The sequence below is a fragment of the Mirounga angustirostris genome, unplaced genomic scaffold (assembly GCF_029215605.1).
Source record: "Mirounga angustirostris isolate CCGP_5_RB_7025 unplaced genomic scaffold, mMirAng1.0.hap1 SCAF_13, whole genome shotgun sequence".
Taxonomy (NCBI): domain Eukaryota; kingdom Metazoa; phylum Chordata; class Mammalia; order Carnivora; family Phocidae; genus Mirounga; species Mirounga angustirostris.
The window spans coordinates 68,490,288-68,612,328 of record NW_026991721.1 but is presented as its reverse complement, the minus strand read 5'-3'; the positions used below and the strand labels follow the sequence as shown (position 1 = coordinate 68,612,328).

The following is a 122,041-nucleotide window of genomic DNA, read 5'->3' as shown; positions in this document are numbered from 1 at the left end:
TTTCTAGTATAGTGCTTGGCATATTGATTGGCTCTTGTAAATATCAAGATCCACAGCCCTTCTTATGGGCCAGTCACTGTTCTAAGGACTTTAATGAATATGAACTTAATCCTAATGATAACTCTATGAGGTAGGTTCTATCATTATATTATAGGTGGGGAAAGTGATACATTGCATAGGTTAAATAACTTGCCTAAGTCAAAGCTCATGAGTTTATAGAGAGTAGAGATTTCAAGCTCAAGCAGCCTTGCTTTGCGTTCTGTGCTCTTAACTTCTCTGTGCTGCTTTTGTCTGTCAGTTAATAGGTTCCATAAAACGTTGGCACATAGCATGGAAAATTGGTAACACTGTGTTTGGTTACCAGGAACAAATTTTTAGTTTCATATGTTTTGTTAGAAAATAAGTTTATAAAATAAAATATGTAGTCCTTTTGTCTGAGTGGTTTTAGTTATAATAATAGCTCGATTACAAACTCATCATTTGTGATTTGACAACTCTTAGATCTCTAGTTTCTCTCAACAGCCTCCAAAGAAGTTTCAGAATCCTCAGTTTCAAAAACAAGTTTCCATTGTCTTTTTGATAATGGTATGTATCCTGTATGTAGCTTTACAGATAGGAATTCATATCTGCATATTAGGAAAATGTGTAATGAAACAGCATCAGATTTGTCTTTGTTTTCCCCATTAGTATGAGACCTGCTTAAAGCAATTACATAATTTAAAGTGTCTGCAACATAAAATGCCTGCATAGGAAAGACAGATAATAGGGTAAGTATAGGACAGATAGCAAGGGATCATTTCATCTTCTAGGCTAGGCCAGTGGCTATCAAAATACCATTTCTAGACTAGCAGGATCAACGTCTCAGAATTTATTAGAAATGTAAATTCTGGGTCCCCAACCTCAGACCTACTAAATCAGAAACTCTGGGAATGGGGCCCAAAAATTTGCAGAAAAATGTTGATGTACAATAAAGTTTGTACTAGCAGCATGGAAGTGTGATTAGGCTTGCAGTTTTTTTCTTCTTATCAACTTAATTTCTTTTAAATTTACTCTGTTTTAGAACAGTTTTGGATTTAAAGAAAAACTGAAGATAGTACAGAAGAGTTTCCATATATTCCACATCCAATTTCTCCTATAATTAACATCTTACATTAGTATGATACATTTGTTAGAATTAATGAACCAGTAATGATACATTTTATTAACAAAAGTCCATACTTTATTCAGATTTCCTTAATTTTTACCAAATGTCGTTTTCTGTCCCAGGATCCTATCTAGGACACCACATTACATTTAGTCATCTTGTCTTCTTGGGCTCCTCTAGGTTTTGACAGTTTCTCAGACTTCCTTCAAAACCCTAACAGTTTTGAGGAGTACTGACTGGCCAGGTATTTTGTAGAATGACCCTCACTTGGGATTTGTCTGGTGATTTTCTTAGGGTTGTATTGAGAAAACCACAGATGTCAAGTGTCATTCTCATTGGTGGTATTTGGGGTACATACTGTCCAATAAAAGATTGTTCAGACTTACACCCTGAATATGCAGTGTGTGCCACCCAAACCACCTGTACTGAGTCCCCTGTAGGAAAGAAAAGTTCTTTGCTGGCAGAATGGGGAAAGAAAGCTGCTGGGTGACAAAACAACATAAATTCACCACAGACTATCTCTTGCTTGATTGTCGGTTCAGTGATTAAACAATTTAGTTAGGCATGGTATATTCTTAAGGTGGAGGAAAATGTAAAGATTATGTGTGTCACCAAATAAAATCCACAAATTATAAACGTTTGCTACATTGGGCTTATTAGAATTAATGGGTTTCTTGGAATTAACAACTGTGTGTAAAACTTTAAAAGGCTCCCTACTAATGAGAGCTAGATTCTAATAGACTGATCTCAGACTGCACACTTCATATTAGAGGCCAACTTGGACTGGTTTTGATACCTTAAGGATTCCTTCCAGGACACGCCCCCACCTCCATAAAATTCCCTAAATTATTAGCAGGAAAAGCCTGAGTTGGAGGCAGAGGGGGAGGAACAAATTTAAGGAAGCAGAAAGCCAATATCAGGATAAGGGATATTAGAACTGAAATGTATTCAGTTAGGTGGAATTCTAGTTCAGTTTTTCAGGCAGGTAATTTAAAACCGTCAGGAAAAGTGTCTAATAACAGGACCTTATAATTCACTTGTGATTAGGTTAGATTACAAAAATTTTGCAGTTGAGGCTTAGGAATTTAGGTATCAGTTACAAGTAATTCAAAACTGTAGACCAAACTATAGCTAATTTTTTTTTTTTTTTTAACATTTTATTTATTTGACAGAGAGAGACACAGTGAGAGAGGGAACACAAGCAGGGGGAGTGAGAGAGGGAGAAGCAGGCTTCCCGCCGAGCAGGGAGCCCGACGCGGGGCTTGATGCCAGGACTCCGGGATCATGACCTGAGCCGAAGGCAGATGCTTAACAACTGAGCCACCCACGCGCCCCTATAGCTAATTTTTTATTCTTCAAGAGTTTGGCACCTAGAGGTTGTCAAGCACTTCAAGTGTTTTTAGTAGCTTTTCATTTAATTTTAGAACACCTCTATATGATTATATACTATTACTCCTATTTTACTGATAGAAAAGCAGAGGCAAAGGAAAACTACATACATTGCCTCAGGTCACATAAGTAGCAAATGGTGAGATTAGATTTTAAATTGAGGAACTTTGATTCCTAAGTCCTTAAACCCTTTAGCATGAGTTTAAGTCATCTAAAGACATCTAAGTCACCATGCGAAACCTAAAATTGTAACTGCCCTTTGCTTATTAGTCTTTTCTTAGTATCAGATGACCAAATTATCATGGAAAGATAGTAGGTTTTCAGTTTTTTATTCAGTGGAGCCACTAACATACTTGGTAAGGACCTTTAAAGGGCATGTGGGCGATTGAGAATTAGGGAGGGAGTCTGCAGGACTGAATGAAAGTAATAGGCTCATGGCAGTGAATTTGTCTTGTAAAGTCTTGTGCATGTAAGTTGGCCTTACTATCATCTGAACTTTGGAACAATTTTGTGCATCTCTGTGTACTTAGATATGGATGATTGAAAGGCTAAGTACATAGGCAAGTAACGTCACTGTAACGGGGTGAAAGAAGCATTAAAATTATTGGTGTGTTATGCAAACCAACTCTTTCAATTATGTGAAACTGGATGGGTTCTCATTTGTGAAAAGTTAGGGAAGATGTTCCATCAAATTACAAAGGAAAGACTTTTTTAAAACCTGAACCCTAAGAGTATTTAATGAATCAAGAACCACATGTAAAATTATGTTATAAATAATAGGGCCCTTCTTCCAAAGGGAGATCTCTAGCATACATGGGTGATTTACTTTTCATGTATTATGCTTTGCCAGATAATCTTGAGACTAGCTGAGTTTTAGCTTTCTTGAGTTTTTCTCCAAAAAGTTCTGAGTTTGGTAGGTATGAAATTTACAAGTTTTATTAACATTTTTAATATCTAAAAGTTGGTAAGCATCTTCAGTATTGTGTAGCCATCCCTTTGCTTAATTATTTCATTTAACAAAAACACTTTTTAGTGACTTCTTTGTGCTGATAATTGACCAACCACACAGGCCTCTGCTTTTAAGGAAAGTTAAAGTCTATAACATGTTAAGTTGATACATTTATATATCATAATACGGTTGCCATTGAAGCAATAATTAGCACCTCTATCGCATAATTATTATATTTGGTAATTATTTTTGGAAGTCAGAATAATTAAGTTTTAATCTCTTAGCAAGTTGGATGAATTTAATAACACAATTTGCTGTTTTTATTCATTGTACTGGGCATTATATTTCTAGGGCATATTAACTACTTCTTATAAATTTGTACCCTGAAACTACATCTGTTCTTGACCCCACAACCTCTGTACCCTGCTAACCACCATTTTATTTTCTGTTTCTACAACTTTGGCCTTTCTAAATTCCACATATAAGTGACAGCATATAGCACTTGTCTTTCTCTATCTGACTTCTATAATGTGCCTTAAGTCCATCTATGTTGTCACAAATGACAGGATATCCTCCTTTCTCATGAGTGAATATTTCTCTGTGTGTGTGTGTCTGTGTGTATACATAACCTCATTTTTTTATCCATTCATCTGTCAGTGGACACAGGTTCTTTCCATATCTTGGCTGTTGTAAATAGTGCTGCAGTGAACACAGGGACACATTTATCATTTTGAATTAGTGGTTTCATTTTCTTTGGATATATACCCAGAAGTAGAATTACTAGATCATGTGATAGTTCTTTAATTTTTTTAAGGAACTTCCATACTGTTATCCATAGTAGCTGAACCAATTTATATTCCTACCAACAGTGCACAAGGGCTCCCTTTTCTCCACATCCTTGCTGCACTTGTCTTTTTGTTGATAGCCATTTGAATAGATAGAAGGTGATGTCTCCTTGTGTTTTTTTGTGTTTTTAAAGATTTTATTTGTCAGAGAGCATGCGCACAAGCAGGGGGAGCTGCAGGCAGAGGGAGAAGTAGGCTCCCCACTGAGTAGGGAGCCCGATGAGGGACTCGATCCCAGGACCCCAATCCCAGGATTGTGACCTGAGCTGAAGGCAGACTGAGCCACCCAGGCATCCCTCCTTGTGGTTTTAATTTGCATTCTCCTGCTGATTATTGAAGTTGAGCATCTTTTCATGTACCTGTTGACCATGTGGATGGACATCTTTAGAAAATGTCTGTTTAGTTCTGCCCATTTTTTGGATTCTTTCATTTTTTTGTATCCAGTTGTAGGAGTTCTTTATATGTCTTGGATATTAACATTTTATCATATATAATTAGCAAATATTTTCTCCCATTCTGTAGCTTGCTTTTTCTTTTTTTTTTTAAAGATTTTATTTATTTATTTGACAGAGAGAATGAGAGGGAGAGCACATGAGAGGGGGGAGGGTCAGAGGGAGAAGCAGACTCCCTGCCGAGCAGGGAGCCCGGGAGCCTGATGCAGGACTCGATCCAGGGACTCCAGGATCATGACCTGAGCCTAAGGTAGTCGCTTAACCAACTGAGCCACCCAGGCGCCCGCTTGCTTTTTCATTTTGATACTTCTTTTGCTGTGTGAAAAACTTTTAACTTTGATGTTCCATTTGTTGATTTTTTTGCTTTTGTTTGTGCTTTGGGGGTCATATCTCAAACATTACTATGATCATTGTTGAAGAGCTTCTTCCCCATGTTTTCTTCTAGTTTTATTGTATCAGGTCTTATGTTTATAAGTCTTTGATCCATTTTAAGTTAATTTTTGTGAGTGGTAAAAGGAGTCTAATTTCATTGCTCTGTGTTTGTTATCCATAGTAAGTTTTCCCAACCCATCTGTTGAATTGTCCTTTCCCCATTGGGTGTTTTTTGCTCCCTTGTCAAATATTAGTTGACTTACATACTCGGGTTTAGTTTTTGGCTCCCTGTTCTGTTGACCTGTATGTCTGTTTTAGTGTTGGCACCATGCTGTTTTTAATTACTGTAGCTTTGTGGTATAGTTTGAAATCAGCAAGTGGGATACCTCCAGCATTGTTCTTTTCCCTCAAGATTGCTTTGGCTATTTGGGGGTTCCATACAAATTTTAGGATTGTTTTTCTGTTTCTGTAAAGAATGCCATTGATATTTTGATGGAGATTGCATTTAATCTGTAGATGGCTTTAGGTAGTAGAGACTTGTTAATACTAACTCTTTTGATCCATGAACACAGGATGTCTTTCCATTTGTTTGTGTCTTTAATTTCTTTCAGCTAAGTCTTACAGTTTTCATTGTACAGATCCTTCACTTCCTTGATTAAATTTATTCCTAAATAGATTGTTTCTGATGCTGTGAATGGGATAATTTTCTTTTTCAGATATTTCATCATTAGGGTATAGGAATGTAACTTATTTTTGTACATTGATCACGTGTCCTGCAGCTTTCCTGAAATCACTGATTAGTTCCAGCAGTTTTTTGGTTTTGTCTTTGGGATTTTGCATATACAAAATTATGTAACTGCAAATGGGACAGTTTGACTTCTTCCTTCCTGATTTGGATGTTGAGGGAACACTTTCAGTTCTTTTTTTTTTTTTTTTTTTTTTTTTTAAGATTTTATTTATTTATTTGACAGAGAGAGAGCACAAGTAGGCAGAGCGGCAGGGGGAGGGAGAAGCAGCCTCCCCGCCGAGCAGAGAGCTCGATGCGGGGCTCAATCCCAGGACCCTGTGATCATGACCTGAGCCGAAGGCAAATGCTTAACCAACTGAGCCACCCAGGCGCCCCTCAGTTCTTGTCAATTGAGTATCATGTTAGCTGTGGGTTTGTCGTACATGGCCTTTATTATGTTGGGGTATGTTACTTCTATACTCAGTCTGCCAAAAGTTTTCATCATGAAAGGATGTTGCATTCTGTCAAATGTATAGATGATCATGTCATTACATTAATGTCATGTATCACATGTATTGATTTGTGTATGTTGAACCATCCTTGCATCCCAGGGAAAAATCCATTTAGCCCCAGTGTGTAATCTTTTTTATGTGTTCTTGAATTCAGTTTGCTAATATTTTGTTGAGAATTTTTATATCTGTGTTTATCAGGGATATTGGTCTATAGTTCGTTTTTTGTGTTTTGTTTGTTTTTTTAGAGAGGGAAAGCGTGCATGTGAGCAGGGGCTGGGGAAAGGTGAGGGAGAGGGAGAGAATCTTAGGCAGGCTCTATGCCCAGCGTCTGTGCGGGGCTCGATCTCACAGCCCTGAGATCATGACCTGAGCCGAAATCAAGAGTTGAATGCTTAACTGACTGAGCCACCCAGACACCTCCTTTTTGTTGTGTTATCTTGCTTTGGTGCCAGGATAATGCTGGCCTGTTAAGCACAGTTTGGAAGTATTCCCTACACCTCAAGTAAACCTCAAGTTTTTGGAAGAGTTTGAGAAAGATTGGTATTTGAGTGTTTATTAGAATTTGCCAATGAAGCCATCTGGTCCTAGATTATTTTTTGTACTGGGAGGTTTTAAATTATTGATTCAATCTCTTGCTCATTATGGGTCTATCACATTTTCTCTTTGCATTTGATTCGGTCTTGGTGGGTTGTTTCTAGAAATTTCTCCATTTCTTCTAGGTTATCTAATTTGGGGCGTAGAGTTCATAATAGTCTCTTACAATCCTGTGTATTTTTGTAGTACCAGTTGTATGGTCTTTCTCATTTCTAATTTTAGGTCTTTTTCTAAGTCTGGCTAATAAAGTTTTGTCAGTTTTATCTTTTTGATGAACCAGCTTTTAGTTTTACAGATAGTTTTTTTCTGAAAGAGATTTTTTTTCTGCTTTGGTTTTATTTCCTTCCTTCTCCTACCTCTACACTTGTTCTTTTTATACTTCTTAGAGGTACAGTTAGGTTGCTTGAGATCTTTGTAATTTCTTAATAGATGCATTTAATACTGTTAACTTGCCTCTTGACTGCTTTGCTCTATACCATATTTGATGTGTTTCGATATAATTTATTCCCATTTTTATTTTTTGACTCATTGTTTAGAAGTGTGTTATTTAGTTTCCATGTACTGGTAGATTATCCTAGCTTCCTCTTGCTGATTTCTAATTTAAACCATTGTGGTCAGAAAAGATAGTTGGAATGATTTCAATCTTAAGTTTGCTGAGATTTGTTTTGTGCCCGGTCATAGGATCTGCCCTGGAAAACATTCATATGTGCATGAGAAAAATGTGTACTATACTGCTCTTGGATGAAATGTTCTATATATGACCTTTAAGTCATTTTGTTTTAGAATATGTTTTGGTTCAGTTCCAATATTTCCTTTTTGCTTTTCTGTCTGCATGATTTATGTTCTAATAGTATTAAAGTCCCCTATTAATGTATTGTTTATTTCTCCATTTAAATCTGTTAGAATTCTTTTAATCATGGTGCTCTGATGTTGGAGGTATATATATTTATGATCATTCTCTCTTCTTGATGTCTTTGTTTTTTTATCATTATATAATGACTTCTTTATCACTTGTTAATGTTTTTGGCTTGAAGTGTATTTTTTCTGGCATAAGTATGGCTACACCCACTTTTTTTGGTATCCACCTGCATGGAATATCCTCTTCTGTACCTATGCTTTGAGCCTGTGTATGTCTTCAGAGCTAAAATGAATTTCCTTTAGACAGAGTGGAGTGAAGTTTTTTTTTTTTTTTTTTTCATCCAGTCACTCTACCCTTTGGTGAATTCAGTCCATTCATAATTACTTACTACTACCATCTTATTGTTGTTTGCCTTCTAGTTTTTATCTTCTGTGTTTCCTTTCCCTGTTTCTACTTTTGTAAAGTGGATTTCCATGGTGATTTGTGCAGTCTCCCCATTTTTTATGTTTCATTACTATATTTTTGCTTTGTGGTTACGAAGTGGCTTACATAAAACATCTCATAGGTAAAGTACTCCTAGGGGAAGGTGTTTTTAAGAAATAGTTCAAGCACATTCTGTAACATCCTTGATTACACTGTTATGCCACAAAATCACTTGTTCTGTTCTGATGATCATCTGTTGATTAAAGATGATGAAAACAAAATAACTTGTGAAACAATAACTTGCAAAGGTTACTGTAGTTGACCCTTGAACAATGTGAGGGTTAGGGGTGCCAACCCATCATGCAGTCAAAAATCTGCATATAACTTCACTCCCTAAAAATTTAACAGCCTTACTGATAACAGTTTGACCCATTTTTGTATATTATATGCTGTATTCTTACAATAAAACTAGAGAAAATGTTAAAATCAAGAAGAGAAAATGCATATTTATGAGAAAAAAAGCCACGTATAAGTGGATGTGTGCTGTTCAGACCCATGTTGTTCCAGGGTCAATTATATTTTTAACTGTGTAAGAAACTAACAAATTCTTTTTCAAAGTGTTTGTACTGTTTTACATTTCTACCAGCAATGTCTGAGAGTTCCAGGTTCCTTGCCATATTTTATTTAAGGGAATTTTCAGATACTTTGTGTTTCTGCCCCATGACTGGAGGTTTTTTGTTTTGTTTTAACACTTCGGTGATTAAGTTAAGAATTTTTAAAGAGCCAAAACACCTCTTTACAGATGGACAGGATGGAAGTCTAAAATCAAAATATGACATGAAAAGCAAGATTATAGAATACTCTGGCATCATAAGTTATCAAAATACAAGGAAGAATTTTATCCTCAGACTTTCAGTAACACTTTAAATGGTTAGCCACTTGGCTGAGACCTTACTATAATACTTCTGTCAGAGTCCCTGCTGCTGCTTGAATTGTAAAGGCTGCAATAGAAATGTGTTTCTTTACTTCTCTCCAGGCTGAACGAGGGTCTTCTTTATTTTCAATATCAAACATAGCATCGTAGATCCCAGGAAATGATTCTCCAGCATATTTGTTGTGGCTACTTGGAGCGAAGATGATGTGCCTAACAGAAGAAAACAGATGGCAGGTTGAGCTAAAGAGTATACATAACATTACATTTTATACGCTTCTCGAATTCATTCCCTTTTGTTAGACCCCATCTTAAGAATACTGTCTCCTCCTGGCATTCACTTTTTTTAATTCCAAAATGAAGACCTATAATTGGTTTAAGATACTTAATGTAACAGTATAATTTTAAGCAAAGAAATCTGACTACGCATTCACTAAGACTTAGTCTCATAAATCCTGTTGCCAAACCCATACAAATGGAAGAAAGTGTGTTCTTGTAAGCTGTGTACATCAGTTGTCTGATTGCCAGCAGATACCCAAACAGTGGTAACAAGTATGCTTTATGGATATATTTACTGAGAGAAGTGTGTTGCCTTTTTTAGAGATTCAATAAGAATAACACTTGTTCCCAATACTCTTTAAAAAATCAATAAATAAGGTTGTATTCCCAAAATATAGATGAGGATAATGAAGTTCATTCCACAAAGATAAAGCTGTTATATATGAATTGCCTGCCGTCACATTTAATTTCTGATCTAGAAGAAAAGTTTTGCATTTGATTCCCTATTTTATAAGTACCTGGAGAAATCAAACTACTTCTCTCTCCAAAAATTGGAATTCTGCCTTCCAGAAAGGGACGTATTTTATTCAACACTATTATCAGGAATTAAGCCCAAGAGTCAAATCCTGCAGTTTCTTCAGGATGTAAATCTGTCTCTGAGACAATGTGAAACTATGTAAGTATTAATGATTAAGTAGAAATGTATAATGCAAATCATTTAAATTATCCAAAGTACATCAGGATTTATTATTTTTTTAGGTTTTTTTATTTGACAGAGCAAGAGAGCAAAGCAGGGGGAAGGACAGAGGGAGAGGGAGAAGGAGAAGCAGGCTCCCTGCTGAGGGCTCCTGTCCCTGACATGGGCTCTCCCAGGACCCCTGGATCATGGCCTGAAAGGAAGGCAGATGCTTAGCCAACTGAGCCACCCAGGTGCCCCAGTACATTAGGATTTATTGCTCTTGGCTTTTAAATTTTAATATGGCCTTAAATGAATCTTCCTCATTAAAGCCAGTATATGTGCTGAACTGTTTATAAACACTGATATTCTGACCTATACATGAGTTATTACAAATAAAGTTTGTAGCTATTCATTAGTATACTTGTCCTTTACTGGAGAATTGTAAAAGCAGAGTATAGTAAAAATATAGATAGATACAAGGATTATACAAACCTGGTTTGAATCCATGAACTGGCATCTAATAGTCCTGTGGTCTTTCACCTTGGTTAAATTCTTAGGTATTTTATTCTTTTTGATGCAACTGTAAATGGAATTATTTTCTTTATTCTTCTTCTTGATAGGCCATTAGTAGATTTCTGTATATTGATTTTGTGTCTTCACCTTACACTGAATTTGTTCATTCTAACAGTTTTTTGGTGGATTCCTTAGGTTTATCTATATATAATGTCATCTGCAAATAATAATGGTTTTACTTCCTTCCAATATGGATGCCTTTTTCTTGCCTAATTGCTCTGGCTATGACTACCCATACTGTGTTGAAAAGAAACAGCAAGAATAAGCATCCTGGTCTTGTTCCTATCTTAGAGGAAAAGCTTTCAGCCTTTTACCATTAAATATGATATTATCTGTAGGTTTGTCTTATTGGCCCTTTATTATGTTGAGTTACATTTCTTCTACTGACTTTGTTGAGTTTTAATAAAAATGGATGTTGAATTTTGTCAAATGCTTTTTCTGCATCTATTAAAGACTTTTATCCTTCATTTTGTTAATGTGGTATATAACATTGATTTGTGGATATTGAGCCATCTTTGTATCCCTGAAATAAATCCCATTTTGGTACCGTGATCTTTTTAATAAATTGCTGAATTCGGTTTCCTAAGTTTTATAGAGGATTTTTGCTTTTATGTTCATCATATTGGCTGGTAATTTTCTTTTGGCATCCTTGTTTGATTTTCCTAGCAAGGTAATGCTGGCCTTTTAAAATGAGTTTAGAAGTGTTCCCTCTTCTCTTTTTTGGAAGAATTTGAAAAGGATTGATACTGATTATTTTTTCAGTGTTTCATAGAATTCATTGGTGAAGCCATCTGGTCCTGGACTTTTGTTTGTTGGGAGGTTTACGATTACTGATTCAATTTCCTCACTAATAACTGTTCTATTCAAATTTTGTTTCCACGTTCATTTCTTCATGATTCAGTTCTGGAAGGTTATATGTTCCTAGAAGTTTGTCTCTATCTTCTAGGTTGTCCAATTTGTAGGCATATGATTGTTGATACTAGTCTCTTATTTATTTCCATGGTATTAGTTGTAATGTCTCCTCTATTTATTTGAGCCCGTTCTCTTCTTGGTGAATCCAGTGTATGGTTTATAAATTTCATCTTTTCAAACAATCAGCTCATCTTATTGAGCTTTTCTGTTGGCTTTTTAGTTTCTATTTCCTTGATTTCCTCTTTGTAATTGCCTTCCTTCTACTAACTTTGGGCTTTATTTGTCGTTCTACTTCCTTGAGGGGTGATGTTAGGTTGCTTGAGAGTTTTACTTTTTTCTGAGATGTAGGGTATTCATTGCTGGTGACCATCAATCTTAGAACTGCTTTTATGCATCTCATAAATTTTGCCATGTTGTATTTCCATTTTCATTTTTTTCAAGGTATTTTTTTGTCTTTTGATTTCATTGACCTATTAGCTGTTTAGTAGAATGTTAGTTTCCACCTATTTGTGAATATTCCACTTTTCTTGTAATTGATTTCTAGTTTCCTACCACTGTGGTCAAAAGAAAAAAGATGCTGGATGTTTCATTCTTCTTAAATTCATTAAGACTTGTTTTTTTTTGGCATAACATATGACCTCTCCTGGAGAATATTCCACGTGCACTTGCAAGAATGAGTGTTTTGCTATTGGATGGAATTTTCTGTATATATCTTTTCATTTCATATGGTCTAATACGTGATTTTTTTGTTTGGAAGCTAGCCTATTCCTCCTATTGAACTGCTGTTTCTCTGTCGGTCTCTTAATAATTTATATGTTTAGGTGCTTTTATGATGGGTACATAAATACTTACAAATGTTATATCCTCTTGTTTGACCCTGTTATTATTGTGTAATTTCTTTCTTTGTCTCTTACTGCAGTCTTCATTTGAAGTATTTTGTCTGATACTAGCATAGCTATCCCTGCTTTCTTCGGCTTCCATTTGCATTCTATATCTTTTTCCATGCCTTCAGATTTAGTCTGTGTGGGTCTTTACATTTGAAGTGAGTCTCTTCTAGGCATGATATAGATAGGTCTTGTTTTTTTATTCATTCAGCCACTTTGTCTTTTCATTGGAGCATTTATTCCATTTACATTTAAAATAATCCGTATATACGTACATATTGATATTTTGTCAGTTGTTTTCTTGCTGTTTTGTACTTCTCCTGTTCCTTATTTTCTTGCTCTCACCATTTGTGGTTTGTTGGTACAGTATGCTTAAATTTTGTATTTCTTGTATCTAATACAGGCTTACTTCATTGTGCTTGAAAGCTACATTTTTGTTTTTGTTTTTTTAATTGAAGGTTTGTGGCAAACCTGCATCAAGCAGGTCTTTTGACACCATTTTTCCAACTACAATCCAGTTATTCTTGTGTAGTATTTCAAACTATTTTATTGGAATACATTTGGTAATACAGTGTTACTAGTTTCGGGTGTATAGTAGTAATTTGACAGTTACATACATTAAATGCTCGCCGAAGTAAGTGTAGTCACCATCTGTCACCAAAGTTATACTATTATTGACTATATTCGCTGTGGTGTACTTTTCATCCCCATGGCTTATTTATAACTGCAAATCTGTACCACTTAATCCCCTATTTTGCCCATACGCCTGCCACCTTCCTTCCCTTCTATCAACCACCAATTTTTTTCTTGGTTCATTTGTTTTGAAGTGAAATAGTATGGTATTTGTCTTTCTCTGACTTATTTCACTTAGCATAATACCCTCTAGTTGGGTGCATCCGTGTTGCAGATGGCAAGATTTCATCCTTTTTTAGGTTAATATTCCATTGTATATATACCACATCTTTATTTCATCTGTCAATGGACACTTGGTTTGCATCCCTATGTTGGCTGTTATAAATAACACCGGTAAAATAAGGACACATATATTTGTACTTAGGTAAGTATATATACATTTAATGTTTTCAGGGTTTTTTGGGTAAATAGCCAGTAATGGAATTACTGGATCATGTAGTATTTCAATTTTTAAATTTTTTTTTTTTAAGATTTTATTTATTTGAGAGAGAGAGAAAGAACACATGAGAGGGGATAGGGTCAGAGCGCGAAGCAGACTACCTGCCAAGCAGGGAGCCTGATGCGGAACTCGATCCAGGGACTCCAGGATCATGACCTGAGCCAAAGGCAGTTGCTTAACCAACTGAGCCACCCAGGCGCCCCTTTAATTTTTTTTTTTTTAAAGATTTTAGTCATTTATTTGACAGACAGCGAGAGAGGGAACACAAGCAGGGGGAGTGGGAGAGGGAGAAGCAGGCTTCCCGCGGAGCGGGGAGCCCTATGCGGGGCTCGATCCTAGGACCCTGGGATCATGACCTGAGCCAAAGGCAGACGCCCAACGACTGAGCCACCCAGGCGCCCCAATTTAAATTTTTTGAGGAACCTCCATAATGTTTTCTCTAGTGGCTGCACCAATTTGCATTCCCACCAACATGGACGAGGGTACCTTTTTTCCACATCGTCCCACATTGTTGCCAGCACTTGTCTTTTTGATGCCAACTGTTCTGACAGTTGTGAGGTGATACCTCAGTTTTGATTTGCATTTCCCTAATGATTAGTGATGGGGACCACATTTTTCATGTTTCTTGGCCATGTGTACTCTTTGGAAAGATACATATTCGGGTTCTCTGCCCATTAATCGATTATTGGGAGCTTTTTGTTGAGTTGTATCAATTATGTATTTCAGATATGAACCCCTCATTGGATAGATCATTTGCAAATATCTTCTCCCATTCAGTAGGTTGCTTGTCATTTTTCCTCTGCTGCACAAAAGCTTTTTAGTTTGATACTCTCAATAGTTCCTTTTTGCTTTTGTTTCCCCTGCCCAAGGAGGCCTATATGGAAAAACATTGCCAAGGCCAGTGTATTAGAGATTGCTGCCTAGGTTGTTGGGTTTTTTGTTTTTGGAGTTTTATGGTTCTAGCTCTCACATTTATTTAGGCATTTAATCCATTTTGAGTTGATTTTTGTTTGATGTACGTGGTTCATTTCATGTTGCTGTCCTATTTTCCCAGGACCGTTTATTGAAGAGACTCCATTGCACAGTCTTGCCTCCTTTTTTGTACATTATTAATCATATAAGCATGGATTTATTTTTGAGTTCTCTATTCCATTCCATTAATCTGTGTGTCAGTTTTTCTGCCTGTATCATACTGATTACTATAGCTTTGTAGTAGATCTTGAAATCTGGGATTGTATATACCCTCCAGCTCTGTTCTTTCACAAGAATTGCTTTGGCTATCTGGGATGTTTTTTGTTGTGGTACAAATTTGAGGAGTATTTATTCTGATTTTGTGGAAAATGCTGTTGATATTTTGATTGGGATTGCATTTGTTTTTATTATGTTCCGTTTTAGAAATATCTAATACTTTTCAGAGTACAGATCTTTCACCTCTTTGGTTAAATTTACACACAGGTATTTTATACTTTTTGAATCGATTGTAAAGGAGTTTGCTTAATTTCTTTTTCTGCTACTTTGCTAATAGTATATAGAAATGTAATAGATTTCTGTGCATTGGGTTTGTATTGAATTCATTGGTTCTCATTTTTTGGTGTGTTTAGGTTTTCTGTATGTATTACCGTGTCATCTGCAAATAGTGACAGTTTTATTTCTTCCTTACCAATTTGAGTGCCTTTTATTTCTTTTTCCTGTCTGCTGCAGCTAGAACTTCTAAGACTATGGTGAATAAAAGTAGCAAGAGTAGGCATTCTTGTCTTGTTCCTAATCTTAGAGGAAAAGTTTTCAGTATATCTCACCATGAGTATTAGGGTATGTGGTGGTAGGTCTTATATGGCCTTGCTCTAAACCCACTTTACTGACAATTTTTTATCATGAACAGATTGCCACAGCCACTCTACATAATCAGTCAGCAGCCATCAACGTCAAGGCAAGACCCTCAACCAGCAAAAAGATTGCAGCTAGCTAAAAGCTAGCAGCTGCAGCTAGCTGATGGTTAGCATTTTTTAGCAATAAATTAAGGTAAGTCCATTTTTTTAGAGATGCTCTGCACACTTTACAGTATATTATAAACCTATCTTTTATATATACTAGGAAATCAGGAATTTCCTTTGACTTGCTTCATTGAAGATACCTGTGACCTACCGTGCAGTATATCAGAGGTATACCTATGTGGCTTTTGGTTTGTGGTTACCGTGAGCCTTACATATAACAATCTATTGATTTAAAGCGGACTTTCATGAATATTACGTTTAACTTTGAAGGCATTCTAAAGCTCTCCCTACTTACTCTTATCCACCCCATCACCAAGTTTTGTTTTCAATGTCACATTTTACTTCCTCTTAATTTTGTGCATCCCTTATTGCAACTCTTGCCTCAACCTTCATACTATTTAATACATTACCTTTACTATAATGTTTATCAGTAAAATTTTCACTCTGTTTTCTTGTTACTAATTAGCACCTTTTCTTTGCAGCTTTTAAAGAACTCCCTTTATCATTTCTTATAAGACCAGTTTAGTGGTGATGAATCCCTTTAGCTTTTGTCTGGAATACTCTTTTCCCTTCAGTTCTGAATGATAATGTTGCAGAATGCCAGTCCTTTCTGGTCTGCAAAGTTTCTTCTGAAAAATCTGCTAGATATCTTATGGGGGTTCTTCTGTACATAACAAGTAGTTCTTCTCTTGCTGCTTTTAAGATTCCTTGTCCTTGACATTTTAATGATAATGTGTTTTGGTGTGGATCTCTTTTGGTTCCCTGGATCTGGATGTTTCTTTCTCCAGATTAGGGAAGTTTTTAGCCCCCTTCTCTCCCTACACTGGGAATGATGTTTTCTAGAAGTCCCTTAAGCTTTTTGGTTTTTTGTTTTCTTTTTTGTTTTTCCTTGTTCTGTTAGCGTGAACTCCAGTGCCCTGTCTTTGAGTTCAGCGATCCTCTCTTCTGCTTCATCTCGTTTGCTGTAAACCCCCCTAGTGTATTTTTCAGTTCAGTTGTTGTATCCTTCAGTTCTGTGACTTCTATTTGGTACTTTTCTCTTTTTTCAGTTTCTCACTGTGTTCATCCATTCTTCCAAGTTTAGTTAGCATCTTTATGGCCATATTTTTAATTCTTTATCAGGTAGATTATCTCTGTTTCACAAACTATTTTTCTGAGGTTTTACCTACTTTCATTGGAATATATTCCTGTTAATTCATTTTTTTTTTTAAGCTATGTGTTGGTTTCTATATGCATCAGATGAAACAGCTACCTCTCCCAGTGTTGAAGTAGGGAACCTTTTCATTTAACCTTGCTGTATCTCGTTTGTTTCTCAAATTTTGTGATTGTCCCAGCAGCCTGTTTTTACTAGCTCCTGATAGTTGAGGGTTTGGCTTCCACAGTATGCAAATATGTATCATCTTGTGGGAGCCAGGTGATAGGGAGGTGTCCCTTAGACACAGTAGTAAAAATTGGGGCTCCAGTTGATTAGATAAGTTGCTTACTGGAATATACCAGCAAGCTGTAATAAGGAAGAACACAAAGATGGTATTGCCCCACCTTACATGGTTTGAGAGCATTTCCATAGGTCTCTAGAAGAGTGCCAGATCTGAGGCCTGCCCTAGAGCAGGTTGAAGCTCCAGGGTAAGTAAATAGGCTCTTTTACAAAAAGAAGAGGATATGTGTTTCAGTCTGCCAGGCAGAGTGAGAGCACAAAAGATAGCGCCTGCCCTCCAATGTCCCTGGTAAGGTTTACAGTTAATCCTTATGTATGTTTAAGTAGAAGCCTGTCCCTCAGGCTGCAGCTGTGATGATAAACTTATAGACCTCTTTCGCTGGAAGACTGAGCTGCTTGGGTCTGTTGCCTGTTTAAGACCTTTTTCTCCATTGGTTCCAGTCTTATGGGACCTGTGAGGAGCCAGGCAATGTACAGGTGTGCCCTGGCAGCAGCTGCAAAAATCAGGGTGCCCGGGGCACCTGGGTGGCTCAGTTGGTTAAGCGACTGCCTTCGGCTCAGGTCATGATCCTGGAGTCCCTGGATCGAGTCCCGCATCGGGCTCCCTGCTCGGCAGGGAGCCTGCTTCTCCCTCTGACCCTCCCCCCTCTCATGCTCTCTCTCTCAAATAAATAAATAAAATCTTAAAAAAAAAAAAATCAGGGTGCCCGACAAAGGTACAACCTCCTTTTTGGGATATGCCATCAAACTGGGGCAGGGCAGAGGGGGGGAGTGTAAAAGACTCTTTCCATCCTAGATGTATGCCAGACCAGAAGCTTTCTCCTTAGGCCAAAGCTCCTGTACAACCAAATAGGTGTTGTTCTTAGAAAAAACTCAGCCTGCTATCTGTACAGTACCTTGGTACAGTCTCATGGCACTCAGGAATGCAAGCCCCACAAAGGGCATCCCTGGGCAGCAGCTGTAAACACTAAGTACAAGACACAGGTAGGGGCGCCTGGGTAGCTCAGTTGGTTAAGCGACTGCCTTTGGCTCAGGTCATGATCCTGGAGTCCCAGGATCGAGTCCCGCATCAGGCTCCCTGCTCGTCGGGGAGTCTGCTTCTCCCTCTGACCTTCCCAACCCTCCCCCCTCTCATGCTCTCTCTCTATCTCATTCTCTCTCTCAAATAAATAAATAAAATCTTTAAAAAAAAAAAAAAAGACACAGGTAAAAAGCTGCCTTCCAGGAGATACTGGTGCTCTGGAGCTCAGGAGAGGAAGAACACAAAGATGGCACCCACCAGCCTCCTCCAGGTGATGCATTAAGATTAGCAAATGAATCTTTCACATGAAGTCTGCTTTTCAGAGGGCTGCTTCTGCACTGGACCCTGTGGCAAATGAGTCCACGCAAGCCCTTTAGGAGCTGTTTGTTCACTGTAGCCCTTTGGGTCTCTTGAATGTGAGCACTGTTGGCTTCCATAGCCAGATGTTTTGGAGGCTCATCACTCAGGTGCAAGTCTTAAAAGCTGGTTGTACCCTGTTTGAGGTATGAACCCTTCACTCCTCAAGGGAGAAATTCTGGGTTTGTAAATTCCCTCCTCATTGTGGGTTGTGTCCCTAGAGATGGGTGTATGGCATGATTAGTTCTTGGTATGGCCTTTTTCTTGTTTGATATGAAGGAGTTGTTCATCTTTCAGTTGTTCAGTTCTTCAGGTCTTTCTTTTTCAGAGGAAATTGTTCCATATGTAGTTTCAGCTTTGAAGTGTGTCCATGGGAGGAGTGGAGTTCAGGATCTTCAGACATTGCCATTTTGTACTGCCCTAGCTTTAGAATATAGCCTTAATATTCAGTTAATAATTCCAAATATATTTTTAAAATATACTGCAGTCTTTTTGGCAGTTACTTACATTTAGAATGCATTTAACTCTTTGACCCTGAAATCCACATACTGATTATATAGATATTAAAACAAAAGTTCAAAAGGACACAGGCAGTATTTTTACTAAAAGTAAATGAGGGAAAAAGCAAATTGAATTAAAAAGTCAACAAAGAGTTTAAAAATTATACATGCATGCCAAACAGTGGAACACTATACACCAGATAAGAAGAGCTAAAACTGTATATACTGACATGGGAAGATCTCTTAAGATAAATTGTTATGCAAGTCAGGAAACGACAGATGTTGGCGGGGATGCGGAGAAAGGGGAACCCTCCTACACTGTTGGTGGGAATGCAAGCTGGTGCAGCCACTCTGGAAAACAGTATGGAGGTTCCTCAAAAAGTTAAAAATAGAGCTACCATATGACCCAGCAATTGCACTACTGGGTTTTTACCCCAAAGATACAAATGTAGGGATCCAAAGGGGTACGTGCACCTCAATGTTTATAGCAGCAATGTCCACAATAGCCAAACTATGGAAAGAGCCAAGATGTCCATTAACAGATGAATGGATAAAGATGTGGTATATGGATACAATGGAATATTATGCAGCCATCAGAAGGAATGAGATCTTGCCATTTGCAATGACGTGGATGGAACTGGAAGGTATTATGCTGAGTGAAATAAGTCAATGAGAGAAAGACATGTATCATATGACCTCACTGATATGAGGAATTCTTAATATCAGGAAACAAACTGAGGGTTACTGGAGTGGGGGGCGGGGTGCGAGGGATGGGGTGGCTGGGTGATAGACATTGGGGAGGGTATGTGCTATGATGAGCTCTGTGAATTGTGTAAGACTGTTGAATCACAGACCTGTACCTCTGAAACAAATAATACATTATATGTTAAAAAAGAAGATAGCAGGAAGGGGAAAATGAATGGGGAGACAAACCATGAGAGACTATGGACTCTGAGAAACAAACTGAGGGTTCTAGAGGGGAGGGGAGTGGGGGGATGGGTTAGCCTGGTGATGGGTATTAAGAGGGCACGTACTGCATGGAGCACTGGGTGTTACACACAAACAATGAATCATGGAGTGCTACATCAAAAACTAATGATGTGTAGTGATTAAAATAACAAAAAAGATAAATTGTTATGAAAAAAAAGCAAGATGCAAAATATATGGTCCCATTTATGTAGCTATAGATGAATAAATATATAGATATATACACGTGTATATGAAACATTGATTTTCTTTAAATAGAATAGCAAATGACTGGGTGTGGGTTATAGAAGGGAATGCTGAAGGAGCATGGCCCCTTTTTATCCTACAAGCTTCTATAAGAGTCTGCATTCATTTTGAGAAAAAAGAGGTTTTGCTTATGAATAGACTAATAAAGGCAAGAGATAACCCTCTCTTGCCTGTATTATAAATCTAATATGTAGATTTACTTTCAACTTTTTATTTGACATGTAAATACTTAACTGATGGCTATTTTACTTGTATCAATAAATAATTATATTTGTATTATTTTTAAAAATAGCAGCCATTTACTGAGGTTTAGGTAAGTATTTTGCCCAGGTTACTTAGTATGAGCCAGAGCTGGACTCTAAACGCCTGTGCTTATAATTAAACATTAATACTAGTCACTAATACTTAAAGCTAACGTACAGAACTGTCTCTGGTACATGTCATCTGATGATAAACAGCCTCTCAAATTTTCACCAAGGAACTGCAGCTTAAGAGGTAGCTTAAAAAACTGGAGACTGTGCAAGCACACAGTCAAGGTAGCGAAAGAAAACAACATAGAGGTACAGATACAAAAAGAGGATATTGCTTCAGCAGAACGTGGCAGCCATCTTCAAAAACCTAAAATGTTCTATGGAAATAGATCTAGATTTACCCTATATGATTTTGGAGAGCTGAACAGGGTCAGAGGGAGGAAATTACAGGGAAAACGATCTTTATGAAGAAAACTTCTGTTAACATAGACATTTCTTAAAATGAAATAGACTTCCTCATAAGGTAGTAAGCTTCCTATCGCTGGAAGATTCAGAGGCTAAATAGCTACTTACCTCAGATGCTATAAAGAAGATTAATGTAGAACTTTGAACTACATGAGCTCTAGGATTCCCTTTAAGAGTCTATAGCTTTTAGATTTTCTTAAGAGTTTTCAACTACATTTATCATTTACATTTGCAGCAAAGCAATAAACACGAAGTTAACTTTTCTGATACTACAACTTCACTACTATACATAATCTTACCCATATTCCCCATAGCATACATACTCATCTTCGGTTCACCTGATGAGAGCAGTTTAAAACAGACTTTGGACATGCTGGTTTTGGTCACAGTGAAGTATTTAATGTCCTTTAGTGAAAGGTGTTGCTTCCTTACCTATAGAACGGCCTCCCTGGTAAACCAAGGGGATCGATGAATGCTCTCTCCAGGAGCATCAGTTGGTCATTCATGATTCTCACTGCAATGGGACTTCAAAAATAAGAGTTATAGTTACCATGGAACTCTATTTTATTTTTTTTAATTTTATTATGTTAATCACCATACATTACATCATTAGTTTTTGTGTATTTTTAAATAATACAGGATAAAGCATGGAAAAATAAACTTCTAAAATCAACAGATTTTTAAGAAAATGCAGATTAACAGTAATGCTTTATATGTAAACTACATATAACAATGGAGGCATCTTTCTAATATTCATAATGAGAGAGACCTATTGGAAATGGTTCTTTTGTCAAGACCATAGAAAGAACAGAAAGACATTTTTAATTCTTTCTAGGAGGAGAGCCTGGCCTCCTGCAGAGGCAGATTGGGTGTACTATCAAGTTAATGCCACTGAGTAAAGGCTGAACAACAACAAATGAAGGGAAGTCGCAACAGTCTGCAAGAAGAGTTGGGGAGGGGGTAGTTGCACATCATGGGCAGGGAATCCCCTTTCATATTTGGAATCTGCCAGCTCTTTGGGGTGCTACACAGGTTCTCTGGGCTTTCCTACAACCTGAGGGGGAGAGAGAAGCCCCTCAAAATGAAGGATACATCTTGTTGCCAATATGGGTGGTGAAAAAGCTTATTCTAATTGGATCTGAACAAATAAATGTGACCTGGACTACAGTGTGGAACAATTTATGCTTGTTAGATAATGCTTTAAATACAACTTTTTCATTATATTTCAATCTAAAAGTGGCAAGCGGTTAAATGAAATGCAAAAAAAAAAAACTTCTGCATTTGGTCAGGGAAGTATTGGGACTGTAGTGAAATTCATACTACAGATGCACTTAAACCATGGAATTGTGAATTACCGGCTGTCCTCCTTGGCCCTTGTCTTGGAATGAGTTTTTAGTCTACCATAGAATAATGCTTCTCAAACTTCAATGTGAATACAAACCATTCTGGAGAGTCTTGTTAAAAAGCACGGAATTCTAATTTAGTAGGTCTTGGATGGCATTTGATACTCTTTCTAACTAGGTAACGCTGATGCTGCTGGTTTACAGACCGTAGAGCATTGATGTAGAGTTGAATGCTTACAAAGTGTACACAATTCATTCTAGTAATTAGATCACTTTTCAAAATGATGGGGAGCTTTACATTTGAAACTTACTTATTAAGATCAACTTGTGTAAGTCTTCTATGAAAATCTGAAGCAGCATCTGAGAAGTTCTTCACAGCAGAAAATAAAGAATCTTTTAAAAATGCAAAAGTGGAAAGTCAGTAAGAGGAGCTTATTTCACATGTTTACTTCCCTGCCCACCCCATTCCAGGCTGATATGAGTGAATAGATACTGAAACAATGTTGAGCCTTCCTGCAGATCCATGGAAATTATCAGAAAATTTGTAACAAAGAAACAGTATATAAAATAGAAAATGACTAAATTAGTTCTTCAGGAAATAACTTCCAAGAGTCTAGGACATAATTCTTTTAACTCCTAATTTACCAGAAATGCATCATTTATGTATGTACTCCTTCAATACATATTTATTGGTACAACATCTATATGCTAGATACAGCTCTAGATGAGTTATGTTCCTGCAATTATTATAGACAGACAATATTAATCCCTCTTTGTAAAGAGTGCATTTAAGGTCTTGTTTAAAGGCCACCTGTGACAAGCTGACATATGTGGACACAAATAGGATCGGGTTTTGTCTGGTCAAGCTTTTCTAGTTTACAAAAATTCTAAGGGAAGTGAGAAGGTTCTCAGTATATTTTTTATTACAACCACCTATTAATCATTTTGCATCTTTTCTAAACCGAACATTAACAGAAATTGATTCCTTCCTTCCTTAATCCTGTGAAGCAGGGGATACATTTTACAGATAGAGCGCTTACTGTTCCAGACACAGGATAAGGCCTTTTTTTTTTTTCTGTCCTAAATATGCTTTAAGCTCTAATTAGTATTGCTGTTTTAAAAACCATGTACCAAATAATCTAATAATAGGTATTATCGAAGCTAAAGAAAAGTATTGAAGGAATTTTAGGTTTCCAATGAACCACAAGAGTCTAGATGGGTAAGAAATGAAATGTATCCCTGATATTTAGTAATAGGTGAATGATAACTTCGGCATAAGCAATTTCAGTAGAGTAGGAAGACAGTTCAGTGGATTGGTAGAAGGAAGTAAAGAAATGGAGACTGGGAGTGCAGATTATGATCCATCCCATCCATCATTCCTTCATTAAAACATTTTCTGAGGGTCTGTTGTTGCCTGGCAGTAAATGACGGATTTTGACTGGGAAGGGAGTAGGGCACATTAGGTAGAAGAAACGTTTATAATGAATGTTTAATGCAGATGGAGTGTTACCAGTGAGATGGCGAGTTGGACAATATGGGGGGTATTAACATACATTAGGCTAATTAACCGGTGTCAACAGAGTCCTTCCACTTTAACTCTGTGCTCTCCCTGTAGGATCCTGACTTCAGTTGATAAAAAGTAATTCAAAAGAAAAGCAGGGCATCTAGGAAAAGAAATGGATGCTGGATAGCCAAAGAACTATGAATGTCCATCTTGCTGTGGGCTCTGCTTATTCATTTCATTTGCCTCATTATTCTCCAATCGCTCATGTAAACACAATTTCCTAAATTTTCTTCACATCATTTTATCTAGATCTTAGTACCTGCTGCTCATCATAACTTTGAAGATGACTAATTTGGATGTAGTAATATTCAAAAGCCACTACTGACTACTCTGTACTTACTCTCTGTGTTCCACTGTACTCTCTGTGTACTCCTACAACAACTTGTCCCTGGCATTTTGGTCTTCTCCTTCACATGAGATTCTGTGCTCTTTGAGGGCAATGATTATTTTTCACACATCCTTATGTCTCCCAGGAAATAACACAGAACTTGTAGATGGTAGACACTGAATACAAATTTGACAATTTTGGTATATACTAAGAATATGTACTCCCAGATTAAAAGAAAATGGTTACAATAAAACCCTACTAGTAGGTAACATTCATGAGCATTAAGTGTCCGGCACCATTGTTTCTATATATTAACCAACTGAATCAGGCACAGCAGTCTTGGAAACATGTTGTATTCTTTACTGTTTCACTCCTAAGAAAACGGACACACAGAGAGGGGCCACGGCCCTCTCCCAACATCACACAGTGATTTAAATATTAGAGCCAGGATTTGAACTGGGTAACTGCTTCTAGACCCAGTACTCAGTGCCACTGAGTACTATATTTCATCCCTGCTTTGTAGGGAGTATGTAGTATAGAACAGTAACTGCAAAATGGCTATGAAAGAATGCTTAAAACCATGTAAAAAAAATCCTCCATGTAGACAAATACATGCAATAATAGTAATTACCTATGTAGTGGAATAGGTTTTCTCTGTTTTCCCATCTTTGTGTAGTAGTATTTATTTTACTAGTATTTTTCTTTTAACAGTAAAAATATTTTTAAAGGCAGCAACACAGGGAAAATATTTACAAACCCAATGTTTATAGCACAAACTTAGCAAGATGGATTCATCCTACAAATATCAGATGAAATTACGTTCTTTAAAAGTGTTTAGTTTTTTTTCCAGAAGTCGGAATTAAGTGATGCAGGTATACTGCGATCAAAGAGTGCACTGGTGACAAAAGGAGACAGTATCTTAAAGCTCCAACTTAAAGATTATAAAATACCCAGCCATTCTTACCAAATGATACTCCGTGGTCTCTCAATTGTTGGTCATGTTTCTTAGATAAATTGTAGATACTTGTTGCATAGTTTTTCAAAGCTTTTGCATAGTCTTCAATATTGAACGGAATGATTTCAGAGTCTGCAAGCTCATAAACCAGTGCTCCTCGTAACTGAGCCACAGAAAGCTGTTTTTTAAATGTTGGATCATAAAAATTCTCTACTAATTCAAACGTCTCATAAATCGTATGGTATACTGGGTAGCTGCTGTATTTATCTGTTTTCTGGGGGAGAAAAAAAAGCAGGTACTAAATACAAACATTAAATATTCACATTACAGGATTCATGTAATCATAAAAATGATTGCAGAAGAAAATACAACCATATGGCACCCTGAGTTTTATCACAATGAAGCAGAAAAAAGTTCAAATCTAACTATAACACTATCACCATACGTTCACTAGTTTAAAATTTTACTGTTGTTTTATAATTCACGTAATCTTCACTCAGGATACTTCTGGAAAGTTGTCTTTATTGTATTTCTGATAACTGAAATTAAGGAGTACATACTCAAACTGCGTATTAGCACAGTTTAAAATTATTTATCAATTGATTGGAAATGAAAGGTTCTAGGTGGCCAAGAACCATATAGTTGAGGAATTCGATATTTAAGCACCTTGTCTGCCTTTCCAAAGTGTATAACCAAATACCATTTACCCTTTTTTATATAATTAATGGGCTACCATGATAAATTACTACATAGTGGTATTTTATGTAAATACTTTTTGACTTCCTAGGGCCACCTTTCCTAAGTTTAGTTTATCTGCTCCTTTGGTTAATATTTTTATTGCTTTTAGTATCACTAAAAGGAATCCATGTGTCAGTCTCTAATACTCTGCTTTTAATCCACAATGTCTTGGAAACTAGATAGCTTTGTTCAGATTGATGACAGAATATAAAAGTGAATAGGCCTTGAAAGAGTTTAATGAGTATTAGTATACAGATTTATGCATTTATTTTGGGTTATTTTAGAGCTGTTTTTGCTTCCATCTCTGTTCTCAGTCACATTCTGGATAGCCAGATTTGCAAGAGGTATGTATTCTAGACAAGCAAGATGTTGGTGTACTGCAATTATGATCTGAAAATTATTAAAGTGTGACAAATCTGAATTTGGTTTGGTTTATCACATAATTTATAACATAATCAAGCAGACATGGTATATGTTGGCATATCCTAGGACTTGTATATTATCAATGTGTTTGAGTAACAATGGTGTACACTAGTCAGTGCAGAACTGAAACGAGAATCAACTAAATATCAGGAGGAACTTGTTTTATAACCTCATCAAGAGCCCTGGCCTCAAAAGACACATGAAAAAGTGCTCAACATCGCTTGGCATCAGGGAAATCCAAATCAAAACCTCAATGAGATACCATCTCACACCGGTCAGAATGGCTAAAATTAACAAGTCAGGAAACGACAGATGTTGGCGGGGATTCGGAGAAAGGGGAACCCTCCTACACTGTTGGCAGGAATGCAGGCTGGTGCAGCCACTCTGGAAAACAGTATGGAGGTTCTTCAAAAAGTTGAAAATAGAGCTACCATATGACCCAGCAATTGCACTACTGGGTATTTACCCCAAAGATACAAATGTAGGGATCCGAAGGGGTACATGCACCCCGATGTTTATAGCAGCAATGTCCACAATAGCCAAACTGTGGATAGAGCCAAGATGTCCATCGACAGATGAATGGATAAAGAACAGGTGGTATATATATACAATGGAATATTATGCAGCCATCAAAAGGAATGAGATCTTGCCATTTGCAATGACGTGGACGGAACTGGAGGGTGTTATGCTGAGCGAAATAAGTCAATCAGAGAAAGACATATATCATATGACCTCACTGATATGAGGAATTCTTAATCTCAGGAAACAAACTGAGTGTTGCTGGAGTGGGGGGTGGGGAGGGATGGTGGGGTGGCTGGGTGATAGACACTGGGGAGGGTATGTGCTATGGTGAGTGCTGTGAATTGTGCAAGACTGTTGAATCACAGATCTGTACCTCTGAAACATAATGCAATATATGTTAAGAAAAAAAATGATAGCAGGAGGGGAAAAATGAAGGGGGGGGGAATCGGAGGGGGAGACAAACCATGAGAGACTATGGACTCTGAGAAACAAACTGGGGGTTTTTGTAAGAGAGGGGGATGGGGGGATGGGTTAGCCCAGTTGATGGGTATTAAGGAGGGCACATATTGTGTGGAGCACTGGGTGTTACACACAAACAATGAATCATGGAACACTACATCAAAAACTAATGATGTATGGTGATTAACATAACAATAAAATTTTTTTTAAAAAAAGAGCCCTGGCCTCAGATGACAGGCAGGAGTGGGAATGTGAAGAGGGGCTACTGACAATAAAGCCTCTTGACCTGGTATGCCCTGTAACCAACACAGGTTCTTCACCTGCATATTTTCCTCAGGAAAAGATGAGAAGAATGAGGCTTTCCAACAAAACCTGTGCCAAAAACGGATATGAACTACTTGGTTCTGATAACCAGCTAAGTACCTGGCATTACTCTGATAACTACCACTTCACTGAATAATCCTGCAGGGAAAATTGACAGAATAACCCAAATTAATTCCGAGTCCATCTATAAAGGGAGTCAGCCTTTGCCCCTGGAATTCTTCTTGGGCCATGTGACCTGGTGCCCTGGTGCCAAAAAAGTAAACTGTTTAAAATTCCTAACAAAAAGTTGGATAAAGTGCTGGGTATCCAAAATAATAAGATGGCTTACCCTATTCTTAGTGTAACGGGCTCTGCCTGAAGCAATTCCAAGTCTCTGAAAATAAGCTTCAAAATCACTTCCAGATCCCAGTTTGTTGATTCTAGATGTAGAATATGAATATATATATACACACAGGGAGAAATAAATACATAAATTTAAAAAATTATGAAATAAATGGGACAGTGAATCCAAGCAAGGAATTGCATAGCGTATTTACAAGAATTAGAAGGTACACCATTACACGATACTTTACTATCATGTGCTAGAAACTGGTGTGATAAAAATATATTCTGCATTGACTGACTACAGCCAGAGTTGAACAGTGCCAACAAAGACAGCAGCCTAGTGACTACAGTCTGTTTTTTTTTTTTTTTTTAAAGATTTTATTTATTTGACAGCACAAGCAGGGGGAGCGTCAGGCAGAGGGAGCAGCAGACTCCCACTGAGCAGGAAGCCCGAGACTACAGTCTATTTTCAGCATTTTATGGTATTTATTTAGAGGGGAAAATAAGATTTGGTCACTCTCAGAGAACTATAATCTAGTAAGAAAACTGCCATGAGGGACACCTGGGTGGCTCAGGTCATGATCCAGGGTCCTGAGATTGAGGCCCGCATCAGGCTCCTTGCTCAACGGGGAGTCTGCTTCTCCCTCTGCCTCTCTTCCTACTCGTGTTTTGTTTTGTTTTTTTTCTCTCTCTCTACCAAATAAAATCTTAAAAAAAAAAAAAGAAAACTGCCATGATAAAGTATATTTAAAATAAAAATTAAGAATAAAAATATTTAAGATCATTAAGAATCTCAATGTGCCTTATTTAGAAATTTAATCAAAATACATTTCTTTGCATATAGTAAAGAAAACCAGTACATACATATTTAATATATATTATATATATATAATAACAAAAATTTTTTTTTTTTAAAGATTTTATTTATTTATTTGACAGAGACACAGCGAGAGAGGGAACACAAGCAGGGGGAGTGGGAGAGGGAGAAGCAGGCTCCCCGCAGAGCAGGGAGCCCGATGCGGGACTCAATCCCAGGACCCCGGGATCATGACCTGAGCTGAAGGCAGTCGCTTAACCAACTGAGCCACCCAGGCGCCCAATAACAAAAATTCTTAATAAAATGGTGAGTAAAGCAGAATATGCATTAGGAACATAACTATATACTTCCAAACTATTATGTGTTGAGATTTAGACCTTGGATTTTTTTTTTTAAGATTTTATTTATCCCAGGACCCTGGGATCATGACCTGAGCCAAAGGTGGATGCTTAACAATAGAACCACCCAGGAGCCCCTGACCTTGGATCTTTTTAAAACCTTTTTTTCTACTCCAGTAATTTTTTTTTAATAAGCATGTGAAACTTTTATAGTGGAAATGCAAACTTCCACAAGACTTATTTGGAATATGGAATGAAGCTATACACTCTTACTAGTTTTTAGAAATAGTATTGCAGGAGAAACAAAAAATTCAAGAAAGCTGCTGTTGTAACTCATTTGGAGTTACGTGATTTATTAATTATCTAACACATATTTGAAATTTAATGCAAGAATGCAAAATAATACCTGATAATGTGACAAAATAATTTTGACTAAAAGTCTGCAAAACTAGAATCTATTATAGATTGAATGATGGCTATTCTGTCCGATTAGCAAATCAAACACTACAAGAGGGATTCTCTGGGATTATCTTTCCTCTACTCAAATTGTTGACACATCTAAGAATTGCATGTCTGGAGAAACAAAGGGCAAAGGGGAATTCATAATTTATAATTATAATTTATCCTAGTAATTTACCTAGGAAAATTTATATTTTCAGATGAAGGGTCCTTTTCCAACCAGCTTTCATAAAGAGATTTACTCTCAAAACCATCATCTGGGCTGGAGATCTGGAATGAAAAAATCAAATATTGTGAATTAGAGGCAGAAGCAACTAAAATCTGACCATATGTTATCAACTTCTTACTATATGGATATGTGTTATGTTCTTTATAGAAAAACAAAAGCAAATGGCAAGAAAAAAAATCCAATCAAATTCTTGTTCATTTTTGTTGTCTGCCTAATGGTAATTTTGCCAGGGACCTGGGATAAAATTTCCTGCTTTTTTTGGTAAGCTTTTTACTAGAGTTCCAGATTTTTCAAAAATGTCATCACTTTGATTTTTGGGAGCTTAGATCTCTTTTAGTGGCAAGTTACTGGGGGAAACTTTAGAAAGATTTACTTTAGTAAACTGCTTTTGTCCAAGAAGACCTATAAAAAATGGCTTAGGGCAACAGACATGCCTGAACAAGCTAAGCTTGAAATTGGCAATGTAAGTCCTGGCTTTGTAGGGCAGGTGGGATAAGGAGGAAATGCCATTTTAAGAAAGCCAAATTGTATTTAAACAAAGTTGGAATTTGATGGGTTTTAAAAGCTCTGTGCAACCTCAGATTTCTCTTTGGAAATTCTAAGAGCTTCTGTAATTCATGAACCTTTTTTACTACCCTCATTAAAAGTATGCCCATAAACATAACTTTTCTTTCTCCACTTGAAGAAAAGCAGGGCCACGTGGTGGAAAAATTGCAGACTTCAAAGGCTAAAGTCTATTTTAAATCCATATTATCACACATACCCACCTGAAATTTGGTTACAGCTCTACTTTAAAAAAAAAAAAAAAGGCATACCCTACTTATGCAGCTCTGAGCATTATAACCTTTGGTGTACTCCCCTCTTGAAGCCCTAGTTTTGTGGAAGTGGGGATAATGGTCCCCATCTTAACATAAAGATCAATTCCTCTGATATTTTCTCTGGCCTTATACAGAGTTGGTTGTTTACCTCATCATTGCATATGCGGCCCTGAGCTTAGAAACAGTCCTGGCACTCCACAGTCATCCCTTTGCATGTTGCAGCTGCAGAGATGTTCTGTTCATTTCTAGCCAATTCACTGGGTGTTCTACTCTACTCTGCTCCTGCCAACTTGCAATAGCTAAGAACCTGTTCCAACTCCCACATTCTGCTTAGATTGAATTCCCGAAAAATCCTTTCATTTTCTGGAATCATCATCTCAGTCTAGCACTAACCAGAATGGTGTCCCTTCAGCCTGGTCTCCCTGGATCATACTTTCTGTCTCTGATATACACATCTTCATAGATGCTGACCCTCCTCCATTATTCCAACACCCTGTCCCATTTCTTTCTTTTATCAGGCAGCTGCCCTTCTCTCTAAGTTCTGCCCTCTACAACTCTTGTCCTATCCTCACATTGCCAGCATGGTTTCACTGTGCCAACACACACTAGGGGTTGGTAAAATTGTAATAATCAGTTCATGGGAGAATACAAGTCTTTTTCTACTGGGTTTTGGTATGGCCATAGATAAGCATCTGCTTCTGTACAAAGGGGCATAGACCTAAACATATCCCTGTTGGCCCTAACATTCATAGTCTTTTTTTTTTATTATTATTTTGAAAGAGCACAAGCATGGGGGGAGGAGCAGAGGGAAAGAGCATCTCAAGCAGGCTCCATGCTGACACGGCTCGATCTCACGACCCTGAGATCATGACCTGAGTCAAAATCAAGAGTCAGACGCTTAACTGACCAAGCCACCCAGGCACCCCTAAAATTCTTCTTATTCTTGACATTAAAGGCAGGAGCCATCTCTAGGACAGCACAAAGCATAAATGTATATGCTGAGAAGGATTTTCTCAGGCTTTTAGATAAGATTATTTTATAGGACGTTCCAATAAAAGGATCAAGAACACAAGCTACCCAATATGTTGAGAGTTGGGATGGGAATAATAAAAAGACTCTCATTTGAGAAAACTAGTTTTTAAAGACACTAACAGGAAAAAGGAAAGGGCAATAATAAGGGAAAGTGGGAAACAGTACCTTCAGAAAAGTGACACTACTTCACATTGTAATGTAAAGTGATACAGAAGTATTTCTGTAAATTCTACAGTGAACTATTTAAATGAAGTACACAGATGTCAAGTGAATAGATTATATAATTTTTAGAGTACATTAGAGTTCAGAGTACTTTTTTACCAATATTTACAAAATTCCTATATGATAAGAATTATTTTCATTTTGCTGTTAGAGTTGCTACAGCTTAATCTATTCACTACGCTGATACAGAGTGATCTTTCTAATGAACAAATATGATAATGTATAACCTTGTTAAAGATCTTTAATTTCTCTATCGCCAGATTTCTGAACTTGGCCTATTTGTCAGCCCCATTTCTTACCATCTTTCCACCAAAACCTTATGCTCATGTCACACTGATCCACCTAGAGGTCAGGAAATATTCTCTTTCATATCTCCACATCTGTTTTAGGTACTGTGTTCTATGCTGAGAATGCCTTCTCTCTTACTTTCACATCCTTCCATTTTACAGGCCAAGCACTAATTATTCTATAAACCTCTTCTGATGCTTCCCCAGCTACCCCAGGATTTCAGATTCTCTATTCCATAATTGTTCTCCATTGTTGGTAGTCCCCAATATTCTACTGAAGTATAAATCCTCATTTACGAGAGTGTATCCTCTCTGGATTACTAAGTATTTGGATTCAGTGACCATGTCTTTTTATTGTTGCTGCTGCTAGAATTCACTTTATAGGGTCTGACCCAAGGCCTTTTCCATTTTCAGCTCAGTGTTCTGTTCTATCAAAATGCCTCTACCACATGAAATCGTGTACCTAATACTTGACAACAGTGCACACAATTATTAATAGCTACTATTAGAAGAGACCAGCAATACTATTTTTATAGTTGGGTCATTTAAATACTGTATTAAAGATTTTGTTCTGACTTGATATATACACAAATCAGCTATATCTCTCACCAGTTTAAAAATCAGTACCACTAATTAAGAAAACAGGTGTCATTCACTTATCCATTCATCAGAAAACATTAAGACAGATTTACTTACCTCTTTTGTTAGTTTATACACCAATTGGTAAAGAAGAGGTGTACAGTCAACTCTGAGAGTATAATTGCCTGAAAAAAATAGAGTGTATTTTAATACTTCCAAATGAAATTCCAACAGAAGTCTAATTCTATTTCTAATTGTAAACAAGGTATAATAGACTTGAAATTGAAGGCATCATTCTCAAGGAATTAGAATGGAGTGGAAATAGTTCTTCAGGAGCAGGAGAGGCTGCAGTGTATAGGAGGGCTTTGGATGCTAAGGCAGCAAGTCCCACAGTAATCCTAGCATCATTTTTTTTTTAAATGTTTTATTTATTTATTCATGAAAGTCAGAGAGAGAGAGAGAGGCAGAGGGAGAAGCAGGCTCCCCGCCTAGCAGGAAGCCCGATGCGGGACTCGATCCCAGAACCCTGGGATCATGACCTGAGCTGAAGGCAGACGCTTAACCATCTGAACCACCCAGGCGCCCCACCTAGCATCATTTTTAAGGTGCTATCTCTTAGGGGGACTTTGGCAAAGGAAGTGATAAAGCTATACCATCCATTCTTTATTTACTCAATTCAACAGTATCAAGACATAAGACTAGAGCATTTCAGTAACTCATAAGTATGCTCTAACATTACCTAGACATCATCATACAATGAAAGCCTAGAGACACAAATGTCACATGTTGAGTTCCAAGGGAAGTCTGTAGTTTGTGTTTACTTCAAATTGTTCTAATACATACAGGAGGTATTTCTATATGGAATATTCTGTAAAATATTCTTCTGAAATATTTTAGCCAAATTCGTTTAATATCTCCATAGGAAGAATATGATTAATATTAATACTGGAGTTTTAAGTAGTAATTCAAGATAGGCAAATATACTGAAGAAATTACGATCAGTAGCTTAATTATGAATCATACACTCATTCATTTGAATCATGATTTTCCCAGTGGTAAAATGGAAAATGAAGGTATCATTGAAGAATCTCATAGGAAGAAAATAACCTTAGTTTATAAGTTAGTTACAATTTGCAGACTTAAAAGATGATACGTTGTTTCATAATCTGAAATAAAATATACCTTCTATAGATGAATCTGAGTTGATATAAGCAACGCTTCTCTCCTGGAGTGTTTTTGCATTCTCCTACAGTTGAAGCAAAGTTGTTAATTCACAATATTTATAATTGTGGAAATGTAAAATAAAAATAAGCAAATTAGTATAAAAGTGGTCTACAGATATCTTTATGAATCAAATACCTATGCCTTTGAACATAATTTCTAAGAAAATGCAGATAACTGGCTGGTTGACAACATTAATGCAATTAAAATCAGTAGGGAAAATATCACACATAGCTACTATTTATAGCAATAGCAGGAATTGTCACAGAAAAAGTATTTTCAAAGTGTGGTTCCTTGATTCCTTGCATTAGAATATGAAGGGGTGAGGCTCCCAGAATCTGGGCCCCACTGCAGACCTAATGAAAAAGAATTTCTGAAAGGCCTGGAAATCTGTATTTTCTACAAGGTATCCCTGGAAATCCTTACATATACTGAAGTTTGAGAGATATACTGAGACTGGATACCCAAGTAAAGTATAAGTGAGAAATAGAGAATTTCCATTTATCTATTTTTGAAAGAGGAGATATAAAGAAAAAATAATTTTAAAAAAAGGATAGAAAAAAACTACAGGGAGAGAAAGAAAGACATTAGGACAGTCTCTCTTTTTCCCCCTTCCCCTCGCTCTCACTCCTAACACACACACACACACACAAGATAAAGTAGAAAATACTATCACGTAGATGGGAATATGCTGAGAGAGCCTTTTACTTCCATCTAGTTTGCTACCTTATAAGAACATGCTATAACAGGAGGCAGTCCAAGATAGAAGCATAGAAATACCCTGAACTCAGTTCCCAGACACACCAAATCTATACCTACATATAGACCAATTCCTCCTGAAGAACTAAGGGCTGACTGAACAGCTTCTACACAAGAATAGAGGGACATTAAAGGAGGGTAGAACAGCAGAGACACAGTAACATTGAGAACAACCACCCTCAATGTGGCAAACTATAGTAGGGAGAGATAGTTCTGAGGGGCCCATGTGCAGACTTGCCCACCCTGGGGCACAGAAAATCAAAATAAACCACAGTAGTTTAAAGGGAAAATAAACTATTAAGTGAAGGATATTCATTTACTAACCTTAGAACGTCTGCCAAATGGGCTTAACTACTGAAACTCTCTCCAGGGTCGGAGGTACTCAGTCCCCTAACCCAAATCAGCTCCAGCTGTCGCACCAAGGTGACCCAGGCACAAAGCACCCACATCATACCCAGCCTGCTCCCATGCCATCTCCAGCCATCCCACCAAAGCAGCCCCAATGTGGAGCACTCCAAAAACCCCTGGCCTGAGCCTGCTCCCTTTCAGCTGTCCCGCAAGGGTGACCACGGTGCAAAGCACTCCAGGAACCCCTGGATTACACTTGCTTCAGCTCCAGCTGACCTGACAAGGGTGTCTCCTGTGCAGAGTGCCCCAGCCAACACCTATCAAGCACCAATCAGCTAGCCAAAGCCACTAAGCACACAGTCTACACAGGGGACACTCTTAAGTAAGGCTACTTCTTCAACACTGGGAGAGGTACCAGATCCACCTAATTCAAAGAAACAAACACAAACTCAGACAAAAATCAGGAGACAGAGGAAGATGTTCCAAACAAAACATGACCTCAGAAAAAGAACTAATGTTCATAAAGATGCTCACCAGACTTGAGAGAAGAGTGGATGAATTCAGTAAGAACTTCAACAAAGAGACAGAAAATATAAAAAGAAACCCGCCAGAACTAAAGTACAACAACTAAAATGAAAACACTAAAGGGAATCCACATCAGAGTAGAGGAACCAGAAGAACAGATCAGTAAGCTGGAAGACAGGGTATTGGAAAGCAACTAAGTTGAACAGCAAAAGAAACTTTTTAAATGAGGACAAGTTAAAGGACCTCTGCAACGACATTAAACATAACTTTTGCAATACAGAGTTCCCAGAAGGAGAAAGAGAGAGAAGGGAGCAGAAAACTTATTTGAAGAAATAACAGCTGAAAACTTCCCTAATTTGGGTAAGAAAACAGATATCCAGGAACCCCAAAAAAGATGAATCCATGCGATTAGATCACATGGTATGTCACAAAGCAAATCTCGGGGCGCCTGGGTGGCTCAGTCATTAAGCGTCTGCCTTCGGCTCAGGTCATGATCCCAGAGTCCTGGGATTGAGCCCCACATCGGGCTTCTCCCTCTCCCGCTCCCCCTGCTTGTGTTCCCTCTCTCGCTGGGTCTCTCTCTGTCAAATAAATAAATAAAATCTTAAAAAAAGCAAATCTCAATAAGTTTAAGACTTAAATTATATTAAGCATCTTTTCTTTTTTGAATTTTATTATGTTAATCACCATACATTACATCATTAGTTTTTGATGTAGTGTTCCATGATTCATTGTTTGCATATAACATCCAGTGCTCCATTCAGTACGTGCCTTCTTTAATACCCATCAACAGGCTAACCCCATACCTTCACACCCCTCCCCTCTAAAACCCTCAGTATGTTTTTCAGAGTCCAAAGTCTCTCATGGTTTGTCTCCCCTTCCAATTTCCCCCCTTCATTTTACCCTTCCTAATATATTCTTTTTTTTTTTTAACATATAGTGTATTATTTGTTTCAGAGGTACAGGTCTGTGATTCAACAGTCTTACACAATTCACAGTGCTCACCATAGCACATGCCCTCCCCAATGTCTATCACCCAGCCACTCCATCCCTCCCACCCCCCACCACTCCAGCAACCCTCAGTTTGTTTCCTGAGATTAAGAATTCCTCATATCAGTGAGATCGTATGATATATGTCTTTCTCTGACTGACTTATTTCGCTCAGCATAACACCCTCCAGTTCCATCCATGTTGTTGCAAATGGCAAGATTTCATTCCTTTTGATGGCTGCATAATATATATACCTCATCTTCTTTATCCATTCCTCTGTCGATGGACATCTTGGCTCTTTCCATAGTTTGGCTATTGTGGACATTGCTGCTATAAACATCGGGATACACATACCCCTTCGGATCACTACATTTGTATCTTTGGGGTAAATACCCAGTAGTGCAATTGCTGGGTCATATGGTAGCTCTATTTTCAACTTTTTGAGGAACCTCCATACTGTTTTCCAGAGTGGCTGCACCAGCTTGCATTCCCACCAACAGTGTAGGAGGGTTTCCCTTTCCCTGCATCCCCGCCAACATTTCTCATTTCCTGACTTGTTAATTTTAGCCATTCTGACTGGTGTGAGGTGTTATCTCATTGAGGTTTTGATTTGGATTTCCCTGATGCTGAGCGATATTGAGCACTTTTTCCTGTGTCTGTTGGCCATTTGGATGTCTTCTTTGGAAAAATGTCTGTTCATGTCTTCTGCCTATTTCTTGATTGGATCATTTGTTCTTTGGGTGTTGAGTTTCATAAGTTCTTTATAGATTTTGGATACTAGCCCTTTATCTGATATGTCATTTGCAAATATCTTCTCCCATTCTGTCGCTTGTCTTTTGGTTTTGTTGACTGTTTCTTGTGCTGTGCAAAAGCTTTTTATCTTGATGAAGTCCCAATAGTTCATTTTTGCCCTTGCTTCCCTTGCCTTTGACGATGGTTCTAGGAAGAAGCTGTTGCAGCTGAGGTCGAAGAGGTTGCAGCCTGTGTTCTCCTTTAGGATTTTGATGGATTCCTGTCTCACATTGAGGTCTTTCAACCATTTGGAGTCTATTTTTGTGTGTGGTGCAAGGAAATTGTCCAGTTTTGCTCTTCTGCATGTGGCTGCCCAATTTTCCCAACACCATTTGTCGAAGAGACTGTCTTTTTTCCATTGGACATTCTTTCCTGCTTTGTCAAAGATAAGTTGACCATAGAGTTGAGGGTCCATTTCTGGGCTCTCTATTCTGTTCCACTGATCTATGTGTCTGTTTTAGAAACAGCACCATACTGTCTTGATGATGACAGCTTTGTAATAGAGCTGGAAGTCCGGACTTGTGGTGCCGCCAGCATTGCTTTTCTTTTTCAACATTCCTCTGGCTATGCAGGGTCTTTTCTGGTTCCATACAAGTTTTAGGATTATATGTTCCATTTCTTTGAAAAAAGTGGATAGTATTTTGATAGGGATTGCATTAAATGTGTAGATTGCTCTAGGTAGCATTGACATTTTCAGAATTTTTGTTCTTCCAATCTATGAGCATGGAACGTTTCTCCATTTCTTTGTGTCTTCCTCAGTTTCTTTCATGACTATTTTATAATTTTCTGAGTACAGATTCTTTGCCTCTTTGGTTAGATTTATTCCTAGGTATCTTATGGTTTGGGGTGCAACTGTAAATGGGATCGACTCCTTAACTTCTCTTTCTTCTGTCTTGTTGTTGGTGTATAGGAATGCCACTGATTTCTGTGCATTGATTTTATATCCTGCCATTTTACTGAATTCCTGTATGAGTTCTAACAGTTTTGGGGTGGAGTCTTTTGGGTTTTCCACATAAAGTATCATATCATCTGCAAAGAGTGAGAGTTAGACTTCTTCTTTGCCGATTTGGATGCATTTCTTTTGTTGTCTCATTACTGTGGCTAGGACTTCTAGTACTATGTTGAATAGCAGTGGTGACAGTGGACATCCCTGCCGTGTTCCTGACCTTAGGGGGAAAGCTCTCAGTTTTTCCCCATTGAGAATGATATTTGCTGTGGGTTTTTCATCGATGGCTTTTATGATATTGAGGTATGTACCCTCTATCCCCATACTCTGAAGAGTTTTGATCAAGAAAGGATGCTGTACTTTGTCAAATGCTTTGTCGGCATCTATTGAGAGGATTATATGGTTCTTGTTCTTTCTTTTATTAACGTATTGTATCACATTGATTTGATTTGCGGATGTTGAACCAACCCCGCAGCCCAGGGATAAATCCCACTTGGTCGTGGTGGATAATCCATGTAATGTACTATTGGATCCTACTGGCTAGTATTTTGGTGAGAATTTTTGCATCCATGTTCATCAAGGATATTGGTCTGTAATTCTCCTTTTTGATGGGGTCTTTGTCTGGTTTGGGGATCAAGGTAATTATAGCAGAGAACTTTCCTAATTTGGGGAAGGAAACAGGCATCAAAATCCAGGAGGCACAGAGAACCCCCCCTCAAAATCAATAAAAATAGGTAAACATCCCGACATCTAACAGTAGAATTTACGAGTCTCAGAGACAAAGAGAAAATCCTGAAAGCAGCTCGGGAGAGGAGATCTGTAACCTACAATGGTAGAAACATTAGATTGGCAACAAACCTATCCACAGAGACCTAGAAGGCCAGAAAGGACTGGCATGATAGATTCAGACCACTAAATGAGAAAAATATGCAGCCAAGAATACTATATCCAGCTAGGCTGTCATTGAAAATACAAGGAGAGATAAAAACCTTCCAGGACAAACAAAAACTAAAGGAATTTGCAAACACGAAACCAGACCCACAGGAAATATTGAAAGGGGTCCTCTAAGCAAAGAGAGACTAAAAGTAACATAGACCAGAAAGGAACACAGACAATATACAGTAACAGTCACTTTACAGGCAATACAATGGCACTAAATTCATATCTTTCAATAGTTACCCTCAATGTAAATGGGCTAAATGCCCCAATCAAAAGACACAGGCTATCAGATTGGATAAAAAAACAAGACCCATCGATATGCTATCTGCAAGAGACTCATTTTAGACCCAAAGACACCCCCAGATTGAACATGAGGGGGTGGAAAACCATTTACCATGCTAATGGACACCAAAAGAAAGCTGGGGTGGCAATCCTTCTATCAGACAAATTAGATTTTAAACCAAAGACTGTAATAAGTGATGAGGAAGGACACTATATCATATTTAAAGAGTCTATCCAACAAGAAGATCTAACAATTGTAACTATCTCTGCCCCTAACGTGGGAGCAGCCAATTATATAAGCCAGTTAATAACAAAAGCAAAGAAACACATCGACAACAATACAATAATAGTAGAGGACTTTAACACCCCCGTCATGGAAATGGACAGATCATCTAAGCAAAAGATCAACAAGGAAATAAAGACTTTAAATGACACACTGGACCAAATGGACTTCACAGACATACTCAAAACATTCCATCCCAAAGCAACAGAATACACATTCTTCTCTAGTGCCCATGGAACCTTCTCCAGAATAGATCACATCCTAGGTCACAAATCAGTCTCAACCAGTACCAAAAGACTGGGATCATTCCCTGCATATTTTTGGACCACAATGCTTTGAAACTAGAACTCAATCCAAAAGAGGAAAGTCGGAAAGAACTCAAATACGTGGAGGCTAAAGAGCATTCTACTAAAGAATGAATGGGTCAACCAGGAAATTAAAGAACAATTAAAAAAATCATGAAACAAATGAAAATGAAAACACAACTGTTCAAAATCTTTGGAATGCAGCAAAGGCAGTCCTAAGAGGAAAGTATATAGCAATACAATCCTTTCTCAAGAAACAAGAAGGGTCTCAAATACACAACCTAACCCTACACCTAAAGGAGCTGGAGAAAGAACAGCAAATAAAGCCTAAACCCAGCAGGAGAAGAGAAATAATGAAGATCAGAGCAGAAATCAACGAAGTAGAAACCAAAAGAACAGTAGAACAGATCAACGAGACTAGAAACTGGTTCTTTGAAAGAATTAATACAATTGATAAACCCCTGGCCAGACTTATCAAAAAGAAAAGAGAAATGACCCAAATCAACAAAATCATGAATGAAAGAGGAGAGATCACAACCAACACCGAAGAAATACAAACAATTATAAGAACATATTATGAGCAACTCTATGCCAGCAAATTAGATAACCTGGAAGAAATGGATGCATTCCTAGAGATGTATCAACTACCAAAACTGAACCAGGAAGAAATAGAAAGCCTGAACAGACCCATAACCACTAAGGAAACTGAAGCAGTCATCAAAAATCTCCCAACAAACAAAAGCCCAGGGCCAGATGGCTTTCCAGGGCAATTCTATCAAACATTTAAAGAAAATACCTATTCTTCTGAAACTGTTCCAAAAAATAGAAATGGAAGGAAAACTTTCAAACTCGTTTTATAAGCATCTTTTCTAACCACAATGGTATAAAATTAGAAATCAATGACAAGAACTGGCAAAAACACAAATATGTTGAGGTTAAAACAATATGCTACCATACAGCCAAAGAGTCCATGAAATAAAGTGGAAATAAAAAAATACCTGGAGACAAATGAAAATGGAAATAATTGAATTCTTTGGGACATAGCAAAAGCAGTCCTAAGAAGAAAGTTTATAGCAATACATTATGGCCTACCTCACTAAACAAGAAAAATCTGAAACAATCTAACCTTATACTTAAAGGAACTAGGAAAAGAATAACCAAAACCCATAATTAGTAAAAGGAAAGAAATAATAATAAAGATCAGAGTAGAAATAAATAGAATAGAAACTTAGAGAAAATATCAATGAAACTAAGAGCTGGTTCTTTGAAAAGATAAAATTAATAAACCAGTAGCCAGATTCATCACGAAAAAGAAGACTCAAGTAAAATCAGAAAAAAAAAAAGAAGTTAAAACTAACACCACAGAAATACAAAAGATTATAAAAGACTATTATAAAAAATTATACACCAACAAACTGGACAAGCTAGAAGAATGCAAGCTGGTGCAGCCACTCTGGAAAATAGTATGCAGTTTCCTCAGAAAGTTGAAAACAGAGCTACCCTATGACCCAGCAACTGCACTACTGGGTATTTACCCCAAAGATACAAATGTAGTCATGAGAAGGGGCACCTGGGGCGCCTGGGTGGCTCAGTTGGTTAAGCGACTGCCTTCGGCTCAGGTCATGATCCTGGAATCCCTGGATCGAGTCCCGCATCGGGCTCCCTGTTCAGCAGGGAGTCTGCTTCTCCCTCTCACCCTCCCCCCTCTCATGCTCTATCTCATTCTCTCTCTCAAATAAATAAATAAAATCTTAAAAAAAAAAAAAAAAAGAGAAGGGGCACCTGCACCCCAATGTTTATAGCAGCAATGTCCACAATAGCCAAACTGTGGAAAGAGCCCAGATATCCATCGACAGATGAATGGATAAAGAAGATGTGGTGTATATATATACAATGGAATATTATGCAGCCATCAGAGAAATGAAATCTTGCCATTTGCAATGACGTGGATGGAACTAGAGGGTATTATGCTAAGTAAAATAAGTCAAATCAGAGGAAGAATTATATGATCTCACTGATATGTGGAATTTGAGAAACAAGGCAGAGGATCATAGGGCAAGGGAGGGAAAAATGAAACAAGATGAAACCAGAGAGGGAGACAAACCACAAGAGACTCTTAATCTCAGGAAACAAATGGAGGGTTGCTGGAGTGGAGGGGAGGTGGGCAGGATGAGGTGGCTGGGTGATGGACACTGGGGAGGGTATGTGTTGTGGTGAGCGCTGTATATTGTGTAAGACTGATGAATCACAGATCTGTACCCCTGAAACAAATAATAAATTATATGTTAATAATAAAAAAAAATTATACACCAACAAACTTGACAACCTAGAAGAAACAAAATTCTAGAAATGTACATCTTCTAAAACTGAATTAGGAAGAAATAGAAAATCTGAGCAGACCAATTACTTGTAACAAAATTGGACCCATAACCAAAAAACCCCCAACAAACAGAAGTCCAGGCCCAGTGGCTTCACAGATGACTTTTACCAAACATTTATGAAGAGTTAAAGCTCTCTTTCTCAAACTATTCCAAAAAATAGAAGAGGAAATAAAACTTCCAATTCATTCTATGAGGCCAGCATCACCCTGATACCAAAACCAGATAAAGACACTCAAAAAAAAAAAAAAAAAAAAAAGAAAGAAAGAAAGAAAGAAAGAGAAAATGAAAATTATAGGACACTCAAAAAAAGAAAATGAAAATTATAGGCTAATATCCCTGATGAACACAGACTCAGAAATTCTCAACAGAATATGAGGAAACCAAATCCAACAATACATTAAAAGGACCATTTATCATGATCAAGTGGGATTTATTCCAGAGATGTAAGGATCTTAAGATCAGCAACAAGACAAGGATGTTCATCTTGCCACCTTTTTCAACATTGTATTGAAAGTCCTAGCTGTAGCAGTCAGACAAGAAAAAGAAAAGGCATCCAAATTGGTATGGAAAAAGTAAAACTGTCACTACTTGTAGATGACATGATACTATATATAGAAAACCCTAGAGACTCCACCAAAACACTAAGAGAAGTAATAAATGATAAAGTTGCTAGATGCAAAATTAACATACAGAAATATGTTGATTCTATATGCTAATAACAAAGTAGCACAAAGAGATTTTAAGAAAAGAATCCCATTTATAATTGCACAAAAAAGAATAAAATACCTAGGAATAAATTTAACCTAGGAGGTGAAAGACCTGTACTCTAAAAGTACAAAACATCGTTGGAGGAAACTGAAGATAACACCACCAAATGGAAAGATGCACCATGCTGTAGAACGGATTAATATTTTTAAATATCCATAGTACCCAAAGCCATCTATGGATTCACTGCAATCCCTATCAAAATACCAGTAACAGTATTTTTCATTAGGGAACTAGAACAAATAATCCTAATATTTGTATGGAACTACAATGGACCATAAAAAAACAAGGTAATCTTAAGATAACAAAGCTGGAGGCATCATAATCCCACATTTCAAACTATAATAAGAAGCTATATTAATCAAAACAGTATGGTACTGGCACAAAAATGAGTCACATTGATCAATGGACCCGAATAAGAGCCAGAAATAAACCCATTTATGGCAATTAATCTATGACAAAGGAGGCAAGAACATGCAATGGGGAAAAGACAGTCTCTTCAATAAATGGTGCTGGGGAAACTGGGCAGATGAATGCCAAAGAATGAAAGTGGATCACTTTCTTACATCGGACACAAAAATAAACTCAAAATGTATTAAAGACCTAAATGTAAGACCTGAAACCATAACACTCCTAAAAGAAAACATAAGCAGTAATGTCTTGGACATCAGGCTTAGTAATATTTTTCTGGATCTATCTCCTCAGGCAAGGGAAACAAAGGCAAAAATAAACAACTGAGACTACATCAAAATAGAAAGCTTTTGCACAGCAAAAAACAACAAAACAAAACAAAACACAACAAACCAAAAAGGCAACCTACTGAATGACAGAAGGTATTTACAAATGATGTACTGATAATTAATATCCAAAATATATAATGAACTGATATAACTCAAAACCAAAAAGATCTCTAATATCCACTTAAAAAATGGGCAGAGGACCTGAAGAGACATTTTTTTCAAAGATGATATACAGATGGCCAACAGACACATAAAAAGATGCTCAACGTCACTACTCGGAGAAATGCAAATCAAAACCACAATGAGGTATCATTTCATACCTATCAGAATGGCTAGTATCAAAAAATAAGTAACAAGTGTTGATGAGGATGTGGATAAAAGGGAGCCCTCATACACTGTTGGTGGGAATGTAAATTGGTGTGGCCATCAGAGAAAACAGTATGTGGATTTCTTGAAAAACTAAAATTAGAACTACCATATGATCCAGCAATTCCTCTCCTGGGTATTTACCCAAAGAATGTGAAAACACTAATTCAAAAAGATACATGCAACCCCTATATTTATATCATTATTTACAATAGCCAAGATATGGAGGTAATCTAATGTGTTCATCAATGGATGAATAAAGAAGATGTGGGGTGTGTGTGTGTGTGTGTGTACACACTGGAATATGACTCAGCCATAAAAAAGACTGAAATTTTGCCATCTGTGACAACACAGATGAACCTAGAGGGTTATTATGCTAACTGAATTAAGTCAGACAGAGAAAGACAAATACCACATTATTTTACTTCTATGTGGAATCTAAGAAAAAAACAAATGAACAAATAAACAAAAGCTAATACAGAGACCTGGTGGTTGCCAGAAGGGAGGGGAGTGGGAGGATGGGCAAAATAGGTGAAGGGATTAATAAGTACAAACTTACAGTTATAAATAATAAGTCATGAAGATGCAAAGTACAGCACAGTCAATAATATAATAACTTTATATGATGATAGATGGTAACTACACTTATTGTGGTGAGCACTGCATAATGTATAAAACTGTCAATCCACAATTTGTACACCTAATATAATATTGTCTGTCAACTATACTTAAATTTTAAAAAGATTACAGTAAAAAATTAAAGCTGTGAGTGGTTATGGCACAAATGAGAACTATTGCCTATCTTCACTTGCCTACAGTGGCCAGATGGTAGGTGTCTCTGTTATAGATACATACAGAGTTTCCATTACAACACATTTTTAGTAGAAATAAAGAAGATTCCTTAACTATATTTAAAGAAAATATGCTGCTGAATATGATCAAGAATTGGAAAATGTTGAAACTGTCCCTAACCCAGATTTATCTGAATTAATGCATAGTATATTTATTACTTTATATCTTAGATTTTTTGTTCTTTAAGCTGCTAAAATTAGAGAAACAGAGACGTGTATTTATATATACACGTATTCACAAGAATTTACATTTCTAAAAGTAAAGGAAATTTGATTCATCTAAACAGTCTACTTCCAAAATGCATATTCATAATTACCAATGTGATAATAAAACTTTGCAATGTCAATTGAATATAAGCATAAGCGACAGAGACAAGTAAGTGTGTGTGATTTTACTCCCATACTTATTTCATTCACACGATCATTTAAAGTAACGTAAGAGGAAATGAGTCAGGGGAAAGTATTTTAAAAACTAGATAATAACAACAAGTATATAACATGCTTTAAAATAATGCTAAAAATCTCAACTCATAAAAGATAAATACATCGTGCTGGGAGAGTAAGTGCTTATATAGTGCACCTGTCTTTACAAAATGTGTGTCCTCACCTTGTACATTAAAGAACTTAGTTACTCGATAGGGAGGCTAAAGGAAGAAGATGAAACAAGGGGGCCTAGGAGAGATACTTAAAGCATTAGGAGCCAGTGTAACATGAAAATCAATCGTATCTGAAGAAAAAGTAAATATCTGAAATTATACATGCAATTTACTAAAGTAATTCCATTTACAAAATTATCTTCTACTCATCAATCAAGCACTTATCTTTTGTAGAATGGTAAAATATACCTATGGCTGCAATTGATATGGAATCTACAAATGTAAAGTTATAATCAAAGTACAGTTACCTTAGGTTTTCTTAGGTAAGAACATCATAGGTTTTCTTAAATAGAACTCCAAGGAAACTTCAAAAACTTGAAAATTAATGCCAAGAATCTGTATCCATTTTTACATAGGCCAACCCTCTTGTCAGAAAAGCTTGCTAGTTTTGATTATTCTCTGCGCTTACAAATTTTACTTATTCACAAAACAAATCAAATGGAAACCAAAATGTTTTAACAAGAATAAACCTGGTTTTGGTCCAGTAATTAAGAAGTTATTCTGCTTTGCCAAACTAATGTGAAAGTAAAAACAAACTCTATTTCTTAAATTCTTGAGTCTTTCTCCAAATTAAAACCATTTTAGCTAATGGAATGTATATGTGCTCATCCTGAGATACATGTATTTGTTTCCCTGTTGACCAAGAAAATAACAAGAACCTCTGGTCATATTTACCTCAGCCCATTCTGTGGACCCCAGCAGACCAAACTCTTCTGCGTCCCAGCTGGCAAAAATGATAGTTCTTCTAGGTCTCCAGCCTGCAATCATTGTTAACATACATTAATTAGGTACGCCTGCCTAAAAATAGATGACAATTAAGTGAGTCACTTTTTGTCATCACCTACTAAGAAAACATTATTTACCTCCGCTCATCAGTTTTCCAAAACTCTGGACAATTTCTTGCAAAACAGCAGCCCCACTGGTTGGGTCAATAGCTCCAAACACCCAGGAGTCCCGATGACCTCCTAGAACAACATACCTGTCTGGAAAATAAGGTGTTCAAAAGAACTACAACTTTCAATACATTACAAGTAGTTGTGATTTAGGTTTTTAAATTAAGCTTCCTTTTTGGTTGAGTTTCCTCCATAGGGGGGAAAAAAATCAACACTGTAAGGTAGAGGTTTCTCTTAGAGTTGTACAATTAGTTGTTTCACATCAGTCAGAGAAAAAAAGAATCAGTTATCGACTGAAGTTTATTTTCTCTTACTCTTCTAATCTTTGTAAAAATGAAGTGTTTAAAAACACTCAGACTCACCAGGTTCCACAGATCCTCTGATCGTTCCAATTACATTGTAAATCCTTGTAATTTTGTTGGTGTTATGAACGTGCATTCTTACCTTCCTAGGATTTCAAAGGGAATAAATTATTTCATATAGATTATTACATCTAACAGTTTTGTTCCACCATTTTATTATGAAAAATCTCAAAATTACAGAAAACTGTATAATAGGACAATGAATTCCCATATATCCACAAACTAATTCAATGATCATTAACACTGTTGATGTGTGCAATGTGTAAATGGTTAATGCATTTTACTCCTAAGTACTTCAGCATGCTTAAAGTCAGATTTTAAAACTGAATGTCAATATTTTTATTCCTCCCTCACAGCTATATTATTGATATTTATTTAAAGTCCAGAATACTCTTATTCAAAATGTCTTGGGTATTCATTCTAAAAATTTTAAATACACTGTATAAATTACAAAAATAAGGAAGGCAGCCAATTATGTTTTAAAGGACCAGTAAGCATTTTTAAAATGTCTTTGTATTTACATTAATTCCTGCTGGTGCGAGGTTGTTGAAGCAGAATGTCAGTACATTGTTAAATAGCTGGCTGAGTGCTGCCAAAAAGAAACATGGGAAACGTGGGAAGGAAATGGGAATTTGGGAAGCACCTGCTAAAATGTACCAGACAACTATATAAAGAAACTTTCCTAGCCCATCACTGTTGATTCTGATTTAGGCCAGCCTTTTAAATATCCATTCATGAAATATAATTAACCAAATTATAATTCAAGGGAAAATACAGTCAGGCTCAAATAGTCAGGAAAAAAAAAAGCCATTCACATTCTGTGAATTCAAATGACATGGGAAAATGCTTAGTCTCTTTTTCACAAGGAAACAAAATGAATCTTTATCTATGGGAGGGGGAGGGGTGGATAGAGAGGACTCCCAGCAGTTTCTAATTTGTGGTTATTTATCTAAGAGGTTGTCAAAACCTGTACATTGCTAAGTGCAGATTCTGATTTTTCCCTCTATATGTATATTGTGCTTCTGAATGCATATTTAAATCATGTGCAATATTCAACTAAAGTGCCTTTGGGGAAAAAAACCAATGGGTATTTTTTACATTTTAAGACATTAAGAATTTATTTTGCTACTGAGAGATAAAAATTAAAAGAAGCAGAAACATTTTTAGCATGTGTTTCTAAAAATATAAGCCTACGATCTATTAGTAAGAAACCCTGAACCATTGATATTATGTCATTAAATGAAAAAAATAAGAATGTTACAAATAAGGAATGAGGGAAAAAATCTATTTTAATCAAAACCTGAAAATAAACATAGAATTATCTGTTCAGATCCTCAGAGGAGCTCATCCACGTATTTAAAACTTATGTCTTTCTTAGTTTTTAGAATCATTGACTCCAGAAGTTTGGTTTTGGGTTTTTTTTTAAGATTTTATTTATTTGACAGAGACACAGTGAGAGAGGAAACACAAGCAGGTGGAGTGGGAGAGGGAGAAGCAGGCTTCCCGCCGAGCATGGAGCCCAATGCGGGGCTTGATCCCAGGACCCTGGGACCATGACTTGAACCAAAGGCAGACACTTAACGACTGAGCCACCCAGGGGCCCCAACTCCAGAAGTTTTTAAGAGGATCTATTTGTTTGTCCTATTATCACTTCAAACTCATCATGTTCCAAATAACATGAACTCTATAATGTAAGCTCCACAGGGAAAGGAATTTTGTCTGTTTTGTTCACTGCTGAATCCCCAGTACACAGAATAATGCCTGGGTTATAGTAAATGCTCAATAAGTATTTGTGAAATGAATGAATATACAATAAGTATTTGTGAAATGAATGAAAGGAAAATGTGAGAAAGGCCTTAGCTCATCCATCAGTTACCTCTGCCTATCACTGTCTTTGACTAGAATATTTCACAACTCTGTAGAGATCAAAGTTAACTTACAGAAATACCACATCCACTGAAATGTACAATCTGTCTAGTGAATGTTCAACTGATTCCTTCAGGTAGAAAAAACAAGTTTTTTTCTATTAAGTACTTCCATTTCAGCATTTTTGATGCGCTGATTTTTTTGGTATCATCATCGAATTCTCCTTTGAACCAATTTTAATTCCTTTGTGGTTCCCTTATTAATTAATGAATTAAATGAAATATTTGACACATGTTCATTTTATATTTGTAGGAGAAACATGGTTTTACTTAAAAAAAAAATCCTTTATCATTTTTGGAAGTTCCACGGAGATGTATAATGGATTCACCTTGTAGAACCAGGTATGGGTAGCTTAAACCCAGACATGTCTTCTTTTGGCTTTGAGGTAAAACACAAGCAGTGACAGAATTTTCACTCTGCTGACTCTAGATCTCTTTTTAATTAAGTGTTTAATTTTAACACCAGTATAGGTAGAGTGTTGTATTAGTTTTAGGTGTACAATATAATGATTCAACAGTTCTATACATTACTTAGGGTTCATCATGATAAGTATACTCTTAATCCCCCCTCATCATCTATTTTACCCATCCCCCCCACCCACCTCCCCTCTGGTAGCCATCAGTTTGTTCTCTATAGTTAACAGTCTGTTTCTTGGTCTTTCTATGAACTTCTAACTTTATACTATCTTCCCTATGGATTTTGTGTTTTGTATTTCTAGTTTGCTTATGGCAGGTAAATTATTCCCTACTGGTGGCAGCAATGATTAAGAATTTGGTTTTATGTCTTGTCACTTGGTAATCTCTGTAAAAGGATTAATTATCAAGAGTTCTTCTGGGTGAGAAATGACACAATCTGGACAGCTCATATGGGTGAAAAATGACAAAATCTCTGTAAATCAATTAATAAATTATCAAAAGGTCTTTTTGGTGAGAAAGAACAAAGATTTTTATTTGTGTATTTGTCCATTTTGCACTCAAATCAATTAAGAATTCTGTGCCCATGGTGAAGGAGAACAACTTTTTGATATCTAGACCAGGGATTTTATGTTTCTGAATTTAATCTTGAACTGAAATTGTAGAACTGAAGCTATAAGTTTTCTCTGTTCTCTGTGTCATTATGTTTCTGTTTCTAAATCAGAAAGGCCTTTTCTTTCATTGTATATGTTAGATTTTCCTGCTGCTATAAATAATAAACTCTTATATTAAAGTAACTCTCTGTTCTGAGTTATAGAGATAAATAAGCATTTACATAAAGTATTTCTAAAATTCCTTTAAAATAAAACATTGAACTTCTAATACTTTAAAAGTGCTGAAGAAACATTCTTACACAAACTAAAAAAACCCTAAGAATCCAAGTTTGCCTTGTTAATGTAAAGTGTTAGCAAATAAGACTGATCTACTAATTTCGGTTTAATCAAAAGAGCTATATATTCTGATTTATCAGTGTTAAATTTCCCTTTCTCCCTCAGACAAATCAAACAACTTAAAGTTCTAAATAATGCTATGGCTGTTTCACAACTCTACACAAGTTGATCTCTCCAGCCAGCATTTCCTGCCTGCCTTGATGCAGTGGGAAACTTAATCTTTCTGTAATACTAAGCTCAGTGAACAAATTCTATGATCACTCCTCTACAACAATACTAATGCTAATGCACTGAGCCTTAGTGTAGTTATGTGCTTGCCCATTTTAACTCATTTAACCCACCTGCACAGTAAGTGATCAATAAATGTTAGCTACTTTCTCTCTTCTCTTGTACTCCTTCCCTTAAGGTAACTTTGAAAATGCTATGCATTTGAACTACTGGGTTATCTGAAATATTGTTTTAAAATCTTGACCTGTACTTCTGAAACAAATAATACATTATATGTTAAAAAAAAAGAAGAAGAAGAAGATAGTAGGAAGGGAAAAATGAAGGAGGGGAATTCTGAGGGGGAGACAAACCATGAGAGACTATGGACTCTGAGAAACAAACTGAGGGTTCTAGAGGGGAGGGGAGTGGGGGCATGGGTTAGCCTGGTGATGGGTATTAAACAGGGCACATACTCAATGGAGCACTGGGTGTTATACGCAAACAATGAATCATGGAACACTACATCAAAACCTAATGATGTAGATGGGGTGCCTGGGTGGCTCAGTCATTAAGCGTCTGCCCTTGGCTCAGGTCATGATCCCAAGGTCTTGGGATCAAGTCCCACATCAGGCTCCTTGCTCAGCGCGGAGTCTGCTTCTCTCTGCTGCTCCCCCTGCTTGTGCTCTCTCTCTCTCTCTCTCTGTCAAATAAATAAATATAATCTTAAAAAACAAAAACAAAAACAAAAAACTAATGATGTAGGGAGGAGCAAGGTGGCAGAGGAGTAGGAGACCTAAATTTCATCTGGTCCCAGGAATTCACCTAGATACGGATCAGACCATCATGAACACCTACGAACTCAACAGGAGATCAAAGAAAAGAATAGCAGCAACTCTCTGAACAGAAAAGCAACCACTTTCTGGAAAGTAGGACATGCAGAGAAGTGAATCCAAGGTGATATTTGGGAGGATAGACGGCGGGGGAGGGGGCCTCAATCAGCCGCTACTGGCAAGTGATAGAGCAGCAGAGCACAAAATCGGAAATTTTAGAAGCCTGCTCCGCTGAGGGATGTCGCTCCAGTGGCTAAGCAGGGGGTGGAACACTTGCTGGGACAGTGCGGTCTCAGGACCCTTGGGGGTCACAGAAAGACCAGGGTGCTTGAGTGTGGCAGAGCTCCCAGGTATCAGAGCGGGGAAGCTGACTGCAGAGAAGGAGTGGAGGAGTGGGCTCTCAGTTCAGGGTTGCCATATAACCGTGATCCGCTGCACAGTCGGGCCACTGCTGCTCCAGCATGGACTCAACAAGCGGCAGATCCGGGGAGACTCCCCTTCCTCCCCAGAAGGAGCAGCGCAGGAGTGTACCGCAGGAATCTGCTGGGTTTGGAGACTCCACACAGGGTTGTGTGCCAGAGATAGAAATGCTGGGGAACAGACCGGGTAAGCACAGAGTGTGGCCAGAGACCAGGGAGACAGGAGTTACTGACTGCTTTTCTCTGGGGGCTCACTGAGGAGCGGGGCCCCGAGTTCTCGGCTCCTATGGGGTGGAGATTGGGAGGCCACCATTTTCACTCTGGTCCTCCAAAGCTGTATGGAGAACTTGCAGGGAATAAAAGGTCCCAGAGCAAACCTGAGCAGATTACTTAGCCAAGCCCCCGCAAGGGCAGGGCAATTCAACCTCCCAGCAAAGACATTTGAGAACCATGGCAACATGCCCCTCCCCCAGAAGATCATCAAGAACAGCCAGCCAAGACCAAGTTTACCCATCAATGAGAACGGCAGAACTCCAGTGCTAGGGCAATACTGCACATAGAATTGATGGCTTTTTTCCCCATGATTCTTTAGTCTTTCGAAGTTAGTTTTTTTAATTTTCTTTTCTTTTTTTTGAATTTTTCTTTTTCCCTTTTTCAACCAACATCTTATCAATCCCTTCTTTAAAAAATCTTTTTTATTTTTCATTTTTAGAGTCATATTCTATCCCTTCATAGTAGTTAACCTTACTTTTGGTATATATATATATATATATATAAGTTGTTCTCTCTTTAAAATTTTGGGATTGAGTTTCTTCTAACAGACAAAATATACCCTAAATCTCTAGTGTGTGGCTTTGTTCTAGTCTCCTGCCTGATCACATTCTCTTCCTTTTTCTTTTTTATCCTCTTCTTTTTTGACCAACTTATCAATTCCTTCTACAAAATCTTTTACAATTTTCATCTTTACATTCATAACCCATCCATTCATTGTATTTACCCTTATTTTTGTACATATATAAGCTTTTCTTTCTTTAAAATTTTGGGAGGCACTTTCTTCTAACAGACCAAAATACACCCAAAATCTAGTGTGTGGCACTGATCTATGCACCAGACTGATCATATTTCATCATATTCTGTTTTTATTTTGTTTTGTTTTTTATCTTTCTCTTTTTCTTTTTTTTTTTTTTTCTTTCTTTCCCTTTCTTTTCCCCTGGTTTCAGGTCTCTTCTGATTTGTTTAGTGTATATTTTTCTGGGGACGTTGTTACCCTGTTAGCATTTTGTTCTCTCATTCATCTATTCTCTTCTAGACAAAATGAAAAGATGGAAAAAATCGCCTCAAAAAAAAGAACAAGAGGCAGTACCGACTGCTAGGGACCTAATCAATATGGACATTGGTAAGATGTCAGAACTAGAGTTCAGAATGATGATTTTAAAGATACTAGCTGCAGAGGCACCTGGGTGGCTCAGTCGTTAAGTGTCTGCCTTTGGCTCAGGTCGTGATCCCAGAGTCCTGGGATCAAGCCCCACATTGGGCTCCCTGCTCAGCAGGAAGCCTGCTTCTCCCTCTCCCTCTCCCCCTGCTTGTGTTCCTTCTCTCGCTATCTCTCTCTGTCAAATAAATAAAACCTTAAAAAAAAACCAATAAAATAAAATTTAAAAAAAATAAAGATACTAGCCAAGCTTCAAAAAAGCATGGAAGATATTAGAGAAACCCTTTCTGGAGAAATTAAAGAATTAAAATCTAACCAAGTCAAAATCAAAAAGGCTGTTAATGAGGTACAATAAAAAATGGAGGCTCTAGAGGTGCCTGGGTGGCTCAGTCATTAAGCGTCTGCCTTCAGCTCAGGTCATGATCCCAGCGTCCTGGGATGAAGCCCCGCATCAGGCTCCCCGCTCGGCGGGGAGTCTGCTTCTCCCTCTCCTACGCCACCTTCTTGTGTTTCCTCTCTAGTTCTCTCTCTCTCTGTCAAATAAATAAATAAAATCTTAAAAAAAAAAATGGAGGCTCTAACTGCTAGGATGAGGCAGAAAAGAGAATTAGTGATAAAGAAGACCAAATGATGGAAAATAAAGAAGCTGAGAAAAAGAGAGATAAACAACTACTGGATCACAAGGGCAGAATTCAAGAGATAAGTGATACCATAAGACAAAACAATATTAGAATAATTGGGATCCGAGAAGAAGAAGACAGAGAGAGAGGGGCAGAAGATATACTGGAGCAAATTATAGCAGAGAACTTCCCTAATTTGGGGAAGGAAATAGGCATCAAAATCCAGGAGGCACAAAGAACCCCACTCAAAATCAGTAAAAATAGGTCAACACCCTGACATCTAATAGTAAAACTTACGAGTCTCAGAGACAAAGAGAAAATCCTGAGGGAGCTCAGGAGAGGAGATATGTAACCTACAATGGTAGAAACATTAGATTGGCAACAGACCTATCCACAGAGACCTGGAGGCCAGAAAGGATTGGCACGATAGATTCAGTCCACTAAATGAGAAAAATATGCAGCCAAGAATACTATATCCAGTTGGCTGTCATTGAAAATACAAGGAGAGATAAAAACCTTCCAGGACAAACAAAAACTAAAGGAATTTGCAAACACAAAACCAGGCCCACCGGATATATTGAAAGGGGTCCTCTAAGCAAAGAGAGAGCCTAAAAGCAACATAGACCAGAAAGGAACACAGACAATATACAGTAACAGTCACTTTACAGGCAATACAATGGCACTAAATTCATATCTTTCAATAGTTACCCTCAATGTAAATGGGCTAAATGCCCCAATCAAAAGACACAGGCTATTAGGTTGGATAAAGAAACAAGATCCATCGATATGCTGTCTGCAAGAGACTCATTTTAGACCCGAAGACACCTCCAGATTGAATGTAAGGGGGTAGAAAACCATTTACCATGCAAATGGACACCAAAATCCTTATATCAAACAAGTTAGATTTTAACCCAAAGACTATACTAAGAGGAAGGACACTATATCATATTTAAAGGGTCTATCCAGTAAGAACATCTAACAGTTGTAAATATCTATGCCCCTAACATGTGAGCAGCCAATTATATAAGCCAGTTAATAACAAAAGCAAAGAAACACATTGACAACAATACAATAATAGCAGAGGACTTTAACACCCCCCTCATGGAAATGGACAGATCATCTAAGCAAAAGATCAACAAGGAAATAAAGACTTTAAATGACACACTGGACCAAATGGACTTCACAGATATATTCAGAACATTCCATCCCAAAGCAACGGAATACACATTCTCCTCTAGTGCCCATGGAACCTTCTCCAGAATAGATGACATCCTAGGTCACAAATAAGGTCTCAAACAGTACCAAAAGATTGGAATCATTCCCAGCATATTTTCAGACCACAATGCTTTGAAACTAGAACTCAATCACAACAGAAAAGTCAGAAAGAACTCAAATACAAGGAGGCTAAAGAGCATCCTACTAAAGAATGAATAGGTCAACCAGGAAATTAAAGAAAAATTTAAAAAATTCATGAAACAAATGAAAATGAAAACACAACTGTTCAAAATCTTTGGGATGCAGCAAAAGCAGTCCTAAGAGGAAAGTATATAGCAATACAAGCCTTTCTCAAGAAACAAGAAAGGTCTCAAATACACAACCTAACCCTAAACCAAAAGGAGCTGGAGAAAGAACAGCAAATAAAGCCTAAACCCAGCAAGAGAAGAGAAATAATGAAGATCAGAGCAGAAATCAATGAAATAGAAACCAAAAGAACAGTAGAACAGATCAATGAGACTAGAAACTGGTTCTTTGAAAGAATTAATACAATTGATAAACCCCTGGCCAGAATGATCAAAAAGAGAAGAGAAATGACCCAAATCAACAAAATCATGAATGAAAGAGGAGAGATCACAACCAACACCAAAGAAATACAAACAATTATAAGAACATATTATGAGCAACCCTATGCCAGCAAATTAGATAATCTGGAAGAAATGGATGCATACCTAGAGATGTATAAACTACCAAAACTGAACCAGGAAGAAACAGAAAACCTGAACAGACCTATAACCACTAAGGAAATTGAAGCAGTCATCAAAAATCTCCCAACAAACAAGAGCGCAGGGCCAGATGGCTTCCCAGGGGAATTCTACCAAACATTTCAAGAAGAATTAATACCTATTCTTCTGAAAATGTTCCAAAAAATAGAAACGGAAGGAAAACTTCCAAACTCATTTTATGAGGCCACCATTACCTTGATCCCCAAACCAGACAAAGACCCCATCAAAAAGGAGAATTACAGACCAATATCCCTGATGAACATGGATGCAAAAATTCTCACCAAAATACTAGCCAGTAGGATCCAACAGTACATTAAAAGGATTATTCACCTCGACCAAGTGGGATTTGTCCCTGGGCTGCAAGTTTGGTTCAACATCCGCAAATTAATCAATGTGATACAATACATTAATAAAAGAAAGAACAAGAACCATATGATTCTCTCACTAGATGCAGAAAAAGCGTTTGACAAAGTACAGCAACTTTCTTGATCAAAACTCTTCAGAGTATGGGGATAGAGGGTACATACCTCAATATCATAAAAGCCATTGATGAAAAACCTACAGCAAATATCATTCTCAATGGGGAAAACTGAGAGCTTTCCCCCTAAGGTCAGGAACACGGCAGGGATGTCCACTGTCACCACTGCTATTCAACATAGTACTAGAAGTCCTAGCCACAGTAATGAGACAACAAAAAGAAATGCATCCAAATCGGCAAAGAAGAAGTCAAACTCTCACTCTTTGCAGATGATATGATACTTTATGTGGAAAACCCAAAAGACTCCACCCCAAAACTGTTAGAACTCATACAGGAATTCAGTAAAATGGCAGGATATAAAATCAATGCACAGAAATCAGTGGCATTCCTATACACCAACAACAAGACAGAAGAAAGAGAAGTTAAGGAGTCGATCCCATTTACAGTTGCACCCCAAACCATAAGATACCTAGGAATAAATCTAACCAAAGAGGCAAAGAATCTGTACTCAGAAAATTATAAAATAGTCATGAAAGAAACTGAGGAAGACACAAAGAAATGGAGAAACGTTCCATGCTCATAGATTGGAAGAACAAAAATTCTGAAAATGTCAATGCTACCTAGAGCAATCTACACATTTAATGCAATCCCTATCAAAATACCATCCACTTTTTTCAAAGAAATGGAACATATAATCCTAAAACTTGTATGGAACCAGAAAAGACCCCGAATAGCCAGAGGAATGTTGAAAAAGAAAAGCAAAGCTGGCGGCATCTCAATTCCGGACTTCAAGCTCTATTACAAAGCTGTCATCATCAAGACAGTATGGTGCTGTTCCTAAAACAGACACATAGATCAATGGAACAGAATAGAGAACCCAGAAATGGACCCTCAACTCTATGGTCAACTCACCTTCGACAAAGCAGGAAAGAATGTCCAGTGGAAAAAAGACAGTCTCTTCAACAAATGGGGTTGGAAAAATTGGACAGCCACATGCAGAAGAATGAAACTGGACATTTCCTTGCACCACACACAAAAATAGACTCCAAATGGTTGAAAGACCTCAATGTGAGATAGGAATCCATCAAAATCCTAAAAGAGAACACACTCTGCAACCTCTTCAACCTCAGCCACAGCAACTTCCTCCTAGAAACATCACCAAAAGCAAGGGAAGCAAGGGCAAAAATGAACTATTGGGACTTCAGCAAGATAAAAAGCTTTTGCACAGCACAAGAAACAGTCAACAAAACCAAAAGACAAGCGACAGAATGGGAGAAGATATTTGCAAATGACATATCAGATAAAGGGCTAGTATCCAAAATCTATAAAGAACTTATCAAACTCAACACCCAAAGAACAAATGATCCATCAAGAAATAGGCAGAAGACATGAACAGACATTTTTCCAAAGAAGACATCCAAATGGCCAATAGACACATGAGAAAGTGTTCAACATTGCTCGGCAAAAGGGAAATCCAAATGAAAACCTCAATGCAATACCACCTCACATGAGTCAGAATGGTTAAAATTAACAAGTTAGGAAATGACAGATATTGGCAGCGATGCAGAGAAAGGGGAACCCTCCTACACTGTTGGTGGGAATGCAAGCTGGTGCAGCCACTCTGGAAAACAGTATGGAGGTTCCTCAAAAAGTTGAAAATAGAGCTACCATATGACCCAGCAAATGCACTACTGGGTATTTACCCCAAAGATACAAATGTAGTGATCCGAAGGGGTATGTGCACCCCAATGTTTATAGCAGCAATGTCCACAATAGCCAAATTGTGGAAAGAGCCAAGATGTCCATCGACAGATGAATGGCTAAAGAAGATGTGGTATATATATACAATGGAATATTATGCAGCCATCAAAAGGAATGAGATCTTGCTATTTGCAATGACGTGGATGGAACTGGAGGGTATTATGCTGAGTGAAATAAGTCAATCAGAGAAAGACATGTATCATATGATCTCACTGATATGAGTATTCTTAATCTCAGGAAACAAACTGAGGGTTGCTGGAGTGGTGGGCGGTTGGAGGGATGGGGTGGCTGGGTGATAGGCACTGGGGAGTGTATGTGCTATGGTGAGCACTGTGAATTGTACAAGACTGTTGAATCACAGACCTCTACCTGTGAAACAAATAATATATGTTAAAAAAAAAAAAAGAAGAAGAAGATAGCAGGAAGAGGAAAATGAAGGGGGGGAAATCGGATGGGGAGATGAACCATGAGAGACTATGGACTCTGAGAAACAAACTGAGGGTTCTGGAGGGGTGGGGGGTGGGGGGGATGGGTTAGCCTGGTGAGGGTATTAAAGAGGTCACGTACTGAAATGAGCACTGTGTGTTACACGCAAACAATGAATCATGGATCACTACATCAAAAACTAATGATGTAATGTATGATGATTAATATAAAAAATCTAATGATGAATATATGGTGATTAACATAACAATAAAATTTAAAAAAAAATTAAAAAGAGTGAAAAACACAAAAAAATAAAATAAAACTTTAGGTGAAATAGGAAGTTAAAATGTTAAATTTAAACGCAAATGTAGTCATGTTTAAGACTTTATAAAACAAATGTGATATCTCTACCAGAAGAAGAATTCAGTACATCATTGTATAAGTACATCCTAAGTGATATAAAATGATCAATTGTTCACCATGAAAAATGAGAAAAAGACAAGCAAAATATACCTGGCAGAACAGTTATCTTGACATTTTTCCATTAAACATATAAAACTTTTCCAGTCTATTAAAGTAATATTAAATTACCTGAAGGAATCATGCCCTGCGAAGCCAGGCCCAATGTTATAATGCACATTAAGACTTCCCTTCCAGCTTTCATCTGGTGGAGCAGTTCCTCCCATGTGACTGTTGAGAGAAAATGAAAATGACAGAAAAAGGCTGAGAATCACAATTTCTTAGAAGAAATCATGAAGTCTGATAATGAGATATTTCATTCATACATTTAACAAATATTTATTGAGCCCAGTACTGTCAATATGCCCTTTCTTTGTGCAACTTACATTTTAGCAAGAGAGCCAAACTTGAAATATATGAAGTACTTACTATGTTTGTGGAAAGAGGGCTTAGGAAAAAAAAAAAAAAATAGGGAGAGGAAATGAGAAGCATCAGCCTCCTTACTTTTGACTTTATGTAGGGAAGCATTAGATCTAAGAAATAGTGAAAATAGCAAACTCATGACTGTGTTAAGGAGAAGAAACTAATTTCTAGAGAAGCTGCTGGTTACCTAGTGGGCACTCATAAAACAATTATTAAATTGTATTGGTACAGACATCTAAAAAAAATAAAAGTGGGAGATTTATGAAAGAACATCAATAATAGAATGCAAGAATAGCAAACATTAATTAAATGTTTACTATATTCTAGATACTTTACACACTTGCATTGATCTCATCTCCTCCTCATAATAACCTTACTAGGGAGAAAAAATTACTATCCTCATTTCACAGATAAGGAAACTGAATCAGAGAAAGATTAAGTAATTGGTCCAAGTTCACACATCTAATAAGTGGTGGGCACTGTAATATTTTTAAAATACAGGTCAAGTACAAACATCAAATGAATATCAAAGAAAATCCAACTATTTGAAAAATCTCCAATCAGCATTTTTATCTTGGACACAGTTTTGCACTTGAGACTTTCATTTGTAGCAGACTAAAGGTTTCTTGCCATTTCTTGGTGTACTCTGTTATTCCTACTTCAGGAACTATTTTGAAATAAGACTTTTTTAAAAACTCATTTTCCTACTTTGTTTCCTTATTTTTTTTTTAAATTTTTTGAGGTGTAAGTGACCTATAACACTGGTTTCAGGTATACAACCAGACTTTATCCTAACGTAATTAGATTACATTGGTTTTAGACAAGAAAATGGACACATTAGTGTAAAATATCTTAAATCTCATATCCAATTAGAAAATCATACCGTAGTAATATTTCTGCATCATTATACCCAATAGGATGTACAGGGATCTTGGGGATTCCCACTCCTTCTTTGACATCAAGTCTAAAGGTGTACTCTGCAGAAATTAATTGCATAAAATGAAAACAGCTGAAAAATCTGAGCAAGGGGCATAAAGAAATTTCTTTTATTACTATCTCAGATCTATTACACGTTTGAAATTATATCAAAATTCAAAGTTCCCCCAAAACCAATGATTGTTTTACCTAATATAGCCTATTTAATTCAACAGTAAGAAATTAAATCATTCAAATTTTAATAAAATCTATGGGGATTATAAATTTCCAAATTTGTTTTGACATTTCATGTAATTCTCCTAAATTTTACAAGAATATTTTATTTCCTCAAGGAGATCTTGAATCCTTCTTAGGGAAGCTTCAGTTAACTAGTTGCCTGGAAAATGTGTCCCAAATTCTGAAACTAGATATATAACTGAAAAAAAATTAAAGGGAATTTATGAGACCTTGGGAATAATAAAGATCTTATTCAAATAGTAATACAATATTCTCTTTAAAGGAAGACTAAAAGTACTGTCAGAATTAAAACCTCATTGGGACTTTGGCTTTCAGCCAAAATAGTTGTATAAGCACTAAAACACCTATCTTAGAAACAAAGGAAGATTTCGATCAAATGACATCAGATTCCACCTCAAGAAAATAGGAAAGTATAAATAAGGCAAAAATAAACAGGGAAAGAATATTATAAAAGTCAGAGCAGAAATGCAAGAAATAGGAGACAGAAAAATGGTAGCAATTATGAATAAAATCCAAAGCTGGTTTTTTGAGATCAATAAAACTGATAAATCTCTAGCAAGACAATTCAGGAAAAAAAGAAAAAAAGAAAAAGAAAAAAAGAGAGAGAGAGAGAAACTGCCATGATCAGGAATAAAGAACAGAGTATCACTCTAGTACCCTGCACATGCACACACGGACACACACACGCATACAGAATGAGAATATTATGAACAACTCTATTAAATCTAACTTAGAGAAAATGGACAAAATCTGTGGAAGACATAAACTACCAAAGCTCAATCAACAGTAAATGGACAACCTAAATAGCCACATACCTATTTTAAAAATTGAATTTGTAGTTAAAAACATGCCTACAAACAAAACTTCAGGCCCAGATTTGCTAGGGAATTCTACCAAATGTTTATAGGCAAAAATGACTCATTCTATGTAAACTCTTACAAAACAACAAAGATAAAATAGTTCCCAACTTACCCCATAAGGCCAACATTACTCTGATACCAAAATGAGAACAAAATACTACAAGAAAATAAATCTGTAGGCCAATATCCCTCATGACTAAAAAGAGATATGCTTAACAAAATTTTAAATTCAGTGATATACCAACAACATATAAAAGGATAACGTATTGTGACTAAGAGTTTATCCTAGGATGGGAGGGTTGGTTTAACATTCAAAATTCTATTAGTATAATTTAACGAAAGTAATATAACAACTTATCATCTCAAGACTCAGTAAAAGCATTTGACAAAATTCATTATACATTCCTAGATAAATGTGCTAAGATAAAATCTCTTAGCCTATTAGAAGTAAACTCCCCCAGCTTGACAAAAAGAATCTAAAATAAAACCTACAGATGTATCATACTTAACAGAGAAAGACTGGATTTTTTCTTCTTGAGGCAGGAACAAGGTAAGGACATCTCCTCTAACACCTTTCTCCAGAAATGTATGAGAGGTACTAGCCAGTATACCAAGGCAAACACATTTTAAAAAGTAAAGGGCATCCAGATTGGAAAAAAAGAAAACCGTATTTACAGAAAACATGATCGTCTATGTAAAAACTGACGGTATCTATAGAAACCTACTAGAACTATTTAGTAAGTTTAACAAGCTTGCAGGATACAAGACTGACGTATTTCTTCTACAAAGTATTTCTACTTACTAGCATTGGACATATGGAAATTGAAATTTAAAATGTATTATTAAAAAGCATACAACTAGGAAATGCATATGGGTAAATGAGAAAGATGTGCACAAGCCATACAGTAAAACTGCAAACATGTGGAGTTAATTAAAGAATACCTAAGTAAATGGAGAGTTGTGCCATGTGTATGAATCAAAATATTCATTATTTTTTAAGATGTCAGTTCTCCCCAAATTGACCTATAGATTTAATTCAATCTCAAATTCCCAGGACACTTTTCAATGGAAATTAATAAGCTGGATCTAAAATTCACATGGAAAGGACCTAGAATAGCCCCAAAAACTTTGAAAAAAAAATGTTAATTTGGAGGATTTACATATCTATTCCAATGTAAAATTAAAAAGACTGACCAAACTAAAGGTAGTAAGGATATAGAATCTGGAACACTCATGCACTGCTGCTAGAATGTAAAATGGTACAAACACTTTGGAAAACAATTTGAAAATTTCTCCAAAAGTTAAATATGCATCTATCATATTATCCAGTTGTTCGATTACTATATATTTACCCAAGAGAAATAAAAGCATATGTACAAAGACTTGAATACAACTGTTCATAGCAGCTTTATGTATAAGAGTCCCCAAACTAAAAACGATCTGAATGTCCATCCAACTAAATGAATAAACAAACTGTAGTGTATCCATTCAATGAAATACTACTCAGCATAAAAAGGAATGAACCATTGACACAGACATCAACATGGATGGATCTCGAAATAATTATGCTGACTGAAAGCAGATCAGTGGTTTAGGGACTGGCAGAGAGTGGGCAGGAAGGGTTTGGAGGAAAGTATTATAAGAGAGGAGTGAAAACTTTTTGGGTAATGGATATGTTCATTATCTTAATTGTGGAGGCAGTTACACAGATGTTCAACATGTAAAATGTGAAAAGTTTTGACAACACCCAAAAACTCACTGATATGAAAAAAAATACAAACGTATGATATCTAGAGAAGGCTAAAATCACCAATCAATTCAGAAAACCAAAGTTCTAGTTTGGTAAAAGCAGTATTACTTAGGGTTTGGGGATCTATGTTTCTGCACCTCTGCTAAAAGTAGAGAAAAATTCAACGGGCCCTTCCCTCTCCATGTCCACACCTCATGAAAATTTGAAACGAAAGTAATATATGGGAAATGTTTTTTAATTCTTAGCAATAGTAATCCAAAATATTGTAATTGTATACAATTTTAAGGTTATCTTGTAGATGTTTGCTTTTATGTCTTCTGTAAGGGCAGGTAGTATTTTTGCAAAAATGGGTGAACCAGGACAGGCCCATCCATTACCTTTAGCTGGATAGCCTGGAGTGAGCGGGTCCCCAGCACCATTCAAATTTAATACATTCCCTCTCTGTGCTGCAGTTCCAGGAAGGTTCCATCCTTTAGGATATGGCTGTACTGCAGGGGCAAAGTAATCTGCTGGATCGGAGTACAAGATGATTCCTATGGCTCCTGCTAACATGGCATTTTTAACCTGCAGGGGCAATATGCAATCCATAATGTAGAACTGGCAGATGATTAATTCATCTAAGAGAAAATCAATTTAATAATGTAAGGAACTTGAGGGCGCCTGGGTGGCTCAGTTGGTTAAGCGACTGCCTTCGGCTCAGGTCATGATCCTGGAGTCCCTGGATCGAGTCCCGCATCGGGCTCCTTGCTCGGCAGGGAGTCTGCTTTGCCCTCTGACCCTATCCCCTCTCATGTGTTCTCTCTCATTCTCTCTCTCTCTCTCAAATAAATAAATAAAATCTTTAAATAAAATAAAATTAAAAAAAAATAATGTAAGGAACTTGAGACACTGCTTTTTATCATGCTGCTAGACATTCAGTTCTTTATGCCTTGAATACAATTTCTCTCCTGGGGGGAGCTAACAACTCTCATTTATTCTATACAACTCCAAACAAGTTATTGTCTCTTCTGTGAAACAGTCCTATTGTGGCTAGAACTGCAAAATTAATGTCTCCCTTCTTTCTACCTCTTCTAATTTGTACATATTTCTGTTATAGGATGGGTCATAGTATTTTAAAATATCTTTAAAATATCTTTCTCCCTTGCTAGACTGAGGGTGTTCTTAGAAAAGGGACCATGTCTTGTTTACTTTTAACTATCCACCCTCCAAAGTCTGGCACATCACAGAAATACCTGTGGAACTAAAATAATTTAAAGTTCTATACAGAGTGTGTGAAAAATTGCCTACTGTATTTTGTAAATATTTTCTAACAATCCAAATTGACCACATAGGAAAATCTTTCCTGCAAGATTCTTAATTCATTACCAGAAATACTGTAGCAAAAGATAGCTTACAATAAGTCTTGATTAACTAAAACACACTGCAATATTCAGAAAGCATTCTTACAGTATGAATGGGAGTACAATCTGTCACAACTTTTTTTGAAGGGCAATTTGATGCCTGCCAAAATTTTGAAAGAATATACATGTTGACTCAGCCATTAAATTTCTAGGAATCCATACTATAAAAATCTTCACATAAATGTTCAAGTATATGGACTAAGATGTTCACAATGGAATTATTTTTAATAGTAATAAATTCAAGCCAAGCATCTGTCAATGCAGGAATGGTTAAACTGCTTATCACTTCTACAAAGTATTATGTACCCATCAAAATAACAAGGTATTTATTTAATAAGCAGCTATATAGAATTAACTAAGTACCAGGCACTATCATAAGTGTTTTCAAACATAAAGTTATTTAATCTTCATAAGGATTCTAGGAGATTAATGCTATTATTAGCATTCTCACTTTATGTATGAGGAAACACTGGCAGAGAAAGATTAAATAACTTGCTCACAGTAAAAGATTGAGAGAACAGGGAGCCTAGACTAGACCAGAATCTATGTTGTAAGAATCTAGAGTCCTATACTCGTAACGACACATTATACAACTCTCAGTGTTTTGACATGGAGGAATACCTATATATTATTGCTGAGTGAGAAAATAAAGTTATATATAGTATATGATGCCATCTTCATAAAAAAGCTGTATAATATTTGTAAAATTAGTATCTAGAAAAAGATATTTATATTCATATGTCACAGAATTAGGTCCAAGAAAAGCTGGGAAGATTGATCATGTCCGGGCAAATAAAATGGGCAATGTAGGGGATCTTTCAGTTTTCAGTTTACAAAAAATTTCCCTCAAAAAATTTTAAAAAGCAAATTTTGTTTCTGTTATAAAAGTAATTTCCTTTTCTAGATAGGTGAGGTAAAATAAAAACAGGATTTCCTGTGCAACCGTGGCAAATAGGAAGATTTTTTAAATACATATATTGAGGTAATTCTGAAAAAAAAAGTGCAAGCTGATCATTTACATTTAGAGGATATACACTATCCTCTTCTCTCTAGAAAAGGAGGTGATACAATACTTTATTTCCTCTGAAGATTTTTCCGTATCTTGCAATAACAATCTTTCCACTACAGTTGATGTTCATCTCTCTTTCCAGTTTGAAAAAATCTTCAGTACGAGCATAGTTCACATACATAAGATCTCCCTGTAAGGAAAAGAAAAAACTTAAAAATACATAGAATACTGCTACAATTAAAGGGAAAACCAATGAGTAAGTTTGCTCCACAATACCACATCATCAAAAGTTATCTTTCCTGGATTGGGCTTGAAAAACAGATCCGTGCTAATTCTGTATGTTTTTGGAAAATATTTCAATACTTTGAAAGGTTGAAAAAAATGCCAATATGTAACACTTTAAACAGTGTGTTCTGTTTTGAAGAGATTATTGGCATATACTGAACCAGAGGAAATAGAGATCATTTAAAAAAATCCCAACTATGTTTTAAACAACCCACTGCACCAAAAATAATAAAATACCTAGGAATAAACTTAACCAAGGAGTTGAAAGAACCTGTACTCTGAAAACTATAAAATACTGATAAAAGAAATTGAAGAAGACACAAATAAATGGAAAGATACTCCATGCTCACAGATTGGAATATCATTTAATATCATTAAAATGTCCATACTACCAATGCAATCTACAGATTCCACGCAACCCCTATCAAAATACACAGCCTTTGTCACAGGACTATGAAAAATAATACTAAAATGTGTATGGAACCACAGAATACTTGAATTAGCCAAAGCAAGCATGAGAAAGAATAAAGCTGGCGGTATCACAATCCCAAATTTCAAGATAGATTACAAAGCTGTAGTAATCAAAACAGCATAGTACTGGCATGACGACAGACACATAGATCAATGGACCAGAATAAAGTCCAGAAGTAAACCCACACTTATACAATCAAATAATCTATGACAAAGGAGGTGAGAATATACAGTGAGGAAAAGACAGTGTCTTCAATAAATGGTACTAGGAAAACTGAACAGCTTTATGCAAAAGAATGAAACCAAGATACTTTCTTACACCATCCACAAAAATAAACATGGATTAAACCCCTAAATATGAGACCTGAAACCATAAACACCTAAAAGAAAACACAGGGGAGTAATTTCTTTGACATCAGCCTTAACAACATTTTTCTAGATATGTCTCCTTGGGCACAGGAAACAAAAGCAAAAATAAACTATTGGGACTAGAGCAAAATAAAAGCTTTTGCACAGCAAAGAAAACCATAAACCTAACTAAAGAGGGGAAAGATAGTTGTAAATGATATATCCAGTAAGGGGTTAATATCCAAACTATATAAAGACCTTATACAACCCAATACCAAAAAATACGTACATACATAATCAGATTAAAATGGGCAAAAGAGCACTTTTTCATGTGTCTGTTGGGCATTTGGATGTCTTCTTTGGAAAAAGGTCTGTTCATGTCTTCTACCCATTTCTTGATTGGATTATTCTTTGGGTGTTGAGTTTGGTAAGTTCTTTATAGATTTTGGATATTAGCCCTTTATCTGATATGTCATTTGCAAACATCTTCTCCCATTCTGTCCCTTGTCTTTTGGTTTTGTTGACTGTTTCTTTTGCTGTGCAAAAGCTTTTTATCTTGATGAAGTCCCAATAGTTTATTTTTTCCCTTGCTTCCCTTGACTTTGGCGATGTTTCTAGGAAGAAGTTGTTGTGGCTGAGGTCGAAGACGTTGCTGCCTGTGTTCTCCTTTAGGATGTTGATGGACTCCTGTCTCACACTGAGGTCTTTCAACCATTTGGAGTCTATTTTTGTGTGCGGTGTAAGGAAATGGTCCAGTTTCATTCTTCTGCATGTGGCTGTCCAATTTTCCCAACACCATTTGTTGAAGAGACTGTCTTTTTTCCACTGGACATTCTTTCCTGCTTTGTCGAAGATGAGTTGACCACAGAGTTGAGGGTCCATTTCTGGGCTCTCTATTCTGTTCCATTGATCTCAACATCATTCGGCATCAGGGAAATCCAAATCAAAACCTCAATGAGATACCACCTCACACCAGTCAGAATGGCTAAAATTAACAAGTCAGGAAATGACAGATGTTGGCAGGGATGCAGAGAAAGGGGAACCCTCCTACACTGTTGGTGGGAATGCAAGCTGGTGCAGCCACTCTGGAAAACAGTATGGAGGTTCCTCAAAAAGTTGAAAATAGAGCTACCATATGACCCAGCAATTGCACTACTGGGTATTTACCCCAAAGATACAAATGTAGGGATCCGAAGGGGCACGTGCATCTCAATGTTTATAGCAGCAATGTCCACAATAGCCAAACTATGGAAAGAGCCAAGATGTCCATCGACAGATGAATGGATAAAGAAGATGTGGTATATATATACAATTATGCCGCCATCAAAAGGAATGAAATCTTGCCATTTGCAACAACATGGATGGAACTGGAGGGTATTATGCTGAGTGAAATAAGTCAATCAGAGAACGACATGTATCATATGACCTCACTGATATGAGGAATTCTTAATCTCAGGAAACAAACTGAGGGTTGCTGGATTGGGGGGTGGAGTGGGAGGGATGGGGTGGCTGGGTGATAGACATTGGGGAGGGTATGTGCTATGGTGAGCACTGTGAATTGTGTAAGACTGTTGAATCACAGACCTGTACCTCTGAAACAAATAATACATTATATGTTAAAAAAAAAAAAAAAGATAGTAGGAAGGGAAAAATGAAGGGGGGGAGATTGGAGGGAGAGACAAACCATGAGAGACTATGGACTCTGAAAAACAAACCAAGGGTTCTAGAGGGGAGGGTGTTGGGAGGATGGGTTAGCCTGGTGATGGGTATTAAAGAGGGCACATACTGCATGGAGCACTGGGTGTTATACGCAAACAATGAATCATGGAACACTATATCAAAAACTAATGATGTAATATATGGTGATTAACATAACAAAATAAAATAAAATTTTAAAAAATGGGCAAAAGACCCAAATAGACAATTTTCCAAAGAACATATACAGATGGGCAACAGACACATGAAAACATTCTCAACATAACCAATCATCAGGGAAATGCAAATCAAAACCACAATGAGGTATCACTTCACATGGGTCAGAATGGCTAGCATCAAATAGACAAGAAATAACAGGTGTTGGCAAGGATGTAGAGAAAAAAAAAAATCCTTACATACTGTTGGTGGGAATATAAACTGGTGCAACCACTGTGGAAAACAGTATGGAAGTTCCTCAAAAAATTAAAAATAGAAATACCATATGATCCAGTAATTCTACTACTGGGCACTTACCCACAGAAAGCAAAAACACTAATTAAGAAAAATACAGGCACCCTTATATTTACTGCATCATTATTTACCCAAGTGTCCGTTGATGGATGAATGGATAAGGAAGTGGGGTGTGTGTGTGTGTGTGTGTGTGTACATACTCAGCCATAAAAAAAAAAAAAATGAGATCTTACTATTTGCAACAACATGGATAGACCTAAAGTGTATTATGCTAAGAGAAATAAGTCAGAGAAAGACAAATACCATATGATTTTACTTACATGCAGAATCTAAACAAAAATGAACAAACAGACTTTAAAATACAGATAACAAACGGAGGGTTGCCAGAGGGGAGAAAGGTGGGGAAGAGGTGAAACAAAGGAGATTTTTAAAAGAAAAAAGAAATCCCAACCATGTTTAATTTTCAAGCATAGTATTAAGTAATTAATTAATTAAATACCACTTCTGTGGCATGATCTATAAATCTATAACAAAAATCAGACTCTGAACAAAGGAAAAGAGCTTGTAAAGACATCTACTGATGTTGGGGCGCCTGAGTGGCTCAGTTGGTTAAGCGGCTGCCTTCAGCTCAGGTCATGATCCCAGGGTCCTGGGATCGAGCCCCGCATCGGGCTCCCTGCTCGGCGGAGAGCCTGCTTCTCCCTCTCCCTCTGTCTGCCACTCTGCCTACTTGTGCTCTCTCTCTATCTCTGTTAAATAAATAAATAAAAATCTTTATAAAAAAAAAAGACATCTACTGATGTTACTGAATTAAAGATGTGTTCAGCAGATTCTCTGTTATTTCAGAGTGGCATCTGCTTCACCAGGCTATGATTTTTACATATTTCTATTTTTTTCTTTTTCTTAAATTATTTTTAGAAAGGGTGTTCATCGCACTGAATCTCAAAGTATGGATCAGCATGTATGGTTTACCTAATCTCCTTGGTTTTAGTCCTTTATATAGGCTTTAAATAACAAAGGAAGGTTCAAAAAGTTGAGTAAAAAAGTCTTGTTTTACCTCTGGCATGCCTTGGGCTGAGAAAGCGTTATATGGTGGAACAATATTTGTAACATTCTCATATCCATCTGGTGGCGGCTCAAGGTAGGAGGTATTGAAAATCTAGGAAGAATTGACATACATAAATTGGAGAGTATTCCTGATTGTTATTAAAGAATAACGCCCCCAAGTATACACTTAAGATTAAGCATTCTGAAACTAGGTTCAGTAATTAATCAGGTAAATTCCACTGGCAACAATGAGGAAGAGCTTTATCATTCTTACTGCCTTCAAAATAGTAGCAACTTCTACAAATGCATGTAATCTGAGGTGACTAGAAGTTCCCATATAAAAACAGGGCTTTGAAGGTGGCACCCATGATTCTCCTCCTCCTTTTCCAATGATTCCTTTTCAACTTTCATTGTTGGACTCCTTTTCTTTCAAATGCATTTAAATGTTTCCTGTGTTTTATCCCCAGTCTATGGTCTGCCTCATTTTATACTCCCTTCCTGTCAGACTTCATTTACTCCCAAAATTTTATCCATAGCTCATATGCTTATAAGGCCACCTTTCCAGACATGTATATTTAAGGGCCTTATGGTTATTTCAGCTTGGATGTCCAAACTCAACATGTCCTACTTTGAATTTCTCATCCCTCACCCCAGGCCTGCTTCTTGTTTGGCATTCCTTGCTATTACTAGCAGCATCACTAGCCAGCCACCCATACCAGACACCTAGGAATCATCCTCAATTCTGTCTTCACCACCTTGCTCCAGTCAATCACTAATCAATTGCCACTAATATTGCTTCCTAACTATTTCTTAGATCATCCCTCTTCCTCATTCCTACTAACATCCTGATTCAGGGCTTCATCATCTTTTACCTGGACTATTCTTGTAAGACTCCAACTTGCACTCCTTGCCGAGTCAAGGTCTAACCTGTAGATGGCCCAAACTATCTAAAAAATGCCTCTCTAGCCACATCCTTCCATTGCTTAGGACTTGTCAGTAGTTTCCATTGACTGAAGTTGAATTCTAAGCCCCTTAGGACATATAAGCTGTTCTATGACCTGTCCCCAAAACATATATACTGGCTTATCTCTTTTTGTGGCCCACTTTGTACATGACATTTTTGAAACACAGAAAATGTTTAAGGTCCCCAATAATACTAAGATAGTTATGGGTCTCCAAACCTTTGCCAGTATTTTCTCTTCTACCTGGATTCTTTTACTTTGTTTTTTCACGTGGTTAACTCCTTAGCATTGCTCATGACTCACACATCAGAAAGGTTTTCTTTCAGGAAAGCTTCTCTAAGTCCCAGGCTAGACTAAGTGAACCTTTTCTGTATAAAGAACCCAAAACATACTCTTTATAACACTCACCATACTGATTTAAAATGACGTGTTCTAACACCTACCTTGCCTTACTTAAGGCAAAAAGAATCCTGTTCCTAAGCTTCATTCTGGCTTTAAGACTAAGCACTGTGCCTAACACACAGTAGACACTGAATAATTAGTTTACAACGTATCAACTTTTCTAAAAAATAGGAGTTGCACTGCACCATTAACCAATTTCTATTCTTACTTGACCCTACATCCCAATTCACATAAACAAGTGGGGTTATAAAATACAAAAAGTACCAACAATTCCACATCACCTCAATTCCATGTTCATCCATGATTGATATATAGTTGGCATTTGTCTCATTAGGGTAGGATAGGAGAACATCATAATGAACCAACTTGGCTGAATCCAGTCCAAATTTCTTCCACTGGGTTTGGATTTTCTTGGCAAGAAGTAAATTTTGTTCTGTTCCTGCCAGATGAGGGAGCTTTGTAAAAGAACTACAATGAAAGTAAGATACAAGTGGGAGTTAAAGACTATATTCAGACAATATGCCTAAGGACTATTCTAGATGCATCACTCATCCTTTAGGTATTATCATTTCTACATGAATGATAAAAAAAACAGCTAGTAGTACCAATTTCTAGGGATGCCAATTTAAAATTTATTCGTGTGTAACTATACTATTCACATTTTGCTCCCCCAGAAAAGAACATATACCATGGTAAAAACACATGCAATCAGCAGGTATGAGAAGACACCGTGGAAGAACGTCAGGCCTTTATGCCAATAGTGCTCCTTTTGGTGATCATTAGTAAGGGAGGATATTTGGGGCGGTGTGGGGGCAGTTCATAATGTTTGCCAGAGACTAGTTAGGCAGTCTAACGCATACTTCCACTGTTGTCAAGATTTATTCAGTTGTTTATTGATCTCATTGAAGTTAAAAGTCCATGCATTTTTATTTTTATATTGTCTACTGCTTAGTTCCTGCCTGTTGTGTAGAAATTATACAATGGGTTTGTTGACTTGAATTTGGGCAATGTTCTTTGGTTTGGAGTATAAATGGGTTGTAGCATTTAAGTGACCTCACAAAAATAGTTTTTCTAAAGATTCATTTTACATGAGGGAAAAAAAATATTTTAAAAATATTTTCTCACCTTTCTCCACCCCACCACCCCTTCAGATAATAATACTTTTGTAAATTGGTGTTTTTAGCCAACCATGACAAAACCAAAGCAAGACAGGCAGTAAAGGAAAACTGGCATTTGCCAAAACCTTACTATATGCCAGGCATGTGACCAGGCACTCTCACCTGGGTTGCCTCACTGAGTCTTCACCATCTTTCTCCCATTGTCCTCATTTTGCAAATAAGGAAACTGAGAGAATAGTTAAATAATTTGTTCATAATTTCAGCCATTAAATGATGGGACTAAAATATGAAAGTCATAGTTGTCTGACCTTGAGAAATAGTGATAATGTGAAATCATTCATCTGATATTATTCAATTGCCTGAACTTCTTGTAAGGCTCCCTATACTGTGCATTTTTATGAAGTTCACATTCAAACATGGCATATTGGGCCCTTTTTCATCTGACCCACCCTTCCATCTTTTCATTTTCATTTCCCATTACTCTCCATATAAAATTCTCCACCCTACGGCATTTGGTAGACTCCTTTTCCTCATGCAGTGACCACCTATAACCTTTGCACAAGGTCTTTGAGATGTAAATACTGTCCCATCTACATGTGTCTCCCTGTCACCACTTCTTTCATTCTCCTTTCCCACCTGCAAGCTACTCATCATCCATGAGGACTCCTCCAGCATCTTCTCCTGTGAAGCTTTCCCTTTCTATATCATTAAATTAAATCTACAGGTTATGGATATTTAATATCTTAGAATATTTGTTTTAAAAAAGTATTATAGTGTTTCTAGACAGAAGTTATTTTGTATGCATTAAAAAACAGTAGGGCTTGGGATATTTAATTTCTACTTTATATAATTATTGTTTTATTTTCTACAATGAACAGATAACATTCTTATAATTAAGGAAAAAAAAATATTTCCTTAAATTAAGATGGAGGATTAACCATGAGCTTTTGTCATCCATCTTTTAAAGAAGCCACTGAAGGGTGCTTGGGTGCCTCAATCCATTAGGCATCCAGCTTTTGATTTGGGTTCAGGTCATGATTTCAGGATTGTGAGATTGAGCCCCATGTCAGGCTCCCTGTTGGTCATTGAGCCTGCTTAAGATTCTCTTTCTCCTTTTTCCTCTGCCCCTCCTCCCAACCCACGTACACACACGTGTGCGTGCGCTCTCTTTCTAAAAAAATAAAGAACCCACTGAAATGGAATACAGAAGCAAAAAAAAAAAAAAAAAGCAGCAGTGTGTAACATCCTTTAGTTCATTTCTAAATTTCTCCTTCTGGTCCCAAGGTGGGTACAGTTCCAGGCATCATATATTCACACTGTAATGCTCAGAAGAAACAAGTACAAACAAGAACATGTTTCCTCTTCAGTATTTCTTTTAACAGAGGAAAACTTACAGTAGAAGATCACAGCTACACTTTCCTTTCATTTCATTGGACATAATAGAGTATATACCTCTTTTTAAATGAATCATTGCCAGAGGGAAGAGTTATAATGAATGGATTATGGACCAATCAAGATACTCCTGGGCTGGAAGGAATGTAACCCTTACTGAATACATGAAGGAGGATGAACACTGAAGAGTTGAGGCACTACCAACAAGAAAGTGGCTGGGGAGAAATCAAATTCTTCCCACTACATTAGAACCATTAACCCAATCTTGAACTCCTCTCCCTCCGAGGCTCTTTCACTGATCATAAACCTTCTACATCTATGATCAACAATTCTTTAATCCTCAGCCACTTCTCCAAATGCTTGCATGACTTCCTTGCCTTAACTGGTTTCCTCAGAGGATCCTGCTCACCTGCAAGCTTTTTTATTTCCCATGCCCCCACATATCCTCAAGGCTTGAAGATCTACTGGGAGTTCTTATTCTCCCTTGGTTCTTTCAAATATTTTTCCTTTTTCTTCTTTCAAAAATAACAACTCTTTTAAAGCTCATACCAAAAGTCACCACCTTCTGGGGGCTGTCAAAATTGTGGGTCACTCCTCAGTCATTAAAGTCTCAAGTTTCTAATTCAATTTATTTCACTCTACTTCTATTCTTGTCATTCTTGATGTGCAATTTTTTTTTTAAGATTTTATTTATTTGACAGAGACAGGGTGAGCACAAGCAGGGGGAGTGGCAGGCAGAGAGAGAGAGAGAGAGAAGCAGGCTCCCCACTGAGCAGGGAGCCCGATGCAGGGCTTGATCCCAGGACCCTGGGATCACGACAGCTCAAGGCCTACACTTAACTGACTGAGCCACCCAGGCACCCCTGAACACAATTTCTGTATTGCACTCCAAAAATATAATCATCATATAAACTATTTGTACATAACTTATCACCTTATGTTATATACACATTAAAGGAAAATAGTGATAAACAAATTTTAATGGTCAAGAACATTATTAAGTTTTGCTTCTGACATCTAATTTTCTAGGTGACTTCTTTTGGACACTTCATGATGTGCTGCAGACAGAATTCAATAGTGTTAACATTATACTTGGTCTTTTAACTTACACAATTTAAAATATAAGCATTCTATCTTAACAAGATATTCTGCCATTTTACTGTATCGCAGGAAAAATAAAGACTGAGTCTCTCTTTAAATGACATGCATCTTAGCTGCCTGATTATTTTCCTTTATCTCTAAACAAGCACCTCAAAACAGACATCTTGTATTTGCTTCCTAATATCTAATGTTATAAATCAGCTCAATTTCACAAGAACAGTATAGCTGTTTTCATACCTCATTACTATAGTTTGCTATAGTTCATCCATGGAAACTAAGATGGAACTTCATGACCTCATTATATCACAGGATAGATGGGAGGGAAACACACCATACTGTATTCACTTTGTTTATTTGATTCTAGGGTTTAAGTGGAGTCTCAGAAGGGGTAAAGAGAATGCTGCAGAAAATTTTAAGAAATAATGAACAAAACCTTCCTAAATTAGTGAAAGACATAAGTTTACAAAGTCAAGAATCTCAGAGAGCCATAAACAGAATAAATTTGAGGAAAACGATACCTAGGCACATAGTAAAACTACTCAAAATTAAAGATAAAATGACATGTTCTGTAACTTAAAGGACTGTAAACTTCTCATCAGATGCCAATACTAGACAGAAGACAATGAAAAAACATTTAAAGTTCTGAAAGGAGAAGAAAACAAAGTCATCTTAGAAGTCTATAACCAGGAAAAGTATGCTTCAAGAATTATAATAAAGTAAGGATTTTATAGAGAGAGAAAAACTAAGAGTATTTGTCACAACCAGACCCCACATTACAGGAAATGCTTAAGAAAGTTACTCAGACTAAATAGAAATACCATGGGATAACCCAAATTTTCAGAAACAAATGAATAACATTGGAAATAAGATATAAAATACTATTTTAACTCTTAATGGGCTTTCAATACATATGTGTTCAAAGAAAAATTGTTTTGCAAGGTTTATATTGCATTGCATATGATACTTTTGACAGCTCTAGTATCAAGGATGACAGAGGAGAGGATAAATGGCAATATAGAAATGTGAGTTATCTGTATTGTATGTTAAGTTGCAAAAAAATAACTAAGAATTGAGTGAAGATTTATAAGTTATAGATGTATGGTGTAATCACTAGAGCATCTACTAAAAAAAAAAATTACAAGGATGTAAAAAAAAAAGATAAACAGAAATGAAATAAAATTTTACCAAAAAAGGCGCAAAAAATGAGAACAAACAAAAATAAACAGAGTAAACAGAAAACAATAAATTAGTAGACTTAAGTTTAACTATATCAATAGTTACATTATTTGTTAATGGACTAAATATTCAAATTAAAAGGCATAGATTACCTGAAGGAATATAATAGCAAACTGCTACTATCTGCTATTTACAAGGGATACACTTTAAGATTACCAAAATTTATTGAATACCACGTGGCAATTAAATGCTCTCTATTGAAGGTACATTTTAATTCTAAAAAAAATAATAGATTAAAAGTAGATGAAGGGGCGCCTGGGTGGCTCAGTCATTAAGCGTCTGCCTTCAGCTTGGGTCATGATCCCAGGGTCCTGGGATAGAGCCCCACATCGGGCTCCCTGCTCAGCGGGAAGCCTGCTTCTCCCTCTCCCACTCCCCTTGTTTGTGTTCCCTCTCTCGCTGTCTCTTTCTCTCTCTCTGTCAAATAAATAAAATATTTAAAAAAAATTTTTAAAAAGTAGATGGAAGAAGATATGCCATGTAAATGTAAGTGTAAGGAAACTGATGTGGCAATATTTATACCAAATAAAATAGACTCAAAGATAGAGATTACAGAAGATAAAGAAGGACGTTTCATAAAGATAACAGGGTAGTCTGTCTTAAAGACTTAACAACATTAACATGTATATGCCTAATCAATAGTCTTAATATATAAAGCAAAAATTTACATAATTAATGGGGGAAAATATACATTTTCACATTCCTGGAGATTGTGACCCCCTTCTTGATATAATTTGACCCCCATGTCCCCAAAATCAGTAAAGGAATCACTAGATTCCTAACCAGATAAAGAAAAAAAAAATCATGATCATAGAAATTGATGCAGAAAAATAACCTTTTGACAATATCAATATCCATTCATGATAAAAAAAAAAAACTATTAGCAATCTTGGAATAGAGGGGAGTTTCCTTAACTTGATAAAGAGCATCTACAACAAATCTTTAATTTTTTTTTAAGATTTTTATTTATTTGAGAGAGAGAGAGAACATGAGTGGGGAGAGGGGAAGAGGGAGGGAGAGAAAGAGAGGGAGAATCCCATGCAGATTCCCTGCTGAGCGCGGAGCCCCATTGCACTTGGGCTCAACCCCAGGACCCCAAGATCATGACCTGAGCCAAAATCAAGAGTCGGATGCTCAATCAACTGAGCTACATAGGCGCCCCTACAACAAATCTATAGACAGTATCACACTTAATTATGAAATTCTGAATGCTTTCCCCCTAAGGTTAGAAACAACAACAAAAGATGTTCGCTCTCACTCCTATTCAACATACTACTGGAATTTCAGTCAGCACAATAAGAACAAAACAAAAACCAAACAGACAAACAAAAACCCCAAATGTAAAACACATACAGTTTGGAAAGGTAGAAATAAAAGTGTCCCTATTTGAATATGGCATGATTGTTTACATAGAAAATCCCAATGAATCTACCAAAAACTCCTAGAGACATGAGTTTAGACAGGCCACAGGATACAAGATCAACACAAAAATCAACAGTATTTCTATATATTAACAACAAACATGTGGAAACTGAAATTAAACACAATATGACTTACAATTGCTCCAAAGAAAATGAAATACTTGGATATAAATCGAACAGTACATATCCAGGATCTGCATCTTAAAAATTACAAAATGTTATAAAAGCAAACAAAGAAGATCTAAATAATTGGAGAGGCTATGTTTATGGATTAGAAGACTGGATATAGGAAAAATGTCAAGTACCCCGAATTGTTCTATAAGATTAGTGTGATTACTATCAAAATCCCAGCATAGACATAAGTATGTTTACTCTATATTTTATATGAAAAGGAAAAGGATATGGAATAGCTAAAACAATTGTTTAGAAAAATAAGATGGGAGGAATCACTCTACACATTGCTGAGGCTTACTAAATAGCTTCTGTAATCAAGACCATGTGGGACTGGCAGAGAGTAGACTCACAGATTAATAGAGCAGAATAGAGAACCCAGAAACAGACTCACACAAATATGACCAACTGATCTTTGACAAAGGTGAAAAGCAATTAAATGGAAGAATGACCTTTCAACAAATGGTGCCAGAGCAATGGGACATCCATAGGCAAAATAATGTACTCCAGCCAAACATTATGTCTTATGCAAAAATTAATCACAAAATTAATGTAAAATATAAAGTATAAAATTTCGGGATGGAGGGAAGAGAGGAGAAAAGAGATCTAGTCTAAGAGTTCTTAGATATGAACCCAAATGCATGATCCATAAAAGGAAAAAGCAATAAATTGGACCTCATTAAAATTTAAAACTTCTACTCTACAAATAACTCTGTTAAGACATGAAGAGACAAATAACAAAGAGGGAAAAATATATGAATACCACAAAGCCGACAAAAGACTTATCTAGAAAATATAAAGAACTCTCAAAGCTCAATAGCAAAAAAACAAAAGACAAACAAAACTATCCAAATAGAAAATAGGTCAAAGACATGAACAGACATTTCACTGAAGAGAGTACAAATGATGAATAAGCACATAAAAAGATGTTCAATATCATTAATCATTAGGGGACTGCAGTTTAAAAATCACAATGAGGTATCACTATGCACCTATCAGAATGGGTAAAATTAGAAATAATGATAATATCAATGGAAAACATTAAATAATACAGCTATACTGGAAAGCAGGCAAATTCTTCTAAAACTAAAAACGTATCTACCATACAACTTAGCAATTTTTACCCTTAGGCATTTATGCCAGAGAAATGAAAACCTATGATCATGTAAAACCTGTATACAAATGTTAATAGCAACATTATTATTCAAAAACTGATCATAAATGCCCCTCCATGGGTGAAAAGTTAAACTATACTACCTCCTTATGACAAATGAAAAAAAAGAGACTGAGAGACTCCATATTTTAAAGATGTTACTTCTCTTCCAAATTCATCTATAGAGTTGATGCAACTTTAATAAAAATTCCAGGTTTTTTGTAGGAATTCAGAAGGTTATCCTAAACTTGGAAATGCAAATGGCTTAAAATAGTCAAAGCAATTTTTAAGAAGAAAAATTTGTAGGATTAATGCTACCTGATTCTCAGACTTATTATTAAGCTACACTAACTAGCAGAGTGTAGTGTTGAGATCTACAGATCAATAAAAGAAAATGTAAAAATCCAAAACCAGGTCACACATTTTGGACAAAGATGCCAAGGCAATTCAATGTGGAAATAAATGTTTTTAAAACAAATGTTGCAGGAGTAATTGAATCTGTATTTAAAAAATAATCAACTCTTACATCATACCATACACAAAAATTAACTTGAAGTGACCAATGACCTAAATATATAAGCTACAGTTAAAAAACTTCTAAAAGAAAACATAGAAGAAAATCTTCATACTTCTAATAGGCAAAGTTAGATAGAACACAGAATATGAAACAGAAAACCAAAAACTGGTCAACCAGACTTTACCAAAATTAAAAATTTCTGCCTTTCAAAACTCCACTAACAAAAAAAAGGCCAGCCATAGAACAGAAGACAATATTCACAATACATGTCTGACAAAGGAATTGTACCCAGAATACATAAAGAACTCCTATAATTCAATAAGAAAACAAAACAGTTTAAAATAGGAAAATATGTGAATAGATGCTTTATGAAAGAAAATATGCAAATGTCCAATACACATAGATAATGTTTAACATCACTTATTATAAGGAAGAGGCAAATTGAAACCACAATAAGATACCACTATATACTCATTAGCATAGTTAAAATTAAAACAACAGACAAAACTAAGTGTTTACCAGGATGTACAACAGCTGGTGCACTCATGCATAATGGGTAGGAATGTAAAAATGTTCCCACTTTTGAAATCTATTTTCTTAAAAAGTTAAACATATGCTCCAATAGAGCCATTCCAAGAGAAACGAAAATATATGTCCACACAAAAACTTGTAAACACATGTTCATAGCAGCTTTGTTAATAATCAAAAACTAGAAACAACCCAAGCGTCCAACAACTACACATTACAAGATATTCATACAATGGAATACAACAACTCAGCAATAAAAAACAATAAACTGGTATGTGCAACCTGGATGAATTCCAAAATTATTATGCTGAATGAAAGAAGACACAAAAGTGTACATACTGTGTGATTCCATTTATATAAAATTCTCAGAAATGCAAAGGAACTCAGTGACCTAAAACTGATGGGTCACTGTGTAGGGCTAAAGGTGAAGATAGGAATAAACTGTAAAGGGCATGACATAAAATTTCTGTATCTTGTTGATCTATTATACATCCATCAATACTGTCAAATTTTAGGCTTTAAAAGATGCAGTTCATTTTATGTAAATTATACTTCAATAAATCTGGTTGGGGTTTTTGTTGTTTTTGTTTATTTTAATGACACTCCTTTGAGAGAGTCTGAATATAGAAACACATATGGTGACTGCCTTCACGGAGTTCATTATCATTTCCCTGAATGTCATGCTTTTTCACACTTAGAGGCTGGTGGATTTGCACTGATCCTTTTGCTCTTATTTTGTCCAGTTTGTGTTACTTATATTTGCAAGTGGGACAAAGGTTTAATTTGTGGCAGTCTGAAACTTTAATCTCTCCTCCTTTAAATCTGAGTTTACAACCATCTAAGTCTTCCTGACAGAATGTGACCTTCAAATAAAATTGCTAATTAAACCCAGGCATAAGGAAGAACTAACATTCAGTTGCAGTCTAAAGTTACATGAAGTTGAAACATCTCTTAATAAAGCAACCAGATACTTTTTCTGTAGATTAAGGTAGAGAAGAAAGACCCACTCCTGCAACATTCAAATACATTTTACACTGAGTGGTTTAAAGGGACATTTAAACTACCATAAATTAATGAGATCATATAATTTCACATGAGTACCCATATGAATATAACCAGTTGTAATACACTTCTCACTCTGCAATATTTTCAACATTTTTAAGACCAAACATCAAAACAAACTTACCGAAGAAATGATTTAATATTTTCAGCTTTCATCTCAGATATAAGTTTCCACCGTATACTTTGATGATAGGGTGGTGAAGTGGTCGTTTCTTCGAAAGGCTTAACAAACCAGCCTAGGGGAGAGAATACATATACCTATACTTACCATATACGTATATAATTGCTTTTGACTTTTACAAAAATTAGAAGCCAAAAAAAAAGAGTCCTTACTTCAGAAATAGCTCAAAGTGAGCTTTATAAAAATGTTCATATTAAATGCAGAAGTCCTTCAAATTCTGCTATGCAGTGTAATTTTGAGTTGGTTAAAACTAGTTTTAGGAGATATTCTTTTCATTTTCCTACATGTTACACATCAAGGCATGGGCCTCTATCTTTCTTGTTCTTCTTGGGGTGATCTAGTTCGTAGCACAGCGCCTGACACACAAGAAACATTCCACAAATATTTATTTAGTAAATGATGAAGGAAGGGCAGTTTTTGCAGTGCTGTCCATATTAGTTGCTAGTTTTGACAAATGAAACCACCTTTTTCATGCCTGTGGAGAATGGCAGCTCTGACCTAACAGCTCTTGACAAGTATCTTGAGCTCACTGAACCTTTAATAAATCTGAATTTCAGTCACACTTCATTAAGAAGGTCAAAAGGCATTCCATTCGGTTTCCAGTTGGGCTGAAATTCACGGAACTGACCACACGCAGGGAGCTCAGGGAGCCCGCACAGCCTCCAGGCTTGTTTTCTCTCACTTCTCCCCAGCCTGGCAGGGAGAAGCACCAGCCCTGCACTGGGGAGAAGGGGTTCATACTTACCCACCATAAATCCTGCCAGGAAAGATGCCAGCGCGGCAGCCAAGTACATCCAAAAGTAGAGACGGCCCCTGGACTTCGCCATGGCTCCCTGGGGACGAAGCTTGGGGCTCCGGAAAGAGCCACCCTCTAGCCTGCAGACCAACAGAGAGCACGCCAGGGGAGGCGGTGAACCCTGGCCCACCCTCAGGTTTCCTACAAAGCCGGGCTGCCACCCCCGCCCTCCAAACCCACCGCAAACAACTCCCACCGCCTCTGGTTCTCAGTGGGCCTTAAGGGGGAAAAGGAAATCCGGCAAGGGGAGGAGACAGAGCCTTCCTGTTGGCCGGCAACTCCCATAATGTTGATTCTGCAGTAACCAGGACAGTCCGCTGTGGGGAATGGGGAGGGGGTGGCTAAGGAAAAATGTCCCTAATGGTTTCCTAAAGAACTCAACTGTTAACCTTAAAAATAAAACTATGTTGTTTTACCGACAAAAATGGATCAAGAATAGCAGAAAATTATAATTCCAAACATGCACGCTCCAGCAGAACCACAGGCAAGGGTGAGAACAAAGGAGAGGGTTGGTCCTTCATAGCTGAAAGCTGGGGGTATTTGCTAAGACTGTTGTAAACATAAAGTCCATTGGAGTGAACTAAAGTATAGTGGCTTTTCATTAGCTGAGTTATGACAGTCTCTCTTTGGCTGAGCTGTTGCTGGGTGGGGGGAGAAAACCTTTCTTCCTCCTGCTGGGGAGTAAAGCGGTACCTACTTGCAAGGTATATCTCTTCCTGTTGGCATCTGCAATTGGTGGTGAGTAGTAGGATGAGAGAACTTCCTTCTTCCGGCTTCCCCACTCCATTTTAGTGAAGTTTACCTTTATTAATATTTACATTTCCTCCCTTTGATCAAGACATTTCCTCAAAAGCATCACTGATCAAAAGTCAGGTTTTCCATATTTTGTGGTTTTGTCCCTTTTGTCCAGGAAGGACCTTTCCTAGTTGTCATGTCCCATGTTCCACTTAAGGCCACATTACAGTAACAGGGAAGGTTTGGAGAGAGGTTTGGAGAGAGAACCACCAGGTTCTCCTTTCTGAGCATCACCTTTCTGAGTACATTGTTTTCACAAAAGTTTGACACGGAACAAAATACAACACTTGAAATAATTATACAAAGCATGACAATTTCAAATTGTGGTAGAATAGAGGTCAACTGGTACCCTAGGTCATAAAGTAGCCAACTAACATGTTTATTGGCACTTATTCCAACAAAGGGGAGAAAGGTTCTCCTTATGAAAACAAGCCTGCAGTCATGTATGTTTCCTGGAAGTCTCCCCTTAAAGCAACCATGAAAGATGAGCAACATCACATAGAAAGAATTAGCGGAGTACATCTGGGAAGATACAGTACAGTTATAAACATGAAGCAGTAGCTGATGAACTTGTTGCAAAACAGCAACACTTCAAAGATGGTTTAAAATGGTATTATCTCAAAAGAACGGCTTGGAAGCAAATGTGTTAATATCAATGAAAAGTTGTAAATTTAGAAACCATGAATTTAGGTAAGACTCAGGAGTCAGGTCGTAGTTCAGATGAAAGACTTCTATGAATTCTGACCTTCTCACCCTTCAGAGAAATCTCACAGGATCATGCGAAGGTTGTTTCCAAAAGGCCATAGTCAAAAGAAGATGTTTCCCCCTTTTGCAAGAGTTTGGGAAATATAGAGCATTTTCTTTCCATAAAAGAGAAAGCACCAGTGAACAGGGAGAAAAAGGGATACAGTCCTGGTCCAGACATCGTGGGAAAGTGGTCTCATTAGATGTCATCTGCTTCAGTTCCAGGAAATCTTCACTTTGAGGTCACCAGCTGGTGTGCGGACCCAGTCAGGGTTTCCAGCTTTCTTTAATGTGTCACGTGAACCCAAGAATCTATTCCTTGAGGTTGGTGGCCCAAGGGTTGGTTAGCAGTTCCTGATAAGGGCCTTCCAGTGAGGTTGAGTCTCTCTGGAAGTGTCTATTCCAACAGATGAAATCTCCAGGTTGCAGAGTACTTGAAGTCTGTCTCCCATGTACTTGAGTACATGGTGAAAAGATTGCTCTACCAAAGCACGGTTATTTTCAGTAGAAGCATCTAGGTCTTTACAATGTTAAAGTAGATCCCCTTCTATCAACTCCAAGTCAGAGAAGGGAGGGGCCAAGCGCTTAGGACATTCTGTGACCATCTCAAAGGATGAGAGTCCAGGAATCCCAAAGAGAGTGGATCTAAAATTTAGAAGACCAACAGCAATGCTTTCAGCTAAGGTATTTGGAGGGTCTGTACAAATTTTGTCAGTGCTGTTAGTGCAACTAACTATCTCTGAAGATTGAAAATGGTATGCACAATGAAAGTTGTACAACTGGCCAAACAGAACACACTTGTTGAAACACCTGCCTGGTAAAATGAGTTCCCCAAGCCCTATGAAGTTCAAGAGGGGTTCCCCAGGGAGGGATAATCTTTTCTGTTTGACTCTTTTTTGGGGGATTTTATTTATTTATTTGAGAGAGACAGAGAGAGCACAAGCAGGGGAGGGGTAGCGGAGAGGGAGAAGCAGGCTCCCCTCTAAGCAGGGAGAGTGACATGGAGCTCAATCCCAGGACCCTGGGATCATGACCTGAGCCAAAGGCAGACGCTTAACGACTGAGCCACCCAGGCGCCCCAGGGATCTTTTCTAGCAGAATTTAAGCCACAGAATAAGCATTGGTCTGTCTACAAGGAGAAAACTTTGGTCCAGTGAGAAAACAAACCATAATAATTAAAACATACTTATTTCCATGAGACAGGGTAGCTATATGAAGTCCATTTGTGTGAACAGGCTTTTCTGGATACTTTGGACAGGTGGGACAAGAAAGGTAGGCACTTTTTGCAGCCTTTATATTTCCCCACCTACATTCCCAAAGATTATTATTTTGTCATAGGTCAATGGCTTAATGATGGTAAAATAGTAAACAATGATTGGATAACTCTTGTCATTTTTTCCAATTCATCATTTGAGAGAACATCCCTTTCAGCCATGACAGGTTTGGGTCTTGGTTTCCTTGAGAACAGCGTTTTGTTGGAAATATCAGTGAGGTGGTTTCCTTTAGACGCTAGGAGTTGAGTCTGGAAGGCCCAGGAAGCTTAGTAATAGCCAGACCTGCCTGCAAAAAGTATGGCATCTAATAAATGTGGGACATTGGAGCCATTTTTTATTTTATTCCCATTGTAGGTAAAGAAACTTCATTGTTTCTGTAACACTTCTAAAGTCATGAGCTACTCCAAAGGCAAACCGACTACTGATATAAATGTTTGTACATTTGGCTAAGGTACAAGCCCAAGTATGGAATATAACTAAACCTGCTAGGCCAAAATAGCCACAGGTAAAGGTATGGACTCAATGACTTCCAAAGGAGTTGTGATAGCATACCCAACACAATAGTTACCATTTTCATCTTTTAAATAAGAACCATTATTAAACCATGAAAAATCTGCATTGCTTAGAGGAGTTTCCTACAAATTGTCAAAGGGAGTCAAAAGTTATCTGTCAGCATTAAGCAGTCATGAGGGATTTCATCCATGAAGGAGAGGATAATAGCAGAGCTAAGGTTACTGCAGCAAGAAGAGTTATATGAGGAGCAGTCAGCAGCAGGATGTCCTAGGAGGCAAGGCAACTGACTTAAGTGTAATGAAAATTGGGGGGGGGGGGGCTTCTGCTACATGGGACACAGGATGGTTAAAGAGGATCCTGTGATTATTTCTCCAGAGTGGCTTCGACCAAAAGGGCAGTAGCAGGAATGACTCTAAGGAAAGGGGGTTATCCCCATGCTAAACAGTCCAATTGTTGGTTATAATGCCCTATTGGTTGATGATGTTCCCGTTTTTAGGTGAGTACTCCAAGGGCATTCCCTTCCCCCTCACACACAATGAGGAAAAGGGGAAGTTGATAATTAGGATGTCTGAGGACAAAGAGTTTTATTAGGTTTTTCTTTAAGGTCCCCAAATCTATGTCATCGCGATCTTTCCAAATAGTCATTTTTAAATAAAACATGTGGGAGTTGAGCCTTAAGAGAGAAGTTTGGAATTCAATTTCAACAGTAGATAGCCAGTCCAAGAAAACTTCATAAATGGCACTTAGTTTTAGGTTTTGGGAAGTTCAGGATGCCATGAAGCCTACCTGGATCCAAATGTAGTTCTTGTTCTGAGATCAGATACTCTAAGTATCAAACCTGAGTTTGAGCAAACTGCATTTTTTCTTTGGAATCTTTCTGCCCCTTTAAGGCCAGAAGTTTTAACAGGCAGATGCAGTCTTCCTGTGAAGAGGTTTGAGAAGGGGAGCAGAAAAGCAAATTATCTATGTACTATAACAAATAGAGCCTGCAGGAAGCTTTCTATCACCCAAATAGCTTTTGAGTTTTGTGAAAGGAAAAAACTGGGTGTAACCCTGGGGCATTACTGTCCAGGTGCATTTCCACTCTTCCCAAATGAAAGCAAAAAGATATTGGCTATCCTTATTAACAGGAATACTAAAAAAATATACTGCAATTAGAGTGAAAAGTTTGCTTTCAGTGGGAATGGGTATCAGTAGGGTATGGGGGTTAGGAATAACAGGGTGCCAAGGTATAAAATGTTATTTATTGTTCAGAGGTCCTGGACAAACCCCCATCCTCTGCCATTGGGTGCTCTCACAAGTAAAATAGGGGTATTATAGGGACTAGTGCAGGGGATATGAGCCTTGCAATCTCATATTATGGGACTGATGCCTTAGAGGGCTTCTTTATATATAGGTTAATTTATTAATTAAAGTTGATTAGTAAAGCTTTATTAATTCTGAGGAGAAGTTCTAATGGATTTGAATCTTGATGGGAAATGCACTGTAAATTCTGCAATATAATTTGAAGAGTTTACCCATAAAGAGGATGGTAGCTGATCCAATAAGAACAAATGATTACTGTCTCCAGACTCAGCTATAGTGATATCAGAAACAAGAGCAAATAAGAGCTATCAAAGAGTTATTTAATTTCCCTGGTTGACTATTTAGGTTACTACTATCAAATTCCAGAATTATTTCCTCCTTTTGGGAGGAAAATTCCAGTATGAGTATTTTCTAAGAAATCTTGGCCCAATAAATGAATACGGGTGGAGGAACTAAGCAGAAGGATGTGTATCTCACAAAGGGCCTAGATAAAAGAGAGACAGACAGACAGATAGGAACCTGTTGAGGTTTATTAAAGACCCTCACTATTTGAACTGTTTTAGTACTCTGAGACAGGAGCTCCTTTAGAGCAGTGGGGTTAGTACTGGGAATGTTGCCCCAGGGTCAGTAAGGACAAATAGATTCATCCCCAATCTGGAGAGTGGTTTCTCCAAGCAGATTAAGAGGGAGGACTGGGAAGAGCCCCTGTAGTTCCTCCAAGCACCATTATTGGGAATTAGGAAGATATTGGAAAGGCTGGCTAGGGGGCTGATGGCACCTGGAATGCTTAAATTTGTAACAATTATTTTTTCCAATGTCCTGGCCCTTTGCAATAATGGCAGAAACTAGGTTTCTTGGTTCCATAGAGGAGACTTCATTTTCCAGAACTGAAAATTGAGAATTGTGGCCATCTTTCTTATAGGTGACTTATCTGGAATATGAGGATGCTAGTTTGCCAAGCTGACTAAATCTGGAGTGGCCATAGTTCCCCATTCTGTCATGGTCCTTTTAACTAAAAGAGGAAGAGGCTCCTTCAGTCCACTAATAAACAGAATTAAATACCATCCAGGTGGATTCAACATCTAAACAAACACCAGAATTTTCTTTAAAGACAATTTGCACTTGACTGTAATAGATACAGTTTCACCAGGCCTTTGTGTACAAACATGAATTCTGTTCCAATTAACAGGCTTAGGAAAAGCTACTCTAATTGCTTGGTGGACATTTCCAGTGAGTGTTCAAGCATTTTGCCAAAAGTTAAGGTTTATTTCTCCAAATCCCTTTCAGGATGTTTCTGTTGAGCTAATTTTATCCAGTATTTGACCTGGCCCTCACCAACAGGCATGTGGACAGATAAATATCCTAGAAGCCAGGTCGTACATTTGAATAACTATGCTAAATTCTTCAGCAAACCTAAAGGGGTCCTCGGTCACTTAAGGAAAATATGGCTCAAAATTCAGCCTTAGTGCAGGGAACCTAAGACATCTGAGGTTTATTTAGATCCTCACAAGACTTAACTTTATGGAGTAGATTTTAATACACTCAGAAGAGCAAGTTCTGGGAAGAGATTCAGAGGAAAAATGAAGTTCAACAAAAGGATTAGAAAGGGGAGGAAGCATATACAGGAGGAAAGGCCGGCACAAAGCATCAGAAGAAAATAGCTCTGGAGGAAGGGCCTGTGCACAGGGTGGAGGCCACATGTCTGGAGACAAAATGGGGGGGGGGGGTCCTCAGAAGCCATTTTGATTCCTTTCAATAGTTTGCCTCAGTTAATTTAGAAATAGTATTTCACAAAGAAGCAAACTTAGAATCCTAAAAACACTTAGAAGCCTCAAGTTACCAATTATAGAGGCATCCCATTCAGTTTGTTTTGTTTTTTAGCTGGGGCTTTCTAACTGAGGAAATCAAAAGTTCCCTATAAAGGCCATTAATGTTCTAAATAACTTGTGATTAAGTTGGCCCATTTAATTAGAATTGCACATGAGGAGGGACTTCTGTTTTTAAACATAAACCAATGGGGAATGCCAGAAGGAAGGATCCCCTCAAGGCATTTTGATGACTAAGATTCCATTTTTTTGGAGGTATTCTCTAGAGCAAAAAGAAAAACCTCCTGAACAGCACAGTTCCAATAGGAACATCCTTGTTCCAAAAAGGAGTCTCACCCAAAGCCAGCACAGTTCCAAAAGGCACAGTCTGGTTCCAAAGAGTCAGACCAAAAGCTGAACAAGTACTCTCAGAAAGGGCAAGGCCTTAAAATAGATTCCAAATAAAGCCTATAAATATCGACACAAACACAAAGAGAGCAGAGATCCAATGCAGGAGCAAACTTACCCTCAAACTCCAGGGTCGGCAAGAAAGCAGTGAGCTCAATTGGCTCTTTGAGGTCTGGAACCTGTTTGCTCACCAGCCTTGGAGTTATTGGGGTCTTCTCGGGATCCCATATCTGCCCACCAAGTAATGTTAACCTTAAAAATTAAGCTGTCGGTTATTTCACTAGCAAAAATGGGTTGATTCGGGAGTTGCAGAGAATTCCAATTCAGGACAGGCAAGCTACCAGAGAACAAAGGAGAAGAATGTTCTTTTATGGGGGCGGGCAAAGGGGGAGGGAGAGGAACTGTTGTTACAAACAAAAAGTCTGTTGGAGTAAACTGGGAGTTTGAAGTATAGTGGCTTTTCATTGGCCGACTGTGACAGTGTCTCATTGGCTGGGCTGTTGGGGCGGGTTATGAGCTTTCTCATTCCTGCTGGGACAGTAAAGCAGTAGAACTAGGAAGGTACCTCTATTCCTGTTAAGGTCAGCAATGGGCAATGAGTGGTACAGTAGGAGAGCTCCCCCTGCCGTCCTTCCTACTCCATTCTAGGGAGATTTCCCTTTATTAATTTTCACACTATTTGTCTCTTTGCCACCCCCATTCCACTAATTGCTGAATTTCAGCAGCAAGGTGCATTTAAGTACTGCTTTTCCTTCCCTGTTGACAAATTCCCTGTTGCCAAATTCTGTCCTAATTCCAACTGGTCCCACTTGGGAAGCATTTCTGATCCTGGCTGCTCCACCAGGATGCATTAGTTCCCTAACCATACATCAACAAAATTTTATGGGATTGAGTTGTTTTGTCAATCACTACCTGAACAACACTCCAAATTTCTGTAATTCTCAATTTCTTCTGTACTGGAGTTTTTCCATGACCTGACTGAATTATTGTAGGTTTAAATTAATAAGATTAACCACTTTAAATGTCTAGCACCATAATGGACAGTAGGTTCTCAACAAACATCATCCTCCCTGACCTCCCCTACTTATCAGTTATAGAGCATTCTTTTTAAAAGTGTTTAGAAAGGGGGCGCCTGGGTGGCTCAGTTGGCTCAGGTCACAATCTCAGGGCTGTGAGATCAAGCCCCGCACCAGGCTCTACACTCAGTGTAGATTCTGCTTGAAATTCTCTCCCTCTCCCTCTGCCCCTTCCCCTGTTTGTGCATGCACAGGATCTAAAATAAATAAAATAAAATCTTTTAAAAAAAAAAAAGTGTTTAGAAGATTTGCAAAATGGTGGTCTTTGTTAATAGGACTCCTGCATCCATCTATTTCATCCTAAAGAATATCTTTAGCAATTCATGACTGAATTCCTTGTATCCAACTAAAAGCAGTTTGCAGCCAGAACAAACATGCCTAGTAAGTAAATTTTGAAGGGGATAGTACATCTATGGTATTGCTCCCAATCTTTATTGCATTGTCGAGGCCTTGATGATCTTAGTTAAGGCACCTCTCTTTGGTCCTAACAAGTTGCCAGAGGAGTTTATAAATTCATTTTTAGTGAACTGCAATTGCTGATAGATATGATATATCTTATAGATTTTTCCCTTGGAACTTTTGTAGAATCCCTGAGAGTTACCTTTGAGCTAAATTATCTTTAGTCAACTAATTGATCTCAAAATATATGTAATTCAATGCCAAAAACCCACAAATAATCTGATTTTTTTTAAATGGGCAGAGGACCTGAATAGACATTTTTCCAAAGACAACATACAGATGGCCAACAGGCACATGAAAAGATGCTCAACATCACTTATCATCAGGGAAATGCAGATCAAAACTGTAATGATACACATTTGTCAGCATGGCTAAAATAAAAAACACAGAAAATACAAATGTTGGCGAGGATGTCGAGAAAAGGGAACCCTTGTGCACTGTTGGTGGAAATGTAAATTGGTGCAGCCAGTATGGAAAACAGTATGGGGGTTTCCCAAAAAATTAAAAACATAAATACCATATGACCCAGTAATTTCACTGCTGGGTATTTGCCCAAAGAAAACTCAAATACTAATTTGAAAAGATACATGCACCACTATGTTTATTGTAGCATTATTTACAATGGCCAACATATATAAGCAACCCAAGTGTCCATCCATAGATGAATGGATAAAAATGTGGTATTTTTACACCATGAAATATTACTTGGCTGTAGAAAGAATTTGTCATTTGTGACGACATGGATGTATCTAGAGGGTATCATGTTAAGTGAAATAAGTCAGAGAAAGACAAATACCATATGATTTCACTTACATGTGAAACCTAAAAAACAAAACAAATAAACAGATTCTTAAATACAGAGAACAAACTGATGGTTGCCAGAGAGGAGGTGGGTAGGTACATGGGCAAAATAAGTGAAGGAGATTAAGAGATACAAATTTCCAGCTATACAATAAGTCAGAGACATGAAAAGTGCAGCAGAGGGAATCTGGTCAACATTGTAATAACACTGTATGGTAGCAGATGGTGGCTACACTTCCTGTCGTGAACACCGAGTAATGTAGAGAATCACTGAATAAATATATTGCTTACCTGTAACTACTATAACACTATATGTCAATTATTCTTCAACAATAAATATTTTAAAAATACTTCTATATTGCTAAAAAGCCCTAACTTGAAAGAGCTCAGCTCTTGCAATCCTTTACTATACCTTAACTGATGACTCCAGCATTTTCTATTTTAGAGGTGAACACCTTCAAAAAGATACTTTCATAACAAAGCAAGTCCCCCCACCACAGCAGCTGCATATATAGAATGAAGTTATTCAAACAGAAGCAAAAGCCAATCAAGTAACTATACTCCTCAGGGTTTAAGAAACATTTTTCCTAGAGCATCCATAATTGTTTTTATTTTAAAAAGTTGGAATTTTAATAAATATCCAGTTTTTACTTTAACAGTAGGGTGACAAGTGTCTTCTCTAGGTCACAAACAATATCAAACATTCTTTGTATCAGTATACACAAAAACATGCTACACATATACCTTTTGAGGACCTATTATATCATTTATCTCTAAGCCCTTAGCCTTTTCTATCTGCCACCCATGGGACACTGGCTATTGACTACATCTCTCTCATCTCTAGATGGAGAAAGAGAAGGTAGGAACTAATGATTAAAATGATTTATTTGAGGGGTGCCTGAATGGCTTAGTTGATTAAGTGTCCAACTCTTGATCTCAGCTTTAATCTCAGGGTTGTGAGTTCAAGCCCTGTGCTGGGCTGAATGCTGAGCATGGAGCCTACCAAAAAAAAAAAAAAAAAAAAAAGGACTTATTTGAGAAATTTGTTTTAATATTCCTATCTCAATTTTTAAGTAACTGAAGTTTGACTACTAGAAGACATCAGCATATTAATCAGCACAATTTCCCAACTTGATTAATCTCCCCAAATTAAAATTATTTATTCAACCAATATTTACTGAAAGGTTATAGCATGCCAGACATTTGTTATTGGCAGCAAAGAAAGTTTATTGAATGATAGCAAAGTGACAGTACAAAGCTCCTGAGGAGGGAGGGGACCCAAGAAGGTTGCCCTAGCATGCCAGACATTGTGAAAAATCCCGACGATATGATCCTTGCCTTTAGAAAGCCTACGATATAAGGAGAAGGCAAATATTGAATATGTAACTAAATGTGAAGATTTCTAAGAAAAAGCAGTATTACCTTAACTCTGAAGGTCGTCGCTGCCTCAATAGGTGGCATCTGCAATCTTTATCTTGCCAATCCATTGTAAAAAAAGTCTGGTTAGCTGGTTCACCAAGTCTTTGCCTTTTTGTTAATACAGATACAAACTCATTAGTAGGTTAAATTGCTCTTATACAATCTTTTCTCCCCTCCCTCTTCTCACATCCTAAAAGAACCAATCTTACAACTTCAAAGTTCAAACCCATCAAATGGGTCACAGTAGGATTTGAAAATAAAGTGTGGGGTGCCTGGGTGGCTCAGTTGGTTAAGCGACTGCCTTCGGCTCAGGTCATGATCCTGGAGTCCCGGGATCGAGTCCCGCATCGGGAGTGTGATATGTACTAATAAGGTGGTAGATACACCACCATACGTGCCCATGTATGTGTACATACCAATGATTAAGATCTAATAAAGGAACAGCGTTCAGCTGTGCCACACATTTCATGTTTTGTCTGAAGATGTTGCCTTATCTTTCACATGAGAGGGATCACCTAGATATTCACTGTGCAGGTATGGACATTATGCCATTAATGATGTCACAAGGTGACAGGATGATCTGGTTATCCAGATAGCAAGGTTCATTTTCAAAAAAAAGTGAAGAGTTGATATCATGATGGCTGTGATTCGTGACAAGAGCTATATCCCAGTTGAACATTTTTAAAATCCTGGGTGCAAAAACTGTCAAAAATCAGTTTCAAACTTAAAATAAGATGGTAGAATGTTAGTATATTATACAGTATGCTATAGCCCATAAGGCAAGTAAAAAGTTAGAGGAAGTATAGATAGTGAGAAAAGGGTAAAAGACTGATAAAAGTGGGAAGAAATTTTAGAAGAAAAGCAGAAAACCACGATTGGATGAGTTTCTTCTGATGTCACAATTACTCTACTCAACAGTATATGTAGACATGAGAAAAGGCCCACCAAGTGAAAGTGTAAAACAGGGACAGGGCCCCCACCCAGACCCTCCCATCAACACAGGACGTGTGTAACCACGATGCTAACATTCCAGACAGAAGCTTGGCCCTGGTAAGTATATTATTTGGCCTTTAAAGCAAAATTTCCTGCTCAGCATTTCCCACCCCTCATCATTAACATGTGCTTTCAGCTTGTTTTCCATGACAGCTTTTACCTAATAATGCTAAGATCAGGGGACTCCTCGTGCTTTTTCTTGCAGCACTCTTATCATCCAGCCTCATTTATAGCCTCTATCCTCATGTAATTTCAGTATCATTCAATTATGAATAAATCTCTCTAGATTTTGGATCTCCCTTCTAACCCTTTCTCTATTCCATCTTACCTGACCCCTGTTTTCACTTGATGATACCCCTCCCTAAAATCAGACAGCTTTCCACTTCATGGGGAAGTGGAAGTGAGTTCCATGGTGACTCATGGGGTCAGAGAGAAAGGACGAATCTTTGCTCTGCACCATTGGCTTTTTTGAAGTTGCTACCTTCTGATTTTATCATTTGCTTCCTATTCTCATCCTTAAACCCAGTTTAATGCCAAGATGTTCTCCCACCTTTGGCAGTGGTTTTAATGGCTTCCTTGTAGATTAGATTCTGGGTGCACCTCTGGGCCTTCACGCTTTGTTTTCTTTCACACCTACATCCAATCCACCAGTAAATTCTACTGGCTCTGCAATCAAAATATAGCTTGACTCCAGCTGCTTCACCAGTGTTCTAATCTTAGCTGCAATCATCTCTCATCTAGACTTCTGTATCAGCCCCCCAACTGGCCTCTGCCTCCACTATTACTCCTGTATAGACCATCTCTGACTTAGCTGAGTTTTCTTCCTAAAGTAGCAATTGGATTTTGTTATTATCCTTCAAAGGTTTCTCATTAAACTTAAAAATAAATTCAGACCTCTTAGAGTAGCAGCCAAACCCACTTGATTTAGCTTTTAAATCTCACCTCCCTTCAGGGTAAGACAACACTAAGGAAACATATCCAAGACAAATTCATAGAGACCAGGAAACTACCACATCAGCAGAGATCACCAGCATCACAAAGAACCAGACAATCCCAAAGGGAGACCTGTGGTACTATACCATCCTAGTGATAGTGTAGCATGCCCATATGTCTACAGATGAAGGAGGCTTGGTAAACAGTAAATGGCCAAGAAAGTTCCTGGCCTTCTTCCACACTATTGTCCAAGGGTCCCCAACAAGGCAAAACAGCAAGAAAGGAGAACCCACTATTTTAGAATTGGAGACAGTTCTTGGAAAAACTAAAATGTTTTTATTCCATTTATTAAATGGTAACTCCTCTTGACCACCCAAACTGACCAAGGACAATATAATTCATTACAATGACAATATAATCACTATTCTACAAGCCTTAGTCATAATGAAGCTCAACCTACAGTTTCCTAACTTCATTGCCAGTATTTGAGACTCAGTGCTTATCTCTGCTAAATCTCAAACTATCCCGAGAAAGGCTTCCAGACATTTGCCAGGCTTCTCACTGCTCTTAGCTTTCATGTAGAATGCCTCCTTTTTCTTAGACCCAGACAAACAAGGCTATTCATGAGTAAGTGAAAGAGGTTTTCAGATAACTAAGAAGTGAAGTTATTACAGACTTTGGTTCATAGAAAGAAGGTGGAAAAAAATCCAGGAGAGAAGAGACAAAAGGGTAAAAGAACAATGGTGTGGTCTAAGAGGATATGAAATAACTTGTTCAATGAATGCTCTCTGGCTTTCACAAAGACCAACATTTTAACAACCTATCTATCCTAACTTTTAAAACACAGGTCATTCTTTCACAACAACACTAAATTTTTAACCAACATAGACATTTTATTTACTTTTCCTTAAAGTCTCTTTTCACAAATAAGAATGCTATTTGAATATTTTATAAAAGTTACTTTATGTTGGAACAAAATATCTGAGGGTAGCTTACATCTTGCAGAATAGAGTAAAAGTCCCTAAAACTAAATACATAAAACTGGACCTAAGATACCTAAAAAAAGCAAAAGCCATTCCCAGGACTTTGACTTCCAAAAGATTTAAGGAGCACTAAACTGCAACAAACTTGGAACGATCGACAGACCGCAGGACCATTATCCTGGTCATTCTCGTTGTCATCTTTTGAGGAAAAAGGGTGTGGTGAGCAGGCTTACTATACTTACTTACTTACTTACTACAACATCTTAGGATCAAAACATTGTGTTTTCTGTACTGCTTAGAGAAGACTGTCCTTGCAATTTATTGGCCTCAAGAGACACATTATCCCTTCTCTTCTCCAAGCAAAATACATCCAAGGAGAGATACTCTATCCTAGTAGAAAATCAGCTTTAATGAATTTTATACCATTTCTTACTTAGTTTAGGTGAAACCAAATTTAAAACTAATCTGTAAATACAGAATTTGGAGTGAGATAATTACTATTTACCTTCCACTTTAAAAATTGCTTTGGATACTTGCTCTGTAGGCATTGGGAAACAGCATCTCACCCAGATGAAAGGGTGTTGACTATACTTAAAACAACTCCAAAATTAAAAATGTAATTACCATATGATCCAGTAATTCCACTTCTGAGTAGTTGATGTAGATGAAAATACCAATTCAAAAAGATATCTGTACCCCCATATTTATTGCAGCATTATTAACAATAGCCAAGAAATAGAAACAACATACATGTCCATTGATGGATGAATTAATGGGTATTAAGGAGACCATGTGTTGCACTGGGTGTTATACGCAACTAATGAAATCGTTGAACACTACATCAAAAACTAATGATGTACTATATGCTGCCTAACTGAACCAAATAAAAAAAGAAATAAAGAAAATGTGGGAGAAGGAAGATGGCAGAGTATTATGATCCTGAGTCACCACCTCCCATGGACACACCTTGGCAGGAGACCCAGCACAGAAGCAGCAGTTTGAAAATCACCTGAGTTATACATGAGGAAAATTTATTGACTAATTTTAGGACACATGCCAGAGAGTCAGGAATCTGTGGGAGCTTTCTCTGGAAGCAGGAGTGCTGGCAGGTGCCATTTTTCTTGCCCTCCTTCAGCCTAGATAACCAATGGTTGCAGCATCAGTTCTGACACTCTCCATTTACCTTGTTTGCACCGCTTGCCTGCCCTGGCATTTCCCTATAGACCTGCCCCACTCAATGTGCTTACCTCAGCAGGCAGCCCCTCCAAAGAGCTCCTGCCCTGCCTCACCTAGGAGGCAGCTTCAGTCAGGACTGGTGTCCCTCCAAAGTGATTACTGCCCTGCAACACTGGGCAGGTGACCTCAGCTGGGACTGCCACCCCTTCAAAGGGATAGGAAAGCTAATCCTACACACTAGTGTGCCCAGCTGCAGCTGGGCCTCTCAGCTAGCTGTGCAGGAACAAACCTTGCTCCACCAGTGCATAGCAGCAGATGCAGCTGATTACTGCTGACAGATGGGATGAGCGCTGGCGCCACCCACCAGCACACCTACTGTGGCTGCAGTAGGCCATGCAGGGGATAAGCTTTATCTACCAGTGCACCTAAAGAGCTGAGGCTGAATCATAATAGGGGGCATACACAGGGGACACCCTTGGAACTTCTGTTTTGGTGACCAGGGGGACTTGTGTTACAAGGCATCATAGGGACACCTTCTACATAAGGTCACTACTTCTAAAACCAAGAGATGTAGCTGACTTATAAAATACATAGAAATAAAAAAAACACAGAAAGTCAGACAAAATAAGGGGACAGAGAATATGTTCCAAATAAAAGAATAAGATAAAAACCACAGAAAAAGGACTAATTTAAATGGAGATAAGCAATCTACCTGATAAAGATTTCAAAGTAATGGTCACAAAGATGCTCACTGGACTTGGGAGAAGAGAGGATGAACCTAGTGAGAACTTCAAAGAGATAGAAAATAAAACAAATAACCAATCAGAACTGAAGAATAGCTGAAAATTTAAAATATATTAGAGAAAATCAACAGCAGATTAAAGGATGCAGAAGAACGGAGTAGCAATCTGGAAGACTTGGTAGTAGAAAGCACCTAAGCTGAACAGCACAAAGAAAAAAAGAATTTAAAAATGAGGATAGACTAGGACATCTACAACAAAATCAATCATAACAACATTCATATTATAGGTGTTCCAGAGAAAGTGGGAGAAAAAAAACTTATTTAAAGAAACAATAGCTAGATAAATAGCTAGGATCAATTCCTAGAAACAATCTTCTGACACTGAATCAGGAAGAAATAGAAAATTTGAACAGTCCAGTTACTAGTAACAAAATTGAATCAGTAATAAAAATAAAATAAAATAAAACCAACAAACAAAGCTCCAGGGCCAGATGACTTCACAGGTGAATTCTACCAATATTTAAGAATAGTCCCTATTCTTCTCAAAATATTACAAAAAAATAGAAGAGAAAGGAAAATTTCCTAATTCCTATGTTCTGATACCAAAACAGGACAAATACACTACAAAAAAAAATTATAGACAAATATCTCTGATAAACATAGATGTAAAATCCTTAACAAAATATTAGCAAACTGAATTCAACAATACATTAAACTGATAATTTACCACAATCAAGTGGGCCTTATTCCAGGGATGCAATGGTGTTTCATCATCCTCGAATCAGCCAGTGTGAGGCATCATGTTAATAAGAGGAAGGATAAAAACCATATGATCATCTCAATAGATGCAAAAAACACATTCGACAAAATACAACACCAATTTGTGATAAAAACTCAACAAAATGGGTTTAGAGGGCACATATCTCAACATAATAAAGGCCATATATGAAAAACCCACAGCTAACACTGTACTCAATGATGAAAAGCTGAAAACTTTTCCTCTTAGATTAGGAACAAGGCAAGAATGTTCACTCTCACCACTTTAATTCATCATAGCTCTGGAAGTCCTAGTCACAGCAGTAAGATAATAAAAAGAAATAAAACATATCCAAATTGGTAAGGGAAAAGTAAAATTTTCACTATTTGCTGATGACATGATACTGTATAGAAAACCCTGAAGTTCCACCAAAAAACTATTAGAACTGAAATGAATTCAGTAAAGTTACAGGATTCAAAATCAATAAACAGAAAATTTGTTATTTCTGTAGGTTGATAACAAAGTAGCAGAAAGAGAAATTAAGAAAACAATCCCATTTACAATTGCACCAACAATAAAATACCTAGAAATAAATTTAACCAAGAAGCTGAAAAATCTGTGCTCTGAAAACTAAGACATTGATGAAAGAAATAAAGACAATACAAACTTTGAAAGATACTATGCTTATGGATTGGAAGAATAAATACTATAAAAAATGCCCATACTATCTAAAGCAATCTACAGATTCAATGTAATCCCCATCAAAATACCTAGAGTGAAGCATTTTTCACAGACTAGAATAATCCTAAAATTTATATGGAATCATAAAAGAACCTAAATAAGGAAAGTAATTTCCTGAAAGAACAAAACTGAAGGTATCACAATCCTAAATTTCAAAGCTGTAACAATCCAAACAGGCTGGTACTGGTGCAAATATAGACACATAGATCAATGGAACAGGATAGAGAGCCCAGAAATAAACCCACACTTATATAGACAATTAATCACAAGAAAGGAGGCAAGAATATACAATGGGGGAAAGCTCAACTTGTTAGTAAACCATGCTGGGAAAAATGCAAAGCTACATGCCAAAGAATAAAACTAGACCACTTTCTTACACCATATGCAAAAATAAACTTAAAATAGACTAAAGACCTAAATGTGAGAACTAAAGCCATAAAACTCCTAAAATGAAATGTAGACAGTAATCCCTTGGATATCACCCTTATAACAGTTTTCTGGATATGTCTCCTTAGGCAAGGGAAACAAAAGCAAAAATAAACTATTGGGACTACACCAAAATAAAAAGCATTTGTACAGCAAAGGAAACCATCAACAAAACAAAAAGGGAACGTACTGAGTGGGAGAAGATATTCACAAATGATATATTCAACAAGGGGTTAATATCCAAAATATATAAAGAACTGATGCAACCCATCATTAAAAAAAAAAAAAATCTGCTTAAAAAATGGGCAGAAGAGCCTGGATGGCTCAGTTGATTAAGCATCCAACTCTTGATTTTGGCTCAGGTCATGATCTGAGGGTCATGAAATTGAACCCTTGTTGGGCTCCTCACGGAGCATAAGATTCTCTCTTCCTCTCCCTCTGCCCCTCCCCCACCTGAAAAAAAAAGGGCAGAGTACCTGAATAGACATTTTTCCAAAGATGATATACAAATGGACAGCAGACACATGAAAGGATGCTTTACATCACTCATCCTCAGGGAAATGAAATCAAAACCACAATGAGATATCACCTCACTTGTCTGAATGGCTAATATCAAAAAGACAACAAATAACAAGTATTAGTGAGGATGTGGAGTAAAGGGAACCCTCATGCACTGGTGGGTGGGAATGTAAATTGGTGCAACTACTTTGGAAAAGAGTATGGAGTTTCCTCAAAAAGTTAAAAATAAAAATACCATGCAATCTAGTAATTCCACTACTGGATATTTGTCCAAAATATATGCATCTCTATGTTTATTGCAGCATTATTTACAATAGCCAAGATATGGAGGCAACACATGTGTCCACTGATAGATGAGTGGATAAAGAAAATGTGGTATGTATGTACAATGAAATATCACTCAACCATAAAAATGAATGAGATCTTGTCATTCATGACAACATGAATGTACTTAGTAGGTAATATGCTAAGTGAAATAAGTCAGAAAAACAAATACCATATGATTTCATTTATATGTGAAATCTAAAAAAATAAAACAACAAAAAACAAGACAAAAAAACCCAAATAGACTCATAAGTACAGAGAACAAACTGGTGGTTGTTGGAAGGGAAGTGGTTGGGGGAATAGGTGAAATAGGTAAAGGAGATTAAGAGGTACAAACTTCCAGTTAGAAGATAAGTCACAGGGATGAAAAGTACAGCATAAGGAATACAGTTAATATTATAATAATGTCATATGGTAATAGATGGTGACGACACTTACCATGATGAGCAATGAGTAAGGTATAAACTTGTCAAACCACTATGTTGCATACCTGAAACTAATATAACATTGTATGCCAACTATGCTTCAATAATAAATTTCAAAATATGTATATACAAAGTGGGTAATTAATCTTAAATATGTAAGTACTTACATTAAAATGTGAACATAATATTTCAACTAAAAATATATTGTCAGAAATAAGAAAGAATATCTGAAAACTCCCCTAATCTCAGGAAGGAAACAGACACTCACCAAGTCCAGGAAGCAGAGAAGTCCCTAAATAAGATGAACAAAAGAAGCTCTACACCAAGAAGCATAATAATTAAAATGGAAAAATCGGGGCACCTGGGGAGCTTAGTGGGTTAAGCCTCTACCTTTGCCTCAGGTCATGATCTTTGGGTCCTGGGATCAAGCCCCTCCATTGGGCTCTCTGCTCAGTGGGGAGACTGCTTCTCCCTCTCTCTGTGTTCCTCCCCCCCATCCTCCCCCTCCCTAATAAATATTAAAAAAAATTTAGAATAAAATGGAAAAATTAAAAATAAAGAGAAAATCCTCAAAACAGCAAAAGAAAAGCAAATCGTTATGTACAAGGAAAACCACATAAAGCCTTCAGCTGATTTTTCAGCAGAAACTTGGCAGGTCAGAAGAGAGTAGCATGATATATTCAATGTGCAGAAAGAAAAAAAATCCTTCAACCAAGAATACCCTGCCCAACAAGTTTATCATTCAGAATTAAAGGAAAGAAAGAGTTTCTCAGATAAACAAAAGTTAAAGGAATTCATCACCACTAAATGGGCCTTTTAAGAAATGTTAAATTACAAAAGAAAAGGCTATAAGTGGAAGAAAATTATGCAAAGAAAAATATTTCACTGGTAAAAGCCAACACACAGAAGTAGCGGATCAATTGTTTATAAAGCAAGTATGACTGTTAAAACACAAAAGTAGTATTACTAGTTATATCTAAAAAAAATTAGGTAAGGGATACATGAAATAAATTATGTAAAATATGATATCCTATATGTAAAAGGTAGAGGGGGGCATAAACACATAGTTCCTTTAGAATGTGTTCAAACTTAAGCAACCATTAACTTAATATAGACTGATATATACATAGGATGTTATATATGAATCTCATGGTAACCACAAACCAAAAATTTATAATAGATACAGAAACACACCCACACACCCACAAAGGGAAAGCAATAAAGAAAGTCATCAAACTACAAGGAAAGATAAGGAACAGAGAAGAACTACAAAAACAGCCAGAAAATAACAAAATGGCAATAAGTACATAGCTATCAATAATTATTTAAATGTAAATGGACTAAGTGCTCCAGTCAAAAGACCGAAGGTGACTGAGTGGATTAAAATTAAAAGACCCATCTATATGTTGCCTACAAGAATTGATTCAGACCTAAAGACATATATAGACTGCAAGTGAAGAGATGGAAAAAGATATTTCATGCAAACAGAAGCAGAAAAATGCCAGGGTAGCAATACTTACAAAACAGATTTGAAAACAAAGGCGGCCGGGGGGGTGGGGGGGCGCCTGGGTGGCTCAGTTGGTTAAGCAACTGCCTTCGGCTCAGGTCATGATCCTGGAGTCCCGGGATCGAGTCCCGCATCGGGCTCCCTGCTCGGCGAGGAGTCTGCTTCTCCCTCTGATCCTCCCCCCTCTCATGTACTCTCTCTCATTCTCGCTCTCTCAAATGAATAAATAAATCTTAAAAAAAAAAACAAAAAACAAAAACAAAGGCGGGGGTGGGAGGATGGGTTAGCCTGGTGATGGGTATTAAAGAGGGCACGTATTGCATGGAGCACTGGGTGTTATACACAAACAATGAATCATGGAACACTACATCAAAAACTAATGATGTAATGTATGGTGATTAACATAACAATAAAAAATTTAAAAAATAACTAAATAAAGGTTGTAACAAGAAACAAAGAGGAGCACTACATAAGGGGATCAATCTAACAAGAGGATATAACAATTGTAAATATCTATGCATCTCTATTGGAGCACCTCAACAGATAAACAAATATTAACAGACATAAAGGGAGAAATTGACAGTAATACAATAATAGTAGGGGACTTTAACACCCCCACTTACATCAATGTAGAGATCATCCAGACAGAAAATCAGTAAGGAAACAGTATCTTTGAATGACACATTAGACTTAACAGATACATACAAAACGTTCCATCCCAAAACAGCAGAGTACACATTCTTTTCAAGTTTCTTTTCAATGTTCCCATAGAATATTCTCTAGGATAGGTCACAAGATAGGCCACAAAACAAGTATCAATAAATCTAAGAAGACTGAAATCATATTAATCATCTATTCCAACCACAATAGTATGAAACAAGGAATCAGTTACAAGAAAAGAACCGGAAGAAACACAAACATGTCAAGGCTAAACAACATGCTACTAAACAACTAATGGGTCAATGAAGAAATTAAAGAGGAAATAAAAAAACCTGGAGACAAATGAAAATGGAAACACTACAGTTTAAAATCTTTGGGACACAGCAAAAATAGCATTAAGAAGACAGTTTATAGCTCTACAGTCCTACCTCAAGAAACAAAAATCTCAAGCAATCTAACCTTACACCTAAAGGAACTAGGAAAAGAACAAAGTCCAAAGTTGTTAGAAAGAAGTAATACTATCAGAGCAGAAATAAATGAAATAGAAACTTAAAAAAAATAGAAAAGATGAATGATCCTAAGGGCTGGTTCTTGTAAAAATAAACAAAATTGATAAATCTTTAGCCAGAATCATCAAGAAAAATTGAGAGGACTCAAAATCAGAAATGAAAGAGAAGTTACAACCAACATGACATAATGGGAGAAAACTATGAAAAATTGCATGGCAACAAATTAGACAACCTAGCAGAAATGGCTACATTTCTAGAAACATACTATCTCCAAGACTGAATCAGGAGAAATAGAAAATTTAAAGACTGATTACTAATAGTAAAACTGAGCTGGTTAAAAAAACCTGAATTGGTTACAAACAAAACAAACAAAAAGAAAAACAAACAAAAAACTCCCAACAAACAAAAAGTCCAGGCCCAATGGCTTCACGGGTACATTCTACCAAACATTTTAAAAAAGAATTATTACCTATCCTTTTCAAACTATTTAAAAACTAGAAGAGAAAGGAATGCTTCCAAATTGATTCTATGAGGCCACTATTACCCTAATACCAAAATCATACAAAGACTTTACAAAAAAACTAACCAAAGAAACAAAACTATAGGCCAATATTCCTGTGAATATAGAGGCAAAAATCTTCAACAAGATACTAGCAAACCAAATTCAACAATACACAAAAATTCATCATAATTAGGTGAGATTTATTCCAGGGGTGTAAGGATGGCTCAGTACCTGCAAATCAATCAACATGATACACCACATTAACAAAATGAAGGATAAAAATTGTATGATCAATCTCAATAAATGCAGAAAGATAATTGGACAAAATTTGAAATCCTTTCATGATCAAAACTCTCAACAAAGTAACTACAGTGGGAATATATCTCAACATAATAAAGGCCATATATGACAAGCCTACAGCTAACATCATACTCAATGGTGAAAAGCTGATAACTTTTCTTGTAATTTCAGGAATAAGACAAGGATGCCCACTCTTTTTTTTTTTTTAATAAAGATTTTATTTTTATTTATTTGACAGAGAGTGCACACAAGTAGGGAGAACAGCAGAGGGAGAGGGAGAAGCAGGCTCCCTCTCGGGGAGGGGCTTGATGAGGGGCTCAATCCCAGGACCCTGGGATCATGACCTGAGCTGAAGGCAGTTGCTTAACTGACTGAGCCACCCAGGCGCCCAAGGATGCCTGCCCACTCTTGTAGCTTTTATTCAACAGAGTTGGAAATCATGGCCAGAACAGTTACGCAAGCAAAAGAACTAAAAGACCTATCAGAAAACAAGAACTAGAACTGAAACAGATAATCTGCAACCTACATCATTACTGGCCTATATCTTTGGTACTAATCATGTTCCATTTTGCAAGCAATATGCACTGACTGACTAACTTGAGCAGAAGAGTAATCGTAGCTCACAATCTCTGAAAGATAAGAAAATCAAAAAAATTTCAAAATGGGCAGAAATCACGGCAGCCAGGCACCTTTAACTATGGCAAAAATTACGTCACAGGAACAATATGGCGAAGATAGTAGGGCTGTAGCAGCAGAACACCAGATCACACTAACCATGCTGCTGTGTAGCACTTCATGTAGGAGACCACCCTTACTCACACCATGGAAACACCTAGAGCATGTATCTGTGCCCTAGTTTTCAGGGTCAGGGAACAGAAATGTCTAGACTTTAGAGCTTCTCTAGTAGAAAATAATTCTGGAACCATGAATTATCACAGAGTGGAATAGTCCACAAACATAGATAAGGGTTTCAAATACTAGACAACCAAAAACATGCCAGCAAATAATCACATACTCCATTCTTTGCCTGCCCAACATCCATATACGTCATTCTTCCTATAGCTATATTTCCAAAAAAAATTCCCTATAGTCTTATGATTTTCACACTTAATAAGAGTCCACTCATTCCTTCTCTAAACAGAAAAAATATGTTAGAGTACTATCTAAGGAAATGATTCCCAAAGTGAGGTCACCAGACTAGCAACATTGTTGTCACTTGGCAACTTACAAGAAGAGCAAATCCTCAGGCCAAATCTAGAATTCTTGAATCAGAAACTAAGCAATCTGTGTTAAACAAATCCCTTAAGTGTATTCTGGCCATGCTAAAGTTTGAGAATCACTGGTCTAGAGAGATTGACCTCGACAGCAAAGAGAAAGAGAGGTACTTTTACAGATTTACAGAATGGGAGGAGTCAACTCCAAGTCTCCCAGGTACTGCAACCAGCTGCAAGTCTAGTATTTCTGGTTGATGTTCATTCTTTGTCTATTTTCATCATGGGCCCATCTCAATGTTCTCATCCTGTGACCAAAACTGGAAAGATAACCACCAACATTATACCCTGCTTACATTTTGTATGCAATGGGGAGTGAGAAAATATTAGATATAAAATATATACCTAATGCAATAAAGTAGGAGACAGAGGGATTAGAGTTCTTGTGTCCCCAAAGGATCATTTTTCATGCTCAAATCTCTTTAAAAGGTATTTGATGGTTTTGAGAAAAAATACCAGTGTAATATAGGATTTATACTATATATAAAAGTAAAATGTATAAAAATAGTAAAAAAAAAAAAAGTCTGGTCTGTATGTGTCCTTTAAGAAATGTACCTTAAGTATAAGGACAAAATGGTTAAGAGTGAAAGGATGCAAAAATATATAACTTGATAATACTAAGCAAAAAAAAAAAAAATAGCAAGATCGGCTTTTACTATATCAGAGAAAGTATGCTTAAGAACAAAGAATATTGGGGCACCTGGGTGGCTCAGTTGTTAAGCGTCTGCCTTCAGTTCAGGTCATGATCCCGGAGTCCTGGGATCGAGCCCTGCATCGGGCTCCCTGCTCAGCAGGAAGCCTGCTTCTTCCTCTCCCACTCCCCCTGCTTGTGTTCCCTCTCTCGCTGTGTCTCTATCAAAAAAGAAAAAAAAAAAGAACAAAGAATATTAGGGATAGGTAGATATTTTTTTTAAAAGATTTTATTTATTTGACAGAGAAACACAGCGAGAGAGGAAACAGATGCAGGGGGAGTGGGAGAGGGAGAAGCAGGTTTCCCCACAAAGCAGGGAGCCTAACGCGGGGCTCAATCCCAGGACCCTGGGATCATGACCTGAGCCGAAGGCAGACGCTTAACGACTGAGCCACCAAGGTGCCCCCATAATTTTTTTTTTAGTATATATTATATTTTGCCATTTGGTAAAAAATTTAAACTTGTTATTTTCTTTTTATTGCCTTTTCTGCCATTTCAATAAAAAATTTTCCCAATTATTTTACTGTAGTAAATAGGTTATTTTAGAAGGATAAAATGGTCAATTCACCAAGGGGATTTAATGATCCTAAATATTTAGGCACCTACTAACAGACCTTCAAAATTCATGAGGCAAATACGGATAGAACTGCAAGAAGAAATAAGAAATCCACAATTATAGTAAGAGATTTTGATACTCCTCTGTCAATATTTGACAGAACAAATAGATGTGAAATCAACAGATATAGAAGATGGTGACTATACTGAACTGTGGTGAGCATTGTGTAATGTATAAAATTGTCAAATTTCTATGTTGTACACCTGAAACTAATAACATTATATATTAACTATACTTTAAAAAGTATATAGAAGATGAACGCTATCAGTGAACTTGAGCTCATTAACATTTATGAAACACAGCACCCAATAACAGCAGACTATGCATTCTTTTCAATTGTGCACAGACATTTAACAGGTAGTTCATATTCTAGGCCATAAAATGAATCTAAATAACTTTGAAGTGATGAAAACCCACACAGTATGTTTTCTGAGCATAATGGAATTAAATTAGAAATCAATAACAAAGATTTGGATAAATTCCCAATTATTTGGAAACTAAGTAACATTTGTAAACAACTTATAATTCAAAAAAGAAATATAAAGAAAAATTGGAAGTGTTTTAAATTCAATTAAAATAAAAATGCAGCATACCAAAATCTGTGGGATTTAGCAGCACTTAAGAAATAAATGTCTAGCACTAATAGCCTCTGAAATTAGGACAAAAGTTCTCAAATCAGTGACTTCAGATTTAAGAAAAAAAAAAGAAATTAAACCCAAAGTAAGGAGAAGCATGGAAATAATATGAGCAGATACCAATGATATAAAGAAAAACAACTGAGAAAAATCAACAAAACCAAAACGTACTGATCTTGGAGAAGATCATTAACTTGGTAAATTTGATAACATCACTGTTGATTGTACAGATATTAAATGAATAGTAAGAAAATATTTTGAACAACTTTCTGCCAATAAATTAGGCAATTTAGGTGACACAGAAAAAATCCTAGAAAGGAATGTTAGCTAAAGACCACCAAGAACACACTTGTAATTGAACAAGATGTGTTTATAACTCCTTTCAATGAGGGAAAACATATACCAAGGGGAACCATGAAGGGAACTGAGGAATAGAGTATTAGACAGAACCTAGTATAGGATTTGAGCTTTGGCTGATGGATTTGAACGAGAATCTAAGGAAAAAGATGTTTGCTCTAATTGGATGCTGTCAGCAAGCAGAGACATGGGGTTCAACCATTTTATTCTTAGGTATCACTCAAACTGAAAACAATATTTGCATTAAAAAGTCAATGGTTACACTATGTTGCATCTATTCATTCAAATAATATTCAGCAATAAAATCATGCACATAACAGATGAATCTCAAAATAAATGTTAAGTGAAAGCAACTAGGTAAAACAACTATATAGTATACAGTGCATGTATACACAATTCTAGAAAATGCAAGCTCGTCTCTATGACAAAAGGCAGATTAGTGGTTGTCTAGAAAGGGGCAACCTGGAGGGTCAGGGTAGGGAGATTAAAAAGTGGGAGGTGGAAACTTTCGGGTATGGTTGTTCATTATCTTAAATGTGGTGGTGGTTTTAGACATGTATACATAGATCAGAACTTATCAAACTGTGCAGTTTATTATATGTCAATTATATTTCAATAAGGTGGTCCAAAAAAAGATAGTCATTGTTTTCCTAAGTTTCAGACACAGTCACTTGCATCAGAGACACTCAACCAATATCTTTTTAAAAATTTTATTATGTTATGCTAATCACCATACATTATATCATTAGTTTTTGATGTAGTGTTCCATGATTCATTGTTTGCATATAACACCCAGTGCTCCATGCAGAACGTGCCCTCTTTAATACCCATCACCAGGCTAACCCATCCCTCCACCCCTCTCCCCTCTGGAACTCTCAGTTTGTTTCTCAGAGTTCATAGTCTCTCATGGTTCGTCTCCCCCTTCGATTTCCCCCCCCTTCATTTTTCCCTTCCTGCTGTCTTTTTTTTTTTTTTTTTAACATATAATGTATTATTTGTTTCAGAGGTACGGGTCTGTGATTCAACAGTCTTACACAATTCACAGTGCTCACCATAGCACATATCCTCCCCAATGTCTATCACCCAGCCACTCCATCCCTCCCACCCCCCACCACTCCAGCAACCCTCAGTTTGTTTCCTGAGACTAAGAATTCCTCATATCAGTGAGGTCATGTGATACATGTCTTTCTCTGATTGACTTATTTCGCTCAGTATAACACCCTCCAGTTCCATCCACATTGCTGCAAATGGCAAGATTTCATTCCTTTTGATGGCTGCATAATATTCCATTGTATCTATCCACATCTTCTTTATCCATTCATCTTTTGATGGACATCTTGGCTCTTTCCACAGTTTGGCTATTGTGGACATGGCTGCTATAAACATCTGGGTGCACGTACCCCTTCGGATCCCTACTTTTGTATCTTTGAGGTAAATACCCAGTAGCGCAATTGCTGGGTCATACGGTAGCTCTATTTTCAACTTTTTGAAGAACCTCCATACTGTTTTCCAGAGTGGTTGCACCAGCTTGCATTCCCACCAACAGTGTAGGAGGGTTCCCCTTTCTCCGCATCCTCGCCAACATCTGCTGTTTCCTGACTTGTTAATTTTAGCCATTCTGACTGGTGTGAGGTGTTATCTCACTGAGGTTTTGGTTTGGATTTCCCTGATGCCAGCGATGTTGAGCACTTTGTCATGTGTCTGTTGGCCATTTGGATGTCTTCTTTGGAAAAATGTCTGTTCATGTCTTCTGCCCATTTCTTGATGGATCATTTGTTCTTTGGGTGTTGAGTTTGATAAGCTCTTTATAGATTTTGGATACTAGCCCTTTATCTGATATGTCATTTGCAAATATCTTCTCCCATTCTGTCGGTTGTCTTTTCGTTTTGTTGACTGTTTCTTTTGCTGTGCAAAAGCTTTATATCCTCTTTCTTCCTCTATGGACATTAGAAGTTGTATCTCAGCATACACACAGTTTTTAATGGAATGCATTTGAGGGGTGCCTGGGTGGCTCAGTTATGGGGTGTCTGCCTTCGGCTCAGGTCGTGATCCCGGGGTCCTGGCATCGAGCCCCGCATTGGGCTCACTACTCTGCAGGAAGCCTGCTTCTCCCTCTTCCACTCCCCCTGCTTGTGTGTTTCCTCTCTTGCTGTGTCTTTCTCTGTCAAATGAATAAAATCTTAAAAAAAAAAAAAAAGTTAATGGAATGCATTTGAAAGTAACCTGAAAGATTAATTGAAAGCCAAGGCTTATACACGAGTCTCTATTTACCCATATGTATCCTTGGTAAAACAGCATTTTATCCATTTTATATGTTGGCAATATTGACTCCCTACTATGTTAACATTTATTACATTTATATATAATGTTATAATAAATTACAGGCTTGAGTTTACAGAATCCAAGTGGGAAAATTCAGAGAACATTTTTGTTCTTAGACCAACAGTGACTTTTTTTCTGCTTCTCTACCCAGAAATCTTGATTCCTACTCAGTACAAGATGTTCAGAAATTTCTTATCTGTCCTATACACAAAACCACTTCATCAATTATATGCTCTCTGAGGATGGGGTTTATGGGCCCCATCCATACGGGCTGAGAAGTTTTCGCTTTACTCAAAAGGTAGACTATTTTTACAGAAAAGCATTTTTAACAATCAGAAAATACATCATGTACATCATGTTGAAGAATCAGTGAGCACAAAACTGAGTTTTTAAAAAGATTTCAAAACAGGTTTACATAACCTTTTGTCCTTTGCTACCACTCCCTAGTTTTATTGAGATATAATTGACATACATCACCATATAAGGTATACAGCATGATGGTTTGACTTACATGTTTCACGAAATGATTACTGCAATAAGTTTACCTAGCAACCATCACCTCACATAGATACAATAAAAAGCAAAAAAAAGAGGAAAAAGGCTTTTCTTTGGAATGAGAACTCTCAGGACCTTCTCTCTTAACTTCACTATATATCATACAGCAGTGTTAACTGTAGTCATCCCGTTGTACAACATACTCCTAGTGTTTATCTTATAACCCCAAGTTTATACATTTTGATCACCTTCCTTCAATTCCTCCTCCATCCACCTCCTGCCTCTGGTAATCACAAATCTCTTTTTCCCAGGAGTTTTTAGATTCCACGTGTAAGTGAGATCACACAGTATTTGCTTTTCTCGGACTTATTTTATTCAACATAATGCCCTCAAGGTCCATCCATCTCGTGGCAGGACTTCCTCATTTTTTAACATTACATTGTATACCACAGCTTCTTTATCCATTCACTTGTTGATGGACACTTAGATCATTTCCATGTCTTAGTTATTACAAATAATGCTGCTATGAACATGGGGATGCAGATACCTTTTTGAGTGATTTTGTTTTCTTTGGATATATTCCCAGAAGTGGAATTGTTGGGTCATAGGATAGTTCTGTTTTTAATTTTCTGAGCATCTTCCATTCTGTTTTCCATAGTGGCTGCACCAGTTCACAAATCCATCAACAATGCAAAAGAGTTCCTTTTCCTCTACATGTGCACCTGCATTTGTTAGCTCTTGTCTTTTTGATGATGGCTACTCTAACAGGTGTAAGATAATAGCTCATTGTGGTTTTGGTTTGCATTTCCCTTAGGACTAGTGACATTGAGCATCTTTTCGTGTACCTGCCCCCCTTCTGTATATGTATTCTCTTTGGGAAAATGTCCATTGAGGTCTTTTGCCCATTTTAATTAGATTTTTTACTGTTGAATTGTAGGAATTCTTTATATATCTTGGATATTAACCCCTTATCAAATAAATGGTTTGCAAATATTTTCCTCATTCCATAGGTTGTCTTCTCATTTTGTTAATGGTTTTGCTGTGCAGAAGCTTTTTAGTTTGAGATAGTCCCATGGGTTTAATTGTTGCTTGTGCTTTAGATGTTATCCAAAAAAATCCATGTCAAGGAGCTCTTTGCCTAGGTCTCCTTCCAGAAGTTTTATCATTTCAGGTCTTACATTTAAGTCGTTAATCCATTTCCAGCTAGTTTTTGTGAGTGGTGAAAGATACAGGTCCAGTTTCATTCTTTTACATGTGAACATACAATTTCCCTAGCACCATTTAAGAGATGGTCTCATGTCCACTGAGTATTCTTAGCTCTCTTGTCATATTAGTTAACTGTATATCCTTGGATTTATTTCTGTACTCTTGATTCTGTTCCATTGATTTATTTTTATGCCAGTACTATATACTGTTTTGAGGATGATAATTATGTAATCTAGCTTGAAATCTGGAAGGATAATGCCTACTGCTTTGTTCTTTTTCAGGATTACTTCAGCTTTCAGGATTTTTTGTGGTTTCATTTAAGTTTTAGGATTTTTTCTACTTTTGTAACAAATGCCATTGAAATCTTCATAGGGATTGCATTAAATCTATTAGATGGCTTTTGATAGTATTGACATTTTATCAATATCAATATTTCCAATCCCTAAACACATGATACCTTTTCATTTATTGGTTAGACTTAATTCTTAATGGTTTACAGAAACTGACCTCATGCCATATGCATCAGGTTGTATGCAAATGTCTATCAATGTCCTTTCGTGTTAGGTATTTTCAGGATCACTTTTGCATTTCTCTGTCCCAACTTTGACATTCATTTGAGATTTCCAGGAAGATAGGGCCCATGCTACTCCTTGTAATTTTTAATTTTCAGAGGTCTGCTTCTCCCTGTATATTGTATTTCTTAGGTTTAATACATAATGTCTTCACATTAGAATCACCAGGGAGCTTTGAACATGCTGATGATTAAAGCCCAATCCCAGAGGTTTTAACTTAATTGATCTGATCCAGGTATTGGTAAAATTAAAAGCTCCCCAGGTGAATATGCAGGTAAGTTATAGACTCGTGGTTCACAGCCCTGTTACTCAAAGTTTGGTCAAAGATCAGCAGCCTCAGTTTCATGTGGGAGCCTTCTCAGTCTTCATTTGACTCGTCAAATTTACTCTTTTTGACAAGATACTCATGTCAACTGGAAAAAAGAAAGCCAACCTCAAAATAGGTTAGTAAATGCCTTTTTGTCTTACTCAGGATGATAGCCTGAGAGACAGTATTTCAGATTGCTCTGAAGAACTGCTCCGAAACTTGTTAGTTTACAGGGAATTCTATGCAAAGAGGGGAAGGGATATACATGCTTGCAAGCAGTTCTCCAAATACCTGTGCATTAGAAGGTATAATTTGCCTGGTTGTAGATCAGGTTTACTGATTTCCATAGAGACCCATGAAAGACCCTTAGGTAATCTTAATACATTATGTTCCTATCATATCTGATTTTTCAAAGTTACTGTCTGCATGACTCTGCCTAACTGGTTTTCCAGTTCTTGTGTTTGCTATCTCCTTGAGGTCACCTGAGATAGTCACCTACTGCAAGTTTAGCGCACACCCAACTGACTTAAGTGCACTTTAATTTCGAGAACTTTGGTCTAGAAAACATACAACCTCCAACGGGACTCATGTTCTTAAAATAAGTTGTTATCTTGAGTACAAGTCCTTCAAAATGTGTTCTTCAAGAGACTTGAATTTTTACAACTTTTAGAATCAACTTTCATTTTTCACAGAAAAAAAAACCTCACCCTTCTTGGTTTGAAGTTTAAATTTTAATCAGATTATCTGACACCATTTAACAGATTAAACTCTTAAAATATATTACAACAAATGAAGTTCCTTGAGGCAAATACCTACAAACTAATTTTAAGAAAGGAAAAAAAAGCCCTCTCTAAAGTTGCATCGTGTTTGAGAGATGAGAAAGCAGAAAATGGCTCTTGCAAGGATCACACATCATTACTTTTTATAATAGCCTGTAATGGAAGAGAATTTCCACAAGGTGGCAGTAGAACATCAATTCCAGTCTCTCAAATTAAAGCGCTAAGCCTTTGCTTATTTAAGGATAAAATGGGCTTTTCCAAACTCATTCTACTGTATGGAAAAAACCTATTAATTCAAATTGCATTCATTACTTACAGTCTGATATAATTTCAGTTGCTTGATTAGTTTCCATTTTCATGTTTTTAAGGGAAGTAGTACTATGCATATTGACCAATTTGACCTATGAAGGTGGTTTTATTCTATTTTCAGAAGTAGGTCTTCTAAAAAAAAAAACATTAAACTTCTATAACTGATGAATATTAAATTTTTATTTTATTAAAAAGTAATGGATCTGCACAAATATGCCCAACTGATTTTTTCAAAGAGTGCATAAGCAATTCAAAGGTAGGATAGAACCGTGCTGAAGCTATTGAATCTCCACGGGCACAGAAATGAACTTTGACCTAAATTTACACCTTATATAGAAATAAACGTATATCATAAAAGTAAAACGGACATAAAAGTAAAACAATAAAACTTTTAGAAAGAAACACGAGAAGAAACCTTGGGACTTGGGGTTAAGTAAAGAATTTTTAGGCTTGACAACAAAAGCACAATCCACAAAAAGAAAATTTATAAAACTGGACTTCCTTAAAATTAGAACTTCTCCCTGGGAAAGATTCTGTGCCCAAAAAGACAAATCGCATCCTGCAAGAGATCATTTGCATACCACATATCTGAAAAAAGGACTTATATCTACAAGAATCCTCAGAAGTTTTTAAAAACCTATCCAATTAGAAAATAGGCAGAAGACGTGAATAGACATTTTGCTGAAAATGATATACAGATGGTAAATAAGGAAAATATATTCAATATATTTAGCCCTTAGGTAAATGCACATTGAAACCACAATGAAAAAAATCACTGTTCTTTCAGAATGGCTAAAATAAAATGTCAACACAAAATACTGGCAAGAATGCAAAGGAACAAAATCACACATACATTGCTGATGGGAATGTACAATGATAGAGTAACTCTGGAAAAGAGCATGGCAGTTTCTTACCAAACTATGTGCTAACCATAGGACCCATCAACTGAGCTCTTGGGCCATTATCCCAGAGATATGAAATAGACTTATGTTCACACAGTAACATACACATGAATGTGTATAGGTTGTATTCCTATTAGAACTAAACTGAAAACAACCAAATGTCAGTCAATGGTTGAATGGTCAATCAAACTATGGTACATCCATACCATGAAATACTACTCAGCAGGGGTGCCTGGGTGGCTCAGTCGTTAAGCATCTGCCTTCGGCTCAGGTCATGATCCCAGGGTCCTGGGATTGAGCCCCGCATCGGGCTCCCTGCTCAGTGGGAAGCCTGCTTCTACCTCTCTCACTCCCCCCTGCTTGTGTTCCCTCTCTCGCTGTGTCTCTCTCTGTCAAATAAATAAATAAATAAAATCTTAAAAAAAAAAAGAAATACTACTCAGCGATAAACAAGCTATAGACATAAACTATGAACACATGCAAAAACCTGAAGTGATCCCAAGGGAATTCGGTTGATTTTAAAAGTCAATCTCAGAAGGTTTTGAAACCCATGATCCCATCTATTAAGTTCTTGAAATCGCAAAATTGTAGAGATGGAGAACACATAGTCGTTGGTAGGGGTTAAGGACAGGAAGAATGAGGGAGTTGGCTCGGGCTATAAAGGATAGGGCAAGATCCTTGTGTAGCATGTTCTGTATCTTGATTGTGTTGGTGGTTACATGAATCTATATGTATAATGAGAAAACTCACAAATGAGTAAATATAAAATTTGTGAAATCTTTTTTTTAAAGATTTATTTATTTATTTGAGAGAGAGAGAGAATGAGAGAGAGCATATGAGAGGGGGGAGGGTCAGAGGGAGAAGCAGACTCCCTGCCGAGCAGGGAGCCCGATGCGGGACTCGATCCAGGGACTCCAGGATCACGACCTGAGCCAAAGGCAGTCGCCCAACCAACTGAGCCACCCAGGCACCCTAAAATTTGTGAAATCTTTTTTTTTTTAAAGATTTTATTTTTTTATTTTATTTTTTAGAGAGCGAGCGAGAAACAGCATGAGAGGGGAGAGGGTCAGAGGGAGAAGCAGGCTCCCCGCTGAGCCGGGAGCTCAATGTGGGACTCGATCCCAGGACCCTGGGATCATGACCTGAGCCGAAGGCAGGCACTCAACCATCTGAGCCACCCAGGTGCCCTGTGAAATCTTAATAAGTCCTGTGAATTGCATCAATTTCAATTCCCACATTGTGGTAATGTACCATAGTCATGCAAGATGCTACAGCTGGGGGGCAAATGGGCAAAGGTCATAAGGAACCTCTGTGTATCAATAGTTTACAACTGTCTGTGAATCTACAGCTCAAAATCAAAGTTAAAAGTAAAATAAAAACATTAATGCCTGCTTCTAGCATACAAAATATTCACAGAACATAAAATTACATAAAGTTATTAAACCCTTCACTCAATCTAGTTATTTCTTAATGTTTGTACCCATTTGCTTGAGGATATATGCATGTATAGTTGTGTGTGTGTGTTTACAATAATGTGGTTACATGAGTAAATTTGAAAAAATTTAGCATATAGTTACCTCTATGTAAGTTTGGAGTCCCTCATTTGTAACAGCTGCGTAGTATTTCAATTTATGGTTATTGGCTGATGGCCTGGTTTGTTTTTTTAGTAATTTATGTTCTCATGTTCTATTAAAAAATATTGTAATGCATGGAAATACCAACACAAAGAAGCTCTTCTATATCTCTGTCAAATAACATTGAATTAAAATTACAGCTTTAAATCATGGACACATTCAACATTTTAATCAGTAGAGCTTCTATGAAAAATGTTAGCAGAAGCAGAGTTAAGTAGCTCTGAATCGGCCACCAGTATTGACAGAGCAAGAAGGACAACAAGACAGCATCTATGAGAAAACAACATGTCCCCAGGAACCCCAGATTACTCAAGTGAAACTAAACCGCCGACACCCGGGGAAAAATCACCAGCTGTCTTGGAGATCATGAAGGAAAGGCAACAGGGTTTCCAAGGGCTCTAAGAGCCAGAAAACTTAGAAACCCAACTGATAACAGATAGGCACCCCCAAATTTGGAGATTCCTGCTTGGCATGGAGAGCTCAGTAGTGTAAGCTAAGAGCAACAGCAGAGGCCAGGAGAGGCTCCCCTGGTCTCAACGTGCAGGGGACAGTGAGGATGGCGAAAGCAGATGGGAGTGAGTGGTCTCCACCCTATGAGCCCACCAAACTAACCACCTCCAGGACAAAGCCCTGACCTGAGGAGAGAATTCAGGAAGTCAATCATAATTTGAGCTGGACAAGGACACTGAGGCCCAAGAAAAACTATTTGACATGTAGGAGGAAGAGAAAACAGCCTCAGCAAGTCCAAGTACAGATAATTTCCTTACCTTCTAGTTCCAGAAATACCAGATGCTGTGCATGGAAAACAGGAAGTCTTGGTTCAATAGGATATAATCCTCTGGCCCTTTCTATGAATCTGGCCAGTCTCTATTCTACTCAGGTCCATCACAATACAGACAGATGCTCGGCAAAGAGTATCTAATATTTTCTTGGGAAATAGATGCTAAGAGAGTGTTCTCAAAGTCCTACCTGCAGATAGAAACACTGATCTGAAATATCATTGGTTCCCGAGTCTGCTCAGCTTTTTATGAGGGGCGGGCTTCCCCCCTCCCCTGAAGAGCTATAAACTTCACCTGTTCCCAATCAACTATCCTGTTCTGCTATCTTAGAGACTGGGCTCAGCGTGACCTCCCTTCCCCCCAGGAAAAACATATTCCTTCTCATTCGTTCCCTCTCTCTTCCTTCTTTTCCACCAGCAGATACATTTTTGTATGCTTTCTCTAGCACTTTTTTTTTAAAAAAACCTTCTTATTTTATTGTGGTGGTGGTGAGCACGGAGTATATTTAACTTCAAAGACAACATATACAGGATGAAGTGGACAGAAAGGAATATAATTAGTATGTGCTCTGATAATGTAGAAATGACGGGACTAAGAAGAATGGGAGAACAGGAAGAAGAAAAGCATTGCATAGAATGAGCTTACGGACCACCTCATCTATGATGCCCAGAGTCACAGGATCTTGTGTGTGGAAGTGTAGGCTATAGGCATATTTACTATCTCCAAGGGAAACATTTCATGTTAGTATTATTATATCAAAGTGGAGGATGAAGGATAGCATGGGGAGGGGAAGCTAATGTTGTTGTCTTAGTTTGCAGACAATGACTACTGTCTAAAGAAAAAGATGACTTAAGAAAAGTATATCAGGAAGCCATCAGAATAAAATCCAACCTTCCTGAATATCCTAACACCAGAACAAAAGCAACAAATACAAGTAAGATAGGGACAGACAGATAGGGACATGTAACACATAGTAGAAAATACTGTAACCAAAATAAAACCACACAAAATTCTCATTATCAATAAAAGTAAATGGACATAAAGATGTCAAATTAAATCACAATGCAAAACTCAGTTCTGTGCTGAATGTAAGACATATTTCAGAAAGGTTAATAAAAGGATGGAAGAAAAATAAAAGGTTGAATAATAAAAGGATTTCTTTATGGAGTAACAGCAGAAAGTGAACACGTGATGTATGTGCTCATGTTCTTACACATACACGGCTGGAGATGTTTACACTAGTGTGAGCTTATTTGAAAGGTGTTTACACTGCTAGTGTGAGTTTATTTGACCATGTAAAGAAACCACTTTTTTTAAAGATTTATTTATTTGTTTGAGAGAGAGAGAGGGTGGGTGGGGGGCTTGGGGGGAGAGGGCGAGGGAGAGGGAGAAAGAATCTCAAGCACACACTGAGCTGAGCGTGGAGGTGGGCTCAATCTCACAACCCCAAGATCATGACCATCCCTCCCTCCCTCAACCTCGGGCAACCACTGATCTTTTTACTGTATCCACAGTTTAGCCATTCTGGAATGTCATCTAGTGGGCATCAGACAGTATGTAGCCTTTTTACATTGGCTTCTTCCACTCAGCACCACATAATTTAGGGTTCCTCCAAGTTTTCCCATGGATTGATAGTTCCTTTCTTTTTTGCACTGAATAATATTCCATTGCCATGTATTTTAGTTTATCTCTCTATTGAAGAGATTCTTATTACATCCCTGTTTCAACAATTATGAATAAAGCAGTACAGATGTTCTTGTAGCCTTAAATTTTCTACTCATTTGGGTAAATAACAAGAGATTGCTGAATTATATGATAAAAGTTTTGTAAGGAACTACCACACTGTCTTCCTAAGTGAGTGTACCCTTTGGTATTTCCACCAACCACCAGTGAGAGTTCCTGTTGCCCCACATCCTCACCAACATCGTGTGCTGTCACCTCTTCCTATTTTCCATGTCTGTTAGCACTTGTTGTTATTTATTAAAAGAAACAGATTAATTGAAACAGCATGATAGTCTGAGGAAAAATAAATAAATCAGGAAATCCCAGTTGTGTTTACCTAAAGGGACAAAGACAAGCGCTGGGACCACTCCACAACCATTTGCTGCCCCCGTCCACTGGCACCTCCCCGGGGATCTCTGCTCTAGTGGGTCACCACAGGACAGCTGGACAAAGGAACCCACATGGCAGGATCAGACACAGGCACCCCAGGAGGGGCACGCTGACCCCTCAGGGTTAAGGTGCTGATGGAGTCCCCAAAGGAGCCTGGGATTACAATCACAAAGGTCCCCCTAATCCCAGTTTCAGAGAAAGTTTTCCTAAGTATGACATAAAGGTTACTAACCATAAAGTAAAATGAATTGAAATGCATGAAAATTAATAACATCTGTGTGTTGAGACACCATGAAAAAATGAAAGGCAATAATGGGAGAACATATTTGACATACCTGCATCCAACAAACGACTCTACAGAGAAGAGAGAACTCCAAAAGTCAGTAAGAAAAACATAAGTCAACTTGTTTGAAAAATGGGCGGAGGGATGATGTGAACAGACTGTTCACCAAACAAGAAAACCCAAGTGGCTGATAACCCTATGAAAAAGTGTTTCACTGCATTTGGCTTCAGGCAAGTGCAAATTAAAACCACAATGCCAGCCACAAAATGACAGAAATACCAAAACAGGGAATGGCAAGTGTTTACAAGAAAAAAATGGAGGGAACAACAACAATCACCTGTTGCTGAAAAGTGTGTAAATTGGCAGAGTCACTTGGGCAAACTCTGTTAAGCATAACATGCATTATGACCCAATTACTTCACTCCCAGTTACACACCCAATAGCAATGCATACGTACAATTCAAAAGGATGTGCACACGGTTTTCATGGCAGCAGTATTTATGCTTACCCAAGTTGGAAGGGCACATGGTCATCAATAGTAGAATAAGTAAATGATGGTATACTCATATAATGGAATACTAAGAAACAAATAACAAAAACAATTGCTATGAGCAGCAGGGCGGATAAATCTCACCAACATAATTTGAAACAAATGAAATCACATACAGAAGGGCATGTGCTATGTGACTTCATTTACATAAATTTCAAAAATATGAGAATTAGCATCAGGGTATATTAATCATCAGGATGTGATTACCTATATGGGAGAAGGGGTTAGAGTTGGGGCTGGGTAGGCAATACTGGGGGCTGGATGTGGGGGTATCTTTACTTTTTATTATGAAATACAACTTTCTTTGACAATGTCTTTACCATGTTTCATAAAGTTTAGAGATGTCTGGGCAGGAAGGTATATTCTTGGGTCAGAAATGAAGAACCATATACCTTCACTATGCTTCCAAATATTTCTTCAAATATGGTTTCCTGCCTTATGGATTCTAGGGACCTCTGAAGGCATTATTTTCCCCCATATGATCCATTAAAAAAAAAAAAGAGAAAGGGACACTGAATTACATTCAGTGAACAGCATTCTCTATGCCATTTGGGAAGTCAGCTCAACGGATCTCTTCTAATTATTTTGTTCTTCTGTGATACATATTTATTTTGCTTATTAAATATGAAGTTTTCAAGCCGATTTCAAAAGTATGCTTCTTTTCAAGGGATAATAATCTTTAGGTATTACATATAATATCAGCTGGTTTGTGATTTGCTTTTCAGCGTGACTCTATTGATTTATGGAAACATTAAATTGTAAGCTTAAAATTGGTAAATGATATTGTATGTAAATTATGCATCAAAAAAGCTAACAAAAAGCATGCTACTACACTAAAAATGTATAAGAACATAAAAATAAAGATACAGAGGGAATAAAAGAATGAAGACAGAGGGAAAAAATGCAAAGAACGGATAGCAGGTGTGTCAGTGTTTGAGGATTTGCATCGGATTCTGGGCTTCTGCAGTTTTCAAGTTGGTAAAATAAATTTTGTAAAAAGGAGGATGCTGGCCATAGAGGAGCATGTTCATAGAAGTGAAGAGCAATTTTGCAAATTTTCCAGGAGCTGTGCAGGAGCAGCGTCTGGGAAGACTTGTGAGAAACGTTTCGATAGTTTTTGTTGTGTCTGCAGTTTTCTTTTTTCTCCCGTCCTATTATAATATTTTGTTCTCTCTTCTTTCTCTCTCTGATCCGGTCTTTGCCAGCTCTTCAGCACTTTGCCGAAGGAGATGAAAATTCCCGCCCAGCAGGTATATTTTAAGCAGAGCCCATTGACTCTCAGGAACACCCGGTAATGTCAGAAGCTGAGATTGTCCAGCTCCTGCATCTGCCTCCTAGAGAATAGCCCTGTTTTCCTTTCGTCTTTTGACAATTTTATTGTCCCTATGGTTTAGAGGAATCAGTCATTCTCTCCCCTGTATTTGATAGGGAATTTGTATCGAAAACGTTGCCAGCGGGGCGACTGTACTTGTTTCTGTCTATCATTTTATCCTCCATCCAGGATCTGGAATCCTGCGTCCAAAGAGTCAAGGAGAAAGAGAAATCCTTCTGAAGCCCAGGCACGTCCTTGTGTAAAATGTGAGGAGCTGTAATGACCTGCGAAATTGTCCTAATTAACGGGGGTGGGTGGGTGGGGGTTGGGGAGGTGGGTGGGGGTTGGGGAGTGGGTGAGGTCAGAGGGAGCGCGCGCGCTTCGGGGCCCCCCTTCTGTAAAGTCTTAGAAATCCCGAGTAAAGGCTCTCTGGGGTGGTGTGTGGGGGCTCCGAGTGGGGGATTTGAGTGGGTTTTTCTTTTGTTTTGGGGACACCCCCGCTCTGCATTCCTCCCGCGATCTCCCGGGGTCGCCTGAGGTCTTGAGCTACATCCCAGGTACGCTTTCGGACCCCGAATGCAATCACCATCAGCACCCTTACCTTTTCCACGTCACCTCTGACTTCAGCATTCAGAGAAAGGCTCCCACCTGGGCGGCCGGCTGCGCGGACCCCGTCTCCCCCTAAGGCAGGTGCGCAGCGTCCGGAGGGTCACTGAGGCTGGAGGCGCCGGCGACCCCTCTTCGCGCCAGTCCCCCCGGGCCCTGCTCGCTCTCGGGCTCCCTCTTGTGGGCCCTTATTTTCTCCCCACTGTCGTCTCGCAAATCCCGGTCTTTCCCTGAGGCCTT

At 37.3% G+C, this 122,041-nt stretch overlaps 1 protein-coding gene across 1 annotated transcript; it reads right to left on the bottom strand.

Moving 5' to 3' along the window:
• Nucleotides 1-7,983: 7,983 nt before the first annotated feature.
• NAALAD2 (N-acetylated alpha-linked acidic dipeptidase 2) lies at nt 7,984-82,179 on the bottom strand. The gene is made up of 20 exons (XM_064577121.1): nt 82,148-82,179; nt 81,917-82,047; nt 81,115-81,226; nt 71,573-71,759; nt 69,938-70,039; nt 65,675-65,800; nt 63,579-63,765; nt 60,302-60,395; nt 59,128-59,226; nt 47,075-47,160; nt 46,683-46,802; nt 46,495-46,577; nt 33,853-33,916; nt 32,788-32,855; nt 29,682-29,773; nt 27,894-27,984; nt 25,109-25,373; nt 22,564-22,645; nt 21,342-21,434; nt 7,984-9,410 (listed from the first exon to the last, which is right to left on the bottom strand). Exons 2-20 carry the CDS (start codon nt 81,996-81,998, stop codon nt 9,221-9,223), a joined length of 2,223 nt encoding a protein of 740 aa, XP_064433191.1. The 5' UTR covers nt 81,999-82,047; nt 82,148-82,179; the 3' UTR covers nt 7,984-9,220.
• Between the last annotated feature and the right edge of the window lie 39,862 nt (nt 82,180-122,041).

Coding starts and splice junctions, on each gene's coding strand:
- NAALAD2 (XM_064577121.1), bottom strand. CDS start 81,998: ATGGCGAAGTCCAGGGGCCGTCTCTACTTTTGGATGTACTTGGCTGCC. Junction 33,917..46,494: donor GGTCCACAGAATGGGCTGAG/GTAAATATGACC, acceptor CTTCAACTGTAG/GAGAATGCAAAAACACTCCA. Junction 32,856..33,852: donor CTCAGATTCATCTATAGAAG/GTATATTTTATT, acceptor TATTTTTTTCAG/GCAATTATACTCTCAGAGTT.